Source organism: Amblyomma americanum, chromosome 3 (genome assembly GCF_052857255.1).
Source record: "Amblyomma americanum isolate KBUSLIRL-KWMA chromosome 3, ASM5285725v1, whole genome shotgun sequence".
NCBI lineage: Eukaryota > Metazoa > Arthropoda > Arachnida > Ixodida > Ixodidae > Amblyomma > Amblyomma americanum.
In genome coordinates this window covers 192,679,761-192,802,201 of record NC_135499.1, presented here as the reverse complement: position 1 = coordinate 192,802,201, position 122,441 = coordinate 192,679,761, and the positions used below count along the sequence as shown (strand labels likewise).

Sequence of the window (122,441 nt, the reverse complement as noted above, 5' to 3'; positions counted from 1 at the left end):
CTTTTCGACCAGTAAATATTATAGGGCATCTGCTCTGAACCCCATTTCCATGTTCGCGCGTGGCTAGGCTTTGGCTACACAGCGGGCTCCCTGGGGGCTTCATCTTGTCGCGTGACGTCACGCGCAGGCTTGTGCTATTCGCGTGACGCCCCTACTTTCGCCCTCTATCCCCGCGCTGGGCGCCATTCATGGCTTTGGGCTATGCGATGCTGGCATCCAGCCAGCTAGTATCCTTACCGAAGAACTCTAAATTCTGAAGTCTAAAGTCTGCGCTGTGCGGTGAGTGGACGAAGCCTTCGCAGTGGTTCTTTTACGTCGCGGAGGTAAAGTGAATGAAGAGTTTTATTTACAATGACCTGCGTACAGACAGTGAAGAAACAAGGGCGCCCTGTTGCGCTACACAGGAGCCCGAAAGGGCACCGCGGCAACTGCGGGGTCTAGCACGCAGCGATGTGGCGGGCTAGGCGAGAGCACAGAACAGCACGAAGATTCGGTTGTAGAGTTGCAGGAGTGGTGGAATAAGGAAGTGTGGTGACATTGTGTCAGAGCAACCACCGCAAACTTGACAATGGGGAGCCAACGCGTCTTCTTTTTAGGTAGCTAGCTGAGTGCGGGCATCGCATAGCCCAAAGCCTCACATAAGTGATGACGGACGCCGCTTGCTGGTGTGTCAAAACCCTGAAAGCTTATTAAGATTATTGCATGCCCGTCTTTATCAGCCTCTATCGTATTTGGGGCTTTTTTTTTTGGCTTCTACCTGCAAGTGCATCTTTGGAAGCACTTCAGGCCTATCCGTCAAGGCATTCGGTCTCCGCTTCTGAAGCACGAAGCTGGCTCATTTGATTACGAGGCGCACTCTGTCTCCCTCTTTGTACACTACTTCTTGTTGCTGGTAGGAAACCTAAACACACTGCAGAGTACTTTCCTTCAATTGAAAGTCGCCGGGGCCAACGGCGGGGGCCGTTTGTGCAATGGAGGCGTCATAACCACTCTTATTGATCGTTCAATGTATAGATGGTTGAAGCTCGTCGTAAAATTAGTCGCCAGTGACGAAGTATTGGAGGCGCATACCGTGAGTGACAAGGCAGGGAAATTTCAAGTTGCCTGCCTGCCATATCTGCGACTCGCCCTTTTAGCTGGAGGCAGAAAAACTTGCGCAGAACTTTCACGCTACGCTTCACATCACGGCTTGCACGTGGTGCAACGTGAAGTATAAGGTATGCGAACTCTGCTGAAAGAAGTTCTCGTGGGGACAGCAGCACGGGAAAGCAAGCATCATACGACGCCCTCCATGCTCCCTTCCGCCGTAAGGAAAACTGCAGGAACTGTAGGGACTTTGGGAAGGTCGCAAGTGTTTGTAGCGACGTCGATTGGTATCTATTTTGACGGCATGTCTTTGACAAACCTCCATTAGCAGAGTATTAGCTATTTCAAGTTTTCATGTTCGCTGCTGCATCGGCCCTCTGCGCTATTTTTCTTCTCAGATTAGGTTTTCCATGCGGTCGAGAGACAAGTGAAGATCTGAGTTGCTATGTTTCGTCAACGATGGCGAGTTTCCATGCCAGTTCCGGCATGTGAAACAATGTATCACCTACGTAACTTTCAGTATCCATGGCTCACGGTGCACGCTGCACCCCGGTGTTTGAAGGGTGACTGCGGCCTTCTGCGATCCGCTGTGATGTTGGTCATGGCACCGGGAGACCGTCAATTTGTTGCCAACAGGCTGCCTTGTTAGCAAGAATGCCTCACGTTTTGCTTACGCTAGCTGAGCTGCGACACGAAAACACCACACCGAAAAGTGCATATGTACATTTGTGAAGTGGTTTCCCAGAGCCGGCTGCACTGACTTTTTGCTGTACGAAAAAGCGTCACAGGGGGTGAAACTTTAGCGTGGCACATTAGCGATATACACTGAATTCTTTCTTCCTTGCCTAATATCACGGAGTATGCAAAGTATGTAAAATTTCACGTGTCGTAAACTGATTTAGTTTGCGACACATCCTTCCCGTGTTCCTTCAGACTCGTGCATTGATGTCACCGCCAGTGAGGAAGAGCAAAACTGTTGGACGTCCAGTACAGGGAAAAGGCAGACAAGGAGCTGCGGCGACTGCAACAACCGCCTTCTTGGCGCGAGAACGTTACTGTTCAGCGACATTTTCCTTCCCACTCCAATCGCGTGCGAGTTGGGAAGGAAGCGAGCCACCGGTGGAGGAGAAAAAAAAGCTTACTTAGATGAAAACTGTGTGATACGTTCACGTATGCGGAGTACTAACCTTGGGTCCACCACTTTATCTCAGGGGTTTCGGCACTAGAGGCAACGGCTTCGTCCAATGTGCCTGTTGTGCTCTTCTTCATTGTGTGTTGCTTTTTCACCGAACGGCGATTGCTATTTCCTGCCTAGAACCTCGGCTGAAAGTTGTTGTGCTATTCGCTTCAAAGCGCTTCTTGTTTCCTTTCGGCCAGTGTTGTGACTGTGACCCTATCATGAAGTAGGCCAATTCATTAGATCCTAACGCAGTGTGTCCCTTGAACTTGTCAATACCTGCAGGCCGGGCTTCGTCTGGATGGCCATTAACGACAAAGTATTGGCCAACCTCGCGCGCCTTTGTGCAACCACCATGGGGGGAGGAAAGAAAAAATGAGAGAGGACCTAACAATACCGCTCTCTGAAAAAAAAAAAAGTGGTGGAAGTCACGTGGTTCTGAAGACCATCTTGTCCAGGACCACTTAACTATGGCGTTGTAGCTGCGATACCGACTGAGGCTGAAGTTCCTCCCGTCTCGTCTTTCTTCACTCGCTTCACAAAAAGTGACGCCATGGACTGTGTTATCTTTCTTTTTTCGTCCTCCACGAATGTGAACGTGGCCGATCACCTTGGGGCCGCCAACCCGCTGGCGTCGTCAGTTGGAAGGTGACATCGCTCGATGCTGTTCGTAGCTCAAACCCCATTACGAAACAAACGAAAATTACATACGCGTTCCATAAAAAAGCAAATCGTGGTTCTAATTGAAGCTTGGTGAGCAGTCGGTGGTTGAATACTAATGGCATGTGCCTTGCCATATTGAGTCATGTTGCTTTATGTTGAATCATGCGCCTTGTGCGGTGCACCGGCTGACGATTATAGTGGCGGCAAAGACCCTCAGTAACGTGCACGTGAAGTAAATACCCCACGTTTCAATTGCTCCGCGAAGCATCAGCTCGGTATTATTTTTTTTCAATTAGCTGCTTTCAAAAGAAGCCTGGCGTCAACAGAACTAAAGGACGGCATTCAGGTCGCGGGTATTAGCGCCCCAGCACGCTTAAAACAGTGACGAGTAAAAACAAATGCTTGCACATTGACTGCTGTGTAGCGCATTGACAACCGTCTTTACGAACTTACAGATAAGTATTTAGCCGGCTAACAAGCTTAATTGAGCATCAATGAATAACTAACCGATGACGAATAACATAATATAGGTGTGATGAACCTTGAACCAAGCAGCTCAGTTAGCACCTGTAATATTGTCCTAGTCCCTTGAGCCTGCTGTTCGGATCTCAATGTGCGCTATCGTACATGTGTTCTTTATCCACTTTAGGCTCCAATCGGGAGCTCTGAAAACAACTCCTATTGCTTGACGATAGACATGGTAGGTTTCCATTTGCTCGAGCGTGTTTGTACGCTCAGACCCTTCCGCCCGAATTAGTTATAGGAATCTACGCCACAGAAGTGTTCCTCTTGACATTGACTCCGCATCATCTCCTGCTCTGTGTTCTTTTCTCCGCCCATTTTTTCCTTTGTGGAACGAATTGCTCAAGTGTCGGGAGTCATCTGTCGCGTACAGGCGGAGTGCCGTCAAGTTTGTTTTCACACATTCCAGCGTGTTCGCGTGGTGTCCGTGTTTTGCCGCCTCTGCAGTGCCGTCGTCTGCGTCTCACATCCCTGTTTCTTTGTTCCATCTTTTGCAAAGCCTTTCACGCGACAATAAACATTTGCGCATTTAAGCGATGATATGTTGTGCCTGTGTCAGTGTGTCACATGTGTGAGGGAGCCTTTGCTCTGAGCACAACCTTCGACACAAATGTTATGTACGTAAAATGAGCTCCCCTCACAAAGCGGCGGGGGCCTGGAGTTCGTGGCGATTGATGCTGAAGCTTTTCTGCAGCTTGAAAACACACGGCGGGAGAGAATACAAGAGCACAACGAATTACCGCTGTGTCTGCGTCCGCTGCGTGTTGTGAAGTCTAAGGTATTTCAAGCATCGAACGTCACACAAATGGCCTGCATCCAATCGTTATTCGTTTGAAGCTATGCATTAAGCTTCGGGACAAAACAGTAAAGTTTTTTTTTCATTTCATGCGGCTTCTTTTCATATCTACTGCTGTGCCGTCTCTAGGCCTCTCACTGAGTGGCTGTGAAGTAGCATCTTTTACAGCGTTAATGACACCCGATGTTTTTCACCAAGGACTTTATTGTTCGGGCGATAATTTTAGTGTTGAAGTAGCTCCTCTTGGAGGGAAGCAGTTGAGAGAAGGCGCAAACATGGAGTTACAAGATATGACTAACTCAGAAATGTATGGTAGCTTCCCGTTCCAATTCCTATCTTTGGTGCGTTGCTGCATTATTCCTGTTTTTTTTTTTCAGTTACTCTCTGTAAATAGTATGTGTCGCATTCGGTTGTCTCGCACAAAGGAAACAGGGCTTGAGAACCTCTGTTTATTTTAGGATAGCCTAAATATCTTAAAATGGCTGGCTGCGTGTGAGTTTGTGCGTGTTTACGTGAAAAGCGTGGAAAAAAGATACGACGCAATACAGGAGGCACCATTAGCGAAATATCGGTGTATCATGTGTTGCGTCCGTTCCTTCCCGCCTTTTCCGCTGGAGTTGGTCTCGGAAAAGCATTGTTCATAATCAATTGACGCCATCTAGCATTATTGAGCGTTTTAGAAAGAATTTGAAAATTAATTTGCCTAGAACGTAGGAAACATCCAGAAAACGTGAAAGCTTCGATAGCCATGGAGGTATTTTTTTCTTTATTGCCGGTGAACAATACATACGCAGAAATAAAAATCTCTAGCCATACTTTGGCCGAGACAATAGGTATTGAGGGCTGTTCCAGTTGGTTTGTAATGAGAACAGAAGAGAAGCATGGAGGAGCTTCTTTGTGGCCATAGCGGAAAACACACAACCCTGAAGACACTGTTAAATTAATAAAAAAATGGCTGTGGTTTAGCTCTGGTTAAACCTCGGGTGACCCGTTTCGTGGCTATATGCCAGTTATTGTAGCTCTATTTCATTAACAGTTCAGTCAGCGCGTGCCGCATGTATTTCTCCCGATAGCAAACAAATGCACTTTTGGTTGGTTTGGTATAAGGGGCTCTAACGTCTCAAAGCGACTCTAGCTATGAGGGACGCCGTAGTGAAGGGCTCCGGAAATTTCGACCACCTGCGCAGACATCGCACAGTACACGGGCGTCTAGAATTTCGCCTCCATCGAAATTCGACCGCCGCGGCCGGGATCGAACCCGCGTCTTTCGGGTCAGTAGCGGAGCGCCATAACCGCTGAGCCACCGCGGCGGCACACCACATATAGTGTTCACTTTGTTAAATCTATTATATTGCGAAAGAATTCACAGATTGGCAAAGTCTAATTTTGGCAATAACCCGGGTCAAATTTGGAGGTCGCCATCGTGTCGGGCTCGCTCAATTACGGTGGGAAATTGATTTTGGCCCAAATCGGCCAAGGTAAATTTCGGGGGTGGCCCGGGCCAAATTTGGGTGTCACCATCGTGTAGGGCATGGCCAGTTATGGTTAGACATCTGACGTTTAACTTAGGGCTCTTACTAGGCGGCTTTGCAAGGTCACATCAAGGTCAAATTTGTGCACATCCAGGAGATAAACTTTTGCATCTAGTAGAGCTATCGCTCTAAAATGCTGGACGTAATAGTTGAGCGCATACGCGGCCAGGTGAATGTGGGGCACTCTATTGCTGGACGTTGAGAACCTGTCCGAAACGTTGTGGCGAAGGTAAGCTACTCTTGCTTCCGTGTGTATGCGGTCTTGGGCAATATTATTATTTTTTCTTTTTATTTTGCCGAGACTGCTTTACGCATGTGGTCTGTGTCAGAGTATTTGAAATATTATACGCTCGTTACCAACCAGCATTTAATCACAACACGCGAGGCTAAAGACGATTCAGCCAAGTCGAAAGATAACACCGAAGATCAGTTACCGGTAAAATCACTTTTATGCTCAGCCGCCAGACTGCGACCGTATAGTTTGGACAAATGACAAAAGGGCTGCCTTCGAGCAGTAGCCCATCCAGCAGCCCCACGCCATCGTCATCCCACGGTCGCAGTGACCGTGCGACCCAAAGGCGGACAGTGTTGCGTCGCCATAAAGCGTTGCCGCGAACGTGCTATGCCGTCGCGTACACGTGTGGCGCACGTAGCGGGTGGAGCACGCGGCGCTTCATTCGGGCTCCTCGACGCCGAAGAGCTTGTGCAGCGCCACGTGTCCGAAGTCGACGACGGACACGACGCCCACGTTCCGCAGCTCGACCAGCTTGGGTTTCAGCAACCTCATCGGGTACAGCGGGTCACGGATCTTGAAGCGGATCACGTTCTGCGGGAAAAGAGCGCACTTCAGTGCTGAGGAGACTTTGTAACCTGGTGTGACTTTAGACACCGCCCCAGATAAGGAGGTCACAAGGGTAGACGGACGGACGGACGTAAGCCTCAAGGAGGCTTTGCTAAGGGTGGGAAAATCGCTACATGATCACAATCATTTTGATAGAGGGCGATATTTTTGAAAGTAGAAGGAAAGACAACCACACCGCCTGTGGGATCCGAACCCACAACCTTCGCTTGTCACCTGCGGTGTTCTGCCAACCGGCTACAGCAGCGGCTGTCTCTTCCGCTTTCAACTCCCCACACTCCTCGTTGCGCATCTACACCCATGTCCACTTGGACGAATTTACCACGTGACGCACCGACAACCGCTCCTCCACGGCCCACACTACATATACCGCACACGCTGTACTGGCAACCATTCTGACCAGTATGTTGCCCAGGTTCAGCTTGAGATTGTCGACGTACCGCGAAGGCGACGATGTCTGCCCAAGAGAAAGCGCTGTAAACCCTAGCTGCGATAAGTAGCCCGTAAAGTTCGGTGAAAGAAAGGCACAGTAACGTCTCAGTATTGGTGGACATCGCAGCAGCGCCTCGGGTTCTTTCACGTGCACTGATGACGCAATGGATACGATTGTAGCGTTAAACGTTGTCAAGTTCATTTTCCAATGGCGGCCTGTTCGGAGCCAGAGATTCTTAGCACCCTTCGCTACGCCACAGGCTGACCGCCGCCTCGGTCAGATGCTCCGCCTCCGCTGGGGGGGGACTGAGGGCCGAGGGTTAATTAGTTTGTTCATAAAAGGTATGTGGCAAGTACTACACCAGGGTGGCCAAATCCTGTTCTAGTAAGGGAGTGCGTTGCCGACTCTGGTCACTGAGATAAAGCCGCCCCAGGCCTGGTTATGCAATTCCATCGGCACGCGGATTGCAATTGCTGAACCCACCATTAAGGCAGCAATAAAGTTCCAATAAGGATGGATGTCAAGCAGAGAGACACGATCTCTCCAATACTATACACCGCCTGTTTAGAGGCGGTATTGAGTTTCCTGGATTAGGAACAGTTGGCGATAAGAGTTAATAAAAAAGTACATCAGTAATACGAGATTCGCTGATTACGTTGCCTTGCTAAGTCACTCAAGGGGCGAATTTCAATGCACGGTCAATGACAGACAGGCAAAGCAGAACAGTGGGTCTAAAATTTAATATGCAGAAAACTAAAGTAATGTTCAACATTCTCGGAAGGGAACGGCAGTTTCAGATTGGTAACAAGACGCTGGAAGTGGCAAGGGAAAACGTCTACTTGGGGCAGATAGTGCCCGCCGATCCGGACCACGAGAGTGAAATAACTAGAAAATAAGAATGGGCTGGAGCACCATTTGGCAGGTACTCTCAGATCATGAATTGCAGCTTCGCAAAACTCAAGAGAAAGTATACAATAGCTGCATCTTACCGGTACTCACCTATCGGGCAGAACGTGGAGGCTAACGAGAGGTGTTCAACTTAAACTGAAGACAACCCAGCGAGATATGAAAAGGAAAATTACAGGTGTAATGTTAAGGAACATGAAGAGGGCAGTGTGGGTCAGGGAACCAACGCGGATTAATGACATCCTAATCGAAATCAAGAGGACGAAATGAGCATGGGCAGGGCATGTAATGCGAAGGCAAGATAACCGCTAGTCATAAAGGGGACGGACTAGACTCCAGGAGACGACGAGCGTATAGCATGGAGCGGGAGAAAGTTGGATGGGCAGATGAGGTTAAGAAGTTTGCAGCGGCTGAGGACAGGGCTAATTGGAGAGATACGGGAGAAGCGTTTGTCCTGCAGTGGGTTCAGGCTGATGATGATGACGATAACGCTCAGCATACGGGTGTCTTTTGCACTTCTCTCTCGCATCAAGTTGTCAGGCAACTACAGCTCAGCCTGACGCCTCGGCAGAGTTAGCTTGGCTACTCAGCCGGAGCACCCGGGTTCGAACCCTGCCGCGGCGGCCGCGTTTCGATAAAGGCGAAACGCATTGGCGCCCGTGTGCTGTGCGATGTAAGTACACGTTGAATATCCCCAGGTGGTCGAAATTATTCCGGAGCCATCCAGTACGGCCTTCTTTCTCCTTTCCCCTCTGTCACTCCCTCCGTCCCCCTTCCCTCACGGCGCAGTTGAGTTGTCCACAGAGATCTGAGACAGTAACTGCGCCATTTCCTTTCCCCAAAAAGCAGCAAATTTCTGAACGCAGTCTCCCAGCGGCGCAGCTGGCAGACTCTAGTAGCTGGTGCCTCAGAGCGCAGGGTTAGGTGGTGGAGTGGAGTCACGAGGTAAAGCGCAGTGACCCACGGATAAACACCTGAACCACGCCATGAGCAAAATAACGAACGAGAGAGAGAAAGGTGAAAGGCGGCAGAGAGGAACCTGCACCGTGCTGCGTATTAATCTACACCACCCGGGCTTCTTTAACGTGCATTCACGTCGCACAGCAGAGGGGCTCGTTCAACTGTGCGTGGAGGAGCTGTGCAGTACCTTGTGCCGGCTGACCACCTGCGCCTCGCCCTCGAAGATTTCGTTGACTCGGTTCAGGAAGGCGGCGAGCACGGGGGGCTTCTCCTCGGAGCACATGGTCACGGTGACCACCATGCCCATGAAGAAGGTGTTGCGCAGGTCGGGCACCGAGCCCACCCACGTGCTCTCGCCGCGGCTCAGCACGAAGACGCGAGAGCACAGCGCCAGGCACTCGGGAATTCTGTGGAGGGGAGAGGCGTAGCAGGCTGGCCTTATTCCGCCGCCAAACGTCATTTTTCGGCACACTCTGGAAACTCGCCTGTACGTGCATGCAGGTAGAACCAATATGAAATGGACAATAGATTTGCACACAAAGACAAAGTTTTTTATTGCTGTACTGAAGTTGTTATTGCTGTTGCTCCCACAGAGGCGAACTATTACATAAACAAACTACGCTTCTCAGTGGTGCTTACAGGATTGCCGCTAAATAGGTGCTTATTATGTGTTCCCTCCACGGTGCGTATCTGCGCGTATCTGCAAATAATAATTTGTCACAAGGTAGGCTGTCGCAATAAAAAAAAAGTACATTCGTGTCATGCCCACTGCATTCGTTGTACACACAGCGCTCTAATGCTCTTAATCTTGTCTTTTGCTTGCGTGCTCGTGCATCTTGCCACCCTTTAAAGCTTGACGTAAAAGCAGGAAGGACAAACGACAGGGCACTGCTTCGAGTTTTAGTGCGAAGGCACTACTCCTGACGTATACCAGCCTCGAGCAAGAATCTTGTCTTGTGCTCCGAACTAACCGGAGCTTACCCGAGTAAGCTCGGCCCGAGCTTAACCGAGTAAGCTCGGGTAAGTTCGGAGGAGCGTTGCACCAGCTGTAGCCAATGGGAGGAGGGCGTCGCGCCACCTAGGTCACGTGACCTTGTATTCGCCACGATCTACGAATATTAAGTAGAGAATTACCAATTCTCCAATTTAAGAATTCATTCACAATTCTTTCATTTTTTTCAAGACGTCTTGTAAAGTCGTGACTATATATAGCTATCCCCAAACCAGGATTTCATCTTTTGCGCCCACTGGCCGTTTGATCCGCGACGCTCACAGCGTGGTGGCGAGGACGACCGCCTGGTCGTTGGCGCTGGAAAAGGCGTCCAGGGTCTGCCACATCTTGCGCGCCGAGATGGGGTCCACGCCGCTCGTCGGTTCGTCCAACAGCACCAGGCGCGGGGCACCCAGAAGCGCCATGGCCAATCCCAGTTTGCGCTGGGACGACCGGCTGCGGCCGATGGGACCAGGTCAGGCAACTTCCGTTCGCGCGCCACGTTCTTCGCGCACCCTTCCAACAGTGCCTAGCGCATTTGGGAGTTATGTGCTCGCAGAGTTGTGAAAAAAAACGTCATCGACACGCTGTCTGAAAGATGCCCGCTTAACAGCGACAGCTGTTAAAAAGCCCATTCCTTGGGTTTAGCGTCGGCGTTGTAGTATTCGGTGTAACCAGATGGTGGGAGTGTGGTTACCGTGGAAGGAGGAGGACGAGGATGTCATTGACGTCACTCAACGCTGCACTGGGATTGATGCGAACTCAGTGACGTCACGTATGGCGGCGTAGTTCCTCTCGCTCGTAACTCTTTCCACTGCTGTGGACACCTTCCGAAACACATACATAGACATCTTTAGCCGCCGCGGTGGCTCAGTGGTTATGGCGCTCGGCTGCTGACCTGAAGGACGAGGGTTCGATCCCGGCCGCGACGGTCAAATTTCGATAGAGGCGAAATTCTAGAGGCCCGTGTACTGTGCGATATCAGTGCACGTTAAAGAACCCCAGGCGGTAGAAATTTCCGGAGCCCTTCACTACGGCGTCTCTCATAGCCTGAGTCGCTTTGGGACGTTAAACCCCCACAAACCACAGACCAGACCTCATCTTTCAGAATCAGGCCTTAGTCCGAAACCTCGAACACATCTCCTGCTATTTCTCAGATCAGAAGGCTTCCGTCATGACTATCAAAGACTGGGAGAGAAGTGCCATGCACTTGAACAGCGAATGTGTCTGAAAAATATGAGTGGTCTATAACTGTACATATATACATCTCTCTCTCAAATTCTTTACTTGAATATATCACGAAATGAAAATACCTACACAGCTGTCACTATAGATCTCGCTTGCAACTAATGTCGCGGGTGCCATCACTTAGCACCCTGCATAGTTTCTATTGTAAAGCCGTCCTCAGACCTGTCCAGACCGCTCGAACTCCGTGACATCTGCGTTCTGCAGCGCGCAGAGCGACGTCTAGCGACTGCGCCTCGTTCGGGATTGTGCATCTGAGGGTCGTCTGAGCATCACACATGCGCTATCTCGAACCAGCGCTGCCGCTAGACGTCGCTCTGTGCGCTGCGGAGCGCAGACGGCACGGAGCGCTCTAGACAGGTATGTGGACGACTGTACAAGTGGCGATAAGGGTATCAAACTGACTCAGAGTTTCACCGTGCCCCTAGCTCTCAGATGCGCAGCCGCTGACGTAGCATTTTTGCTGAAGCGCGCGCCGAGACGTGTTATCTCAGCTTTGGTTCTGCTGCCTATACAGCGCCTTCACCGGCGATTGTTTGCGAACGCGGCTGCGGTCCAGCGCGGCGATAAAGATGAAGGCAGTGTAGTCAGTGTGGCGGCGCATGTTGAGATGCAGACTGTATCAAACCAGGCGTTATCCGTACGCGTCGCGCATGCAGCCAAAAGCTGGCCTTTCGAGCGCTCTAGAGAGAAGTGCTGACGGCTGTACGCGTAGCTTGATACAAGATTAACGTCAGTAAAGGTGAGAATGGAAATAGTACGTTTTGCACAGTTCAGTTCATACTGTCCTGCGCTGCACTATAGATTGACATCAACAGCGAGACGAAAGAACGATACGAACACAGAGAGCTGATAATTTATAGTTTTACCCCCCCGGAGTAGCGCAGTACTGGAGGTAACTTATGCGCATGCGCACGGAGATAGCCATCGCGTTCGGTGAACACGTCTTACTTCACTCCAAAACCGACTACATGAAGGCTCATTAAACCCCGTATGGACATGGAAGAATTGACCAAGCCACAGGATACCCGCTCGACATGCTTAGCGAGAACTGTGCAAGCGACCCAGTTTACCTGAGATTTTTTCTAGCGAAAGGCGTGAACTGTAAACTGGCTATCCCATGCCTACAGCCGAGGCGAGCCCGTACCAGTAGTGCATCGCAGGCTTGTCGGCCTCCCAATCCAGTTCGACGAGTCGGAGCAGGTGCTCCACCAGCAGGCGCACGTTTTGCGCGGGTAGCAGCCTCAGTGTGGCCAGAAGGTACAGGTGCTGCCGGGCCGTCAGCTGGGGCACGAATCCACCGTCGCTAGGCTGCGTTGGGGCAGGAATAAGTTCGCGAGCATCTGCGCGCCGAAGCACGACGCTCTGGGCACTGCCTCGGTGCACAGCTCTGCATGTACATACAGCTTCGACCGCCTGACCCGCCGCGGTGGCTCCGTGGCTTTCGGGCTATGGCTGAGCCTGAGGTCGCAGGTTCATAGGCCTGATGCTGCGGCCGCATTTTAATGGAGGCGAAACGCAAGGGCGCCTTTCTGCTGTGCGATGTCAGCTGACGTCAAAGAACACCGCGCGATCAAAATTGATTTGGAGCCCTCCACTTTTTTTCGCTCCCTCCTCCACACTTCCCGCAGAGCGCTGTTCAGGTGTGTACCAAAATTGGGATAATTATTGCTCCTTTCTTTTTCTTAATAATAATAATAATTGGTTTTGGGGGAAAGGAAATGGCGCAGTATCTGTCTCATATATCGTTGGACACCTGAACCGCGCCGTAAGGGAAGGGATAGAGGAGGAAGTGAAAGAAGAAAGGGAGAAGAGGTGCCGTAGTGGAGGGCTCCGGAATAATTTCGACCACCTGGGGATCTTTAACGTGCACTGACATCGCACAGCATACAGGCGCCTTAGCGCTTTTTCCTCCATAAAAACGCAGCCGCCGCGGTCGGTTTTTTCTGGAAAGCATTTTCTATACCCACTGGGGTCGCTCCGTCGATCACCCAGGCACGTATTAAAGAGTGCCAATTCAGCTGCCGACTATACTCGGGGGCGGAAGCGACGACGGCGAGGCTTCCACAAGCGCGGTCTTATCACGCGCTCACGAGGGAGAGAGATAGCCATTTAAGCTGGCGTCACGCGCGCGTACTTTCCCCTGCGCAGCCAACCAGAAACCAGAGGTGACAAGGCTCTCGGACTGGCGATTACTGCGCGCGCGTCACCGTCATCGGCGCGAAGAAAGGGGTTCTTTGTAACCTGGAATCCGACGAGGTTGACATATCCGGCCCTGCGGGAGCGCAGGTCCTGACCGTAGATGGTGCTGGACCCCGCCGTCGGCAGCAGCTCCCCGGAAAGCATGCGCAGCGTGGTCGACTTGCCCGAGCCGCTCTGGCCCAGCAGGCCGACGCATTCGCCCTCGCGCACGCTCAGCGACACGTCGCGCACTGCCACCAGGGGGCCGAAGCAGCGCTGCAGGCCGGCCGCCTCCAGCACCACGTTCGACGGGGGCTGCAAACGGGGCAGAGCAGCGCCAGACCGCGAAAGGTAATGAGTGCTCTTCGAAGCTTTGTTGGTGTTGCCTGGTGTTCGGCGTGATATGCTTTCAGCTCTCGTTGTCGGCGCGCCGAAAACTTTTAGTTCACCCGGGCTACGCGGTGCTACGTGCTGCGCTGGCGCCGGAGCAGCGCATCCGTCAACAACAGCGCCTTCGTGGTCCCGCAAGGGGCGCGGCTATCGCGCGACAGCGCCGCGTGAATTGCCCTCATTATGCAATGCGCGCGATCTTAGATCAAAGGTACCGTGGCGTCGTCCATCGGCATGGCTAGTAACCAGCTCCGATTTGTTGGTTTTTTTTTTCAAGCGATGTTTATTGCCTCAGGGCATAAAGGTTATGAAATGAGAAATGTTATTCTTCGACGTGGTGGTTGACGGAGGAGGTGCCGGGTGCGTCCGGCGGCGGCGAATGGCACAGTGTTCTGAGTAGCACGTGCTGGCACCATTCCCTCTTCTGCACGAGGCGAGCGCTGGTAGCCATGGATAAAAAACGGAAAACCGGGCGCTGTCGGCCAGGTATTGCACTGCCTCCGGAATCGGCCCGGGGCATATTAACACGCGCCTGGCTCGGCTTGAGCCAGTAGGCAGGCCCGTGCACATTCCTTTTCTTCTGTTCCTATCAGCAGCAGCGCTGTCACTTGTGAAAAAGAGATAGAAGTGGCCGATGATGGACGCTCTCCGAGAATTGCGTGCGGCTGTCAGTATTCAGTAAAGTACAAAGTTGGCCCAGTTGGTAACGCTCCATCTAAAAACGCCGCACAAAAGAACATGAAAAACACGGGGAGAATAGAACGGACAAGAGCGCTCGTTCTGTTCTCCCTGTTTTTTCAGTGTTTTTTGTGCGCCGTTTTTAGATGGCTGTCAGTACATCTATGAGCCGTCCTGGAATACGGCACGCCTTTCCAGCAGTGCATTAAATGCTTAGATCTACTCTCGGCGAGGAGATAGTCTGTGAATTTTTACTCTGTGGAAAGCCTAGCGAAATTAGGAGATTAAGAGATCCCGCTTCGTCGATCAACTCGGCTTCGCCCTGCCTACTGCGAGCCGTCCTTGTTAGCTTAGTTGATAAAGCTACTGCCCGGCAGACAGACAGTGGTACCGTGTTCTCGAGCGGTTTTCTCACAAAAGCTGCTTCCTTAATGGAGGACGTGGGGGAGAGGGTGGTCGCTTACCCCTCTGCTATCTTTTAACTCGAGAATGACGTAGACTAGCGATGACAGGAGATGTGTCCAGCTACAAATTCCGTCAGACAAGTCAGTTTTTGCTGCAGCAAACTTAACTGGATTGCAAAACAATCATCTCTTAAGAACAGCGCCATGGTGCTAGGACGGAGGAGGCGCACCTTTAAAATCCGGCCCTGCGTCGGCTCGCGACAAAATGCTCCCTAGAACTCAGCTACACGTTCGAAGCGCGCCATCTCTTCAGAATGCCGTCTTCTATCCCGTTATTCTAACACTTTGGTTCTACTCTCGAATGCATTTGTGTCGCACCCGAGGCGAGGAGAGCATCTGCTGGCTGGGGGCCGGAACCGGGGACAGGGTCGGCGAGCGCATGCTGCCGCCCAAGGACGCGGTGCGCCCGGCCGAGCCGGTGACGAGCGGCTGCTGCGAGCCCGAGGCCCTGGCGCCGAGTGGCGACCGCATGAGGCCGCTCGCCTCGATGGCGGCCAGCGCCTTGCTGGTGGCCGCGGTTGCCGGCCGCCAGCGCGCGTTGGTGAGCCGGTGCACCAGCGGCACCAGCACAGCGTCGCCCAGGAACGACAGCAGCAGGCACACCAGGCCACAGGCCAGCAGCAGAGTCAGGTCGTGGGCGATGCTCGCTTCGTCGGACAGCAGGTCCTCCCAGCTGGGCACCGGCTGCGGGCATGCCGCCGATCTCAACACGCGGTTCTGCGAACTGGACTGCGACTTGAACGACGAAAATAGCGCAGAATCGAGACTGTTCCTCAGACGAAGGCAGTACGCTCCTGTCTACGTCGCTTATTTGCTGTCCTCTCCAGCACTATTTTCGTCGCTCTATAGAACGCCTGATCACCTGGCCCCTCAATATTCATAATTAGGGGTTCTGAACGAGCGGCGGATAAGCAATTATGCGAATACGGGGGCCGTATATTTCAACATCTTTACCGCTTGATTTCCACATGATATACACATGGCCTCTATGATGTCATACGGCATTACTTTGGTACATTTGTACACGATGTCCATATCGCCTGCACAGACTCCGTAAGCTCCACATGGTATCCATGTCAGCCGCTCGGAAAGCATACCATTATATAAGCATATGAAACCTCCCACCAGGGCTCAATCTATCGTCTTGTTAACAGAAGTGCGAAGCCGCTTGGGAATGTTGCGACTTACACGCTTCCGCAAGCGCTACTTCACTAGCAGTCTTGAAAAGCCGATGGATCTAACCTCGACCTTTGAACCTTGACTCAGAATCCGGTGGATGAATGGATGGATGGAAAAAAACTTTATTTGCAACAAATTTAGACTGTTCTTGACCCTTACGGATCACTGGGTGCCGGGGTCGATCCTTGGTTCAGGATGCCGCACTTGACTGCTGCCATCGTGGCTCGTCACAAGGCTACGTGACCTCTCTCGACCAAAAATCGTGGCTCACTATGGCAGGTGGGACACCTGCATTTACGGACGGACGGACGACGGCTTTTCTCGACAACACCTCCAATGCTATCGCATTAATTAATTCATGGTATACGCTCGGAGGGGGCTGCCGTGTTTGCTCTTTCTGCTGTGCTTTTCTCATGGAATCCCGATAGAAGGTCCTGAATTTGATCAAGGCTATCTTATTCTCCCTTGTCTGCTAGTTTTTGCACTTCGTCATCGTCTTCTTCCAAGCTACACTTGGATAAAAATGGATCGTCCTACCTACGTGGCCATGTATGCGGTGTGTCCTTTGTAATATTGGCGAGCTTAGGTTGTTCCCCGGGTCCCACCGTTATTCAGGTGAGGTGTCGTCTGTCTGTCAACGCAACGATGCACAGAAGTGTGCGGACACGGACAAGTGAGCGTTAAATGATTCCCATGCGTGAAGAGCCCCGGAGTGCTCCTCGCGGCTCCCCCAGCGCACCGTGTCCTTGAGTCCCTCGGCCTCTGGGCAGCAGACAGCCAGCGAGGCCCTCCGCGTCGGCAGCCGCGGCACCATCTGGCGGCACAGTGCGAGCCGCTGCTCGGTGGGCATCTCGCACAGCTCGCCCAGCGCCTGCAGCCGCAACAGCCGCACTAGGCTGGCGCTCAGTGCGGCCGAAGGCACGGCGCGAGCCGCCGACGTCAGCGCTCGGCCGGTGGGAGCCGTGTCTGGACCCTCGGCGTCCCACACGAGCTCCAGCATCGTCGGAACCACGCCTGGGAGTGGCAGCAGCAGTTTTACTCGAGAGAGAGAGTTGGCAAAGGGGACGCGTCGGCCACGTAAAATGCCGCATTCGAGTGGGGTGCCTGTACTACGGCTGGAGGAAATGAAAGGCACAGAGTAGAGCGATACCAGCAGGACGGCAGGAGGATGGCGAATGCTAACCAGCTCATAGCACCTCCAGGAGGCCTTTTTTTGTGGGAGACGGATCACATTTATTTCACCACGGATTCCGCCGCTGAGTGCATTGATAGTCAGCTCGTCTGCTGTCTTCCTCACATCCTGCCCTCGTTGTGTTAGCGCTGTGCCACATGGTCCAGAAGAGAGGAGGGGACATGCATTTGTCTTAGTCTGGGTCCCGCAAGAAGACAAAGCCTTTTGTCCTAACTCTGTGTCAGCAAACTGAGGCTTCCTCCTCTGCGCTTATTCAGACTTGTCATTCGCTGTACCATCTATGCTATTTGCAGCAGCCAGCTACCATTAATTGTTTGCATATACATAGGTGTCGTTACAGCGGGCTTTTGAAATTATTCGATGTAGAACCTTCTCTTCAAGGCCGTTAAAGCTGCTTCTTTTCGGCCTGTGACAGTGGACTGTGCGGTAAAGCGGACGTTTTTCGCGCGATGGAGTGCAATTAAAAGACGATTTATTACTAAAATTAGCTAATAAACTTGCTATTCTTTTGGTATTTGGTCGCGAGTTTAAATTGCGACATTCAGCACCACCAACATTGAAGAAGAGATCAGTCTTTATAACATCGAAATCGGCACAGCGGCTCGAGGTATCGAAAATGATAAACACGCCTTTGAAAACTCGTTAGGTTGGCTTTCCCATATTCCACATTGATCAAACGGCGTTGCTCGAATTTTTAATCCATGAAATACTTGTGCAGTTCATGTGTTTCGAGAGGTAAAAGATGTTTACATTGTTGGCGTGACGACACCACGTGCAGCGTGGGCTCACTTTCGATGTTGATCGCACTCAAATTCTCAATACAATCTTTTACCTAAAACCAAGAAATATTAAGTTAGGCATTTCATTTTTTTAATTAATCGTCTTTTGATGGCACTTCATCACATAAACCGGGTGTTACAAGGAAGACGTGGGCACCAGAAAACCGGTTAATCACATTAACTGGTAAGCTGGTTAAAAACTTTCAATAATTAACTTTTTAACTATTAGAGTTAGGCGCCTAGTTGTATGTAATTAGAGATTTGTAGCCGGTCGTTATTATTAGCCATATCAGTCTTTAGAATTTCGAAAATGCGATTACCCTTGGTGCTGTGGCTCGACAAAATTTGGCTTTTTCGACTAGTTACGTGCACTGGAGTGGTTGCTTTGCCCGCATACTTTCGAAAGCGCATGCATTTTCGCCCAATGCAGCCAAGTTTTGTCGAGCCACAGCGGCGAGTGTAGTCGCGTTTTCTAAATTCCAAAAACTGATATGGCGGTTACTAACGGCTGGCTACAAATCTCTAATTACAATTAGACGCCTAACTCTATAATAAAGTTAATTATTGGAAGTCGTTAACCAGCTTACTACTTAATGATTCACCGGTTTTCTGGCGTCCGCCGACCCTGGCAATACAATGCTGCCAAAGCCCATTTTTGCCTAAAAGAACCGATTGTTGAACATTACTAAGTCTTCCTTGTAACACCTGGAACAACGTCCGCCTTGCCGTAAGTACAATCTCCCTGCACAGAACGAACCGACGTGTAGAATAATTTTAAACACCCGGTGTATGTATATACCTCACAGTCTGGCATTGCGGGCGGCCTTGGTGTCTGTGGATGTAATGAGGATGTGCATGCATTGCCTACGCATTGTTGATGAGGCGTACTCTTGTTATTCTTACGCTTCTACAAGACAGCATCATTATCGCTTCCCCTCAGGCTCTATAAAAGCGAGGCACCAACTCCGCCCTTCTTTCATGCCCGTTAGGAAAAGGCCTCGAATCCCAATCCCATCACACTGCATACCAGATTTTTATAAGTTTGCACCGACATGGGCCTATAGTAACACCTGTTTGCTTGATAAAATAACTTCGTGCAGTGGCGACATTGCTTAGCACTTCTGTCGCACCTATACTTCAACCAATTTTGCCAAACTTGCGTAGTCCCGCAAGTACTATCGGCGTCAAATGGAACGCGAGCAGCGGAAGCGCGTGGACAAAGATGTATTCCACGCCGTCTGCCTGTCGACCTCCTAGGCAGTCGCGCTCTTCCGGCTTGCGATTGTTTTGCTGCTGTTTTCATCGACAGTCGTTTTCTCGCCTTGCCCCTGGAGCGCCACATTTTTGTTGGCGGTAGGGCGATAAAGTTCTGCTCACTGCCAGAAACAAGCGATTCAGCGACGACCACGTTGGACACCGACCGCACCGCGATGGGTCCTTTTTTCACTGTTCGCGTCGCAAGCAGACGCTGATAACAGGGCAATGATAGAAACAAAATCAAAGTGCTGCATGCCAGGGAGCTGAGCGCGCTCGCTTCACCCACGTGACCTACAGCCGCCGGTGTCAGCGAAGATCGCTAGAAAGCACAAATGGGGCGCTCCAGTGGCAAAGCGAGAGAATGACCGTCGAAGAAAACAGACGCGAAACTACCGCAAACCGGATGAGCGCGTCCATCTCTGACGACGACAGGCAGACGGCGTAAGCTGGACCTTTGACCACGCGTTCCGCAGTTCACATTTCATTTGACTCCGATAGTACATATTTTTTTTTTTGTGAACTGCTTGCGGGAAGAAAAGCTGCAACTAAATTTGAATTACAGGACGCATACGGGATGACATTTTACTAGCTACGGGACACAATTTCCTAAATTCTCTCTGCTCTTAAATACTAAGCAATAGTGAAAAGGTTATGGGAGTTCTAAGAAGACCGGCTTCTTTTAACTTTATTGAAAACTCGTCTGAAAAGCAATTACTAATAATTACCACTTGTCCTATCCAAAATCGCCACTTAACTTCCCTTAAATGCGGCTATAATCGTGCGAAGATGTGCAGGCAACACGCCACCGGGCGACTTACCGAATGCGAGGCTGATGAAAATGATGGTGACTTGGCAGCCGTTGGGGAAAACCCTGCTGAGGAGGTGCGCGGCTGGAACGGCTGCCACACCGTACGCCAGAAAGAGTGCGAGTGCTGCCGCTGCGAGGAAAAGAATAAAAAAAAATGGCGAACGACCTATCGTGGGTTAGGCCAAGAGCGAATTAGCGGCACTGGCACTTCTGTTTTCACTTCGGTTTTGGTTTGAGGCTCAATTTTCGAGGTAAAGAAAGCTTCATACAACGATCGGTGAAATTCGACTTGACCTCTTCCTTAAAAGACTACAGCTACCAAGTTTTGCTTTCAGATTTTCTTCTTTAAAAGGATCCGTTATACATGGATCACCACGTGATATTCGCCTACGACCGCTAAATAATATATAATTATAATTCTTCCTGATGCTTTTTGGATTTCCGTCTCATGAAGCGACAAAGCTGTTTAAGTGCTGCAGTGAATCCCCTAAACGTCACTGCCATCGTTCGGCTGACGAAACTGAAACCGAAATGGCATATGACATAAGAAATTCAGTTATAATTTATTCAGCAGTCGTAGGGTAATACCATTCCGGTGATCCATGTATTCTAATATCTAACGCATCATCTGACAGAAGAAAACACCAAATAAAAGTAGGTGTCTATAGTCCTTCAAGAGTAGCATTTGCAAATCTAAAAAAAAATTGGAGGGGACAGTTAAGCCCTGCCTTAAGGATATGATGCGATAGCATTAATAAGTTAATGCCCATATATCTGGAATGGGTCGTTCTCAAATTCACGTTTATAGATCGATGAGAGTCTTCATGCCCCTCCTGGCGCAGTGATGCAGCGGTTAAGCGATGCGCCACATCCCTGCTATGGCAGGTGCTGCCACCGGTGAGGCTTGTAAGAGGCTTCGCGCAGAAAAATGTTTTATGTTTTCTGTGTGTTTTAGTGTTATAGTACTAAACGAAAATGAAATGAAAAGTCGAGATAAACGAAATGATGCCAGGACCGGATTTAAGGGTGACCTCCACTCCCTATCCCTCCAACAAAATATTTTTGCATACGAAAACTATGCTGAGGCTCATTATTTCTCGTCAAAAAAATTCCAAGGAGTACATAGTTCAAATTACCTCCCCCTCCCACACACACACTTTATAGTCCATAAAACCACACCTGATTGGCGCCGCACACCGGTGATCTGCGCATACTTAACTGAAAACTGAGGCTTTGAACGGAGGCTGCAAACAACCATAAGCCGAGCGTCAGATGAAATCCAAATGATTGGAGGCACCGAAGGAGGCGCAGAGTTGCTATAGTGGGACACAGCTCAGCAATGAAAGCGCAAATTGCTCCTCAAAGGAGGACCTCCAGCCAACCGCATCTAACCATTGTCACGACACCATGGTCCACCGCCTTGCACCTGCCGCGACTGCTAACATCTGCACCCTGTATTAACTGCAAGGCGCACCGCAACTGGAGTTGACTACCAAACAGCAGCACCTCAACAGACCCACGACCGTATAATTGCACTAATGAATTGGCCGACCACTCGACCGTAGCAAGCCACACGACGCACACAAGAAGAGGGCTCCCCTGTCCGCGTAGAAGTAGAGGAAGGGCGGCGCCACCGGCACGCAGAAGCCGAGCACGTGCAGGGTGGCGAAGTCCCACAGGAAGTGGCTGAGCCAGTAGTCGAGGCTCAGCAGGCCCGTCATGAGCTGCAGCAGCTGCAGGCCCGAGCGGCCCTCGGCGCTCGCCATGGCGGCGAACAGGCCGCTTGTGGGCGCCAGCACCGCGGACACGGACAACACGCACGCCACCACGGGCACGTCGTTGAAGACGCGGCCGAGGACCCGCTGCGCGCTGGGCGCCGCCTCCCACCGGGCGCCCGGCAGCGGGCCGGCCTGGGCGCGGATGCGGGCACCGCGCACCCGCGACGCGTTGGACAGCTGCGCCGCGTGCAGGGTGGTGAGCGCCGCCCCGCCGGAGGCCCACCGCTCGCCGGACCACCACAGCGTCGCCCAGTGGCCGCTGCCGCCTGCGAGCGAGTAGGTGGCTGAGTTAGCGACCGACCTACAGCGAGTGAGAGGATGCGGGTTACTTGCAAATATATCTCTTTTACACTAAGGGTAGACAGCTGGGCCAGTTGGTTTGCATTATTATGGAACATGGTACCAGCGCAAGAAACAAGGACGAAGGGAGAAGAAAGACAACACGAACACACCACCCAAATACTTCGGAAAGAAAGAAAACCTGCGAAAGTAGCAAAATATGAGAAACCTGTTGAATTAAAAAGCTATAACAAAGTATTGTCATGAAAACTCGGGGGCCTTCTTAACCACATTCTTAAAAGAACAAAATGCGTTACATTCAGGTTGCCTGCTATGGCGTCTGCAAGAGTGTCTAATGTTGAAGCGATTTTCGCGCAAAATCTCCGGTTGGAACCGGTTCCATTGCCCTTATATGGTATGCATGAGTCACCACCTTCTAGAGTGTTCCAATACCTTTCGTTGTATTATCTTATGGGATTATATAATCCATTATAGCCAACCCACTAATGCACCTTAATTCATTTTGTGGGGTGGGCCTAATTCCATAATTTTGGGGCCCTCAGATTTACAAATATGGCGGCGCCCTATCATTGTTTCATCTGTTGTCACGCGGTGTTTATGACGTCACGACCCTTTTGACCAATCGGGTAATTTCGTGAGAGTGAAGCCGGATTTTTTTTGTAAGACGACGACCTAAACGCTGTCGCATTAATAACATGCCAAATGTGTTGTGTTCAGTGGCGCGTAAGAATCTGAGGCTATCAAGCCCAAGCTTAAGGTCTAATGACAAATGAAGTTGATAAATATCCAAATTTTTAAGGGGTCCTCAGATTTTAAGCATTGGCGGTGGCCGATGACTGGCCCACTGGTGGTCATGTGGTGTTTGTGACGTCATGACCCTCTCGACCAATCAGGGAATTTCGTGACAAAGAAGCCGGAAATTTTTTTTGTGAGATGACAGTCTAAATGCTATCGTATTGTTAACTGGTGGCAAATGAAGTTAACTGTCATCGTCACCATCGACATTATTATTACTGTTAATGTTACTGAGGGGACGAATATATGTGTGCGCATATACACTTCCAGAGTTGCGCAGCTTGACCGCGTGAAAAGAGCGCACAGTCTGAAGGTGTCGCTTCGCCTTCTCAGCAACTTCCACTGCCGCATGGCACCAGAAAGTGGTCCCCGACAGTCACCCGGGCCGGCCACTCCCGCGTGGATCTCGACTCCCCAGCCGTGGCGCCGCCACTCGCGCACGTCCAGCGAGCGCAGGTAGGTCTCGGGCTCGGCGTCCAGCGGCAGCCGGTGCTCGACGCCGCTGTCCTCGAGCAGCGCGCGCAGCACGACGCCCGCAAAGCCGGGGCTGGGTCGCCAGTCGGCCACGAAGGCGGCCAGCCCGACGCCGGCGGCGTCCAGGGCCACTCGGCGACCCGAGTCGTACGCGTCCGCGGGGCCGTCCCGGTCTGCCAGCGAGGCGTGCAGCGCGTAGAAAAGCAACCCGCTGGCCAACGCGGCGCACGCCAGCGGCTGCCAGTAGGCCGCCAGCAGCGTCACCTTCTTGCTGGAGAGCGCCAACAAGCGCCGGCTCAGCGCCCACCACAACTGAGGCGCCTGGAGTCGCTCCCGGTGGCGCCGAAGGGCTGCGCACAAGCAGACTCTCCTCCTCGCAAAGACGCCAAGGCCGTGACAAATGGAGGGGCGGCTTGCTTTCTTCCTTTTCTGTGAATGACACTTGTCAGCCCCGCACGGATGTGTAGTTTACAGTATATTGGCACGAACCTGTCTCAATGAACAAACTATTCGTTGTGCTGTAATGCCAGACTTTTATAATGCATCTGCAGGTTGCTCAGTCCGCATGTCGTATATTGTCTAGTGAACTCTCTGATGTTCTCTACCCTGATCACACAAACCTATGTGTCCTGTCATCCCACGGAATACTTTCTAATCAGTAATCCTTGAGGTAAAAAATAGTTACACGGCCGATTTCTCATTGATAAATACAAATTTAAAAAAATAGAACTATGCTTTCCCAGGCTTCACTGACTGTTGGACGCACAAACGCACGCACGCACACGCATGTATTAGACCACCTCTTCACTATAAAAAACGGTCTTCGATCTTGGCTCGCTCTACGTCGACCACTAAGTCTGGGCCCATTATTTGACCCGTCTCAAGTAAACGATACACTGTCGTTACCAAGTGGCAATTTTTCTTTCTTTTTGCATTGAGTTAAGTTTGGATGGAGAAAGCATGTGTTGTAGAACCCACGCCCGTTGCAGGGCCCTTGGGTGCAGACGGACCGGTTTCTGTGAAGGACCCGAAGCCAAGGTCAACGTAGCAATATAAGAAATTGCGGGGCACTGGCGCATGTCAGGCGACGCACCTTCGGGGCTGTAGTCGTCACTCGGTATGCCCGCGTACCTCGGCTCGTGGATGCGATTCCAGATCCTGCGAAGCAGACGACGGCGCGTGCATCTTGGACCGGGGCCTTTGAACGCTATCGTTGAAAACTGTCGCTTTTTGTACTCTCATCTTTTACTCCTATCTATAGTACAACCAGAAAAAAAAATGGCGGTGGTTTAGCTCTGGTTAAACCTGGAGTGACGCAATAGCTACAGCTGGCCGAGTGGAACTTGCTCAGTTGAATTGCAATGTCAGTCCTTTCGTCGCTCCGTTTCGCTGAGCGTTCCTTCACCGTTGTTCCACTTGACACGGCGCATGCGCACAGCTGCGGCAGCTCGGTTTCGCCGGCGCGCCGCGCCGCCGGCAGAAGCAGCTGCTCCGCACCACGTGGCTGGTCAAATGACCAGCCACGTGACAAACCACGTGATCAGCCACGGCGCCGCGCCGCCGGCACGCTGAAGGCTCGAAATGCTACCTTAATGTAGCTATCGCTGCAAAACTGAGTGCAGCGTACGTGTTATGGGCTGCTTCGCTGCTGCCAAGCGGTGCTGGCGGTCACGTGTACCGGGTTATCTTTGCCGCTTTCACCGTTATCTATTTCGTTTCTTGATATTTTTCCTCGCCAACGACAAACGCCGTCAAACGCTCACTGACCCCAGATGCTTCCGCGCGCTAAACTGTACCAGCTTCTAATTTAACAGTGACATCGTTATCATCAGCCTGACTACGCCCACTGCAAGACAAAGGCCTCTCCCACATCTCTCCAATCAACCCTGTCCTTTGACAGCCGCGGACACCCCATCCCCGCAGTCTGTTACCATTAAGGACCACTGGTTATCTTGCATTCGCATTACATGCCCTGCACAAGCCCTGTTCTTCATTTTGATTAGGATGTCATTAACCTGCGTCTGTTCCCTGCCCCACTCTGTTCTCTTCCTGTCTTTTAACGTTGCACCTATCACTGTCCTTTCCATAGCTCGCTGCGTTGTCCTTGACTTAAAGTGAACCCTTTTCGTTAGCCTCCATGTTTCTGCCCCTTAGGATAGTACCGGTAAGGTACAGCTGTTACATGCTTTTATCTCAGAGATACTGGCAAACTGTCATTCATGATCTGAGTACCTGCTAAATGCGCCCCACCCCATCAATCTTATTCTTCCAGTTATTTCACTCTCATGGTCCAGATACACGGTCACTACCTGCCCTAAGTAGACATATTTCCTTACCACTTCTAGCGCCTCGCCACCAACTGTGAACTGCTGTTCCCCTGCTAGAAAATGAGCGGCGTACTATCGTCATGAAACATTGGGTGGGTTGGAACAAAGTGGGTCGGGAGCCCCTCAGGCAAATTCAAACCATGCGAGCAGTTGAATGTTCCACTGTGTTCCTATGAATCGAGCATATGGCCGACCAGCATGCGTGCTGGCATTAGCATGCTAAGCAGAGAGCCTAATTTTGTTACCTCTTTTAAAAGCCTATGATGGCATTCCCCAAGTAATGGCAAGAGCAATGCAATGCATACTGATTTTTCTCAAAGTACCGTCGTAAATTCCAGGTATGAGAAGGTTCTTGCCGTATTTATGCGAAAAGCGTTCCCTCAGAATCCTGTTGTTCCTTGCTAATCCGAAAGTTTGTAGGGCAGCCCTTAGAAATACTAATTTAGACAGTCCATAGACTGTCCGTAGACTTCTGCCTATAAAGTCTGTAGACTCTCTATAGACATACCCTAGAGCACAGTCTATAGGCAATACAAATCCTATAGGCAGTCTACAGATATTCTATAGATTCATGGCCATACACTTTTACTAGACTATTGTCTATAAACCTGTCTATAAATCTTTTTTTATAAGAGATCAACTATCCTAAGGCGTGGGAAAAGCAAACAAAACGTTGTCGAAGCGGCGCATTACAAAATGCATCAAGCAGCGTGTCCTGATCGTTCCTGTTGAAGATTTCAAGGGCCAGCCGGCATGGCGTGGCAAGGCATGGCGCGGTGGGCCAGCCGGCATGGAAAGAAAGTGCAGTCAGAAATGGCAGAGAACAGTTTGAAGCGGTAGGGCCAAGAATTCCGCTTGGAGGGGTGGGGGGGGGGGGGGGGGGGGGGGGGTGGACATCGTCAGCCTGGTAAAACCAGCCAAAAGTGTGACCGCGCGCAAGGCGGGGCCCCCATCTCCGCCGCCTACCTCATGACTCCGTCCTCGATGGTGCGGTACGGCTCGCCGACGTGCACGAGTCCCAAATCACGCTTCTCTCGGCGCAGCTGCTGGGCGAGCTCGCGCGCCCGGGCCACCGTCACGCCGGGCAAGTACAGCATGATCTCGAGCCCGATCTCGGAGAGCACCCGGTGCTCCGGCATCCACGAGGTCAGACGCGCCCGGATCACCTCGCTCGAGGCGTACAGGTGTCTGAGCAGGCACAGACGGTGGCCGAGCCCTGCGCGCGCATTTCGCGTGACTCGACGGGTGACAGTGAAAGCTGCGGAGAGTCGACCTCTGCCTGCGCGCTCATTACAACGCACTCTGAGTACCTCCAAGAAAGGACTTGCTTCCAATGTTTCGCTTCTTTCTCTCAGAGAGGAAAATATAGTTACATGGCGACCACTTGAAGAATGAGGCGACATGAACGATGGCAGTGAGACGATTTTAATGGCGGCTGGCCTAGCGCGAGCGCTCCGTCCCGCGCCATTGCCAGTTACGTCGTCTTCGTGACAATATGAATAACGATAGCGCAGTTCTCAGACCTTTTCGAATAGCTCACACCTAGACACGGCCCACTCTTTTCTCTCCAGTCAGGTTCGGCATCGTGGCCGCTTGCGCTGCGGCCTGTGGGTGCCACGCGTTGCAAGATACATAGGTGGGGACAGAGAGGCCCGCGTGGCTGGCAGATAAAGCCCCCTTGTTTCTCTCGGCGCCACGAGATGGCCCTTCATCAAGTGGCCCATTTCCGCGCCTTATGTGAAAATTTTTCACGCGGGTACTTGATGACGAAGCAGTAAGTATCGCCTGGCGTTTTCTCGCTCTTTCATTTGCTCACTCGATTGTTGGCTCGTTTGTTTGTCACTGCCCCTCGCGTGAAAACGCTTACCGCACGTGTGTGGCGGGGTTGCGCTCGACGGTGGCCAAGCGCCAAGAAAGAAGCTCCGTGCGAGGGCAACCAGTTTCTATGGCAACGAGACTGTTCTTTTATGTTTTGTTTCTGCCGGCGAAGCTTCACCACTCTTCCGACAGAAGACGCCGACATCCCAGACCCGGTTTGGTGGTTCAAGAGGTGCTTTATCTGGCCGCTGGCTTCCAGTGCGTTTCGCGTGTTGTGTCCCCGCCTGTATCTATTACATCGTGTCTCACCTAACCACGCTAGTATATCAAACTGGCGAGTGCTGTGACATGAGAGAATCATCGTCATAAAAGGTGTGGGCAGAAAAGATCACATGAATGCTTTAAATATTGTCACCGGCGAAAATACAGAGAACCAAGCTGTTCACTCGGGCGAGGTTTGCCAACACCGCCGCGCTCGTTCTGGACAAAGAAGACGTTCGGCCACGCGCTCGGGAACACAGTTCGACCTCCAGGTGGCGCCGGCAGAAAGTCAGCAGCGTGGCATTGCCCCTCCCATCTAAGAGGCATCGACTCGATGCCGCACGCGAGGGGAAGAAAAAAAAATAAGGCGAAAGGTAATGGCGGGGTTGGGTCCGGGGCTAACGGGAATAAAACGGCTTCATTCGCGCCACGTGGACGACCTCGGACGTCGGGTGTCGAGAGGACCGGACAGTTCCTTGAGGGAGCACCTCGTAGGTCACCGCGCTGAGGCGGCGTAACACCTGGTACGGACCAAAGTAACGGCGAAGAAGCTTCTCGGAGCGCCCTCGCAAACGGATTTGGCTCCACACCCAGACTTGGTCACCGGGTGTGTAAATCACCTCCCTGCGGCGGAGGTTGTAACGCTCGGCGTCGCGTTGTTGTTGGCACCGGATTCGCTGTCGAGCAACTTGGCGAGCAACTTCGGCGTCACGGACAAATTGGTCGGCATCCACGACAGAAGAGGGAGTAGGATCCGGAAGAAGCATGGCGTCCAGCATGGTCAAGGCTTCGCGACCGTGCACCAAATGGAAAGGAGTGAAGCGCGTCGTTTCGTGAAGCGCAGTGTTGTACGCGAACGTTATGTAAGGAAGTATCCGGTCCCAGTTCGCGTGGTCATCGTCGACATACATAGAAAGCATATCGGCAACTGTCTTGTTAAGCCGCTCAGTCAGTCCGTTGGTTTGCGGATGATAAGCTGTTGTCTTTCGATGACTGGTGCCACTGAGTCGAAGTACCTCGTTCGTAAGTGCCGACGTAAACGGGGTTCCCCTGTCAGTTAATACGACCGTTGGAGCTCCGTGACGAAGCACAATGTTATGAATGAAAAAACTTGCGACTTCGGCGGCGGTACCACGGGGAAGAGCCTTGGTCTCACAGTAGCGGCTGAGATAGTCAGTGGCAACAGCAATGTACCGGTTACCCATGGAAGACGCCGGAAACGGACCGAGTAAGTCCACGCCGACCTGTTGAAATGGGAGGCGCGGGGGATCGATAGGCTGCAGGAGCCCGGCTGGTTTAGTCGGTGGCGTCTTCCGGCGCTGACATTCTCGGCAGGTTCGGACGTAACGGCGGACAACCGCAGCAAGCTTGGGCCAGTAGTACTTGTTGCGTATGCGCGCCAACGTGCGGGAAAACCCGAGATGGCCCGAAGAAAGGTCGTCGTGGCACGCGCGCAGAACTTCGTCACGAAGCGCAGCTGGCACTGCAAGCAGATAGACAGTGTCCGTTGGGCCGTAGTTCTTTTTGTAGAGTACCCCATCGCGCAAGCAAAACGATGACAGTCCGCGCTTGAAGAGCCGAGGTGGAGATGGGGCGATTCCTTCAAGGTATTCTATGAGGGGCAGCAGGTCAGAATCGGCCCTTTGTTGTTGGGCAAGGGTGGACGTGGTGAGAGCACCAAGAAAAGCGGAATCGTCGTCGGACTCGTCAGTGGGGCACAGGATTGGGGCGCGGGATAGACAGTCAGCATCGCTGTGTTTCTGGCCAGACTTGTGCACGATGGTGACATCAAATTCTTGTAACCGAAGACTCCATCGAGCAAGCCGCCCCGAGGGATCCTTCAGGTTCGCCAACCAACAGAGTGAATGGTGGTCGCTCACGACCCGAAACGGGCGGCCATACAAGTACGGACGAAATTTCGTAACGGCCCACAGCACAGCTAGACATTCCTTTTTCGTTGTGGAATAATTGACTTCTGAACGGGACAAAGTGCGACTGGCGTAAGCAATCACGCGTTCTAGACCATCCTGCCGCTGAACAAGGACCGCGCCGAGGCCAACGTTACTAGCATCAGTGTGCAGTTCAGTGTCGGCCTCTTCGTCGAAGTGGCCAAGCACAGGCGTACACTGCAGACGGGACTTGAGTTCTGTGAAGGCGCTGTCCTGGTCTTGGCCCCAGATGAAGGGTTCAGAATCCTTCGTCAGGCGGGTCAAAGGCTCTGCTAGCCGGGAGAAATTGGGAACAAACCGGCGATAGTACGCGCAGAGGCCCAAGAAACGACGCAGGCTCCGTTTGTCTGTTGGCTTAGGGAAGGCAGCTACGGCGGCCGTCTTTTCGGGATCTGGACTAACACCTCGTGCGCTGACAATGTGACCAAGAAACTTCAGCTCTTGAAATGCAAAGTGACCTTTCTCTGGCTTGAGAGAGAGACCAGCGGAACGTATGGCCTCGAAAACAGCACGCAAGCGTTTCAAGTGCTCATCAAACGTGTCAGAGAAGATCACGACATCGTCAAGATATACGAGGCATGTCTGCCACTTCAGACCGGACAGCACGGTGTCCATCATTCGTTGGAACGTGGCAGGGGCCGAGCACAAGCCAAAAGTAAGTACCTTAAACTCGTATAAACCGTCAGGCGTAATAAAGGCGGTCTTCTCTCGGTCGCGTTCGTCGACCTCTATTTGCCAATACCCACTGCGGAGGTCGAGGGATGAAAAGAAGGTGGCATGGCGCAGGCGGTCTAGGTAATCATCAATGCGGGGCAGAGGGTACACATCTTTTTTCGTGACGGTATTCAGGCGCCTGTAATCGATGCAGAGCCTGAGGGTGCCATCTTTCTTCGTGACGAGAACAACAGGCGATGCCCAGGGGCTCGTGGAAGGTTGGATGACGTCGTCCTGGAGCATCTGTGTAACTTGGCGGCGGATGGCATCGCGTTCTTTGGAAGACACGCGATAAGGGCGCTGGCAAATTGGTCTTTGGTCGTCAGCAACGACAATTCGATGCTTGGTAAGCGGCGTCTGTCGGACCTTGGAAGTTTCCGCAAAACAGTCGCGGAAGGAATAGATTAGGCTTTGCACGCAGTTTTTCTGACTGGCCGAGAGGTGCGGGTTCACGTCAGTCGGAATGGCTGTAGCCGTCGCGTCGGCGAGGTCTGACGTGGTGGATAAAGAGCACTGCCTCGTACACTCTCCAAGCTCGTCAAAATAAGCGACGACTTCTGACTTCGTCAAATGTTGCGGTTCACGAGTAAAGTTCGTGACTAAGATTTCGGTACGACCATTGGCAAGGTCTACTAGGCCTCGGGCGACACAAACTTGCCGAGCGAGTAGCAGGGACATGTTCGCTTCAGCAATGCCAAGAGCGCCGGTGCTGTCAGTACACTCGACTGTGACGAACTTGCTGGCTCGCGGAGGGATTGTTATGTGGTCGTCACATATGCGCAACATTACTTTACAGGGCTCGGTGGTTGTGTTAACGGCTCGCTGGGCGGAAAAAGATACCATGAGTTCCTGAAGGTTTATGATCGCACCATACTCGTGAAGGAAATCCATGCCCAGTATGAGGTCCTTTGAACAGTCAGCTAACACGGCAAAGGAGCCGGTGAAAGTAAGACCACGGATTTGGATGCGGCAAGTGCAGACGCCGATTGGTGTCACGACATGGCCGCCGGCAGTGCGGATCACGGGTCCACACCAAGGCGTCAGAACCTTACGGGGTGTCATGGCTAGCTCCCTGCTCATCACAGAAAAATCAGCGCCGGTATCGACGAGTGCGGTCAGTTCATAACTGTCGACGGTTACTAAAATTTCAGCGGAAACTAATCGTTCGCAGCACGTCGGTGAGGTCGTCGGATCGGGTCGTTGACGCTCGGGCCGTCGCGTCCAATCGTTGGGTGGAGGCTGTTGACTTCGTGCAGCGGCGGCGGCCCTACCCCCGGAGGACGCCGTGTTCAGTTTTCCCGCCGAGGGGACGTGCCTCCGAACTGACCGGAGGTTGAGGGCCGACTGGGCGTAGCAAAGCGCCTCGGGGATGGCGATCGCGACTGTCGCCGCTGTGAGGTCGGGGGCGGCACTTGAGAGTTCAGGTACTCCTCTATGTCCCGCGGTCTTTCACCATAGCGCGGTCGAGGCGCGTCCGGTGGGAATCCTCTCAGACCCATCCGCCGGTACGGGCAATTCCGCAGAACATGGCCGGGCTCCCCGCAGTGGTAGCAGAGCGGACGATCGTTGGACGTTCGCCACACGTACGCTTTGCGGAATGGAGGACACGGGTCCTGCTGCTGCTCGATGGGACGCACGTAACGATGGGGTGGTGGTTGTTCGGCAACGGGGCGAAACGCTTGCGGCGCCGAGGCAGGTCGGCGCAGGGCATCGCTGTAGGACATTACGTGCGGCTCCGAAAGGGGTGCTGGGGGTGGCTGCACCGCTCGCCGGATTTCGTCACGGAGAACATCGCCTGTCGAAGGTACGCTTTCTGAAAATCAGCAGCGTGGCAATATACATGCAACACGATTAAAGCCTAACTTCTTAATCAAGAGTGTACTAGGTTATGGCACCTGTGCTCATCCATGAAAAAAAAAAGATCGTGGTTCAAGAGTCTCGTTTCCGCCAGAGTCCTTTGAATAAATGTTGTTAGTAGCCAAGGGGAACGATCGCTGCGTCGTCTGGGCTGGGCAGGTCTTCCATGACAACTCAATAAATGAGCATAGGTGGTGCATTCACAAAGAACAAATCGAAGAAAGCAAGGCATACGTAGCTGCCATAGCGACAGGCTAACCGAATTCCGCTTTCATGACTGCAGAGGCGACGAGGTCCGTGCGCAAAAGTGCATGCTTCTCCTTCCTTCTGTGAGAATGCTAAAGCCGATTGGTAGAGCTAAGCTTAGTGGCTTGGCGCGTTAATCAGCGTGAGCTGATTGACATTAGGGGCTGAAAGCGCGAAGGTGCGAACATCTCCGGGGGTGGGCCATTGGCCCTGCTGAAGCGAGGCGTATGTTGACTCTATTTGCCTCAGTGCCTCAGTGGAGTTTGGTTTGTCCCAGGAGGCCCCATAAACAGCAAAAAATGATGCTCGTGCTGCGAACCCGTCGTCCATCAACTCCGGCTATCTTAGACAAGTCCTACGACCGGAATTCATTAGGTTTTGATTCTATCCGCCGAAAGGAAGAGAGAAATTGGCAGATGGAAGACCACTTTATGCTTCTTTTTTCTACATGCAGGCTACATTTGCCATCTGCACTAAAATGATAGACTATAGGCATAAGAAACGTGCAGCTCACTGAGGTCTCTGCGGAGGTTGTCCACGGTGTCGTTGAGCTGGACGACACCTCGCGCCAACACCACGGCGCGGTCGGCCAGCACGTCAACTTCGGCGGACTTGTTGGATGTCATGATGATCGTCGAGGACCGACGCATTATCCACAGCAACTGCGAGCACAGTCACAGATTTGTTGCGCGTGGGGAAGATACACAATTCTAAACATACAGGGTGTCTGCAGAGCTCCGCAGAGGCCTTGCTGGCTGTCAGCTCTTGTAAGGCACGCATTTCAAAGTTCCCTCGGGAGCTTAAATTTGGCGTTGTACGGAAGAGTTCATACATGGTTCGACCAATATATGTTTTCTTAAAATCTGCCTACAGGAGTTTCAAAACTCCTCCTTTCTGTCGTAGTACCAGTAAGGGAAGTTGGCAAGGACAGCAGTCAGATGTACCAGAATAGCCTGAGAAATAGCTATCATGGAGGTGTGCATTCATGAGCGAGGTTCAGTCGCCGTAATTCGATTTGCTGACGCACAATGAACAAATCGAAGAAAGCAAGGCATACGTAGCTGTCATAGCGACAGGCTAACCGAATTCCGCTTTCATGACTGCAGAGTCGACGAGGTCCGTGCGCAAAAGTGCATGCTTCTCCTTCCTTCCGTGAGAATGCTAAAGCCAATTGGTAGAGTTAAGCTTAGCTAAGGACACTACCGCCGCCGTATTTCGGTTTGCTGACGCTGATCAGCCGGGTCCAGCTGTCGAGGTGTAAAAAAATGAACGCTCATCCCCCTTATTCCAGTCGAATAAGGGGTCACTACGCTTCAGTAAGGACCATATGACATAGATTGAATTAAAATCACGTGACCACGCAGGAAGCACTCTCCAGAGCACCCGTTCCCCTGCCCGCCTAGATAAGACTGTCATAATGCAGCAGGTAGACCCTGGAGTTTTGGTTTCAGTAGAGCGCAAACGAACTTCCATACCAGCGGAGCACGTGTGCCCAGTTCCAGGTAGGATCGAGGATACGTCAAAGATCAGCGTTACCAAAGCCAGCGGTAGGTGACGAACTGTCCACCCGACTGTTGCAAATGCCTTGCGTTCCTAGGCAGCGTCGCGGCAGCAAGGGGCTTCCGGGAGCATTTATATGAAGTCAGCAAAAATCTAACGCGACAAATGTCCACCGCATAGTTCGGGCCGTGTACACCGGCATAATTTCTTGCTCCGGTGGAGCTGTACGACTGCGCATGGTGCATTCGATCGGTCTTGCAGAAAATCATGCAACAGTGGTTGGTAGACACAGCAGTTGAAAACGAAACTGAGCCATTGCGCTCGCAGCAACCTGGTGCAATCGTAGTGCTTCCACACTCATCGCTAATGACAGCGGCAGTGTCAACGTGGCCCAGTTTGTCAACTAGAGACAACTACAGTAGCGTTAAGAACGGCGAGGCATTGTCTTCAGGTTTGCGTGGACGCGACATTCATAGCGAGAATCAGCCGACAGGCGTATATTACCTAATACACTCTTAGATAAAGAAGTGACTACGGCGCAGTACCTTCCACACGTCAGCCTGACTGATGGCGTCCATGCCTGCGGTGGGCTCGTCCAGAACCAGCACTTCGGCGGGTCGTGACAGTGCGACAGCCAGCGCCACCTTGCGTTGGACTCCAATGGCTAGCGTGCTGATGCGCGCGTCCGCGTAATCGGCCAGCCGCATGTCCTTGAGTAGGACCGCGGTGTCCACCCAGCGACGCGAGGCAGGAGTGAGGCTGGACGCGTTTAGCTGTGACGAGTTGGAGCGGGATCAGACCTCTCCCAGTTAGAGAGTACGCGCTGCCATGGGGTCTCCACTGCTCAAAAAGTGCTAATGTTAAAAGCCACAGGCTTGCTGAATACACATGGCAGATTGGACACAAACTCGAGAATTCAGTTTCTCAGTTTCTCACCGTCGTGTCCGAAAGGAAGTTACATGAGTTCAGAGGTTGAGGATTACGATACCAAGAAACAAATCGAACAACCTAGCTGATAGGTACTTAAACACTAGGCTGATCGAATTGAAAAACGGGACAGCGGTCCTTTCGAAGTCGAACCAACTGCAGGAGGTACTCTTCCTACAAAATTACGCTGCCTTTGCGAAAATGTTCTCACATCACATTCGAAAAACAGCTCGCTACGGAGCCGGAAAAACTTACCATCTGGGAGAGCTGTATGTGCTCTTTGACAGTCATGAAATCGAACAGCGTGCTGTGCTCGGCGCAGTAGCTGATCATGGAGCGCGCTTCACTCAGTGCGTATCGCACGCTCACATCGTGCACGTAGATGTTACCGTCGTCCGGTTGAATAATGCCTGCGGAAGATGCCACCTCAGCGAGAGTGCGCACATTTCTTTCTGTAAAGCGTGCTTTCTCTCAATACGACCCTTTATGCGGCAAAGCCTTCAAACTTCAAACGCTTCTTCGAAGGTACGACTGCGCGTCAAAGTCTTCGTAAAGAGGGAACTGGAACTTGCAAATCAACTGTCGCAATGTAAGCGCACAGTATACCTCCCATTACATAATCACATCAGTGATAGTGACTTTCAAATATCACGAAAATTTTTATTTGCGAGGTTCATGTGCAAAAGTGCATGCTTCTCCATGCACTTAAACTGCATGCATTTTATTATTCTTATTATTATTACGAAAATTATTACTATTCCTGAGTCACAAAAATTATGTAACCTGTTCATTTGACTTAGTAGAATCCTCCACAAAGTATTGAAACTTGAAGCAAATTTTGAAATGCTAGCCCGAGGCTGCCAGTTTTATTGTTATTCACGAATCTTACAGGCACCTCTGCCAAAGGGGCTTAACATCATCGAAAGGTAAAATGCAAGATGGCAATATTTGAACAATGTCACAATAAGTGAAGGCTACATGTGCATGCGAAAACTACAAAAGGACATCGCAACACAGGTAAGAAATAATACACAAAAATACACCAGGAGGGTAGTTTGGTGTTTGAGAAAGCCACAAAGCAAACAGCAGAACACAAAAATAACTTAATGAATTACAGCACCGAAATTCAGAAGTGAAAGTGCCCGAGGAAAGGGTTCGACCTAAATATTGAACACAACAAACATCCAAGCGTAAAAATACGATAATCGATGTAAGTGTAAGTAATGGTCGACTAATTCGAAAGTGATAACGTCGGATTAGTTAAATGAATGAAAGTGTTCTATCTCTTGATTGGTATTTTCGCTAAGAGGCGGTAGGAATTCATCCTTCCGGTGCTGTGACATGCACAGTTACTTCCACTGAAAGCAAGGGCCCGATGCACCAAGGAAGACTTATTCACCTGGTTCGGGTCACGAGCCAACAAACTTCCACATCGCTTACACGAATTAGAACCGCCGGATCGTCACTTACGGCTTCAAGGGCGAGAGCACACCGTAAACAACAATCTCTCTGGATTCATTCCAAAGCCATTTTGCGTCTCTCCCGTCTTATATACAAAGCGTGAACAAATTCAGTGCGTTTCCGAATGCGTTGACGTACCGCAAATCATTTTCACGAGCGTGCTCTTGCCAGAGCCGCTGTGTCCGAAGATGACGTTGACGCGGTTGCGTATGAGGTCGATGGACAGGTGCTCCATCTCTACGTTGCCCACACGCTTCTTGACGTCCACCAGACTGACAGCAGGCTCACCCGCGGAGCTGCAGCAGTGCATGTCGGGTGGCTGCGAGTGGCGCGTGTAATCAGTAGTTTAACAAACAGGAAACACATGGAGCTATAGACCTGTTCTGAAAAACTAGATCTATACAAGTTTTCCGATTAATCGCAACCTTATTTGGCGGTGTTGTTAAAGAGAATCCACACTCAAGTGTTCTTCTCAGTTTTCTCTCCTGGCAGCATCGCAGTCAGTCGCTGCCCCGTTTCCGACACTCCTGTCTGTTAGCTCTGCACTCTTTTGGGTAATGCACTGTTATGCTGTAGTGAAACGTTCTTGCGGGCTAGCTGGTTTATTCCAGAAAAAAATACTGCGCGAAAGGGACAGGACAGGAAAAAGAGGAACGCGCCTGTGTTGTCGTTTTGTTCCTCCTTCTCCTGTCCTGTTCCTTTCGTGCAGCCGTACCTTTTTCTGTTATGCGGTAATTTGCGTTTTCAAAAAGGGGGCTTAGCCGAGTTTGTTGGTGCATGTCGATGAAAACGACTGGACAGCTCTAACAGATAGGACGGAAGCGGAGAACACATCGCATGTCTGTGTACTTATCTTTCGTCCTATCTGTTTGCGCTGTTCAGTCGTTTCCGTCATTTGCGTTTTACTTGTGTTTTTAATTGCATCACGTAATCATGATGCCCGCTGCATCTACACAACTATTTAAAGGTGGCGCAAAGTGCACGCGAAATGAGCCCACAGCATGTGCGAAGCTAACGCGAGAGCAATCGGCTTCATATAGCAGCTGCTATGCCGAGCAAGTCACGTGACTCGCCCCTCCTCGTCCTATCGCGCGCCGCCGACCCGGGCACCAGCTGCGCCGCCGCGTCACGTGACTCACCGCCTTTGCCATCAGCGCCCGCACGCGCGCCTCTCCTCCCCGTTCCGCACCTATTGGTTATCAGGCTTCACCGCGACCCGGCCGCCATTTTCGCTAGCGACCCATTTAGTGCTATCGCACCAAAAGTGATTCGGATATGGGGAATAGTCGCGTACGATTTATATCCAGACAAGCCATGCGTTCTAGATTGCACAGTCGGCTAAAGGGACCCTGAAATTATTTCAATGGGCATATTCAATGCCAACAGATCTGTAGAGGTGGCCTTTGTGGGTATTCGAGCCTAAGTTGAAAGCTCTCTGAGGACGCCATCAGTTAGAAATAATTTCTAAAAATCGCTTCTCGCAGTAGCTCGCAACCGACTAGGGCGACACACCTCAGCGCGCAACCACTACCCGGTGACGTCAGTAGGCAGAAGAGCCAGCCTTCAAGCTCGTCCAATCTGCCCACTGACGTCATCCAGGTGGAGGACGCGCCCTCTACAGAGCTGTTGCACTAGAATATGCCCATGTAAATCATTTCAGGGTCCCTTCAAGGATCGCCCCTTGGTCACCTGGCGATTCTCGCCGGCTTCTGGCGACCCTTGCCAGAATTCGTCCTGGAGCACGAACTGGAAGTTTTTGCGGCGCATCCGGTCAGGCCAGGGCCACACGCTGTCCAGGTACCACACGAGTGGCACCAGCAACACCAGCGACAGCGGCGACGCTATCACTGCCGCTCCAGCGCCCATCGGGTCCAGTCTCGTCCACGAGAACCCCACGCCTGTACGCACGAGTCGAGCGATCACAAGTTACGCAAGGGTCGACGACCTCTGTAGTGAAGAAGAACGAGCAAAAAGCGCTGTGCGTTGGGTGAAACGGACAGAAGCGTCAAGAGGTACTGGAAATTTCAGCCCCCCTGCCAGGTGCTGAGTCTCAGAACTCGAGCAGGTCCAACAGATTTTTATATTCTGCATTTGGTGAGTTCGGCACGACATCGCCGCTTTTCACTATTGCGATAGCGTCATTACTTTCTACGGATAGGTAAATTGCTTCGGTGGAAAACGTAGACCTGAGGGCAGCACATGAGTTATGTATAGAACAGTAAACCAGTGGTCGGCTTCACCGACAGGGTGAACGCCAAGGAGGCAGCAGAGTATTCTAGGGTGACCTTGAAATGTAGGGAAGCAAGGGAGCATGAGGAAAGATGAAGCATTCAGCCTCATCAGCCTCGGCCTCACTGGCAAGGAGTAAGCGTCACGAAAGGGACATGACCAGGGTAAAATTGGAGAGTACGACGACGATGAGAGCTCCGTCTTGCACTGCTACAGAAGATGTCATTCCGCGAGAAAAGTACGCGTATCCCTTTCCGCCTTAGAAGAAATCCTTCAAGTGAGGCGAATTGTGTTGCCGGGCCACTCATCAACGCGTAAGACTAGGAAAATAAAGAAGCCCTGCGCAGCAAAAGTGACCAAAGTCATCTGGTGGTTTCGTGCCCGAATTATAACGGACGTTCAATAAGCTCCGCCTCTTTTTAATTTATTGATAAATTTAAAGATTTCGCATTTAAATGAGTGTTTTGAAATTTCTCTGCCGTGGGAGAACATCATTTTTCTGTGTAGTCTCCATTAAGTGTAGTGCATTTGCGGTAGCGGTGCACCATAACCCGAATGCCACCATAGAGGGATTAGGGCGGCTGGTATCGGCCCGCAACGACACACACGCCTTTCAGCCCGTACCTCCTCCTTCTGATATTTGGCCGTTTCCCAAGATGTATCAAGGGTGCTCGCTTCGAGACCGACGAGGTAAAGGCCAATCAACAGCCGCGCTGATTCTTCCTCAAAGATATGCGGATTCTGCACCCATAGCAGTAGTGCGCCGTCAGGGAGAGAGGGGGATGCATATCAAAAAGAAGAGACGTGCCCTCATGAAATGGAGCACTTCAGAGCTTCACTTTGAAGTAACATCTTTCGGCTCCACCACTTGATAATAAAAGTGTAGTCCGGGGAGGGAGGGGGTCAATACTTAAAGCTACTCGTAAGTACAAGCCGCAGCAGCCATGTTGGGCACGTGCACCCTACCTTTCCTCTCGGACTCCCACACCGCCCTCACGGCGAGAGTGAGGCTGAAGTTGGGCATGGCGAGACAGAGGACGAAGTTCCAGAGGTCTCCCATCTCGAGTTCCAAGCTCAGAGCGAGGACGGCGCCCAACAGCCACCAAAGCGTGAAAGCGTGGGCACAGATCCAGCCTGCACCAAGGTGCGGTCACATGCCATGTTACCGCCGAGAGAACATCATTATTGACATAGCTGCGTGTCCCCTCCTCCCAACTCACTCCTGGCTCTTACCATCCTGAGCGAAACCAGTGAAATTGTGCCATGAACCGTTGGCATAATTCTTAAGTTGGTCTCTTCAGGTCGAGGTTGTCGTAGCAATGACGTGACCGGCCATCAGTAAAACGATACGGTGTTGAGCGCGCAAACCATTGTTTCAGGATATTTTTTTTAATTCGTCCACTGTTATAAATTAAGTCGTGCTAGCTACTCGCATAGCCACAGTGTCATGACACGATATTACGTCTACAACTATGACGCAGGCACTTCGCGGTAAACACGTGTCGGAAGCAGTTTGCCCCGCATATGGGATTTTATGAAAAGGAAGACAAACAGCAACGTCGATAAGTCAACTTCCTTGGGGACCACAGCCTTCCTGCAGCCCTCCGCGCTTATCGTGCTCCCGACAAAAATTGTCTTCATAAAGTCACGACAAGCAGGTCGCCAAACGGCACAGAGTGAAACTGGGAAACGAGAGCAGGCAGATAGCGCTTCATGGCTGCAAATTTTTTTTTGCTTAGTTAAAATTTTACAGTATATACAAAAACATTACACGAAGAATAGCACCCGCCAATTCGCTAGTTTATAAACTGCTCTAATTTTGTTTGGTTACGCACGTTTATTTGAATTTCATTTAAAATACCTCTTAGCGAGAAGTACCATTTTTCCCGCTTCTTACCAGTCTTCAAAACTAATGCGACTTCTTCGGTCACCCTGAAAATTGGAGAGATCGGGTTAATTTTGAAGATTGGCACAACTCAAGAAAAGTGCAGCACTTCTCGCACAGTCGTATTTGCGATTAATGTATTTGAAATAAAAGAATGTAAACAAACAAAATTAGACCATTTGGACCGTGTTATAACGAGTTGCACCTCGTTATAACGAAGTTGAAGGGGCCCGGCGATTAATTCATTATAGCCATAGTTTCGTTATAGACCATGCTCACCGAGCTTCCAAGGGGAATCGTGATTCCTTCGTTATATTCATTATTTCGTTATAACGATGTTCGATTGTAGTAGCACTTTGCCGGATTCTGTTCTCCGTGTGGCTTTTTCGTATTCTCTCTAACACTGTAACTAAGCGCTAAGCCCCATCGAAGGAAGCAAGCGAGAACGCGTACGGCTCATGAAGAGCGTGCCGAACAGCACGCAGGAGGCTGCCAGCCTGGCGGCGTATGGCAGGAAGATGACGAAGAACAGCGCAGTCGGGGACGAGTAGGAGAGCGCGGTGAACAGGACCCGCCGGTGGGGCCACGTGACCAGCGCCATGGCGGGCAAGCAGGGCAGCGTGGCGAACACGAAGCACGCGATTCCCTTGCCCCACAGGAAGGCGCCGTTGCGGAGGCCTTGGATCAGCATCCACTCCTGCGAGGAGGTAGGGAAGGGAGAGGGGAGAGACCACATCGTAGTACCCGCCGCGTTGGTGATGCCGCTCGGCGCCGCTCGGCGCCGCTCGGCTGCTGAGACCAAGGTCACGGGATCAAATTCCGGTCAAGGTGGCTGCATTTTGATGCAGTCGAAATGCAAAAACTAAATAAATGGATAAAAAAATTGCTGCGCGATGGCGGTGCATATTAAAGAATCCCGGATGATAGAAATGACTACAGTCTCTCTCATAGTTCACATAGATCTTTGGAACATTCAAACACACCGCAGCCGAAACATGGAAGATAATGGGAAAGCTTGATAAAAAATTGCAGATGGCTATGAAAAACTAATACGCATAAGCTTGAAAGGAAGGAAGGGAGGGAGGGAGGGAGGGAGGGAGGGAGAAGGAAAGAAGGGAGGGAGGGAGGAATGGAGGGCGGGAGGAAGGAAGGGAGAGAGGGGGAGGGAGGAAGGAAGGACGGAAGGAAGGAAGGAAGGAAGGAAGGAAGGAAGGAAGGAAGGAAGGAAGGAAGGAAGGAAGGAAGGAAGGAAGGGAGGGAGGAGAGTGACGCTTCACTGTGTAGTGTGCTTTGTGAACAGCGCCTTCGATGTTGCGAATATTTAGAGGGTGGGAAAGACGTCGCTGTTCGCGCAGTAATCTTTGGAACAACACAAGAGTGGCACGACCATGATCTGAAGTCAGGTGCGGGCCAGTTGGGCGGGGAGCTTCATTATCGGAAACGCTATTTATTTTACTAGTAGTAGCTAAAAGGGGGAGGTTCCGCAATGTCACCGCTTTTTGCAGCCAGGCCCCGCCTAGGTCGATCTCTTATTCGTCGTCTGCATGGAATGACGTCATCACACAGCAAGGTCGCACGACGCACCGTCATCGTCGCCAGCGAGATGGCAGCGCAGGACCGCTCACCCTTTTGTCGTTGACCTTCTCCTCGATGAAGCGGTAGATGTAATTGAGGCACAGCGGTAGTAGGCCTACCTCGAAGAGGAGCATCGCGGCCCACGGGTACAGGGGCTGGCACGCACCCACGTCCACCTCCATCGAGGGCAGTGGGAACCGCTTCATGCGGACCTGCAGTGGTCGCCAAAGCCCCCGGTGAGCTCCTCCATCGGCTGGCCAACCAGAACAACGGTACAGGTTGAAACACGAAAGAAGTGAAGGAAGTATTGGCGCGTACATTCCTCCGTAGCAAACCGCACTTTGTCACTGGAGCACTCCGAGGAACGCCGACAAATGCTGTGGCCCATAGATGAACAAACCGGAGATGCCCTCGCCGATCGGCCACAGTCATGCATGCGTAATTGCGTGTACTGAGTCAGGAATTCGCAGCCGGATGTATCGGAAACACAGGCGTCCAGGAGAATTCCACCAAACGAAATATCCTGGGAATACCGCCTCTAAGCTTCCTGCATGCTAACAACCAGGTATCTTGGCACGTCTAAGAATATTCAATTCATTTCGAATTTTTTACAACAGTACAAAAATTCGAGGGCAAGTAACAAAAAGCTGCTGATTAGCAGCTTGACGAAGGTTGCTGCCCCTATGTGTGACAGGTTGAAGGGCGTTAACATACACCTTCTCATTGAAACAATTATAAATGTCTGGATTAAAAGCAGAGAAGATCACTTATACATATGTTGTAGACACTCTCACTGGACACAATCAAGCTTACTATTCGTAGGCGTACATTGGGACATATTACAAACAATAAGAAAACTAATAGCACTTTTGGACATACACTGGTGCATATGTTACACACTGCAATGCTACCAAAGCCATCGGCATGTCATGTTACCATAATACACATAATAAAAATGCACCATGTTCATTTTGCCTTAATCTCACAGCAGAAAAATAAACAACGTTACGTAAGACTTGATAGAACGAAATGTAAGGGAAACCATATAAAGCCACCACTAGATGGACACAAAAATTATCGATACAATCGCAACAAATTGTCATTGAGGTCCGGAAGTTGATTACATTGCTAGGCTAAGTAGCAGGTTCTGTGCTAGAAATGAGATATTTTTTGCGATATTAACGTCTTACGATATTAACGGAGACAATTACTCTTCCAAGATGCGTGCACCTGGTCGCATAACCTGCATGCAAAAATGGCTGCCGTGTGGTGCTCACCGTTTGGTTTCTATAAACTTGTGAAGTAACACGCTGTATGTGGATAGGATAGTTCTACCTTCGAGTTGCGAGGGCTGCTAACTGCTGCTAATTTCACTGTTACTAACCTTCGTAGCGTCAACTGACGGGCTAGTTGGTTTTCCATGGTTTTTTACCAGCACAAAAAGACGCGGAACTAAGAAATTAGCAGCCTACAGGATTTGACTGTTTTACAGTGAATACTACGACTGTGCTGCAGACCCAAGCAAAAATACCAAACGCACAACGACCGAAAGCGCAGATCCAATTGCCCTGTTAACTTGGGACACAATGCGAGTGAATGAAACAGATCTGATTAACATGGGAAATGTACGTGCTTTTAAATGGTTATTTTAGTCAGCAACTCAGGCTACGAGTGACACCGTTTTGGAAGTCTCCGGATAATTTCGACCACATGGGGTTGATTAACGTGTATTCAAGAGTGTCTTCTGGCGGGCTAGTTGGTGTATTTTGTTCATGTGCACTGACATCGCACAGTACGTGGGCCTCTAGCCTCCATCGAAATTCGACCACCGCGGCCGGGATCGAACCCGCGACTTCCGGTCAGCACCCGAGCACCACAACCACAGAGCCACCGCACCGGCCATATTTTAAATGGGTCATACTGCACAAACATTACAGACTTAAAAAGGAAGACGAAAAGCACGAAAAAACACACGGACGCAAAGAAAGACAAAGGACAAGCGCTATCCTTTGTCTTTCTTTGCGTCCGTGTGTTTTTTCGCGCTTTTCGTCTTACAATGCAGTACCAACTAGCCCGCACCCACACCTTACTAAACTTAAAAAATCTTCAGTCACAGCTCTTGTCAGGTGATCCCAACAATTCAGTGCTTATGGTTGTACTTATCATAGTTAATTATGAAAGATGTAACAGTCAAGACGACGGCAATTACACTCGCTACTCAGTTACAAAAATTTGACTGCCGGATTCCGCTCAGTTTGGATTGTATTTTTTTTTTTGCCTACACATTCATCTTTCGGACCACTCATGAACTTTAGATGAAGGGGGTCCAAGGGGGGGGGGGGGGGGGGGAGATGCGGCAATTCTAATTATTTTCCTTATTTATGCATGAAACGTACGAAAATGTGGCACATATATGCAACTTTTTTGAAAATATTAGAATTGAAATTTATTTTAAGGAAATTTCTATTGTTGCTTAGCAAAAGCAGAAAAAGCGTAAGCTAGTCAATAACCCTTAAATTTTATTCCCTCGCTCTCTTCGCTCATCAACTAGCTTGCTTTTGGTCAGAGAAATGTGGCATTGCGACGAGCAAAAGCTCTCATCTCTCCTCTTCACGGTGATTAATAGTGATTCGTTATCGGAAAAGGGCTCCCTAGTCTGAAATGTGGGGAACCCGCGATGCGCCGGGACCACCTGCAGATGTGCGATTCGCTCACAACTGCCGACGCCACCACTAGCTATGAAAACTTCTTTTTCTAAATTTTGACTGTATAATTCATTGCATTTTTTTGCTAGAAGACAGACGGAGAGGCGAGAATCACGAAAAAACAACTAAAAGTTGACGATTATGACGAAATTGGCCATTTCATTTGCAGATTCCCTGCTGAGAGCACGTTTGGAGCGCTCTCTTAAAACGAAATCAACAATTTTTTATTTTTTTTGTAGATAGCGCTGAAAATACCTACGCAGATGTTTGGTAAAGTTTTAGATGACGCAACGTATTTCAAGGTCAAATGTTCCGAATTCGAAAAAATTAGCTTGAATTTCTCTTCATTAATAGAAACTTATTCTGCAGGTGCGCATGCTTTCGGGATATTTTTGGCTGTAGGAGCAGGTGTATTACCAAACCTGGCTGTAGGTAGCGTTCATTGGTCTAGTTTAGCCGTCAGGGCTGTCAATAAAAAATTATGCATGCCTTGATTTCCGGAGGCCTTGGCTGAATGTTTCTCGTCTCAGCGTATAGGGCTAAGTGTGCTCGATTCAGCCGGCACTGAACGGGCCACAGTGTCCCTGCAAGAAGTTGAAGGAACATTGCACATTTTAAGAAAGATTGAGAACAACTCGGAGTTCGCGGTAAAAAGTGATTATATGGCTCTTTCCGGGTGCGTTTAGTTTGTCCGGCAACAAAAAGAGAAAATTATGGCTGAGAAAATACAGTTAAAAATTTTCCTGTTACTCGATTCAAACTCGTCACATTCACAGCTGGTTGCCGTCATTTCTTTATGTGAATGGCGGCGTATCTTGGATCCGCCAATAGATTCGCTGTCGACGCACGAATGTTTTTTTTTTTGCTCTTTTTTAGCTTATACAAGGTACATTTTCGGGTACAGTGGTCTTTTTGCTGTTTGAATGCCGTACTCTGTCAATACGGACAAAATTCAATTTGTTCTCGGCGCCCGCTTAATGAAGAAGCCTCATCTAAAAGCGGCCGGTCTCGCTGCTTTCATACCGAGTGCATTTGGATGCTATATCTGATCAGAGGTTGATTGTATTAGAGGCTGGTGGCATAAGCCTCGTCATCCGCGGTAGAGTTGGACGTCAAGAGAGGAAAGCGACACTGAAATGACGTTATTATATGTGCCATTTGAACATAGTGTGTCCCGGATGTAGACGTCAGGAGTGGACTGCGCGTAAAGGCTGTGCGGCGAAGGTTGTACTTTCTTCAGAATTAGTCTTTCTTCGCTTATTTCAGTGCGGTTTATAATAGAGAATCGAAAGTGAATGCATTATTAGCCAGACGCGATGGTTAACGACGTGTGCAGTTTTATACAGGAGAAGCTATTTAGGCACATGACAATTGAATATTGAAAAAAAGAACGGAAACGAAGAACATTTTAGTTCAAAGAAGACAACAGAGCTTTGGTGGAAGTGCACCATGAGCCATGTATCGAGACACTTGGAACAACTGAAGAAGAGGGAGACCAGGGATCCCGGACGCCATGATGTGTTAGTCCTGGGAGGAGCTGAACTCCCGGAAGGAATAGCGGCAGTCCTGAAGGAAGGCCCAAAATTCAGCGTACAAGCCAAACTCAAGCCACACGAATGGCTAGCCCTTAACCGACGACTGGCCAACAAAACAACGAAAGAAAACCAGGAAAGGTGCTTCTTGGACGGCGTTGACACCCTCACTAGGTCAGTCAGAGATCCAAACCCTCACAGCCATCGAGCTGACCCCACGGCGAAGGTCGTTTCGTTTTTTAGAGCGAATGATCTGCAGCTTGTGCAGGCTGACAGAAGGCGGTTTTGTTATAATACCGTCCGGTTTGTACAACAAAAAGGCAATAGAAGCAGTCAAGAAGAACTTCAGGTCCGTGGAAGTGAAAACGAAGCAAATGAAGAAAGGTGCAGTGTCGTTTTGTGAGGAATTGCACCTGCATAAACTAGCTAGTGCCATCAGGAAGTGTGAAAAGAACTGCCTTTCGGTCTTTTTCTCGGCGAAAACTCACAAGCCGGAAATGCCTTTCCGGACAATAGTAAGCGAAAAGAATACTTGGCAACGGCAAATCAGTCAATTTTTGCTCGAGGACCTGAAGACTCTGGAAATAGAAGACCCCTTTGGAACTAAGAACTCTGATGATGTGATAGCCTTCCTTCAGACTAATAGGAACATTAGGTCTGGTTTTTCCATTGATGTAGAAGATCTTTTCTACTCGGTTTCGCATCGACATCTCTTTTCTGCAGTGCGTGATTGCATTGATAGGAATGGAGCCACGGCTTTTCAAAACTCTTCTGGATTGAATGTGGACAACTTCATGTCATTACTTGAGTTTTATCTGAAGGCCACTTTTATTGATTTCAATGACCAAACGTATCTACAAAAAAAAAGGGCATTTGCATTGGCTCGTGTGTCGCCCCGGTAGTTTGTAATATATTTTTATCTGAAATTGACCGCTCCTTGAGTGAAGCACTTGACACGGATTGTATAGTCCACATTTTTAGATATGTAGACGATTACCTGGTCTTGTTGGCAGGTAGCGATTTTAGTTTTGACGAAGCAGTAGCTGATGTTTTAGGTACGTTTGGTCGAAACAGCATGGGCCTCACCTTCACTCACGAACTGCCTAGCAGTAATAACCAATTACAGTTTTTAGACCTCACCCTAACCTTTCACCCTTCACATGTTTGCTGGCGATACTGTCCACGCGCCAAGAAAGATTTGTTGACATTTCATTCAAACCATTCTAAGACCGTTAAGAGGGCTATCGCTTCCCAGTGCCTAGCGTCCGCACTAAAGAAGTCCTGCCACCATGCCATGCACGCCAGCTTTGCATCTCAGGTGTCCAGGTTGCAGAATGCAGGCTTCCCGGCTCCCCTGGTTCTCTCCGTGACGCAGACCTTGCTGAAAAAGCTGAAGGGCAGCAATGAAAACAACAGACCTCAAGAAAAAAGGCTGGAAAGGCCGGAAGTTGTACCTTACGTACACCACACCTCTCATAACCTCAAGAAGGTGGCCAATAAGTACGGCGTCAACGTGGTATTTTCATCGCCGCGAAAACAAGCCGGAATGTGCTCACGTATTGGGAGAAAGGAAATGCAAGAGTGCGCCATCAGACACCGAACGCCACTTATTGGCTGCAAGAAAGGAGTGGTGTACGAGTTCCCACTTACATGCGGGAAGGTGTACGTTGGACAGACCGGCCGGTGTCTTAATGAGCGCCTGCTTGAGCACAAGAATTCATTGAATAAGAAAGGAGCCCATCTTCCAGACCACTGCCAAGCATGCTCGAAAGAGAAACGTTTAGTCTGCAAGCCCCGACTGCCTGAATGCAAAGTGCTACTGAAAAGCCGTGATAAGACCGAACGTGAGCTCGTGGAAGCCTTTTATATCAAGAAACGAGGTGACAATTGCATCAGTGATACCTCGGTTATTATCCGGCACAGTGAAATGATGTTTCTTGAGGCATATCTGTGAAAGGTAGATGTTTGTCAAATTGAGATTAAGAGCATGGATAAGGTCAGAGGCTATATATACGCTCTTCCCTGAATAAACCCTGTTGAAAGTGTAGCGCTCGTCCTGTTCCCTTCCTCGTCAGTGTTGCCAGTTTGCGCTCTTATGTCTTTCACGAATATGCACCAACAAGCCCAGTTGCAAGTACTTTTTAGTATACTGAGTTGGATTTTCACTTCGCTGGCGCAATGACCGTTGCATGGAAGTGTTATTTTTTTTATTTATACGAGTTCCTGATGTCAGGGTTTACAGATGTGGTCATGTAACAATGTGAAATGCACCCAGCCTCCATTTCCTCTCGAGCATGTATTTTTTTTGTCACTTTGGGTGCGTTTCAGTTATCTTGTTCGCGTTTTATCTGACACCGAAACGAAGCAGACGTTGACGAAAACTATTGTTGATGTGAAGATAGGTCTGGAATTTCCTCTCAGAAGCATGGCGGCTGTTAACTGCTGTGGCGTAAAAAACTTCCCTTGAAAAGGCAGGGTTGTCGAACGTATTAGTCGGGCAGCCCGACAGTTTGCCATAAGCAGAATACAAGAATGTTGATGTCCGTAAGAATTACGATGTTCCCAGACCTGAGTGGTTAAGGGTCGTAAAAGGTAATAATTTCTGAAGCCGCATTACTGATTCTACGGACGCAGCTTTAACCTTCGGCACCAATGCCGTAAACTGAATACGAAGAAATGCTAATGAGTAAGTACTCCTTGAGTTGTAATTCAGTGTATGTAGCTGTTTTCTTTTTGCTCCACCATTGAACTAAAAGATCTAATTCCAAATAAGCACTGGAACTCTCTTGGACGTCCCATGGACGTCCTAAACGTCCTCAGGACGTCCAAGGGAGTTTGAGTGCCCATCGGGGAGCAAGCACCTGCAACCGCGTACTTAGAAGCATTTCCTCTTGGTCGTCGTCGATGGCTCGAGGCCCTGGGCAGCGGAAGACAAATTTCTCCGGGGGCAGCGGTTCGTCGAACAGCAGCGTGTAGTTGAGGTCGCCGGGCGCACTCGGCGACCCGCTAGCGGCCGCCTCGTCGATGCCGTCAAAGAGCACCGCCACGTCGGCGCGCAGAGCACCGGTGTCTGCCTTCTTTAAGAGCTCTGCCGCATTGGCGAAGCCCTCCAGGTCTGGCCGAGCGTGCGAGGAAGCCGAAGGCGAATATAGCGTCTGAGAAAAAGACAGCCACCACCGCGGACTGCCTATCTTCGATCGTAGTAGTTCATTCCCCGACGGATGTCCTTGCATTCCGGCTCCATACTTATTTCTCTAATTTATGGAAACTAAACATTTAGACACAATTTCCTATCTGGTTGGGTTTGATAACTTGTAATAAACTCTGTCACGTCTCCCCGGCCAAATTTTTGGTCGAAGGCAAAGTTTATTGTAAGTGCTCTAATTTCTGCTCGTATTACGACCGATGAAAACGACCGTCATTTCTTTCAGGCTTTTCGCCGTCATATTGAAGGCAACTTTTGAAGCGCGCTCGAGGCTCTTGGGGTCACAAGTGCTGACACCACGGAGAAAAAATTAATGAGGGGCGATCACTTGGATTGATGAGGAGGAAATGCGACAGCATTTTTAACCCAACAGCGTTAGGGAGCTGGGGGCGCAGAAAAGCTGGCGTCGTCGACCGTGAGCGAAAAATCCGCGAAACATCCCCAGAGAAGCAACCTAGGAGGCAGGTGGGCCACCTAGGTCACGTGACCGTGTGACGTCATCACATCCTGCCGACGGCGTTCTGAGCAAACCACCCACCGTGGCAGGTGGCAGTTAAATTAATGGCTCGTGAAGAGAGGCTGCCCGGGAAGATCAACATGTGTCGCACAAGCCCCACCGGTGGCAGCCCCTGCCATTGCAGAGCATTGGCGCGTCGCTGTACCGCTGCACCACTGCGCTAGGAGTGATCTGATGGCTCCCAGGGATCTATGAGTGCAATGTAGAGAAACAGGAATTCCGCATATATGGGCGTTAACCCATTAGCGCCATCGCGTCATACCCTTAAGGCGGAGCTCAAGTGTTCCCCTCCGATTTTTCTTCCACCCGCCATTCTATTCTAATTCTTATCTCATCCCAGTTACGAATCAATTGCATTTCATTCACTAATTTGTCGCAATTCTGATTCTATTCCATTTTTTGATTCTATTGATTCTATTCTAATTACATGTCTACTATAATAGTCGCTTTGGTTATTCATTTTTGGTGAGTCATTGTTTGTCCAGCGCCGCCCTCCGCTCCCCTGCCACGTATGGCAGGTGGAGGCGCCACACAGATGTCGACGCCGCCGTCGCGACTACGGACAGTTTTCGCCTTCATGGCCCTCCTAATCGCGTTATATATATATATATATATATATATATATATATATATATATATATATATATATATATATATATATAAAAACTCGGGAGAGGGCGTTACGTCATGCGGCCGGACTTCGCAAGCCAAGCCCTTTTGAAGCCATTCCCTTGCCTCTTTCTTTATCCGGGCACTCGACGTCACGCGATTGCTGCAACTGTACCTAACCGAGACTCGGCCCTGGCCAACCAAACCCACCGCGAGCTGTCTAATGGGGCCAGCTTTCTGCGTATCTGCTTCAATTTTTTCACACGGCACTCCGTCCGACTAACTTCCTTCATGGCCGAGCTTTGCACAGAAGTGCACGAAAGCCTCTCTTTAAACAAGCACCAGCTGCATCCAAGCAAAAGCTTTGGATGAACGAACACATCGCTCATGTTCAGTGTACGCAAGACAATATATCGGATACACGAAAAGTACGGGTGAACGGGTGTTTTAAAACACAGCTTTTTACTTGTATGAATGTGGTTTTCGCGACACACTGCTGTGCATACGTCCACCTTGCAAATCTGCGTGATTTACACCGTTTACATGCGCGCTTATATATTCCTCAGCGAAGTAAAGGCAGGCATTTGAACAGGCCAACTAGCCTTTCGTTTTTCATTCGGTTCAGAAACAGCTGGCACGCACTTCGACTTTCGGTTGTGCATGTATCATCACGATGCAAAGAGAAGGAGTTCTTTGAGTAACCCGCTCTGGGCACCCGTTGGGCCAACTGCGCAAAACACAATGGCTGTCAGATGATACAGCGAGGCCGAATCGGGAAAGATATTGTCCCGATGGGGTGAAGTCTTTAACACAGCAAACTTAAGTACATTTCAAACAAGGCGTGCAATGCGCGGGTTCGCACGATATTGCATAGCAAGCTGCCCTCACCTCTGGAAGCTGCCAGCCTTGGGAAGGCTCTGAGCAGCAGCTCCCGAGCGTAAAGGTTGGCTGCCGGCGCGAAGGCGACTCGGCGTCCCTGGTAAGGCGCGTCGCAGGGGTCTCTGCGCGCACCGGAGGCACGGGCGTCCATTTGCACGCGGCCGAGGTCCGGGTAGGCGGCCGACGAGCACCAGAACAGCGCCATCAGAAACACCGGGGCGCTCAGCTCCAGCACGCTGACGAGCAGCTTTCGGCGAACGCGATACACCACCAGGTCCTTCCAGACCACCAGGCTCACTTGGACGACCTGCGAGTTGTGGCCAGCCGCTGATCAGCGAGCAATGTCTACACTCATGGACAAACGTTCACTGCAAAGGGTTTGAATTGGGTTAGCTGGTTACCGACCTCGGGCATCTTAACTAGCTCAGAAAGGCAGGGACCAGACAGTTTGTGTCCCGTCCCTGCTCTCTTGTACCTGTCTTCATTCCCTCCTATTCACATCGCTGAGATAACCAAAAAGTGCGTGTACGAAATTATTTGGAATGAATCGAACACGTTCTCAAGTTTTCGAATAATTGCCATGAAGTTGGAATAGGGCGCGCTGTAGTTTACAGGCGCTGTTTCAGAAAACTGGAGGGTCACTTAAGCTCAGCCTATAAGGGTATGACGCGACAGTGGCTCTTCCTGCCCACGCAAACACAGACACTGATTCCTCTTTCACAATCACAACCATTATGTGCAAGACTACACGACATGTACTTTTAAAGCACCGCTTTAACCAAGCCGTACTAACGTGCCTGCGAGGCCTAGAGGTAGCCTGTCTGACTCGCAGCGCAAGGGTCAGGGCATACAGCAATGGGTCTGGTGCGTAGCAGCTTGAGAGGCGACCTGCTGCGTGTTTATATGAGGGTGAGGAGGAAGACGGAGGCCGATGGCCCGTGCGCTTGGCGCGTTGCACGCGGTTGCTCCAGTCGCTGAGGATCCGAAGCGTCGATGCAGTCTCACTAGTGATTCTACGTAGCCGGTGTAGCTGGCGACATCTATGGGAGCCTCTTGTAACAGCCTCTTTCGGCCACAACAGGAACAGCGACGACGACAAGACGCCGGCTTTTCTGCACAACGGGGCCCTTACGGCAGGGTTCAGGCACATTTAGCAAGCCCTGCCTGCATGCCCAATATCGCAGGCCATCCGTGCCTCCTTACATTGCCCTCGTCAGGACTTAAGGTGTGACATGGCTATCTTTACTGTCGTCATCGGTAACAAAAGGAAATTTTCCAACCACGGTGTTTCCAACATACTGACTTCATGTTGCGTGCACCCTGGTGGAGCTCTGTAGTGCGTCTTCCGACAGCTGCAGCTCAAATTCCACCAGTTATAGCGCTGACGCTAGCAGTTCGCAGTTTTGAACGAATATTCGTACTAATATTGCCGCACGTAGCTAGCGAATAAGCAAGCTCTTTCGATTCAGTTCTTTCACTATTCAATTCGTACTCGATTCGGGTTCAAGAAAGTACTATTCAAGCACCCGTAAAGAGAAGGCCATGCGTTCAAGTAACGTGCTGACTAAGAAGCCCTGTAAATTTCCCACCTTCATTCGCAGCGTACAGTCATTATGGGGATTGGGGTGCCAGCAGCGGCAGCCGTGGGGTGAAATGAGAGGCGGATAGAGTATTACGTACACGAGACACTTGCTCATGAACAAAACAACCTTATATCCCATTTTCCTGCTGAAGGTTACTATGGAGAGAGGATTCGCCAGAGCTCATCTCTATTAAAACCTCTCGTTAGGTTGCATGCCTTGCGAGTCGACACTTACGAACGGGTGCGGCATCCTGGACGAGTCTTGTTGTGGTTGTTGCCTCTGAAGCGATGGCACTGAAATCTTCTTTGTTCTTCTTTGTCACCGCGTGTGCACGAGAATGGAAAACCACCAGGCTGGGCGACGTCACACTCGCAAAATGTTCACAACACATAATTTCTGATTATCGACACGCCTGTCGAAATTATATGAGGGGAAGAATAGCGCCGCTTGCCAGCAAAATTTTAGAAAACGCGCAACATAGCTCAATGCAGAGAACAAAACAATTGGTATGGGTGTTCGGACACCAGGGAATAGAAGGGAACGAGGCTGCTCACACAGCCGCCGAGCGTCTCTCCCCCGGACTTCCACTGAATTCCCAGACTCTGTCGGGACTCCTGTACCGAATCCGCTGCGCTTACCATATATGCGGACACCACAACATATCTGCGCCTCAGTAGGCAAACGTTCCAAGAGCCCGCCAAGGGCCTGGATAGGACTGAGGAGCGACACCTCAGAAGGCTGCAAACGGGGTTGTTTCTAAGCCCCGCAATTCTAAAAAACAGACCAGACTTTTTCGGGGTACTGTAAGTTTTGTGAGATGTGGGCATACGCATATCATATGGTATGAGCCTGCCAGAAAAACCCAAAAATGAAGAGAGAAAATCAGCCAACCAGAGAGGTCTGGGAGGCGACCTTGTCCGACTGCTTGGAGCTGGAGTCCCAGAGGGCTCTGGTCCAAAGAGCGCGGGCAGCGGCTACCGCCAACGGTGTCCCGGAATGAGGACTACCACCCAAGCAAGGGAGCGGTGAAACCCTCCACTCTCCTCTAAAACCCGCCCCAATGCATCCAATGAAGTTTTACCACCATCACCACCAACACTGAAACGCAGTACAAAAAATGCTTCAGATATGAAGCATAACTGAAAAACTCCATACGGGCCGGCTAAGTTGTTCGGACAGATTGCAACAGCGTGAGGCCTTCGGTTTCGATTCTAGGCCGCGATGAGAAATGGCTAGAGCAGGTTCCCACGCGGAAGTTGTGGTGCGGGGTATAATAGGTGGTTGCTGGGGTGGTTTTGGGCAACAATCTTAGATCAATCTGTTTCGCAGGTACCCGTACCCACCCGCTAGCTGACGCGGCTACTGTGGATGTCGCTGGAACTAATGGCGCTGCAGTCGCACTTTTCTACATGTCCGGCGCGAGGTACCGTGTGCTTCATGCGCCTCGGGTCGCATTGAAATGTAAAGATAGACAGTTTTAGCGTAGCCGGTTAGCTATACAGCAAATACGGTGTTGCCGTTGCTGCCGATGATTGCAAGGCTTGCCTAGCCCACTTGCCGCACGGTACAACAAATGCAGTACAACAAGTGTAGTAGCAGTTACCGTAGTTACCGTGTTTACCGTACGGTGGTGCTAAAACTCGCTAATACTCAAATGAGAAAAAAAAAACATACTCCACGCGCCGCACGCTATACAAACGTTCACTTCAATAAGGCTTTCTTATTTCTTTTGTCTGTTCCTTACGCACACAGTAGCAAACCAGTATCAGGCAGAATAACACTCCAGAAATACTCATAAAACAGTCAGTTGTTTCAAGGGTACACAGAGAAACCATTCATTTGATTTCTTCTATTTTATGCAGCGCTGCTCATTTCACATCACGTTTCCCAGATATGCAAGCAGTTACTTTATTAGACTAATATTTTGGTAGGTTAAAATGCTTTCTAAAGCTAATTTTCTGCTGGTCACAGAAGTGCAGGGATGGAAAAGGCAGGGCCACACAGATAACGCGGAGGCTCCAGTTGCCGACGTGAGTAGCGCGTCAACGTTTTTAGACTAGGACAGTTTGGTGGTGAAAATATTTATGTAATCATAAGGACAGTTTCAGAACTTGCTCCGGGGATGCGGCCCCATCCTGTCGCCGCTTTAATATCTATTATTTCTATGAGATGCGAGCTCCGTCTTTAGGGTGGTGTCAGTACCGAGTAATACCCCTGTCACACTAGCAAATTTAATGTCATTCCAATCGAATGTCATTCGATGCCTCGAATGTCATTCGGTGCCTTTCGGTGCTACACGGTAAAAAATAATGTCATTCGAAAATGATGGCAGTGACGATCAGTGAAAAAAAAAAGTACAATTCAAACACATCAATGCGCATAACATATGTTACAAATTGTTGTGTAGTGTTTTAAGAGCGGGTGAGAACATTTCTGTGCAATATTATAAGGTTAAAAAATTATTTCTGGCCATTCTGCGGTACTCCAGCCATCAAAAGCCAAGCCAAGTACAAAGTCAACCACAAATCCGAAAAATGTAAACATGTAATGTAAACAGACAGACCACAAGGTAGATAAACGGGACAAAGGCGCTCCGTCCCGTTTATCTACCTTGTGGTCTGTCTGTTTTCGCGCCTGTAATCCAAAGATGTACCAACTTGCCCAGCAAGACGTTCTTTTAATGTAATGTAAATGTAATGTCGCCGCCGCGACGCCCATTGGTTGCGCTTGATGACGTGATAAGTTTACTCTGGACTACGGTGCTGCGCCGGGTGCGGCTGCTTCTAGCCGCGCGTCGCTTTTGATGTTCACTGGTTGGATTTCGTCTACATATTGCTAAGTTCGCGTGCTCTCCACGCCTGGGCCCCGAGAGGGCAGGATGCTCGGGTTTGAGCTTTTGGGTGTACAACCTTAGTCTGTAAAGTTTCGAGACGGATTTATTTTCTTCTCGAGAAATGATTCCCCAAAACAAATTTTGGTGCGTTTGTATAGCGCCATGTTTTCGGGCTAACCTAAGCTATTTATATTAATTGCTAATACAGCTGCTAAATGGCACTACATGTAGAAAAATTAGTCGTCTGCGCATTCTACTGTGAGTGAATGTTGAGAGATGGATGTATACCTCGAACAGCGTGTAAACATAAAATTCTGCGCTGCGTGAAGCTTGGCAAGACAGCCACACAAAGGTATGAGCTTCTTTGTGACGCTTACGGCAACAAGACATTATCTCGGGCGCGAGTTTTCGAACGGCACAAGAGGTTCGTTTCTGGGGGAACGGCGGTGGAAGACGACATAAGGCAGAGGCGCCCTTCAACCTCACGGAATGAAAACAACGTGGCTCGGATCAGGAAATCGTACAGTAAGACCGCACCATTACAGTCCGCATACTGTCAGATGCTCTCGACATTAGTAAGACAACATGCCACCAAATTTTGCTTGAGAACTTGAGGAAACAAAAACTGAATGCCTGACTTGTGCCGCAATCCCTCACACAGGGCTAGAAGGACACGCTGGCATCAGTGAGCGCCGATTTGCTTTCCGAGGCAGAGAAGGATGCTGCATTCGTCGACAGGATCATTGCTGAAGACGAAACATGGTTTTTCCAATACGATCCTCAAGCAAAGAGGCAGAGCGCCGAATGGCGGTCCACGAGCTTTCCCGCGTCGAGAAAGGTGCGGCGACCGAAGACCAAAACAAAGACGATGCCGATAGTTTTTTTCGATGCCAGAGGTGTCATACACCACGAGTTCGTCCAACAAGGGCAGACGGGGAATCAGGAGTTTTATATCCGCGCGCTCCAACACATGCGGTATGCACTCCGACGCCGTCGCCCTGTCTTATGGGCATCTGGACAATGGCGCCCTCTCCACGATAACACAAGGCCGCACACTGCTGTCAGCATGACAAAATATCTCGCCAAGCACAGCATTACTGTACTTCCCCAATCGCGATACTCGCCTGACCTCTCTCCGTACGATTTTTCCCTGTTTCCACGTGTGAAGTGAGCCCTAAAAGGTCACTGGATGGGGAGCGTAAAGGCCATTCAAGACGCCACGACAAAGGAGCTGACAGCCCTGCCAAAAGAAGCATTTTCCAGCAGTCTCCAAGACCTCAAGAAGCGTTGGAAGCTAAGTATAGACTGCAAGGGAGACTATTTCGAAGGGGGGCTGCACAAATGATTTCAATGTTAAACGCATCTTTTTTAATTGACTCAGTCTCGGAACTTTACGGACAAAGGTTGTAAATCTCTAACGAAAGTGAAAGCCGTTCTTTTCTTGGTTTCACCCGGTGAAATGGAAGAACACGACGTGCCTCTTGCTCCCTCGTAGTTTAGCTTGATAAAATTCTTCACGTGGGTAATATGCGGCAGTGCAAAGTAGTTTGCAGTTCAGCTTCGTACGTCATCCGTGTGCAGGCCGCATCTCTGCGCTGACCGTAAATGCATGCTTACCTTCCTTGACTTACTGGCGATGTGAAGGGCAGCAACTGTTAAACGTCGCTTAGAACACCTCTAAAATTGCGGCTCAAGTCGAAGTAACAGCACTAAATTACTCGAAGTGCGGGCTGCTTAGTTATCTCCTTGCAGCACCGACTGCAGCAGAAAAGCGTCTTTATTATGAGATTTTTCCTTGGCTTATTTTAACAGTTGTGTTAAGGAATAAAATATTGACCCACTGACATTCTCAGAAATAATTGAAACACCTACTGAATTTCGCGGCCTCGGCCTAATTGCAAACTCCCATTTACTTCGTAAAAATCACCTCCCTAAGTCGAAATCGAACATAGTCCGCCAAGGCGGCTTCTAGAAGGCGAAAGAAACTGACTTGCCCCGGCATGCATGCAGATACGGCTAAAGAAGTCCGAAAGACGAGCTTTTAAGGTTCCTTGACGGAATACAGCATTCCCTCATTGTATTGGCTCCCTGAAAGTTTGCCCAGATAGGAAGACAACGAGACGAGCACCCGTTTGCCAACGCCTCTTTAACGTGCTCCGCTAAAGTTGGTTATAAATTCTACTAAACCGTCTTGTTTAATTTATACAGAAAACTACGTTTATAGTCTTTAAATGCATTTTTGTGCGCACGTGAGTCACCGCCTGCTGGCGCTCCTCAAGCTGGGAGTAGCAGACGACGCGTCCATGTGACGCTTCCGCAGCGCCACCGCCTAGGCAGCGATCGCACTGATCAGTGGAAAATCGCGTGGGTCCGTAGTAGCGAGTTTCAATAATGCTCTTAGCAACAATGTATTTAAGATGGCGCCGTTCATGGCGAAAACGCGGAAAACATTACCGCGGCGCAACCACGGCTATAACGATGGTTTAGTTGCTGAAGATAAGATTTTTGGAGCATTAGTGAACGTGTAACGGTTATAAGTCGCATCAGCATCGTTAAAGTGCCTTGTTCGTATCGTAATGAAGCTCAAGCAGTTGAAAAGCATTCTGGATAGTGTAGACACTTTTGATACTCCGAACGTTCATTTGGAGCAGTACCCAACACCGCCAGATATTGCAGGTATGGTCACACCTGGAGTTTTGGGACATTTTCTCACTACTTATATAATGGAAGTGAAAGGAACTAGACAGTTGTCTACCATTGTGCCTAGTTTAGAAGGGGTGACAGATTTACTGACTCGTGTTGTCCCTCGTAGCTCATGTGATGCATCATGTGTTCAGCCAAGGAGAACTCGAAGGCAAGTGTGTGGCCGATCTTGGCTGTGGTGCAGGAATACTCAGCATAGGCGCTGCGATTCTAAATGCAGGGTGAGTTTTCGTTTCAAGCCTTTAGTTTCTGACGAGAATGGCCTACCGTGCCGTCATTTTGGCATGCAGTGGGTTACTTTTATCTGCTTAATTTGATCCCTGGTTCTGTGCTCAGTGTTGTGTATGTATGAGCACTCTTGACAATTTAAACGGTTGCTGTGCAGCACGCGTGCGCTGGTCTGGTTCCGAAAGATTCATGACTTCATTTTTCGCGAAATCTGCTGGAAAGCAAACAGTGAACTAGCACCGCTAAAAGATATGAAACATTGCGCCGAATTGGTATTTTGTACCGACAGCATCGCTACGCTTCAGAAGGAAAAACAATGTGCCTGCAAGATGCGCCTAAGCGTCTTTTCCGACTCGTAAAAAAAAAGTACTTAACTGTGTTTTGTTTAATCTCGTTTTAAAAGCTTCTGGAGTCACAAAACTGCTTTGAAAGATTTGAGAATACTTCTTGTGAAGTTGGAAGTGTGCGAATTATGATTTTTTTTTTCCTATACCAGCTATGTTGTGGGATTTGACATCGATGCTGCCGCTTTGCAAGTGTGTGCCCAGAACTGCTTGGAGATGGAAATAACTTCGGTGGACACAGTCCAGTGGGACCTCACGTTGGGCCCTGACACAAGATGGAAGGCTATGTTTGACACTGTAGTAATGAACCCCCCATTTGGCACAAGGACAAAAGGTGAGCGATTGGGATAGATGTGCACAAGGAAAAATTAATTTTGTGTAACAGTGTTTTTTATTTGCTGTTGAGCAAAATATCCTATTTATGTCAGAAATTTTATTAGGCATTGAGTAAAGTGACCTATTTATGTCAGAAAGTATCTGCTCTTATTGCAAAATTGATGGCATTACAACTACTAAATTTTAGCCAACTGTTTCTAAAGTAAAGTGCCGAATTTTGATCTTAAGGAATCTCATTTATGTAAACTATTTTTTATCAAAGGGCTCTGGACCACCTGCGGTTATTTAATGTACACCTACGCTACGCAGCACATGGGCATTTTTGTATTTCACCGTCACAATATGGCAAACAGTGAGTGTCGACAGCCTGTTTGTCGCAGCTCTTCCGGCATTTAAATGTACCCGTATAGGCTTGAGTTCTCATCAGTGACGAAAAGTGTACCCTGTGTGAAAGTCCTAAGCACGGCAAACATTGGTTGTCATCATGAGACCTTGTGCCTCACTGTGGAAAGCCTGTTCTACACTCGTGTATGGGCTACGTTTCCTTTTGCTGCTGCTCGAGCACTGACTGCTATGAACATGCAACAGATATGTATAGCCATCGTCAGTGTTCTTACACACACTTCAAACACTTTTCCAATTCTTGAACCAGTTATTTCTGAATGTGTTCATTTTTCTAATGTGACATGAAATGTGGCAAGAGGTTTTTGGTTGACTTATACCAGCATTCATGGCCAACCTGTCTTCGAATAAACAGTAATATTCTGGTGCACCCTATGACATGGCATGATGTGCACATTGTAAAGCTTCAACACTTCACCTGTAGTTGTGACATTCTCATTGAAATTTTGTATTCGTGGTGCTATTCTTTTAGGTCTTGACATGGTTTTCCTGAAAACAGCACTGTTTATGTCGTCAGCTTCTGTGTACAGTTTGCATAAAACTTCAACACGAGAAGTAAGTGTGTTTTCTTCATTACGTTATAGTATTTCACAGGCATAACTGTGGCTGCAGGCTCGAAATGTAAACATTGTAGCTAAGGCTTCAGATTAAAAGCATTTTTGTTATTAACTTTTACATGCGTTACTCTGCTGAAATTTGCAATTCGCCCTGCAAGCAAGCTGAACTTGCTTCAGAGGGCTGATTGCTGAACCACTTAATGTGAAAATGCTGATAAAATCAATGAAAACAAACAGCACACTGACAAGACATTCTGTTGATTTCATGGTAGTCTTCCTAATCTTTAATGTTGCGGTCATAACCTGTGGGAAGCCTGAGAACTTAGTGTTGCCATTTATTTGGCAGACTTTTTTCCACAGAAACAAGGAAGAAATTCACAGTTGGCAGTAGTTATTCAAGAAGTCTGCACTCATCAAGCAGTCAGCTGAGGTGTACGGTGGGCCCATGTATAAATATGTCTCCATGCATTCTAGTTCACTCAAAGATCGTCGAGATGACTCAAGAAGAAGCGAGAGGCGTTAAAGTTGGAATTTATCTCATATCATAAACATGGCTTAAGCAGAAAGAGGTGATAAACAACACTCCTGTGTAAAAACAGTGAAGCACATGAAGTTGATGGCAATATATACTGCACTACCTACCTGAGTAATGCCATTTTTCCAGATAAAAAAGATTGAAGAAAACAGAGGTGCCAGCATTTTGTACACAAGACTCTATCTTGCTTGTTTGTGTGCAACTCTGAAAGCAGCACTCCCAGTAATTTCTAGCCCTAGTGTTCACCACATTAAACATATCTGACAGAGGAATGAAAATGAAAGTTTTTTATAGTCTGCTTGGCATAGTACATGATCAAACGCAGATATGTCGAGGCAAGATTTTTCTATCCGTACCTTGTTATGCTGTTTCTGCTGCATCTGTGGTATTAGCGGTTTATATTTGAATGCTCAAGCAAAAGGACTCAGTAAAATATATTTACTATCACACCACCTGTGAATGGGAGCATACATCAGCGGCTCAAAAGCCGTTGAGCTTTTGGCACGTTGCAGGAACTGTGCTTGAATATGTGAACTACGTAAATAGTCTGCAGTATGACTAGAGGTTGGCGTTTTTGGTTTAAACTGAAAACTCGGTATCCTCTGTATGTAATTCATAGTTTTCTAGACATCAGTCGGTTACAATTGGTCACAAAAGAAAATTAAAGAGCAAAAGCCAGGAGCATGGTGAGACAACAGGGTGGTTGGATTGGGTAGTTCAGTTGTAATGTTTTGAGGTGTTGCTGCGCTGCTTGAGAAAACGCTGGTTGCAGACAAAGAGGCACCACCACCCATCAAGCATCATCTACTAGCATTGCATGTTCTGCTCACGGACCGTCATCTTCTTACCAAAACCATTACGCTTGATTAAGGAGTTCTTGTGCAGCATGGAGGACACTGACATCAAGCCAGTATGAACTTGAAACCATACACACATGTCATGAAAAAGTGTCAGGTTCTGGCTTCCACGTTGGTTCAGCACAGCATTTCCATCGTTGCCAACATGGTCAGCGGACCTCTGCTTCTTCTGAGATCTGCTGCCATCATTTCTTCTTCCTTTCTAATTGGTAACTTTGTTCTTGTGAAGCAGTTGCTGCTTTCACAGTTTGCTCCGTGTTTGAAGAAGGAAGCAGTGTGTTGCAAGCAGCACATACACTTACATTTATCATGAGGTAAACCTATTCTGACATGAAGGCGGATAGATGGAAGTTATGCTTGCCTACGTGCGGAGTGTGTTAGTGCCATTTCTTTTGCCTGTTTTTTTTTTGCTCTAGTCTGTTAAATTTTTTTTGCAGCCAGGTTTTTGTTAATAAATTTTTGTTTTTGTCTTATTGCCCAATGACTTAACATCCGCCCTGTTGTTTTTTTTTTTTTTTATACCTATAGTATTTCATATTCGAACTACTACTCTAAACACGACCATTTGTGCAATAATTACTTATACATAAACCGCTTTTGCTAACAAACAAGCCAAGATAATTTATACAGACCTTTGAGTATACATGGGTGCCCATATGTCACTAAAGAAACAGAAAAAATGGTGATTCTTCCACAGGAAATATCTGCCGAAAAAAAAAACGACGAAAATTGCATTCTCTAATAAACATTGAAGACAGTCCATCAAATTTTCAAGAAATAATAACTGAAAAGTCCAACCCCCTAGTCTGACTATGTGTTGGGATGAGGGAAAAAATTAATACTGAGGAGAACTAGTTGCAGGTGCTGCTGTTATAGATCCCCTATTTACATATGGATCAACAGCATCTGGTTTTTCATTTGCTAGTGCTTTGTTTCCTTTGGTTTCGTTGATAATGGTCCCTAGTATTGATGTCAATTTGGACTGTATGCTTTTTGCCTTTTTCTATTTTTAGCAACTCACAGGATGCAGCATTGTCCAAATAACCGTGTTTTGTTTGTTTGCTCTTTGTATTATTAGATTACTTTACTTAATTACGTATCTTTACCTTGCAGCACGTTGTGAAGAAGGCCGAAGAGTGGGGTGTCTACTGCAGGGTTGTGGCTGAGCTTCGCTATAACATTGATCGACTGTATACGTTTCACAAACGTGACTCAACAGATATTGCCGTTGACTTTGTGCACTTTTCACATCGTAAGTTACCTGGAAAATAATAAACTAGTCAACTTTTCACCAGCCGACATGTGGCCACCATACATCAGTACCATATCAAAACACAGATGCTGTGAAGAACAGTTTATTTGCAAAGCTTTACAAATATGAAGACATGATTCTAGATCAGATATGTACAAGTGCAAACAGTGTGTAAAGGGACTTCAGTGCGACAGTTTTGCCCATGCAGAAAAGGTCGCACTTTTCTGCATCTTACACTTGTAAAACACCCTGTTTTGTAGCACTCATGTAAAAAGGGTCTAAACCACACTGTTGCTCTTTGATATTCAAAACCGGAATAGTACAAGACACTTTTACTTGAAGTTAAAATCTAAACAACTAAAACTAACTTTTTTTTTTTTCAGTGTTTTTGTAACACCAACATTCATTCAGGAATATTCTAGCAGTTTCTGCATGGGCATTTGTCCCTTACCAGTAAAAACTGCACCGAAGCTGTTTTTGTAAGACTGGCAACATATATTAGTTAGAGAACAGAACGCTATCAATACTAAAAGAAAGCACTTATGTACAGGTCAAACATATTTTTTTTCAACCGTTTGCCATTTACTTCACAAATGAAATGTTGAGTAATATAAGCAGGAAAAAGATTCAAGTACTTTTTTATGCATGACTAATAATATTTGTACTTGGTTTTCATGACTTCATGATGTACTTTTGTGATAAACTCAGATGAAGTCCGATTGAATGACCAAGGTGTATGCAAGTGCAGGCTGTAGAATATTGTTGCAGCATTTTGATTTCACAGTGCATCCCATGAGCCTAAATCTTTAATTTATGATACCACAATTTTTAAATGGCATATCTAAATGTTTGGAAATACGCAGAAAAAATGGTATACATGCTAAACGACGCGAAATAAATTCCACCACATCATTCTCTGGTGTAGAAGATTTTAAAAGGGCAAATCCAGCATTTTTTTCTGCCTCCACAGATTTTACTGAACTTTCCGGGTACGTTCTTCCTTATTTTCTGGTCATTTTTGCAAAAATGCACAGCGGGCTGATGTCTTGTTGCAGCGCAAATGCATTTTAAAATTTTTCATTCCGTGGCAATTTGCCGTGGCTCAACCGAGGCAATTTTTATGGGCAACCTTGCACATACGTCACCGTTTGGCATGCTCGTTCATATTTCCGCTGCAACTGCTCAACAGAATTTCATGCTTGTTTTCGGTCACTTCAGACAAATAACGACCCAAGTTGTCACGGTCACCAGTTTAGCTTAACGTTTAGCACACAATAAGTTTGGGGACAGCATCCCTGACGTCGTAGTTTTCCGAAACGCATTTTCGCTTTTCAAGTTTTTGCTGTTTTAAAATACTTCTACTCTGTAGTCTGAAAAACGTTTTTGTACCAGAGAGAGGAGACGCGATGTGATTATAAACTCAGATTGATAAAAAAAACCCCGGAGTTGTCCTTAACCCGTTCCGGTCAGGTGTACTTTGGTTATATACTTGGTTATAACCACTTATTTAAAGCATTTTTTTCAGCTTCGCTAGTGCTACAGCATAACTTCCTTAGTGTGTGGTACCTCTCGCAACACTCTCCTCGGTAGATGCCAGGCTTTCTCTCGCATGTCTTGCAAAGAAATATGTCTTCCTTGTGCCGCATTTTATCATTCTGTCACTGCAGACAGCATGCAGTTCTTGTTGAAAGAGGAACATAGCTGTCTTCATCACTGAAGGCATCTTTGATCTCTACAATGTCATTAGACAACTTTCTATAACACACGCCTGCTGGAAAGGAAATCGTGCTGCAATTTTTTGGTGCCAATTCAGGCCTTCGATACCAAATGATCAAAAAATATTTTTGCATCGGTATGGTGCTGCTATCCTTAGGAGGAAAGCCAAATGGCCAATTTGCAGGCTAAAATAATTCCCATCAGAAGGCGTGCAATTTTTCCTACAGGAATAGCAGGCAAAACACTGTGTCAGGCCATGCCTGACAAATGACCAGACACGCACTTTTCCACTGTTAGGCGATGTCCGACATATGATCGGAAAGGGTTAAAATTCATATTTGCTAGCTTTGGCCCTTAAATGTTTTCCTTGTTATTCTAGCATGATGGCAAGGTTTGCATGTGTTTTCCATGTTCATGTTCTAGCATAGAAAGCCTTGTTAAGAATGCATGGAACCTCTTTTGTAAGCAGAGGGAATACTGTCAGCAGGTAAAATGCCTATACTGTGAACTATGGCAAATATTGCACCAACACGGTAGCAGTCGTTAAGCATTTTTGCTTGTTTCACACATATTGCAATGAGGCAAAAAACCCATGTTCTAAACGTATAGCACAAGATGGTGACATGTAGTTTCCCATCTACATGTTATTTTTGTTCATGAATCATTGGGAAGCATTACAAATGTAACATAGGTTGGGTAATTCAGCTCTGGCTCTCGGAACATTGACGAACCCCAAGAGATACTGATTCTACTAAAATGCTACCAAAATGCACTGCACTCTCTAATTGGAAGGCATTTCACACGGCTTTAGAGATGTAAAGGACACAGGTGGCTATTTACACAGGCTTGTGCACACTACACAACAAAACATGCAAAGCATTTAGTGCATACAATGACGATTATGGGAGAAATACAATTTCAAAAACAACATGGTGCTTGCTGGTATCCACCTTAGATAAAAAGTCATGAAATGAACTTCAAAAACATCACACCACAGAGAGAAAGAAAAATCTAAAAAGCCAGTGAGGCCTTTCTCTTGAAGCAACATAGTATTACCCGTCTCCTTGTGTTCTTTATGTTCACCATGTGAGTCGGTGGGCAGAACATAACTTGCTCATTCTACATTTCCTTGCACTGCAATTATTCAGTGCTTTCTGTACACCAGCAGTGATGTATGGGGATGGGGCATTTGGTATGCTCTTATTTTCCTGTATAGCAGCTTTCTAGATTCTCTGCTGCTGCAGTTCAAAGTCCTGTGAAAATGGTGCATTATTTCAAATGTTTCATCTTGCTTTTCTATATTATTCTTTCACACATTTTCTGATTATGCAACCATTGCATGCTGAAAAACCCAAATTTTGTGCTGTGCGAGTTTTTTGATATGATGAAAGTTGGTGGGATGGCATACAACCTCAGGTATAAGGTGGCTGAGACATTACCACGCGTGTTACACGAGTTTCCGGACAGTCTTACGTGTTGGTATGTCTAGACTAGTGACTGTTGACGTGACAACCCCTCTTGCACTGCAAAACATTTTGAAGTGCATTGTCTGCTGCTCCATTTGGCACACATTGGATGAAAATAGGTGTTGTGGAACTATGACTAAGTTTGTTCAATTGCAGGCCAATGTGAAGTGTGGCTGCCACCTTTCTGAGTTTTGGCCAACCGATTTATAAGTTTTACTCACATAGAGCCTTCTTCTCTAAAGCGTGTTGTGTCAATTTAGAAAAATTTGCACCTGAGCTTTCACAGCAGGGCCAGACGCACTTGTGCAGAGCCCTAATCAATGCTCCAGTGAAAGCAGGTCGCGTTATGGTGCCCATGGGTCGAATTCTCCAAGCAGTTCTCTCAGGAAATTGTTTCGGCGAAAAGTTGGTACATCTTTCATAAGATTTACACTGCCGTCCAAGGCACTGACCTCTTGTTAATCAGTATTGATCGCACGATGCAGGAGTGGTGACGTCGAGCGAACTGCTTGTCGGGTGGCAGCGTACCGATTTACTGCCTTCTTGTAGCGACTCGTTGGCGCTGCGCGACGACCCCATGTTTTCTTGGATCGCACTCGAAGCTTTTGTGGACGCGCCTTCGGTGCGGGCACCGCAGAACACGTTTACGTTTTCGGCCGCTCAGCAAAAGAGCATGTGACAGACCAGTGCCTTTCTGGACCAGGAAACTTTCTGCGAGTATTCGCAACATCGGATGCACTGATCTAAGCGGGGGTCACTTGAAAAGGTCCTGAGGATGCCGCATCCAGCTGGTGACTACATGGTGTCTGCACTGCCTTTACTAGGCCAGCTTACATGTTGCAGTGCACGCCATACCGGCGTGCCCAGATGCCACGAGTGTGTCTGCGGTTCTCAGGTGACCCTTTCCCAGTGACCTCAGAGTGGCCTGCTTAAGTACGTATTGAGAGAGATCAGTGGAGCCCGCCTAGATAATGCCATCCCAACGGTATTGCGCCGGGGTGCGCGCCCATCACCGGCGAGAGGAACAGCGGCATTTGCTGGCCACCAAGTTCTCGAGCGTGGTTGTCATCACGCCGTCTTCGTCCAGGTACGTCACGTTCAATGGCACGTATGTGGCCCAGTTGCAGCTGGACACCTGCGAACATAATTGCGATATTGATGCTGCAGTGGAACAGGTTGGGCAGCGCGTACTGCTGCATGGTGAGAATTCTCGGAAAAGAATGCGTTGTTTTGTGTTGGCGGCTAAAATGTTGAGTTGAGTTTTGTCCATTATTGCTAGTTGATGTGCTTGGCCAAGAAACCAGAAACTCTCTATTCGCCGTTTGGTGGTTTAGTAAAGCAAAAAAAATCCCAGCTAGCTCTAGGCATCCAGAGTATAATGAGCCTGATATAGAAATGGAAAGGAGAGCAAGATAGCATCAAGTCCTGCATGCTTTTTACGTGGTGTCAGCGTTGCATAGAATAACAATTCCGAAAGTCAAGCACGAAATGCAGAGTTGGCCGAAGGGTTTGGGTTACGTGTTTTGTATTGTATGGTGTCACAGTCTAAATAAAATCCCGGATAAACCACATTAGAACTCCATGGGACGGCAAAAGATATCTGGCTGTGTGTGTGGTTACGAAACGGTGTCTGCGCAAATTTTTAGCATACCGGATACGTATTAGTGTAGGCGTATACCTGCTTACCGGACGCCGGCTGCGCACGCGCAGTGTCCTCGCCTGGCCCCACCCATGTCACTGCGTGCGCGGGAGGCGTCCGGTACACGTCTCCACTAATAAGTCTTTGGAGTGCTAAAAACGTCTATTCGAGAGATTTAGGGTAGCGGAGGCATACCGGATTGCCAGCCGCTAACTGCTCATGCGCAGTGTTTCCACCTGCCCCGCCCTTGCGCAGGAGGCGATGGGTTGCTCATCGCACAGGCTTTACAGTGCGAAAGCATTATTCCGATGGGTAATCCCCGAGCAAGATCTTGCGATGTTTTTATGCTTGCGGTGCTTGTGCGTTTGAGCCAAATGAATAAATAAAAATAAAACAAACATTTGCGACTGGGATTCGAACCCGCGGCAGCGCGAACAGATCAGCTCCGCAGGCCACTGCGCGAGAGTACTTCGCTATCGCCGCATCTTTTAATTTTCGTGTTGCGGCAAGTACACAAACACCTAAACCATGTCAGTTGGTTTGACGTCATAATTTCAGCTTAGAAACCTATGTTGCTGAGGATGTCGCGCAGCTTACATACATTCTCAACAAATAACTACTGCACAGACGGACGGCAGGATCACAATTTCTCACTGCCGCGGCCGAACACGCCTCGTGTTAAACTGCACTCTCGCGCTATGCTTTGCACTTCGACTTCGTCAACTGATATTACTCAAACTGATTTCCGCGCTTTGAGCTATCTGGCTGTAGTGACAATGCGCGCTGCATGCGTTGGCGGGGACAGCGTTGTGGCAGAAACACGGCACTATAGCAATACGCGTTGACGCTGACAACTTTTCTGCAGAAATGTGGCATCGGACTGCAGTGTCTAGAATTATAGGCACTGTTATTGGACTATAGGCCGCCTGCGTACATTGGGTAAATTGGCACTGAAGACGAAAAAGGGAATCATTCGCGAATTCGAAATGAAATGAGCGTTAGCAAAGTTGTTTTCACCTATGCTCTTGACTGTGCTTTACATTATTATTATCGATGATTATTAATGTGCACCTTGTTATACCCGAGGCTTAAATTCCGAATTTCGCTCCCAGGTCCCAAATTCGGATATCAATTGTACATCGCGAAACGACGATTAGTTTGGTACAACCCGCATCCCTCTGCGACCACTGGCTCGCACGCCACGGCCCTCCGAAGGTCGCCCCCCCCCCCCCCCCCCATTAGTGGAGGACCAAAGGTCATCGGTACGAATTCCTCACACAACCATGACTTCAACTCGACTAACAACCTTTTGCGCCGAAGCGTGCCGATTCGTTTGCCAGCACTCCGAACCTTCTGCGCCAAACGGGTGAGCCACAATTTTGTCACCAAGTGTGGCACCAATCTCGGCACCCACTCAGACGCTTCATATATATATATATATATATAGCGGAACGCCAGCATAGGGGGTAAACTGGCCGCTGTGCCGGTCCGACGACTGCGCGCGCGTGGTCACGTGATGGGGGCCACATTTTGCACGATGCTGCACATGATGCTGCAGCAATTTGATCACATGACCGGCCGCCATCTTGAAATCTTTGACGAACAAGAAACATTCGAATGCGAGTAGTAAGAACTAACGCTCTTAAAAGTTGAAGAAGCGCATAGCTGGCTTCCTGGGTCAGCGGATGCCCCAATCGCGCTTTCAGCTACGTGGCGGTAGTGGCCACCTACAAAAACTGCTTTTGTACAATATTGCGGGCTTAGCAATGCTAAGCAGGCAGCCATTTTTTTTTTTACAGCGACGACCGTAGCTTTCTCTGGAATTTGATACCCCTGGGCTAAAATCACTTAAGCAGTACATCTTCTGTGGCCCCAAACTCTTTAAAGTCCAACCTTATCAGAAACATGCAGTCTGCAAGAGTTGGTTAACCAGAAATATCCTCAAGGTATATACTCAAGACATAGCATTTCTCTGTCAGGATGAGTCCTTTTATTATATTACCATTGCACACAAACTTCTTTTATCAAACCTGCAGCTCGTATGAAATGACAGCCGCGTGTGTGGCTGAATTTCGGTCCACCGTCACAATACTGTCCTCTATGATCGCATGTTTGTAGGATGTCGGAGGAATTTTCATCCTCGTAGCGTCCAACAACGTAAAAACTAAAGACATCCTTAAAAGGGACGTTTCACGATGAAGCATTCAAAATCAATTTGGCATAAGGAGTTTCGGATAACTTCAGGACGTCCCAGTCATTTTATAATGTATGACCTCCACAGAGATCCGAGTCGCATTGGGACTTTGAAACATCCAAGGTGGCAGCCTCAAAGTAGAAATAAGTACAACTATGAGCTTCATGGACCATAGAGAGTAAGTAATTTAACGAGAAAGGGTGTATATTGGGCGTCATGATTTTGAGGGAGACAGGTGGAGATTTGTAGTTATCAATTACGTGGCAGTGTCATCGTTCCGATAACAAGGGGAAGAGCTAGGCTTCAGTGCTGTAGGCCTTGTTGTAACATGTATGCTAGTTGGTATAATACCTCAGACATGGAAAAGTTGCGCGAAACGCTCGCGCAAAAACATAAGACAGAACACGGGACGAGCACAGTCGCAGTGCCTATCGGTGTCCCCAAGCAACTGGCAGCATTTTGAGTGCAACCATCAGGACAACTATGGAGGAAGGAAAAAAGATTCCCTTTCCTTCCTCTATGAGCTGAACTTATGTTTCCTGCGCTTTGTTCAGAGCGTGGAAAAGAAACCTAAAAATAAGTCAACCTTTGCTAAAATTATACCTTTTAGGATTCTCTTGGACGGTCTTAAACTTGCTTACACAAAAATTTTGCTGTGGCTCCAACGACTGAATTGTAAATAATCGGGAAACAAATCAGTTAAAAAATAGAACTGCCCTAGCGACCGTAAACAGTTCCATTTCACTCTCATGTCCGAAATATATACGTTTTTTTTATGTGTACAGTCATAGCTGCCAAACCAAGATGCGCAGTGCGTCCAAAGCCGAAGGAACTGTGGCAACAAAAATTACTCATCCTTTCCGAAGTGTTGAACTATTTTTGCGAACATAGAATTTGCCATAAGCGTTTAATAGATAGAGTTTGTGCTGTTTCTTGCTTTGTTCCTGTTACCTCGCTCATTCAAGTGTGATCTTGTTGCTTCCAGAATTTGCTTCTTTAAAATCTAATTTCATACTTTAATTATGAAGTACGCAGCCTTGATTTTATCCATGTCTGATCATTTTATTGATCTCCGTTACCGATGCTCATGCAGCAGACTATGAGAGAGAGCTTAGTCAAGCTGCTCAGCTTGCAAGGCCAATTTTTTTTCGCCGTTCCTAAGAACCTGGAAACAAGTATGGCATAGAGCCTCGTCACCCGCCGCGGTGGCTCAGTGGTTAGCGCGCGGCTACTGATCCGGAGTACCCGGGTTCGAACCCGACCGCGGCGGCTGCGTTTTTGTGGAGGCAAGACGCTAAGGCGCCCGTGTGCTGTGCGATGTCAGTGCACGTTAAAGATCCCCAGGTGGTCGAAATTATTCCGGAGCCCTCCGCTACGGCACCACTTCATTCCTTTCTTCTTTCACTCCCTCCTTTATCCCTTCCCTTACGGCGCGGTTCAGGTGTGCAACGACATATGAGACAGATACTGCGCCAGTTCCTTTCCCCCAAAACCAATTATTATAAAGCCTCGTCAGGGCTGTCGCTTGAACCACCTCTGCGTGAAACTCGGAGTGACTGCATGGATGAGACGCGAGGCGCGCGCTTTACGCGTTGCAGCTGCGCTGCACGTGCGCGCTGCGATCGCTTACCGCTCTGACGCAGGGGCGCCTGCTTGCCTTTCCGCGACGCCTCCGTCCGCCGCCGCCGTGACAGTGACACGCGCCGTGGCAGTAGGAGTATGTGAACCCTTCGGGGAAGAGCACGTTGTCCAGGCCCAGCTCTGCGCGGTTAGCAACGACACTGGGAGTGAGGAGGGCATACGACGATCGAAGCACTCAATTTGCAACCCCTGTCAGATACGTCTCGGATGCAAGGACCCGATTAGGTCGCTAAAGAAATGCGATGCGTATCTCATCAAAAGCACTACCCGTAGCTGGCAGCAGCAGGATGATAGGCTGCTCGAGTGCCTTCTCAGTGGTGGGTGGCTCTTGCTTCTTTATTTCTCTCTCTCCTATATCTTGTTAAAGCGCCTCTTGCGCGTTCCATGACCAGGTGCGAACGCACTGTGCATGTCCCTTCTTCTCTAACGGCGACCTTAAAGGCGTCGGGCAGCAGAAAACGATCATAGCGGCGTCCGTGGGGGCGGCTGAAGTGTATGCCCTAAGGGAAAACTATCCAACTGTTTCGTTTCTTGAACTTGCTGAGAAGAGAATCGTTTCTGGAGTAACAGGCCTGAGAAATAAGCCAACCGTACATATTTTTCTCGGTATTTTTTTAAAGAGGAGCGAGGTGTTGCCACATTTATCTAGATGGCCCCTGGCTGCTGCTTTCGTTAAGCCTCAGCTAGGAGCACTATATACACTTAAAAACGTCAACGTTGCACCGAGAGGTCCAGCGGCTCCGCCTGTTTCTGCGGACTTATGAAGGTTGGGTGCTTCAGCGTGCTCGACAGGCGTTGCTTTGAGACAGAAGGTAGCGTGTGCCTCACCTGCAAAGGTGACCTCGAACTCGCCAGGCGTGCATCCTGCGTGCTGCCCACTGTCGCCGTCAGCTGTGCCGGAGGCCTCGTCCTGGGCCTTGCGCCGGCGACGCCGGTGGGGCCTGCACGGGGACGATCGAAGGCGGTCAGCATGCAGCAGCGAATCTTTTTCCCTGAAGACGGAGGACTCCGCCCGCTCTTGTGTTGCACCATTGTGAAAACTTATAGGGTGCTGAACACCAGCGATTTGAATGCGAGCATCCATTGCAACCTGGCTGCTCGTGAAAAACGATTTAAGGTAGGAAAGTTTGAATATCGAATTTTTCGAATGTGAACCAAATACTGATATGAAGAATAAATGCCTTTGAATATGTGCTTAGTATGAAAAGAAAAAAAGATAAATAGGCAAATGCTGTTTGCCTTAACTTTTTTCTTTCAGTATAGTGTATGGTCTTTGCAGACCAAAAAAAGTGACGGTCGATTTTGCTTAGTTAGGCCAAATGCGAATTAGGTGCGCTAGCGTTGTGTAGCGATTATTTTGCGTTGTTTACGTCCACCTGCCACCTAGGTCAGATGACCTCGTGACGTTATTACACTGCTCATTACACGTGACGTCATTACACTGCTACACTCATTATGGCCACGTCATTCGTAATTAATATATACCCAAAATTGTTCTCTGCCTGATTCGATCTTTTCAGTTTCTTCGCTGTCACAATTAAAGCACTTCTAAAAACCCCTATGTCGGTAACAAACTGTTTTTTGTTCTTGTTTACTTTTGGTATTGAGGTTTATCTTTGTTTCCTTGTTTTGTCACGCATGTTTTTCAATATATTTGTCATTCGCCGACTGCCGAGTACTGCCCCACAAGCCTTTATGGCTTGGGCAGACCTGTCTTAAAGTTTGTAAACATGTTTTCTTGAAAACAAGTGTTTATTTTATTATTATTACAACCTGCCAGGTGTGTATGTATACACACACACACCTGGACAGGTTGCCTACAATCCGGTGGGCAGATGACAGTCTGGCAGAAAGCAGGCTTCAAACACACAACGGCTAAATGCGGGGAAATGGCCACTGTAAGTGCTAGCACTCTAAACAAAACTAGACTGACTCAGCACCATGCTGTAAAAACGAGGCACACACAGAAATGTATACTGCTTGAATGGACAGCATAGCAGTGTGCAAGCTGCAATGTGGTCATGCAAAAATGAGCAATAAAATAAAATCCATGAATTTACACATGATTGGCAGCTGTAAATAACATGATTGGCAGTAAAACGTCATTAATTCAAGCTTCAAGACACCAGAAGAAATGCCCACATTATCCGAAGGTCGAATTATAAAACGCCGACCCCCCCCCCCCCCCTTTCACGAAAAAAAAAAAGAAATGCCAAAAATGCGGAAATGCGGTGAAGCCTTCTCAGGAGCCTCTCGCAGAAAGGCCGTTACGAGCGTGCTGGCGTGCTCGGCGTGCTGGAAGAATGACGGAGATGTAAAAAATAAAATGACCTGAAAGCGGCCGGCGCGCAGCAGGGTTCGGACCGCTGTCAAATTCGCGGCCGACAGCCGCCGTGGGCTGGCCGTGAAGCTGAGCTGAAATTACTAGGCCACGCAATTTTTAAAGCAAGGGCTCTACTAGCCTCGTCGAGCCAATGTCATCGGTGCAGTACATTTGACCTTCAAGTGGAGGTGTGTCAGCGACGTGACGTACCACGTGACTCGCCGCCGTTGTGCCCTACCGCCGCCTCGCCAGCTGTTTCCACGTGACTAACCACGTGACTCGCCGTTCGCTTGAAAGGGAGGCGGCGCTGCTCTCGTGTGCATACACATTGCCGCCTTGCAGTTTCTCGCTACGGATGAGGCGAGTCGTTCGGGACCTGTGTACGCTGTCGGGACGGTCTCGTAGACGACGGGCTGTGTCTGATCATCCGGCTGACGTTGCCAATCCTGGTAAGTATTTAGCTAGAGGGAGGGAAGTTAAACGTGCTAAGCTAGCGGCAGAGACCGACGAAGAACGGGAGCGTCGACTGGCTCAACGGTGGTTGAAGGGTGCTGGAAGGCGGCAGCGTAGACCTTCGCAGGCAGCCGTTTCTGCTCAGGCCTCTGCCACGACTTTGGCTTCGGCGAAAGACGAAGAGGTTGAGTCTAACCTGAATTAGCAACACAGCATAGCCACGCATAACAAAGCTTTCGCTTGCATAACCGGGCTTAGCCGAGCTAAGCCGCAGCCATCTTTTTGGCCCAGAGATAAATACCCTCTCATTGTCAGAGCTGCACGGGTAACAAAGCACCGTGGAACATGGTGGATTTTTAACGCGACAGCGTTAAGGGCCCCGTGTCTCAGTGTTGGCAGTGAGCGAAAAATCCCAGAAGCATTAATAAATAAAACCGAGTAGGAAATTGGTCGAGTTGGGGAATCGAACCTCCGGAGTGCGGGACTAGCACGCTAACCACTCCGCCACGCCACTCGATGGTTTGGAATGAACAAAGGCGCACCTAGTGAATACGGTGTCGTCTTGGAAGGGTGCTTTAGAGACATTTTCTGTGGTGTATATTAGCAATTATGAGCATAGAAATTGCTGAAGTCGCAGTTAAGCGAGTAGCAAAGTACGCTTCCGCTACTTTTCCTCTTCTCTTGGCGCGCACGTAGCGCCATCAGGCGGCGCCCACTAATACCATTCCCTCCTCCTCGTCGCAATGTACGCCACTGCCCCAACAAATAGCGCGCGACGGCAGCGCCTCCGGCTCGTATCGTTCGGGCGCAGTGGGGCGCAGGAATCGCGCGGTGAGCGGCGAATAACGCAGCGCACATCTAAGGCGCGTTCACCACGAAGCTTGCGGCTTGCTGACCGTTCGTTCGGCGCGGAAGCTATGCTGGCGTTCGTGGCATCGGGTTAGTCGAGAACGATGTGCCGACGAACTACGACTGCAACTTGAGTCCCAATCGTTTCGCAAGGCGCCTGGCAGCGCTTCTACGTGGTTTGCCGCTCCGCGCGTCCGTTTCGCCGTACGCGTAGCATCGGCAGCACCAGGTTCACTCGGCGTCGAAGGCTTTGACCGTGAGCGAAAAATCCCGGAAGGATTAATAAATAAAGAGTAGCAAGTTGGTCTAGGTAGGGAATCCATAACCCATTACGCTATGGAGTCATGCCCTCAAGGCGGAGCTTGAGTGTCTCCTCCAATTTTCCACCACCGTTTGCCCCATGGGTTAATTTTGTTGTATGTGCCTTGTTTATCGTTTTAGCTACCCTGCTTAGACCTGTACAAGGTTAGCAGTATTGAATAAATAAATAAAATACAGTCGAGCCTAGTTGTTTCGAAATCTCGGATACATCGAACACTTGATTATCCCTTTGAAGATCCTGTGTAAAAGCAGGAAAGTTATCGAACTTCAGTTTCACTGGTCATTCGATGTATCGTACTGCGCTCGTGCGAGTGGCACTTGTCCAAACAGCGCTGTCGTTTTTCGCGTGCGCTGAGACGGGTCGGCTGTGCAGCCTGGGGCACCTGCGGACCGTGCGGCGCTGCAAAACCGCGTGGTGTATCTTGAAACTTGGAAAACACCCTGGCGCAAAAAATTCACGCACACAATAGATACGAGGAGACGATGCTAAACCAACTAGCCCGGCAACATGCTTTGCTGAACCGCGTGATGAGGTGAACGTGGGGTATGCTCTAGGCTAGCTCCGGTCATACTCCTTGTCCACGCGACAGCTATGTCATGCGAAAAAGCCACCCTTCAGCGCTCCTTGTCATGCGGTGAGGCCCACCTACCTAAAACCTAGCGGTGGCTTTCGTTTAGTATATTCGCTGCCGAAGGCGATGCGGAAACCAAGTGTACCTTAACTTTAATGACTGGTTATTCTATTTACATCGTACAGGTAATAGGATTAGACAGTGGCCAGTTCCAAAACGCAATCTGATACGGCTTCAGTGCGAAGCAGCTCAGGTCTAGCAACTCCTAGCGACCGGTGCGCTGCGAGCACGCCTTCGGGCGGCACGTCGCAGCAAGAATCGCGTCAGTAGCATGGACACATTGTGTTCTTGCTTCTAGGTTATAGATACGCTTATCTTTGGGCATGTGTCATGGCTGTGGACATTAGGTATGCAACATTGTGGAAGAACCAAACAAAAAAGCCACACGCTGTCACGTTATCAAATTCAAATTCAAATTTATTTGCCACCATGGTACAGATGATGGCGGGGACCCGTAGTAAAAGCTGCCGTTTGACAGCTTGACAAGGCCACGGGCCCCCACTTTGACAGCAATACAGTAAAGAAATAAAGAAAATACAATACAATACAATAAAGAAAATACAGGAAATACAGATAACAAAAAATACATATAGCAGAGCTGTTTATCCGGTTACAGTAGTCAGCATAAAATCAACAGCATTGTCCTGGCTGGAAAGAAAACTTACAATGATGGTGAAAGAAAGAAGAATTAGGTAGACAAATCACAGAAAAAAAGGTTAGGTGTAGTGTAAAAAAAAAAAAATACTCGAACAGTTTGTGGCGTGTTGTGTTTTGGAGATCAATATCGTTTTGTGCGAGTTTGTTAAGAAGTCGTGGTAGTTTATTTTATGAATGTTTAGTTATGAATGTCCAAAGTGTGTATTAGGCCATTTTGTGCCCATTACGTGTGATATGTGGGAAAGGCCACATGCGGAGTTTCGCACGAATTCCAAATCTAGCAGGGGCAGACTCTGATTGGTCCACGCGATGAACAAAGGAGACGAAAGCGAAGAGGACGCCCTTATACCCTTTTTGCTGATACTTTAAACTCCATCTTCAGATATTTTTCCCAGATGTTATGGTTCTGACACGGTCAGCTTTAGGAAAGTCTGCGAGATAATCGAACGCGGAAGAATATTCGACAATTTCCGAATATTAGGAAGTTCTCGAACATCAATTTCTGTAATCGAATATGACCCGATACAGAAACCTATTCGATCCGTATTTGAAATGTGGAATATTCGCACACCCCTAAATAAAGATGCTCGGCTTCCAGAAAGGGAAGTTGAGGGAACTATCAGCAGAGCTATAGGCTCTTTGTGGGCAGGAATTCTGACGGGCCGTTATGGCGCAGTTCAACACACGAAACCTCGTTTAGCTCCATGGAGGAAGGAAAGAAAAGAGGAGAGGCGGTTACGTGTCATTTTAAGGCGACAGCGTTAAGGGCCCCGTGTCGCAGAAAAGCCAGTGGCGTCGGCGATGTTGGCCACGAGCGAAAAATCGTCCTCCTCCTCCTCGCTCCTCCTCACAATGTACGCCACTGCCCCAACAGATAGCGCGCGACGGCAGCGCCTCCAGCTCGTCTCGTTCGGGCGCAGTGGGGCCGTGCGGGCACGCAAGAATCACGCGGTGAGCGGCGAACAACGCAGCGCACATCCAAAGCGCGTTCACCACGAAGCTTGCGGCTTGCTGCCAGTTCGTTTGGCGCGGAAGCTATGCTGGCGTTCGTGGCATCGGGTTTGTCGAGAACGTTGTGCCGACGAACTACGACTGCGACTTGAGTCCCGCCCGTTTCGGCAAGCCGCCTGGCAGCGCTTCTACGTGGTTTGCTGCTCCGCGTGTCCGTTTCACCATACGTAGCAGAGCGATTTGTCTAACGGGCAAGGCCTCGCGCCGAACGGGCGATGGCGTTCCGTGGACTCCCTAGCAGTGCTGCAACACGCTGTCGCGTTTCACTGTTAATGGCGAAGCTTAGGCGTCCTCCAATTTTTTTTTAAAGCCGACTTCCCCCTGCTGCCGAAGTCAGCGCGCTTGCGCATGCGTAGTAGACAGTGCAGTAGACGACGCCGCTGCGCACAACCAAAGACTCTCAGTAGTCCTTGCGAAAACTCATGACTTCCGGCACAGTTCTTGACGCTTATCTCGGATAGCGAGGGCCTCTCCCGAGCTACAGCTCAACCACGCTGTAGCGAGTTGAGTGCACTCGGAGCGAGCGCTCACCTGGCGGCATGCTCGGCTCCGACGAACTGCGGCGAGTCGCTGCTCGTTGCGGCGACCGCGGGGTCTCGGCGGAGCACCTCGACCACCTGCAGGTCAAGTGTCGGGTACGTCTCGTTGTCCAGCAGCGAGGACTCGTTGTCTCGCAGGCCCGGGTGCAGGCGCATAATGTTCGGGAACGGCGGCTCCTGCTGACCTGCTGGGGACGAAGGATCCGCGCGCAGTGCTGAACACGCGAAACCTTTTGTGAGAGGAGGCAGATAAGCACTCTGTGCTGAACCGTTTGTATGCTGCCATAAGTTAGCAACTCCTGCGCCCATGTCGCGCTTCCTTTTTGTCTAACGCCCATCTCCTTTATTAAGCGGAAGCTGTGTGTGTTTCCGCTCCGCAGTGAAGCGCGTAACAGGCTTCAGTGGTCTGGGCTGAGCCTGAAGCCAGCCTATAGAACTGAGGCGCAGCCTGACTGAGGCAGTCAGGCTGCGCCTCTTTGAGCCCTCCGGGCTATGCCTCACTTATAAGAAGGATGACAAAGGAAAAGCAAGAGCTTTCGCTAAATAATGTGCCAGTCGTAACTTAATTAGCCCATTCATTTCTTACTTCTGCTCTGAAGCTGCGAAGGCATTTAGGGGACCATTCGTTTGCAGTAAAGCTGCTTAGAAAAACAGCAACAAGAAAAGCTGTGCTTTTCACTAGAAATAGGAAAAGAAGCGCAAAGAACACGGACGAAAGAAATAGACAACCCGTACGCTGACTGTCGTCCGTGCTTCTTGCGCTGATTCGCCTATTTCTACTGAAACAACTAGCCCATATCTCCGCTGATCATGTTTTTCACCGATAGTTGGGCCGTGACCTTTAAATGCAGCTAACAAAGTGGCGATATTTATATTACTTCGAGCTGTATCCGGACTTGCTTGGACAGGCGCATTTAAATTTCCACCGCCAGGCAGGGAGACTGGATAACTGTGCACATCCCTAGAGAGCGAGAGGGTACTCTGCAGCTACCTCTAGGGGCTGAAGGCAGCTACATCTCTATGCCTCTAGGCAACACACAAAAAAGAAGCGAAGAACACCGATGTGATGCTCACCAAGCTGTAAGTATAGTGTTAGCGGGGACGTAAAAATAAAAGAATAGGAGAAGATAAAAATGGCGATATAAAGAGCGAGAAAGGAAATTAAACAGCGGCACACGAAAACAACCCAAACACGGTGCAACAGGCAACGTGCACAATCTGTGAGTCGGGTGGTCGGCGCCTAGGCTTTTCGCCATTGCCCGGAATGACTCGGCGCTTCTCAACATTTCGTGGATCCCCAAGTAGCGACAGAACATATTTTCTACATTGCACCATTTGGCAACACCTGCTGTCAATATGAAAGGCTTCGGAACAACGCTGAAAATATAAACTTCGATATTGAACGTTGTCTTGCCCCACACACACTTCATTTGTTTGCCTACCCCAGTGACTCAAATTGCTTCAGTTGTTCTCACTAGACGGAAAACACAGACCTTTTATACTTTTCATGCACACGTAACGCCGCCCAAATCTCACCTTAATTTCCCTATCCACTGCTCGCAACCTCGAGCGCTTGGTTACGCTCGGCGTAGCTGGATAAAGGCGACCGGCTTTCTCGAATTTTAATCGGCATGCCTCTACAATAAAGTTATTCTGACTGGCTTGCACCTAAGCTAGAAGCGTCAATTCTAATGTGTTAGAATGGTCTGTGTAAGCGAAAATGGCGATCGCCGTCTGTCAGTATATAGCACCACAGTGGGCAGCCTTGCCACCGGTACTACAAACGAAGTTACTTGCATATACCGAGCCTCGGATATAACGAACTTTCGTGTCGGGCTCGGACGTAACGAACTCGTGTTCACCTCGGATATAGCGAACTTCGGATATAACAAACAGTTGACTGATAACGTATTCAAGCGATTCACCGAGAATCGCCGGAGAGTTTTATTCCACCCTGTCGTTACGCAGCAGGACGTCGACGGGACGTGTTCCGTGCGTGTGAGGTACACCGCGGTGACACTGCGAACGGTCGCAGCTAAAGCGCGGAGCCCGGGGTTCCAGCCATCGTCCCACACTACCGGAACAAATGCGTCAAAGGAGAGCTCTCGGGCTCGAATAACGCAGCAGGCCAGCATGCGTGAATTCGCGTACCGTCGGAATCGGCGCAGCTCATGTTGCGGAAGTAGCGTCCGGGCGAAAGCTTCCTGCCCCGTGCGTCGACCACCTCGACGTCCAGACCGTAGTTCTTGTTGCGCAGCCGATGCCAGCGGCTCACGGCGGATTCCACGTTGAACTCTTCCCAGCCTCGGCGGCCCGAGGACAGCGCGCGGCTGGCGATCAGCTCCTTCTTCTCTGCACACCAGTCAGAGAAGCGATTCATTCCGTAAGCCTATCTCCGCAGGTCGCTCAAATGTGCGCCAAAACACCAGGGGACGCTGTGCGCGTATTAAGAGACGGCTCCCGTAGATCGTCGTCCGCGGCCCCGGGACAGTGGTACCTAGAGCACGTTACACAGGCGGAGCATTTGCCCACATCATCATTCTAAGGTTAACACCGCGTGCACCTTAAAGCAACCATCACCACCTCCGGCTTTGCTGTCATGTATGGTTTACAAGCAGGCGTAGCAGTCCGCAAAGGGCAGCCGTATACGAACGATACAGCATTTTCAACTTCTGTGGGTATTTCTCTAGCTATCGCACAGCTATATTTTTGTAGACTCTTACGCACGGTTTGGTGAGCTCGCAAGGTAATGTTGCGGTTTTCGATGACAATCCGGCCCTCTCCCTTTGCTGCAGATGATGAAGTGTTGTGCCGGTTTCTCAAAACAGCTGCAGCTGACCTTCGCATCGCAGCAAACGATTTGTGATTTGAATCTATGGTGTCTATTCGGAGCAAGTTTAAATTTGAGAATCTGAAATTTTCTCCAAGAATATTGAGGTGTCCGATTCGAACGTTGTGGCGATCGAGTGATCGATGCCCAAAGTTAATACTCAAAGTGGACAGTAACTTAAAAACAAATAGCAGCCTCAAATCGAGTAGGCGTGTTTTATGTTGAAAAAGGGGCAACACGTGCACTGAGCAGAAGGAGAGCGCCATGTCAACTTTCCAATTTTCTCCAAACAGCGAGTGAAGGACTGTTTGTAAGGACCGTACGCCTGTTGCTGCGTTCTTTTGTTTGCAGCTTTTTTACTTACTCCGGAAGGTAAGAGACGAAAGTGTTAACTGGGCTGTCCTGTGGTACTCTCCTTGCTCTTTCCCTTTGTCTCTTAAAAAATACGCAAGAATGACTTCCTGGTGTGAACAAATGACTTCCTGGTGTGAAAACCTAACACCAACGCTTTGTGGCAATTGGTCTACCGCAACAATCGCCGCGGGCGTATGGTCACGTGCCTGGTACTGGCCACGTGATGACACGTGAACAACCCCCTGGTACTGGCTACGTGATGACAGGTGACGGGTTGTTCACGTGTCATCACGTGGCCAGTACCAGGCACGTGACCGTACGCCCGCGGTGATCGTTGCGGTAGACCAATTGCCACAAAGAATGGGTGTTAGGTTTTATACGGCTTAGATATTAGCACAAGAACGGTAGCAACACGGCGGCAGCTTTCACCGAGTTTAGCGCGTAACGCAGCAGGGCATAAACACCTGGCAACTTCTTTTTGCTCGCTCTAGCTGCGAATGGGATGGGGCAGGGCAGCATGTCCTTGATGAAGGCCGAGCGGCAGAGGCACATTTTGTGACGAAACGCGAGGTGCTCACCGGGCCGGCCCGCCTTGAGGGGCTTGATGAAGTTGAAGACGGAGACGGTCACCGGCACCGCGGGGGCATCGAGCAGGTTGTGCGCGGCCGCCGAGCCGCTGCCGCTGCCGGCGGCTGCGCCGGTGCGGTACAGGCGGAGCTTGGCCGACACCAGCGATATCTCGGTGCCCGGAGACGAGCGCGGAAAGCTGACGTCGTAGTGGAGCCGCAGGTGGCCCGGCTTGCTCCACGCCGAGGGATCGGTCTGGTTGGGCGTGGAGCCTGCGCACGAGACGGACCGAGGTCACGCCACACCCTTCGTCGTAATGTCGGGCGGTGGAACGTTGGGCGAAAAGCTCCAGTTACGGAGGATATCCTCAAGAAATTGCAATTCGAAATTAAAATTGAATTTATTTCAATGTCTCAATTATACGTGGAAATAGAGTTAAGTGGCCTGGTGTCAGAAGATGAGGTCAGGATGTTTGGTACAAAACAGCACTCCAGACTGCTTGACCTCACCTTTACGGTTTCGCAATGTCTTTTTCCGCTTGTCAGGTGTGGCAGTACGAGTTGCTAAATTACCCTCCACTCCTTTTAGTCGTGTCTTGGCTACCTGCAACCTTAAGAAGCAACCTAAACGTTCTCCTCAAATGGATATGTTATCGTCATCATCATCCCAGCCACGTCCACTGCAGGACAAAGGTGGCCTTCATTGGCCTCCAATTCACCGTACCCTGTCCGCGCGTGTTTCCTCCGGCCATCCGACTGGACAGCAAATTCAAATAGCAAATTGAGGGGGCTCTCACAGGACGGGTAGAAGCTCTGTATCCGCTCCGAGTAGACGGTGCGCGCCGTGGTGATGTCGCTGGGCGGCGGGCTGCGCACGATCTCCTCGACCAGGCGCAGCGTGCTGTTGTTGAGCGGGGCGCCCAGCAGCGACCCGTTGGACGGCGGGTTGCGGATGCCCAGCCGGTGCAGGATCTGGGCTCGGATCAGCATCAGCTGCTGCTGCTTCTTCCTGCTTGGGGGAGGCGAACGCGCGCGCGTTATTGTCCGCAGTTCCCGGCGGGTGTCCCATCCGAGAACGATATATACTTGTCTAAGGAGCTGAACACCCATGATCGCGCGCATGACAGGTACGTTGACGCGTGCGGGGCGTGGTTTCCAACTACAGTTCGATGAGTCCCTTATATCATACATAGTGAACGCTGCTCCTTGAGGGGGTTCCTTTCGCAGTATGCACCGGCACTATTGTGCTGTTAACGAGAATGTCACATCAAGCTTCCACATTGATCACTTTGGTGCAGCGTTCCCGAAACACCTCCGATAGCATGTGATGCATGTGTTCTCTTCTGGGGGCTCATGCGACCATTACAACGGAAATGACCCCGGTGGCCTCAAACAGGCCTGCGCACAGTCGCAACAGCAATTCAACACACAGGACCAGTGCTGGCCTTTCTCGCTGGCTAAGCTGCTATGATACGACGCTCGTCGATAGCAGCATAGTCACGAGTACTACATTCCCTGAAACTGCGTGCCATTAGCGCGCAATCACATATAAAAAAAATCACATGCCAAAAAACATATCTACAACGTGCAGAAACACATGCCTGCACAGCGGGGCAAATCCGACACTAAACCACACCGCATGGGCATGCCAAGAAACCGCGGCAGCCCCGATTGAGAACACCTGCACCTGAGCAGTGGGAAGCTGCGTTGTCCAGCTCGGTGGCTGAAGATAAGGACGGCAGAGGCTACTGGGCCTCTGGACTCCACAAACAGTCACCAGAGGATGCTTCTAAATCTAGAGCTAAAAAAGTTTTCAATCAATCAATCAGTCAGTCAGTCAATTTCGCGAAGCCTAAACAGAAACAGGTGGAGGAGAGGAGAAAAACCTCATTTGCTTCTAAACTTTATATGAGGTGTTGCGGTCTTCAGCGGGTGGGTGGTCCGTCCAGGACTCCAGTTGCCGGTGCCTCCCGGCATGCCCGTTCGACGAACCGCCGCTGGCATTCCCGGGACAAGAACAAGCACACCTCACACGGACGACGCACTCCTGTGTTCAACGCCATATGTTCAACGGCCACCGCGGTGGCTCAGCGGTTATGGCGCTCGGCTGCTGGCACGAAAGGCGCAAGTTCGATCCGGGCTAGACGCACGTGTACTGTGCAATGTCAGTGCACGTTAAAGATCCCCAGGTCGTCGAGAGTTTTTGTGAGCTGTTTGACGATGAAAAAATGAACTACCAACTGGCCCAACGTTCTACTTTGCTGAAATTACTGTTTCTCTTTCGTTTGTTGGTGTTCAGATTACACATGTATGCTCTAACCACGCACATTCGCTTAGCTGACGATGTCGGGCCAGGTCGCACGAGCCACCATTGGCTTGGATGGGCCCGTCTTGCTGTCTTGATTTCTTTGGTTGTTCAGTAAAAGTATCATTTTGGTGTCATTGATTTTGTCAATTTATTTATTTTAGCAGAAATAAATGCTCTACATCCTTGCCTAGATTTGTTTAGGCTGAATGGTTTATCAGCCAACGTTTGGGTCTCGTTCTCCACGCAGAGGGGACCGTATTGATGTTATTGCCCGCGAAACCTTTGATATATTTAAAATTTATATATCATTTACACATGCAGAATGCCTAGCTTTAAACCTGGGCTCCAAGCTAACGTCACTAATGTTGCTGGAAATTTACCGGCCACCATCAGACAGCATGAGCCGTTTTCTATATTGGAATCTTAAATAATCTTACGGGCGAACAGTACAATATGTCAACTTTACGTAGCAGTTGACATGAACGTAGGTATGTCATGTGCCACAAAAACGGTTGTGGCAGATTACCTAGCTGTTCTTTCAGCTTTTGTTACAGAAAATGTTAGCGCATCGTGTTGCGAGGATGTGCTGGGTGGTAGATTAGTTGTCTCGTCTAGATCAGATATACTACGTGCTGCAAACTGCAATCCTTCCTCCGCTGTCTTTACTCAATGTATGGCCGATCATTACTTAACCGTTCGCCGTTATTTTTTGTTGTACTACTTACAAGGATCAAGTACGTGCAACTTGCGACGCCGCTCAAATAACTTGCACGTCACTATAATGATCAACCTAAATTATATAACCTAATTGATAACATTGAGTGGCCGGCGTTATGTAGGTCAAACACCCCTGAATTAGTCTACTCTTTGTTGTGTCAACAATTTAAGATGTTTGAAATAGTATCTAAGAGGCTCATTTGCAAAAAAAACTATGACGTAATGATGTCTGGCTTAATGCAGCAATTATGCATGCCATTTGGCACATGGATTGGATATGGAGGCGTTGTAAACGTTCCTCTAAAAACTTCGAACTGCGCATCGACTACATAGCCGCAAGAAATAGATTGTTTGGCCTATTCATTCCGCTAAACGGCAGTACTACCGTGAGCATTTCAAACCAGCTGCCAAAAACATTGTCAAAACCTGGTCTCTGATTAATCACATGAGAGGCGCTAAAATAAATTAGTGATCTTTGCATGAAATTGTTTCGCGTAATCCTCAGGAAAGAGCTGAATTGTTCGACAAACACTTGCCGCCCTTGCCACAAGACCGTTTTTCCTTGACACATATCTGCGTCCGTCTTTTTAACCAAACTGTCGGCAGTAGACATGTTCAGCTTCAAGCGTAACAAACCGCCTAGTCTTGATGGCATTGCAGTCTCTGCTTCAGAGAAGTCAAGGTGCTCTGAGACATATTCAAGTGTGGTAATGGAAAGAACATTGAAAATTATAGACCCATATCATGATGAAGAGGTTTGGGATTTAAGTTCGGTAAGTTTAAAGGAGCCGAATGTGTGAACTTGCAGGTAAACCACGCGAAAGATTTTTTTCGCTAGCATTTGAAATTACGACGTGATCGCCGTCTAAAACCGCGTCGTCGTTCAGGCTTTCCTGCTGTGCACAGCATCGGTCGGATGGATGGATGGATGGAAAAAACTTTATTTGCGACAAATCTAAAGTGTTCTTGACCCTTAAGGGTCACCGGGCGCCGTGGTCGATCGTCGGTCCAGGATGCCGCACTTGACAGCTGCCATCGTGGCTCGGCGTACGAGCAATCGTTGCGCTTCCTCGTCCTGGCTGGCCAGCAAGTGCTCCCACTGCGTCAAACTCGGGTGGTCTATTCGAGGCTCTAAATCTGCCTTAGGGCAGGACCATGTGACATGCTCTAGTGTAGGTTTACCCTGGCACCACGGACATTCGTCTGCATATTGTGTAGGGAAAATCTTGTGTAGTGTGTGCAGTTGCGGGTAGGTACCGGTTTGTAGTCTGCGCCAGTCTACCGCCTCCTGTTTGGATAGCCTTTTGTGTGGGGCTGGGTAGCGTTTCCGCTGACCCCTGTAATGATCGAGTATGTCTGAGTACGTGGGGATGACAAGGTCAAAAGTGCCCGTGGTGCAAAGTGGTGAGTCTGCTCGGTTGACGTACCCTCGAGCTAACTTGTCTGCTGCCACGTTGCCCCTCATACCCTGATGTCCGGGAACCCATACTATATTATGTTTAGTGTTTATGTGTCTTCCCGTCGTGCGTAGAATATGATTGGCGATACTGTCGATCCTTCCTCTTGTGTAGTTTCTGCATGCTTGTTTAGAGTCCGTCACTGTAGTGAGGTTTTGTCCTGTTGCGTTGCCGTGCGATATTGCCAGAGCAATGGCGGCCTCTTTAGCTGCCTCTATGCTTGGGTTGTTTATCGTTGCGCTGGTTATTTCTTTCCCTCCTTCGTCTGTAACAATGGCGATCGTTTTGCGTTGGTATCGGCGCTTTGCTGCGTCCGTGTACGCTGGGATTGTCGCTAAATTCCCTGCTGAGTGCTCGGACTCTGGCGTGTCTTTCATGGTGTATATTGGGGTCCATGTGTCTGAGTATGGGTCTTACCCGGATGTTGTTTCTGTCTTTATTATTCATCTGTTCCTTGTCTTTTTTTTTTGTGCCCAGGGGTAGCCATAATTTCTCCATTAGGTGTCTTCCCGTTCTGGTTTGAGTGAGTCTGTCTAGTTGCGCACTACGTTGCGCTTCTCGTAGTTCGTCGAAGGTGTTCGATACTCCCAGTGCCATTAGCTTTTCGGTTGGTGTTGACATTGCAAGTTCGAGCGCCGTTTTGTACGCTTTGCGTAGTATGGTGTCAATTTGTAGTCTCTTGCTTGTTTAGTTCGTGGTAGGGGAGACTGTACGTTACCCTGCTCGTGCCGAGACTGTCTATGCGTCTTAGGGTGTCCTGTTTTCTCATTCCCTTCTTTTTACTGCTGATTCTTAGCACGATTCTGGCGACTTGCTCTGTTGCATGCCTAAGAAAGGCAATGGTTTTGCTACATCGTCGTGTGTTTTGAAGCCACATTCCAAGCATTCTGACTTCCGTTTTCTCGGGTATTGTCTCGTTTTCGAGTTTCAGGGTGATTTCCGTGTACGTTTTTTTTTCTTACGTATTCTGATTTTCCTGCTGAGCACGATAGTCCTCTGGCCCTGGCGTATTGTTCGGTATGGTCGATCGCTCTTTGTAGCTGCTCTTCTTTTGCTGCTAGGGAGCCTGTGGTTGTCCATATTGTTATGTCATCTACATACATTGCGTAGCTGATGTTTTCTATTTCGTCGAGTACTTTCGTGAGTCCTATCATCGCTACGTTGAATAGTAGTGGCGATATTACTGAGCCTTCCTGGGTGCCCTTGTTTGGCACCGTGAAGCACTCAGATCTTATGTTTCCGATGCCTGTCGAACCCGTTCGTTCCGTCAAGAAGGCTTTGACATATCGGAAGGCTCTGTTTCCGCAGTTTATGTTATTGAGGCCTTCCATGATGGCCGTATGTCCCACGTTATCGAAGGCTCCCTTTATGTCAAGCGCTAGTACTATGTGTTCTCCACTTTTTAGTATTTCAGTGACGACTTCCTCCTTTAATTGTAGGAGTGCGTCTTGCGTGGACAGTCCCCTTCTGAAGCCAAACATGGCATCAGGGTTATATTCCTTGTCCTCCATGTAGTTTGTGATCCTTTCATTGACCACTCTCTCGTATATCTTCCCTAGGCAGGGGGTTAGGGAGATTGGTCTGAGGTTTTCGATTTGGAGTCTTTTGCCCGGCTTGGGTATCATAATTACAAAATTACCTATGCATGTTTCCATTCCGCCGGCACGATTCTTTTTCCCCAGATTTTGTTTAGGTACTTGGTAAGTTCGGCGATGGCCGTGTCTCCCATGTTTCTAATGGTAGCGTTATTTATTCTGTCCTTTTCGGCTTCCCCTATGGCTGCCCTTACTTCCTCCTCGGTGATTGGCGTATCCATCTGGGGTTTGTCTTCTGTGTATTCTTACTCTTGCTTTGGGTGCGTGGTTGTGCCGTAGCATTTCTCCCTCAGTGCCTGTGTTAGTTGGTCTTCCGTTCAGGGGAAGGTGTGGATTAGTCGTTTCATGGACCTGCCGCTTTCCATTTTGGTTTTTGTTCGGTCTACCAAGGCTCTTAGTATATTCCAAGTTCGGGTCATGCCTAGTCTTCCTCGAAGTGTTTGCGTAAACTGTTGCCAGTTTTTCGTGACGATGTTGTCTGCGTGCTCTGATGCCTTCGTGGTTAGTTCGGCGATCGTCAGTTTGAGTTTCCTGTTGTATTTTTGCTGCCTCCATCTCCTGACAAGGCTTCTTCGTGCTTCCCATAGGTGAAGGATGTGGCTGTCTACGTTTGGGTTTTGTTCCGTGCAAGCGATTATCTTCGTGAATTTTTGTGTGGCCTTCGTAAGCTCCGTGCACCACTCTTCTATGTTGGTTATCGGTTTTGTGGTTTCGTCACTGTGGTTTCTGAAGGCTTCCCAGTCTGTGATTTTGGCAGTCCCTAGGCATCTCTTCATTCCTCCTGCGGCTATTTTCTAAGCTAAGGATGAAATGGATGAAATGGGTGGTATTTTCCTATTGGATGTTTTCGTTGTTGTTGTTTTTTTCTTAGAAGGCTAGGTTAGGCGTGGTGTCTTTGCAGACGGTGTTTGCTATCCTCGTCGTAGTTATGGGGTCGTTAGCTAGCTTCATGAAGTATTTCTATGCGCTTTCTGCTATGCTATTACTTTTGGCGTCGAGTTTTTGGTACTCCCAACTGGGGTTTGCCGCATTAAAGTCTCCTAGGATCAACAGTGCGTTCTGCCCTGCCATATCGCTGGCTTTTTTGAACAGCTCGTTTATTCTTGAGTTCTTTTGTTGTTGTTTTGTTTTCTTTAGGGGGGGGGGGGGGGGGGCTGTACACGTTTATGATGAAATCGCTGTCATCCGCTGGTTTTTCGGGTACAATTTCTAGAACCGTGTGGGGTACGTCCGTATCCGTTTTGTTGGTTTTGTAGATTACCGTAATTGATTTATGTACTAAGGTGACGGCCTTGCCGGTACCGTCTCCGTTATACATTCGTATCCTGGTAGGCTTGTTTTAGCTCTGGCCCGTATTCTTGGATGACAATGATGTCCGGCGTTTTTTTTTTTTTGTTCTTTATGAGCTGTATTAACTGAGTTTGTTTTCCCTTTATTCCTCTACAGTTCCATTGCCAATTTTCAAGCTTGCTTTCTTGTTTAGCCTTGTGTGTTTGCCGTTAGACATTTTGTGTTGCGGGCAGAGGCCGCAATGATGACGTCACGTACGGCGGCGCTAAGTTTCGAGCGAAGAAACGGTTGTTTCAAGGAAGAAAACGGATGCCGTCGAAGATGAAGCTGACGAAGCATTGGTTGGCGGCATCGGTTGACGCCAGCAGCATGTAGGCGAAGGCAGCGGTCGTCTGAAATTTCGGCAACAGTGACGTCACCACGAGTTTCCCCGCACTGCTAAAACGCATTGAGGAGAAACCCGAACATCGTCGCGGTTTTAATCGGTGATTACGTCACCGTTTTATGTGCTAGCTCAAAACTACTTTGCATGCTTTACATAGAAGCGTCATAGATACAAATTCTTGAAATCTCGAATTCTCAAAAAACCATTTCACCTTCTCTTTAAAAATGGCGGTAATCGGCCAACCTGTGCATCTGCATAGATAGGGCATACACAGATAGGACACACACACACAGCGGTAACTTCCAACAATGGTTTGCCCATTGTCGAAATCTTGCCCGCAACTCATGTATGAGAGTTTTCACATCGGTGCAAACGTTTGTAAGACGCTGAGTACCCTCTCTATGTTCTTATGTCTGTCGCGGAAGGTGTTTTGAAGAAGTTGTGTCTGCGGCAAACAGCTGTCAATCAAGAGGCGCAGCTTAAGAGAGAAAAAGTAGTCGTCATTGCTCACTTTCATAGGCTTTCGCATAACCTGAGAAAAATTGCGCATTCAGCAGGGGTTAGAGTGATCTTTTCGGCACCGACCAAACTGAGTGTCTTGTGCACTAAAATGGCGAGGAAAGTTGAAAAGAAGGCTAGTTGTGCAAAGAAACATGGCTCAAAATTTGTTGACTTTATCGAAAGTGTGGCATACCAGATACCTTTTTCATGTGGTTCGCAGCACGTGGGACAGACAGGCAAATGTCTCAATGATAGCCTTGGAGAACATGGTTGTGGCGTGAAGAATATGTGCGGTAAAGGCTTGTTGGCCCACTATCGCGAGTGTCACTGTATTCCGCTGCTAGAAAAATTTGTTGTTTTAAAGATACACAAACACTAGTTGCCACGTGAAATCACTAAGACCAAGCGGATCGCAATATTGGGAAAAGAATGCGGCACTGTTATCGAAGGAACTTGCGTATCTGAGTAATATGTCTTACTAGTTTTTCTTGTTCTGCGATGATTGTCAGACAGTGGTTGTTTGTCACCACCTTTCCTTTGCGCAGTAAACCATTGTTGGAAGTTAGCGCTGTGTGCGTTCGTCCTATCTGACCGTGTCTTGGTCGCGCTACTTATTTCTTCTAATGATGCACCAAGAAGCCCAAGTGATTATGTTGATTCAATCAAGTATCTCCGCATAATCTGATTGAGACTTGTCATGGACCTTCCATATGTCGCACATATGCAGCAGACTGCGGAGAGCAGCTGTGGTTTTATATAAATTAAGAGGTCTGGCTCCATCACTAGTGAAGAAGAAATGGTGATGCATGGACAACTTATACACCGTGACTTGCCCGCAGTGTTCTGAGATATGGAATCACAGTATTCGGCTTTTGTTGTGACTACCGTCCTTCGCGGTAGCCATAATGTGACAATTTTTGTGACCCTATATATACATAGCCTCGCGTCACTTGCATGAAACGAAGGAACCTATTTAACCAAGCAACTGCCCTAAGCGGGTGGTGACAGCGAATAAACAGAGTTACTTAGCAGACGGCGGGGAGATGGAGCCTTGCTATCTGCACTGGCCTGTAAAGCAGCAGAGGAATGCCTCAAAAACGCAAAACCGCGTGATTTAATCCAACGGTGCCGTCGTCTCACCGCGCCGTTAGCTGTGTTAATTCCCTCCCTTGACTGAGTGTACCTGCTACTCAGTCGCTTAATAGCTGTGCCGCGCATGTCTAGGATACTGATGTTTTTTCGGGTAATAAAGCCGAGTTTCGGGAATTGAATTCAGCGTACTCCTGTCGCTGTTTTATCGGACAGGCTCAACCCCTGATTATAATTAATCGACGGCACCCGTTGAGAGTAGCTACACATCTGACTTTTTCCTTTTTCTGAAATTAAACAAAAGGAAGGAATTTTTAGAAAGTCTCGTGAAGTGGGTGCGTGTATGTTCAAAATCTGCTCTCTCAGAGCCTTGCGAATTTAGGCGCGGCAGAGAGCTTCTGCTGCCTGCACTCGATGTTTTTCTTGACAGTGCTTGTGCACGGGTGGCGGACTCACAGCCATGGAATGTAAACGCCTGAATAGATAAATAAACAAAAGATACCGTTCGTTCCAAGATTGCGGCGGTCCGCAGTAAAGATCTCCGGGTGGTCTCATATCAATTAATCGCGGAGCCACCCGCACCGCGCCGTCGTCCTCAACACAGAGAAAGCGCGCCGATTCACGCCCGAGCGGAAACCGAAGTGCCGAAAGAAACCCTCGCGCCGTATCCAGTTTCCCGGCGGGAAGGCGACGGCGAGGCATGCGAGCCACACGCGCGCTCTTGTGTTCTTTGTCGCCGGCAGTCCGACTGATGACGTCAGTACGACGTCGCCAGACCACAGGAAAAAGAAGACGCGCCGACGTCCTGACGCACCACCCGACACTTTCTTTTCGTATTTTTTTGTCGGCACGACACCGTCGCCTTCGTCATCGCAACGCCTTTGACACAGGATCCGCGCCATTCTGCTTGTCGGGCGGATTAATGGTTCTGTCCCAAGTCGGTCCAGCAGCCGCCGTCGGCGACTTGGCCATTTCCAGCCTGGCAGACATGAACGGGCCGGGAGCCTTTGGCGAGGTCGCCACTCTGAAAGTGTTCGCCGGGATTTCTTCATCGTCGCCGCCTCAAGGCAGAGACCACACGGGTCCGTGAGCGGCGCGAGGACTACGTGGTCTCGGGCACGACCCGTTGTGAGAACTGTGGATGTCGTTCCGTGCTGCGATATTCCATTGCTGCGACAATTGAGAGTTTCGTGCTCTGTTTTGTTCTTGATGATAGCGGTGTCCGCAGCAAAAATGAAACGTGTAGATCCAGCATCGAAGTGGCGAAAAAATATATATATTGGAGAGACAACTGGGAATAAGCTCCTCGTCCCGCGTTTAACAGCCTTCAGGTAAAAGAGTTCCGAGGCACGCCCTTACAAAGATTTCTTCAGACAGGCTATAGACTGCCCATGGACTTCTGTCTATAAAGTCTATAGACTGTCTATGGACAAATGCTAGAGAATAGTCTATAGGCAGTACAAATCCTATGACAGTCGATGCGATCTATGAATGTATGGCCATAGGACAAAGGCGGCTAGCGGCCTTTAAAGCCTCATGTCTTCTCCCGCAACAGGAGGAGGTCAGGTCGTTCAGAAGGCGACCCCCAGGGCCGCTTCCTCGACTCTTGCACCAAGAAGTCGTCTGCTCGGCGCTCGCTTGTCCGCCTGGTCGGAAGCCGCAGGCAGACGTTTCTCAAGGGGAACTCGGCGCAGTACGCACTTGGCCCTGGCTCCTCTTGTACTGCTGTATAGGTGAGGGGACAAATATAGACCCCGGTCAGGCGTGGCGCCGTATACGTGTCTCGAAGACTTGGCAGCACCGCGCGCCCCAGGAGGGGGTGACGGTGGAGGGGCAAAACTTCCGTCTCATTTTGCAAGCGCTACCGCGCGTGCCCGTGTGCTTTCCAGTGTGTGTTTGTGTGTGTGCGTGCGTTCCGCGCGTCTGGAGTAAGACTTCTCTGGGAAAAGCCCATTTTAGCGACATGTCCTCGGTGACAACTGCGGCACGGACACGCGACAGCCAAGAGCCCGATCCAGCAGCTCAAGGGGGGCCACAGTGGGGGCGGCCGGTTTGCCGGGGCACATGCGACGAGGCGGCAGCGGCGTGCGAAGGTCGAGCAGTTGTAGCCGCGCCGATTCTCGGGGAAGCCGAAGTTTTCCGGGAGGGCCTTGCTTTCCTCTCGCCCAGAGATGGAACGGCGACCTTTGCGGCAGGGACAGTAGTGGGATGAAACCTGATCCAGCCGCCCTTTCTTCACGTGCATACTGCCTTTTTCTGTTCTCTTTTCTTGAAGCAGTAGCTGTGTTAGGAACTTTCTTCGGGGCACACAACGTCCCTGTCGGTGTTGTTAGGTCTTAACAAGAAACTAGGAGAAGGTTGTTCTGTGGAGTTGCCACCCTTAAGAACGCTCGCTGTGAGGTTATGGGATCCATGAATGGGCGTGGCTTGTGAGGGCCTTTGGGGTGGACACTGTTATGTAGCGAGGTGAAAGGGGGAGAGGATGCGGCTATTGCAGCCATGTCTCCGCTCCGGAGGAGGTCGAAAACTTCTGGGCATCCTCGACATTCCTCAAATCAACATGGCATTTCTGGTCACAGTTCCCCTGATTTTTGGTCCTTTTTTTTCTGAAGCTTTAAAGCAATGGGAGCGTAGTCAGTGCAACACTAACGATTCTTCCCCACCACTACTGCCGGGAGGAGGAGGGGGGCAATGTTTGCATGCAAATAATGATATTCTGGAGTGTGGAACATTCCATTTCCTCCTTGAGCTTGATCGTATATCCTTCTTCAAAACAAGTCCCTTTTACACATTCCCAGGAAAGAAACTTTGGAGTGAGAGAAAGCTCAATTTGCAATTGTAGCTGTGCCTGACCTTTTGCAAATGTGACTTAACACGAATTCATGTTTATGGTGGCACGCGCATAACCGAAAAGCTCACGGACCGTGGCTTTGTGGTTGGGCTTGAGACTTTTGTCGGCAGCATTGCTGAGGAAGGGTTGTCGCAATACATGGCGGGCGAGACTACGACGTCCGTCTACGGTAGACATGCGGAGCAGGGCTGCCCAGTCCATCTCGCGCATAACTCTCCTCCACCCCTGAAAACTGCAGTGGGCGCCACAAAGAGGGCGCCTTTTGAAATGGGCTTTTATTCCTGCTCTCCCGACCCACTGCAACGGGAGCCAGTGTGGAAATCGCGCGCGGGGTCGTAAACAGTAAACAGGTCTGCGGGACAGGTCCAGCCCCGCGCCGGCCAGAAGCGTCGCACGGAGCAGGGCTCGCAGCAGCGGCAGCAGGTACGGCGCCCTTCCAGCGCTTGGCCACGAGCCAGTCGGGGACGGTCGCGTTGTAACGGAGCCGGCCTCTCGCCTCCAGTCGCCGTCTAGACAGCGCGACGCCCCCCTTCCCCCCCCCCCCCCCCCCCTTCGCGCCTGTAGCTGCGCCTTTTATTTTCAGAGCTGTCACGTTCGTCCGCGGAAGTTTTCGCAGCTCTTCATTGGCCCGACGCGTGACGTAACGCGCGGCCGTGACGTGTCTTGTGCTCCTCGACGCGCGCGAGCACCCCCCCGCGTCTCCGTTACTCAACGCCTCGTTAGTGGGCGGTGTGTCTTGCGGCCCTTTGTGGCGGGCGCTCCTCTAACGGGGCGGCGAGTCGCGTCGCTAGACCAGGGAGCGCGCCTGTTAGCAAGCACTGCAGACGCCCAGGGAGCAGCGCTCGCCACGCCTTCGGGCGCCCCGCCACTGCCCGCGACGCCAAGTTGCTAAGCGGGGGTAGGGCGAGTTGCGTGCAGGATTAGAACAAGGCCGCGATCAGCGGGCGCTGTGCGGTACAGCCATTACTGTGCTGCTTCGTTTCCAGCCGAGTCGCTAAGCACGGCACTATTATCTCAATGCTGTCGACATTCTAGCGACTGGCCAATGGATCTTTTTGGGTTTACCACGTTGCCCTAATAATAACGTCGCTAGCTACCTGTAAAATGAGGGTAGCGCACCAAACTTGAATTGTTATGCTTTAATGGTGCACGTAATGCTGTCACGAGAACCACGTGAACAAATTTAGCTCATAGAACACACGACCAATGGCTACAATACTCCGTTTCAAGCATTTACCGTTCCGCAATTAGTATGGCGTGCGGTACTGATGTGAAGCCGACTTTACATTTTGTTGAAGGGACCCACTGCTGGCCAGAAGTTATTTCACCATTCACAAAAGAACGTGGAAACTACATGTCCACTTCACTGCACCCGTGAATGTCACCCGCCAGTTCGCGCTCCCTCGCATGGTCCGCTGTGTGACGCACGATACGCTGAGCAACTGGATTTCCGGCCCCTGAACGGATTCCTCATCGTCTGCTGACACACCACGCCAATCGGGAGAAGCCAACTTTCGGGGTCGCTGCCAAGCTACGTGATGGCATCGCCGTCTCACGACGGGGCTTCAGCTTGAAGTCCAATCTGAGAGGAAGATAATTTAACCACTGTGATTAAATTATTCGCAAGATGGAAGATGAAAGACTGCTCAACAAATGCCAGCACAAAAGACGGGACGAGCGCTTCCGTGCAGTACTCCCCGCATCAGGTGGTGGCTTTAGCACTCCCGTCTTTTATGGGCGTGCGTCAACTATTCCATACATTCGCGGTTCTTCAGAATCGTTTCCGTGAACTTATTCCCCTAACAAAGTGCACAAATATCCTTCAAAATCGATATGTTTTATCTTTTTTTAGGTTTGGGGGTGGGGGATGTCTTTCTTTTAGAAGCCTGTCAGGTACATTCTTCTGTGATACTTGGGTCTTGAAACAAAAAGAAACAGCGATCAGCACAGTCCAAGGGTATACCAATGCACCTCTGAGCTGAATGAACGTGGAAGAGACAAGCAGGTAAAAAAAATCTATCTATCTATTGGAGATAAGCGAACATATTATAGCACTTTCCGCTCCAGAGTTCAAGCACTGAAGCCGAAAGACGTTTACCGATTAAATAAAAAGCTCCGTGCACCCGTCATGGGTTGGCTGTTGTGATTTTGTGCAGCCGTCCTTCAATCGCGTGCGGCTTGGCAACGTCATAGGTCCGCTACGAGGTTTGCATCTGACTGTCAGCGAACACCCTGACGTACTGTAAGCACACACAAAGTGGCACACTTTAGTAAAGCTCGCCTTCAGAACGACTACGCTCGTGTGGTTCGACATAAATCAACGACAGTATCTCTGCTTGCGACCGCGCGGTGCTAGACCTTATTCGCTGACGGAAGGCGACAACATTAAGTCTGGTTTGAAGCATCGTTATTTTTGCCGCAGTCGGACTGACAGCGGAAGGGGGCGTTCGACGGTGGCGCAGACCACGTCGGCGCGCCAGCCGCAGCAGCAGCAGCAGCAAGCTGACGCAAGCTCGTGCAGCACCAGGCTCAGAGCCACTCGGCGCGCCGCCGTCTGATGAGGCGTCGCCTTTCGACCCCCCCAACCGTTCGTTCGTCTTCGGCGAGCCGCCGCTGCAGCAGCAGCAGGCGTCGGCGTCTGGGTCTCCCGGTGCAACCGCCACAGGCGACGGCGAAAAACGATCTAGCCGTCCCCCTCTCTTCTTCCTTTCCCCCTCTCTCTTTCGGTTTCGCGCCTCCGTCTGGTTACGTCACGTCTCGTCGCCGTCTACGCGCTTCCATACTCACACCTGTCTGCCCCTCTCCCCCCTCCGCCGGCGGCCGAAACGCGAGCCGCTAGCAGCGACCGTCGTCGCCCTTGGCATCGGCGCCGCAGACGGTCTCGCTCTCCCACCTCGCGCTGTTTGTTTCTCTTTCAGGAGAAAAACAGCCGTCGCTCTTGCTCCACTTCGGATCCCTGCGGCGCGCCCTTGGCTGTCCCGCGCTTGATCAACAACAACGCCGCCGTCTGTGGCAGCAGGGCCCCGCTGCCCCCACCTGTCGCGTGCACAGTGCGCGTGTCGACAGGGGCAACTTTGCGCCCAAGGGCTGCGACGCTCGCGGCTGTACGATTTGCACTGCTGTCGTAACGTACGGACGATTCACACTCATTCTTGGGAGCGCCCGAACCGCGCTTAGCTGCCACGCTGGGAGACGCCTTGTGTAGCAAGCGCACGTGAACGCAGTCTCCGGCCGACTCGAACCAAGGCACGCCACTCGAGATCACCCACTCCGTGTTTATATTGTGTCTGGCGATAGAAGCCGAGACGCCCGCTTTTTGCGCGTCTGTTGCTTTTGTAAGAACACATTTTTTAGCCAAAAAAAAATAAGCAGTGTTTGTTTTCGTAGTAGGTGTGGCAGTAGGTGACCGAGGTTCCGGGCTGTTTGCAGCGGTTGCTGAAAGCGCGTTTTGTTTATTTAGCCCTTGTAGGAAACGAATGTAAAAAAGAATCCCAGGAAGGCTAAATAGTTGAATATGGCATTTTGAAATACTCTGCATCAGCATGATGAAAAAAGCAGACAGGAGAGGCAAAGAAAATAATCAGGCGTGCGTTCGGCTCACTTCTTTGCACGCAAGAGAAGTATGCGGGGAGCGAAAGATCGGGCACGGTTTTGCGAATACGCGCTCACAAGAAAGAACAAAAAAGATACACTACCTGCATATTGAACCACTAACTCAAGCTTGCCACTTGCACTTTCCTCTTGTTTATTTATTTATTTTTTAGAGATCAGAAGTGTTTCCCGCAAGCGTCCTGCCAGTGGCAAAATGTTCGCTTTCATTTGGTTTGCTGTCACGCTCGTCTTGCAGGTTTTGACGTTAAATCTAGCTAGCGACACAGAGATTCATCGCCTACCGACAGCTTGCCGTGAGTATTGTTGCTCGCGGTGCAATGAAGTGATGAGCTGCCATACCTGAAAGGCGCTCCTACAGACTTTGTGTCGCTTTCTCTGTGAAGCAATTGTGTGGGCGGGAAAGCTGACTCACAGCAGATGTTCGTGAAATTTGCGGAGCGAAAATTTGGGCTCGCAGTGGAGCATCCCAACCTGTGTTCTATCACTTTGTACGCATGTAAATGATTAACCTTCCGTTTCCAAGAACTTTCTTGGTCGTTATGAAGTCGCATAGGTTCCACCTCCTGTGATACCTAACAATCAATTCAAATAATTTGTTTCATCATATATATTGTTTGCAACTCTTGGGCAAAAGGCTGCTCGAGGCAGCTTTATGAGACCCACGAGACCATACCAAGGTACAGCAGTGCGAATGTGTTAATTGAAGACAATGTGAGAAAAATAAAACAGCTATCCTAACACATTCGAACACTAGGGTGGTGATGATGATGACGATGATGATGTGCAATACAAAACATGTGGCTCTTTACGGAAGTAATACTGGGACAATGTTATCGGCAAGATGTTCAGTATGCAGTATTAGTAGATGCGTGTAAACACTATTAGAAGTTTCAGCAGCAAGTTGTACACGTTAGCGAATAGTACGTACATGAAAACACTTCACATGTGTAGCATAGAAAGAAAAACTGAACCACCTTACCTAAGAAAATCACACCATAAAGCTAAATTATTACACCCAACTGGTGTTGATTTTTTCTTTTTGCTTTGCCCCTTTTCATAGGCTAATTTTTGCCTCGTGTTAAGAAAGTATTGACTCAAACGGTTCCATGCGGGCTTGAAATTAAATTTATACTTGTCTGGAATTGAAGGAAGCTTATGTTTCAATGATTTGTGCATGTAATTAGTTCGAGAACTCTTCCCTGTCCTGCTCTCTTCAGCGTCGGCGTTGGTCGCGGCTGCACGCATAAATTTGCGAAGTGGTCTGGAGGGGAAGAATTTCTCATTACATCGACATTTTGTTCTTTTCCGACCGCGAACTGTTCTCATACTGTACCGCAGCTAGGGTTGGTCATGAATAGGACAAATTGCCGGGCTAGTTGGTAATGATCCATTCTTGGTAATGATCCATTCTTGCTGTCAACAAGAATAGGGTTGGTCAGGGTTACTTTTGGACAGCGTCCTCACTGATCAGACGATAGCGTGACGAGGCTGTTACCTTCGTGCTGAAGCAGGAGTGAGGTCAGCAACGGCTATAACTTCCCGGCTTCAGCAGCCTGGCTGCCTGCAGTGAGCTGCACTTCGCAGGCATGGATGGATGGAAGGTAGGAGCGTCCCCTTTGAAACGGGGAGACGGCAGTTGCCGCCACGCTCACTAAGGAAGCAGTCATGCTCGCAGCGCCGTGCAGCGACTAATAACTGTCCAGGTACGAAACGCGCACGCTGGATCGGATGCAGTGATGGATGGCGGCGTCGCGATCGCCAATTTGTGAACACCAGTCGGAGCTTCTTTTGTTGACGAGCCTAGCTTTCTTCCTCTTTGTGGGTATACTCGACTGCCGCGGCGTTCACATTCAATGTTCTTTCGTTTTTTGACGTCTAGGTTGCCAACGTCTGCAAGTCGAACAGAGCACCGGAGGAACAGGCGATCTTCCGATCTTCCCCGAATACGCGCAGCGCCGACTAACGAATCTTCACACAGTATGCGATGCATCAACCCGCCCAGTGGCACGTTTTGGTCTCTGTTGTTAAACTGACAGCAATGGAGCGTGCAGCGCTTCAGCTTCCGCGTAGAACTCTGCTCGAAGCTGTAGACAGCAGCAAATACTTTGCGATAATCTGATAGCAGCGGAAAGGTACAATAATTCATTAGTGTCCAATCTGCTGCTCATGAGTACAGAAGGACGTGTCGAGGCCCAGAATCCAGCGGTGGCCTCTTATTTTGAGCATATGCTTCGTAATCGAGTAGTGAGGCTTTTCGTGCTCCGGTGCCGCCGGGTACGTGCACCCAGTTTTCCGACGTTTAAGTTCTCCATTGGCTTTCTCTAGTATGCACGAAGCAGTTTTAAACGAATCACCAACTCTTCGAAGCAGCGGTTTGACCGACTCTCCCACGCATTACACCGTAGAGAATGCCGAGCATCATGTTGCGGCAAATCCCATTACAAAACCGCCGGTACCCGCCGCACGAGGGATCGAGCCCTGCGTATCCCGTGTACCAGGCGGATGCGGTGGGCACTAGGAGAACAGTGCGAATTCCGCGGTGTGGATCATCTCGCTCCGTTCCCTTCCGGAGCGCAAAGCCGGCACCGGCGCAACCGCGAGAAGCGGAAGTGAGAGCGCGATGGAGAAGAGGCCGCCGCTCTTTTCCGGAGGCCGAGCATCGCGCCTCCACTCACTCTCCGGCGGCAGCGCACCTTTCTCCTCGTGTTTTCCCACGCACGGCCACAGCGCGAAGGAATGCGCCGTTTCGCGCGCTTCCGCCGCGATCGATGGCGTGTGTAGTGAGCAGACCACGTGTTTTCTTTGCGCAGCGCTCGCGGAAACGCGCCAGCATCGACGGCACTCGTCTCGTCCACTTCTCCTGTTTCGCCCGCGTATTTTGGCGCGCTAAGAAAGAACCGACAGCCGAGGAGTGGACGCAGCCTGAACGCAGCTGGACGCAGCTGGACGTGCAAAGTTTAGGGGTCCGCTCATTCGCGCGAAGCCTGTGTGCCACGTTTTATAAGCGTTGACCAGCTGCGTACGTTCGTGTGCTGTTTTGCTTTATTTTTTTTATACCACTAATTCGTGATTATTTATTATTATTTTGTGGACGCCGACCTGCTCCAGAAAGGAGGAGAAAGAGAGAAATAAGACGCTACGCGATGACACTCACTTCAAGGTAAAACGCAGAAAAAGGAAGCCTCCCTTTAATTCTGAACGATGGCTCAGGTCTCCAGTTTAAGGCGCGTTCACTTGTGTGTCACGCAGTGAAAGCTGCCACGGGAGGTGTTTTAAAAAAGGAGTAATTACTCATTAGCACCCACCCAAGCGCAGCCACGCGGTCGCAAAGCAAAGCTAAGCAGCTGAAGAAAAATTCGAAAAATTCGGATGGATGCTTTATTCGAAATCCACTAAGCCTTGGGGGACTCCCCTGAGCACTGAACGTACGCGAGGTCTGCTTTCTGTTACTCCAAAGTTGAAAGGAAAGGGATGAAAGGTATTCGATCCAAATACCTGGTCGATTACCCCGTCATATAGGGAGCGGGACAAATGGTGAAACGAGATTTGCTGAACCATAACTCACAGCGTTTCTTTAAGTTGTCACACGACCATGTCTTCATGTAATGAAGACCTCCAGAGGCTTTGTGGGCCGCTAAGAGTTGAGGCTTTGGTATGGATGGTATATGGGGTCTAACTTTCCAAAGCGACATGGGCTATGAGTGCAGAGCTCCGGATGAATTTCGACCACCTGAGGTTCATTAACATCGAAACGCGGCCGGTATCGAACCCTCGACCTCGGGCTCTGCAGCCGAGCGCCACGGAGGGGCCACTTGAGGAATGTTTACAAACAATGTTTAAGAGTTACAGAATCGATGAGTTAAAATGGTGCGACCACTCCTTACGGTCAAAACGGGCCATTTTGTACAGCGGGCGCGAAGAGAACGCGGGCGCAAGAAGCGCTGTGGCGCGATGTCTGCACGCATTCGGAAATCGGAAAATGCGCCTAGCAGTGCTGCCGCACTAAAAAGACGATTGTTGGCGAGTTTTCAATGCATATCGACGCAGAACACAAGGCAGTCTTCGCTTGCAATATCGTGCAGCACGAGCCAATACACGCAGCGCCATTAAAGCTCCTCTGCGGTCGAGTTGCAGCGACCACTCTCGGCGACCGACGAAGTGAGCCTATACACAGCCGCCTTACGTCTGCCTATACAGAACAGGCTGATCAGCTATCCCGAATGCGCGTCGGAAACTAGCAACGGGTCGATACACCCGGCCGATCGACGTGCGGTGACTTGGCGAGGGGCAGAAGCCCGGTGGCCGCGTGCGGTTGTAGGCGCCTCTCTAGCCGTCGAGGAACTGCTGTGCAGATATTTTGGGCCGCGAGGTTCTTCGGCGGCTCAGTGAACTTCACTATGGAAGCTTCCCCGATGAAGCGGCAAAATCCCAGAATCAACGCGCATGCACTGAGAGTGGCGCATTTTGTGCGTCTATAAAACCTTACTGGTCCGCGAAACGACGCTAACGTATGTTTTCCTTCTTTGCCTACTTTAATTTTTTTCTGATCCGTTCTACACAACGGACTGTTGTTTCCCTTGAGAGGAGGTAATTCCGAGGGATTTGTTACGTTTACTTTTAAATTTAGCGCTTTGTGTACTGCCACTGGCACGCAGCTTTATTTTTTCTCCTCCATTCTTCTATATATGGTCTCTCGTGCGACCGATTGTTCGTCTTTAGTTAATCGTGTTTTGTAGCTTCTCATTTCCCTCGTTTACCCCTTCTTATCGCTGGAAACTGCCACCTGTGATTTCAGGGCCGATACCAGCAAGCAACGCCCTTCGTCGGCTCTGCTATCAAAGGCGGCTATCACCAAAGAAGGAGAGGAAAATAAGCAAAAAAAAAAAGAAAGATTGGCAATATAATTGCGCATGCGACTCCAGGAGTGCTCCTATATACCAAGTTCTGTGTCATCTTGAAATACATTGTGGTCGGGTACCGAAGCCTTCTCGATAACGATGAGTGCCGTGCGCGTTTTACAGTTCCTCCGCCTGTCGACCTCTGCTTCTTTCGTGGGAAAGGATTCGCCTGATAAACAGTGAGTTTTCAGTTCTGCCCCCGCCTTTCTGTATTCTTGCCTGCTTCCTTGCATGTCATCCCAGCCACGAGATAATATCCAATCGTATGCTCGTAACCAGATTCCACGAAACAGGAGAGATTTGGCGATTGGAAAACAAGTCTCAGAGCCTGACAGCAGTTCGCAATGCTTTGAATGCAACTCCTCAATCCCTCAGCGTACTCCAGGTACTTTCACGAAAACGCTTAGGTTCCGATAGAACTTGCCTTTTGCATATTTATCGCTCTCTAGTGCCCTCCTGTTTAGATTATGGATCCGTAGTCTGTGGTTCAGCCAAGCAGTCATATTTGAAACGACTGGACCCAGTTCACAGCTTAGGTCTTCGTCTTTCAACCAATGCATACAAAACAACTCTCTTAAACAGCCTTTATGTATAAACAAATGAACCATCCCTAGCAGACAGAAAAACAATGCTCACAAGCGCATACGTACTGAAAATAAGTTCTCTACCGAAACATACTTGTTACCCGATTGCTACCAAGTGCACCTTCAGAACACTATTCAACAATAAACCCCAGTCGATCAGACCTCTGCTTCTCCGCTTCGAGGGTATAGTTGCTAAATCTAGGAAATACTGGACGGCCTTCTTGATGTCGCTTCAAGTCAAGACCCACTGCCCCAATGGTACAGCCATCCCACTGTATGTGACTTCACATTAACACACTTTAGACACAAAAAAAACACCACACGAACACATATTAAAGGAATACCTGGCACTACAAGAGAAATATGTAAACTGCACAGAATTTTACACTGACGGCTCAAAAACAGCAAACTACGTCGGAAGCGCGGTAGTACAAGGAAACTGGCAAAAAATAATAAAGCTGTCAAACTGTGCATCCATTTTAGCTGCCGAATGTTATGCAGTTTGTGTAGCTGTAGGAAGAATAATAAATAACAGTATTTAAAACAGCGTAATCCACATAGATTCACTTAGCCTGCTCACGGCATTGCATTCCTGAAATGCAGTCGAACCTTTAATAGGAAGCATAATGCACAACATAGAAAAAGTCACAACACAGAGACATAATTTAAAATTCTGCTGGTTCCCGAGCCATGTTGAAATAGATGGTAATGTAATAAGGGAGTAATTACTCATTGGCATCCGCCCAAACGCAGCCATACGGCTACAAGGGAAAGGTATACAGTTTTCTCAGAAACTTCGTAGTTAAAGAAAAGTTTGTCCTGGTCCGGGGTTCGAACCTGGGACCACCGCTACACCGGAGCAGTCGCTCTACCAACTGACCTAAGCGGGACGGCAAGCTTATGGTAGGGCGATAGCGATTTGATCAATAACTCGAAGTGGGAACAGTGTTGGTCAAATGTTTCACGGGAATCTCCAAGGTGGAGTAGATTTGTAATAAGGGGGTTCCCCTGGAACATTTGAACAACACTGTTCCCACTTGTTGAGTTATTGATCAATTCGTTCTGGCCCTACCATAAGCTTGCCGTCCCGGTTAGGTCAGTTGGTAGAGCGACTGCTCCGGTGTAGCGGTGGTCCCGGGTTCCGACTCCGGACCAGGACGAATTTGTCTTTAACTACGAAGTTTCTGAGAAAGCTGTATAGCTTTCTTTTGTAGCCGTATGGCTGCGATTGGGTGGATGCCAATGAGTAATTACTCCCTTATTACAAATGTACTCCGCCTTGGGGGATTCCCATAAAACATTTGATCAATAGATGGTAATGAAAGAGCCGACTTATGTGCTGCACAAGCTCGCATTCGTGAAATCAAGAAAGTGAACATGCCCCATAGAGACCACATGAAATTAGTACACAATAATCTGAAGGCTAAATGGCAGAAAACTTCGCATAAGGAAATAAACAACCAGCTACATTTAGTAAAGCCTGTCTTGGGAGAATGGGAGACCTGCACACAGCAGAAACGTTTTATAAAAGTAATTTTATGTCGTCTCCGCATAGGACAGACGCACCCACCTTGCACGTAACTTTCTACTCACAAAACAAGAGAAACAACTTTGCAAAAAATGTGGAGATAAACTTACAATAAATCACGTTTTATTCTCAAGCTCACAACTTGAAGAACTAAGAAAAAAGTTCTTCGCTCCGTTTTATAATGAATACATTACTTTTCACCCAGGAATGCTATTAGGTTATGATGTAACTGTTGACATGTCTTGTGTTTTTAGCTTTTTAAGAGAAGCAGGTTTTCTCGAGAAATTAAAATTTTGCCCACTGCTTCATTCATTCTTTTATATACCTCAGTCACTTTCTCATTCCTGAGAAGAAAGCTGCGGTCTTTATTTGATTGGTTGGGAGCCTCGAGATCCTTTCCCAGCCAAGGATGGCTGCTGAGGTCACCCGACCTTCTTTTCCAGCTTTTACTATTAAGCATTTCTAAAATTCCTTTCTTATGTCATAACTCAGTAGTACGAACTAACTTTTTAGGCCCTCTACACCACCATTGTATTTTTCACATTTTTAAGAATTCTGCAGGAAAAAATTTTTCTCCATACCCTGAGCTTGGCGCATGATGGCCTTACTTGCCTATGTGTAATAAAACACAACACAACACACCTTCTTTAACTGTTGACCCCATCGGACGTTTCGAATGCACATGCTTGCAGATTTAGGCTCGTATGCGTAGAATAGTTTCCATCTCACCATGAGCAGCTAACTTAAATTCAACGAGTAGTTCCGTATCTGTGCTATCATCTGAGGAAAGCAGCTCAGATGCTTTATTCGCACTCAACTATGCTTTGCTTTCGCGGTCATCAAGCCTTCGTCCTGACAGCGACTGCTCCCTGCCAGCAACAGCCACGGGCAAGGGTATTGAGTAGTTTTCTTTTTTCTTTAATGAAGTAGAATTCACTTGGGCCGGTTGAACGTGGGGGACATGTCAAAGGCGCTTGCATTCACTGGACGTGCAGCATTCTATAGATGAATGAATAGTTCATGCAGATATTCGCGTTCCCATTTCGGGAAGGATGTGCTTGCTAGGTGGAGCTTACTCACGGAGTCGGGGGAGGACGGCGGCTGAGGCGACTCACCTGTGGCGGATCTCGTAGACGGTCACGTTGTTCCTGGACTCGGCGAAGCTGGTGTTGGACACGTTGTTGGACAGCTCGTCCGCTCTGCGCTGCAGCATCTGTGCCGCCGATGCGTTGGGCCGCAGCAGAGGAGTGGGCGAGAGCAGCTGGAGCGTGGGGGCCGACGTCGACTCGTTGCCGCAGCCCGTGGTGCCGGCGTCTGCGGTGGCCGAGCCCAGCAGAGTCAAGGCGACCAGGAGCAGCGAGCAGGCCAGCGCGGCCAGGGGACCGCCGCCTCGCAACCTCTGGACCGACCACATCTTCTCTCAAGACTCCGGCTGGCCTCGCAAGCCTCTGGAATAGCGCAGGCTGTTCGGCCCTTTGGAAGACACGCTTCCGGTAAGACGTCTACCGGCTGTCCTCCGCTCGATCAGCTGGGTAGCGTCGGCCTGCTGAAGCAACGACTCGGGCGTGAGCTCCTACCGTTCACCTGTGACGGGGGATAACCTGCAAAGCGCCTAGAAAACGGCAGGCTGCCAACACCCTTCTGGCACTGGGGTACTCTGACAGGTAGAGAGCATGCCACGATCGAGCTCTGCAAAGATCGGCGCCGCTACTTATAGGGGAGCGGGTTTCCCCTCGCCCCGTCGCCCTCTCCGCCCGGCAGTGCGCCCTCTCCCGTGGCGCAGAGCGGGCCAACTAACAGCGGCAGAGAGGCGGCGGCGAGGAGGTGCGGGTATGTTTGTGTACGCGACGCTGGCGCAGCTCACTTTTCGGACAGAGCGCTCGCCCCCACCAGTGGGAGGCGTTTGCGCTTGAGGACGTCTCCCGCCCCTAGCCGGGCGATTTGCCGCGCAAGTGGCGACAATGTCTCGCTCGAAGAGTCGCGGCTGGCCAACAATGTAGACGCTAAGAAGACAAATGCGGATAGCCTAGCCACATCAGTGAATGCGTCATTCGGTTCGACAATGCCGGAAGAGCGCTGCCCGTAACAAATCTCGGATGAGGAAGAGACAGTTTGCTGCTGGCGAAGTTGCCAAGTAAACGGACCGCTCAAGTATCGCTCGTAAACCGATTCGCGCTGTTGAAAACCCCTCCTCTGCAAAGAAAACAGACCTCATTTGCTCTTGTATTTCGGCCGGGCTGCCTTCCCCCCATCTGTCTGCTCTCTGCCTCTCCCAACCTGAACCGTTATCTCGCGTCTGCCGGCCCGTCTCGACGTCCAAATTTCTCACGGCCTCTTCCTTTTCCCGCTTTCGCACTTGGGCGCGCGGACGTCCGAGAGCGTTTGGCGTGGCCGCCCCAGACGAACCGCCAGGAGCAGCAAGATGAAGCCCGGTGTCGGGTCACTGCTGCTCATCTCAGGGGCCGTGTCTGGGTCGCGGGTCTGCTTCGATCGGCGGCCGCCCCACATAGCCCTCACCGGCTGGACACGAACGGCCCATCCGAGCCGGGAGGGGAAAGGGAAAGGGCCGCGTGCTCCAACTTCGGAACGAATGCGTTGCGCGCGCTTATGCTTCCGGAGTATTAGAGAGAAATGCGCAGGCCAGAGTGCTTCCGAGGCTTCTTTCTCTTTAACACTCGGACGTGTTCTTGTCAGGATCGAGGAGTTTAGGGTTTAATGGTTCCGGGTTGAAATTGGGGACAAACTTCGATTACTGACAATTCTGGTGGAGCAGCGAGGGGGTACGCGTGAAGGCAGTAATTTGAGGTTTCAGGACACCAGCACCACTGGAGGTTGTTTTCATAACTGTTCGCGTAGTTTACACGTTCGCGTAGTTTACATGCAAAAAAGAAATTGAAGGAAAAATATAAAATGGGGGCGAGTTCGGAGAATAAGCGAAAGGAAGGGGGAAGGGAATGTGGAAGCCAATTGTCCCTGAGAATTGATAGCAGGAGGTGCAAGGCACAAGGTAAAAGTAGAACCATTAATTAAACAAAGAGAAAAAAGGAAATAATGGGGAAAGGGAATTGGGGAGGAAAAGGACGGGTCGCGGCAGAGGGGTATGGTGTAAAAAACGATAAAGCGGCGCTATGAAGTTCTGGCAAATGCTTTTATCACTTGCAACACCTTTTTAAAGAATACGCCAGTGCCGAACTACGCCAGTTTCCTCTGGATATTTCGATCCCTGCTGATTGTAAGGTTTTAAATTTATGTTTAAGGGATGTCTCCCTGTATTTTCTATCCCTTGCACATTTGAAGCCTGAGTGAAGAATGAACAGTTTAAGTTCATCGAAGTTGTGACCACTTTGACTAAAATGTTCCGACACTGCCTTCTGTGCGTCCTCTGCACTTTTCTGTTTGCGTTCTTTGCACACTTTTTGAGTGTCAAGAGACCATCTGCCTGCCCTGTCTCTACCATGAACTCACAGACAGACAAAGACAGGACGGGTGCAGGAACAGCGCCCGTCTCGTTTTTTGTCTGTCTGTGCTGTCATCCCCCTTTATCGCCGTAGAGCATTACATTTATCAAGAAGGAACCAACTAGCATAGCAACTAGCCCAGTATAAACAGTGGCACCACCGCTCGCCACTGAATCATTCAATGAATAATTAATTAATTATTTTAATTAATTAATTAATTAATTGCACTTTTTATCCAATGCGTTCCATCTCCAGGGTTTTTCATCCGTGGTCCTTGGAGCTTATTTTTCATATCACGCTGCGTTGCTCGTCGCATGTTTATATAGAAAAGATACAAATAAATAAAAACAAACGGGCTGTTGCAACTGGTCTACACTGAAACTATTTTTCGATTTCTGGCTGCAATTCACCGGCGCCGCTTGCATTCATTGGACGTATACCCACGACGCTATTTTTTTTTCTAATGAACGGACATCACAGATGTATTTAGAGGGGGGGGGGGGGGGGGACTGGCCGTCTTCTCAGAGCGAGAACTTTTAAGTCGAAAAGCCGTTTGGGCTCTCGTTTTTTTTTTTTTTTCTAGGATGCAGAGAGTTCTATGCACGAAGGCATTCTGCAAACACCCCTCCCCGCCAAAATGCCTCGTGGAAGAGTTGCCAATAAATCCGGCCTGGGGAACACTCCACTCGAGTTCCTCAGCCCAACATTCCATTAATGACATGACGAAAGTTTCTGTTTGCTGTTTGCACTGAGAGAACAACATGTACTACTGCTTGCTTCTTCAGTACCAAAAGTTTCAGTCGTGTGAGAGAGCAGTTGCCGGTGATCTCTGTTGTCGTCGGACTTGTTTTTACATTCTTGCCGATCTGAGCCGTAAAGTAACGGCACCTTAACGACTCACCCAACTGTCCCCTGTGCTCGTCACCGTGGGGAAGAGCGTCAGCCGAGACGGCAGCTGTCTATGAGCGCCGCCCCGTCGTGAAGAAGCGGCCGATGATCGATCGATCGCCCAATGTCGCCCACACACTGTGACTCTCGGACGCGGAGATTGCGCGGCGCTCTCTTGTTTTGCTTGTCGGTCGCGGTGTCGGTTAACCCAGAGACCCGCGTCCCGCCGCCGGCCGTTCAACTCGTCCTGCACCAGCTATATGCCGCAGCTGTCTCAGCGCGCGCGACGGCCCATCAGGCGCTCGCGACGCCGCCACTGGAGGAGAAAGTTTTTTCGCACAGCACAGGGCGTACGTGGTAGACAAACAGTCAACCATAGGGAGCTAGGCCAGGGGCTTGGGAAGCCCTGCAGGCACATTCCGACCCTCCTTCGATTCCTGACCAGTGGGTGATTCTGCTGCTCGCGGCAGTGATCCGGCGCATCGGTGGTGTGTTCGTACAATTCTCACCTCCGGTTTATTCGAACTGATGCTTAAGTCCTGTTAATACCGGACGCACGATCGGGCGCCCCTTAATTAGAACTCCGGATAACTCGGATTTTTGCAAGCACCGTGTCTTAAATTAGTCGCCCAGACGACGAAAGACACCTTGAACAGGAATCAAGGCTCTCTTCATCATATCTACGCACAAAGATTAGGAACAATCTTGAAGACTATATAATTCCGCCTTCTTCCTTGACAGCCGTATTGTGAACAAGGGTCCCGTACGGGACCCGAGTCGTCATTTTCGTTTGTGTGTGACTATGGTCAGTGACCCAAACTTCACCTTGTTATTAAATTAAGAGGTACAACTTCATATACATCCGCACCTCTCTTCTGTCCACGCTGTCGTCAATCGTGACGTCGTTTCTACACCTTTTCTGCTTTTCTGCCTCGGTGTGCTGATAAACATCCCTCTCTCTCTCGACCGTTCTACCAGGCCATTGCACGCATATTGCGCAGCGTTTTGAGTGTCGAAGTGGTTTTTAGTGCGCTAGCGCTTATAGTGGCCGTTCTCCGCATTTCGCCGTTGTGTATTTGTCTGTTTGTCAAGCCAAGGAACAGGACGACATGATGCCAGGTGAAATATCGATTGGGACGGTCGCTCGGTGGCCCGGGTGATGTTACGAAGACGACGACGAAGAGGCGGGCTGTGGCGCGGGACAGAGCGGTCGCGCTTGGCCCGCAGCCATTAAATTCATATTTCATCTGTCATATATATATATATATATATATATATATATATATATATATATATATATATATATATATATATATATATATATATATATATATATATATATATATATATATATATATATATATATATATATATATTAAGGAAGCCAACAGTCACCGAAAACAATTTAATTTCTAATGCCAATCAATTGGTTTAAAGAAAATTACTTATGTACCAGCAGAAAAAACAACCATGCCGCCGGTGGGATCCGACTGTTGGCTTTCTTAATATGTTTGTCAAAACGAGCCCCTCATTTCATCTGCCTTGCTTGCTAATATATATATATATATATATATATATATATATATATATATATATATATATATATATATATATATATATATATATATATATATATATATATATATATATATATATATATATATATATACCTGCCCACCATGCCAGGTGGCAGTTAAATTAATCGCGAGAGGCTGCTCGTGAAGAAAGCAACCTGGTTCGCAACCACTCCAAGCAAGCCAAGTCCCACCGATAGCAGCACCTGCCATGGAAGGGCAAGTGGTGGCGAACTCTATTTCGCCCCAAAACAGGGGACCAGTCCAAGGAGCGGCTGCGCTCGCACAGAGGAGGTCGCCGGGGGTCCGTTGGGATGTAGCGGCCTCCACCGCGCGCTGGACAAGCCGGCGTTGGTCTGCTGGCTCGGGAGTACGCAGGAGGGACGACTCGGGAGTGTTGCTTGGGTTGTAGTGGGTGCAAGTCTAGGCCGTGTGTATGAGAGTGGCCGGCGGGCGCGTCGCTTGACCCCTGCACCAGTGCACCAGCTAGGAGTTGCATCAGGACTCCCAGGTATCTATGAATGGAAAGGAGAGAATGACCAATATGGACATTAACTTTACTATCGCTATCGGAACAAGTGACATCCGTGAACATTGGATCTGAACACCGGAACCGAAGTGAAAGCCCAATTGCGAGCGCATCTAATTCGCACCTGATTAGCACACCTATAATATATACATGGGCAGGTGAGCAGCCTGCCACAAAACCGGCTTCATGTAAACGGACAGAACAGCTAAGTGCTAAACAACGGCTGAATGCGGGGAATGGCCACCTAGCGCACTAAAAAAAGTCGGCAGAGACACTTATTACGTGTGAGAGTGCTTACGTGTGAGAAGGCGCAATCCCGCCCGCTCACTTTGTGAACGCAGTCGCCGCGCTCTTCTGCGCGATGTAGCCCGATGCCACGCAGCTGGCAGTTCTACCTCTGCATGGCTCCGCGTAGCTATCGCACCACTTCTGATCTGTGCGCTAATTTTATGAAGGCAGTCGCCGCCGGTCGTACCTTGGCCCGCACTCCGCCTTAAGGGTATGACGCGATGGCTAATGGCTTAATGCCCGTATATGCAGAACTGGTCTTTCTTTACTTAACATTCATAGGTCCCTGGAAGTCATCATGCCACTCTTAGCGCAGTGGTACATGCAGCAGTTAAACGGTTGCGCCACTGCCCTGCGATGGCAGGTGCTGCCACCGGTGGAATTCTAGGTTGCTCTTTCCAGCAACCTCGAGCGAGCAATCATTAATTTAACCGCCTCCTGCCAGGTTGCATGAGGCCGCCATCTTTTACGGGTACCATCGAGTGCGCGCACGCACGCGCACTGAAGAGTTTTCGCTGAATGGGCAAGTAAGGCTTACGCCGTAATAATGTAAATCGGCTATGCATACGCTAGAACCCATCTGATGAAGGACATAAGATGAAAAGCTGTCGGATTTTGCACCTGCAAAGCCTTCTCCCACGCAACCAGTCTCAAGTGCCTCCTCTGCCGACTTTTTTTTCTTTCTCGTAAGCATCTCTATAGCTGGCACGTGCCCGCCTCTCCTTGCTTATCTCAACGCACACGCCAACAAGAAAGCACACACTCAACAAGCATACAACATTACAGAATAAAGGGAAAGAGTTCACCAGGTGCTGAGTGCCCCAGGTGAAGCGGGGATGCCTTGCAGACAGGGCGAACGCGGGTCGATGTAGTGCGACGCGTCGCTGGCGATGCGTCGAAGAAAGCGGCGGAAGGGAGCCAGATGGTGGTAGGAGTGGCGAGGAACACAGGCAGACGCCGGTGGTCTCCCGTCAAGGGCCCGAAGAACTTGGCAGCAGCAGGAAAAATGTAGCCAGGTCCCGTCGACGGTGTCACGAAACGCCAGAGGCTCAAAGCAGGCTATCCAAGGGTGCCTTTAGGCAGCACGAACCTTCAGTCCATCGGCTGCCGCATCCACGCTTGCAAGGAACGCAGGAGGCTTGCGTCGGTGATCCAAGGGAGGTCCGCGGCAGCACGGACCCAACTTCCGACGGCTGCCACCTCCACGCTTGAATGACCCGAGCTCCGCTGCGCTGTCTCCCTCCACACCTCGGTTTTCTGACACGTCAGCTCTCCGCTCCTCGTGCTCGGCACGCTCTCTGTCGCCGCTGCCTCGCACACACCCTTCGCACGCGCACACGCGCAAAGCTGGGCTGGCACGTGCAGAGCTCCGCTGTCCGACGCACCACTGTCGACGCACCGCGTTCACAAATCCTCCGGGGATCTTTTGTGCACCTCACACACGTACACATGGCTCGTACAGCGGGCTTATTTTGAACGGTGACACGTCAAACTTACGGCTTTGTAGCACGGACCGTCCAGGCACCCGAAGTTAGAGCAATGCTAACAATTCGATTGCTACTATCTGTAACCATGTGAAAGGAGGTGACTATAATAAACGCAACATTTCACATCAGTCTAGCGTACAATGCTTTAGAATGCCGAAAGCATATTACAGAAGCGCCAATTAGGTATATGTCCTAGAGTCGGTGCCATTTTCGCACTGCCTATAGCTTTCAGTGGTTAAATCTATACGCGGCAGCACATCTCATTTTATCCTGAAAAAAATAAAAGTATGCCGTGTCTTGAGAGCTGAACCGAGACTCGTACCGGCTCGATCGGAACGGTTCCTTTCAGTCGTTCCGGTTCGGGTTCACTTCCAAGTTGGCGGAAAAGGTATGAGTTCGGTTCAGGTTCGACAAATTGATTATACATTGAGCCACGAGCTGGAGACCAACTCCGTGGAGAAAAACGGGAATGCTGGCGCTCGCAGGCGCCGCCTTCCCTCTCCTTTTAATGCCGACACCTTGGTAAACAAAGTCATTAACAGCTGTTCTAAAAAATGATAGCGATGTTAGGCGATTCACAGGTCTATCTGCATCGCATGATAACGTTTGCCGACCCACGTCCTCTTGTCTCATCGCTGAAGCTAACCTGGATTTACTATTCTGGGGTAAACGGCGTCCGTTCCCGCAGATGTCGGCCAAAAAGTTCCACCTTTGCCTTCAGAACGTTGTCTACCTGCGCCGGGAGTATACAGCTACAGTCACAACGCACCACCTGTGACCGCAAAGACGTTACGAGGCTGTTCTTTAATTTATGTCGTCTCTATTTATGTGGGTGTGAGAGTTGTCACCGTCCAGGCTGGTACAAGGTGTTTTGAAAATGTATTGGGCAATGTTGAGAATGGGCGTCTCTTCCCATACGGATCTAGACTAAGGCGCTTTTGATGTTCCGTCTTTGATCAAGTGTCTGGGACATTCCGCTGTTTAAAGTATGTCATTTGTAGTCGTGTAACTAAACTCTGTAGAAAAAGTGTGTGCTTGAAAATGCGCAACCCGTGGTCATCTGGCCCATGTAGTCTATGTGGGCGCTCTGAGAATGCGCATCTGTGGCCGTATGGATCTAACTTCAGGACGCTCTTGGTGTTCCGGCTTTGGTCATACGGGTCTGGGAGCACGCATTCCCCTGCTTACATGGGCCGCATGGCCACGAACTGTGTATGGGGGGAGGTAAAGCGGGCTAGCACTTGAAAAAAAAAAAGAAAATTGTTGATCTGTAAGAAGAGGCGCAGTAACCATCACACTATTGGTGGACGCCTCACCCAACGTTACCAAGGGTTTCGAGACAGTGGTCAAGTTCACTTATTTTGCTAGGACGTGGAGCATGACAAGGAAATAACGGGTGTATTAAAAACATATTTATGGCGGTAGCAAAAGTTTCATCTCAGAACCCCATTATCAAGGCGATCTAGTCCACCTGAGCTGACAGGTCGAAAAAGATAATCACGTCACATGGGCTAGAAAGAACCCCCGCACAAGAGTTGCAAATACTGTCTGAAATCGGCGAATATAAAGCCTTGCGCACTGAATAATGGACAAAACACATAACAAAATTTTGTTGCTAGAAACATGTTACAGGCGCTACCCTTGCGCGTGCGTACAGGCCATAGCACGAATCTCTGAGCATAGCACTGGACTGTCGGTATGCGACCTTTTCCGAATAGTTTTCACTGTGCCCACATGTACGCATTTAATGGGACGCCAAGGTTCTTGGGCGGCACGCATGCCCATGTTACACCGGAACCTTCAGCTGATGCAGACCTTCCAAAATCCAACCTACAGACCTGCAACTCGAAGCGGTTCATCTGGAACTGAGCCAAACTTCGCAAACAAGCAGACAACTTCATCCACGCTGGGCTTGCCAGGCACTGAAAAACGCTAGAGCGTCTGCATAAGCTAGTACTTTGAATCCATTATCTAGAGTACAGAAACCTCGAATGACCCTACTCTTCAGACTGCTCAAACATAGCGGTTCTAAGAAAAAGTACAAACATAAGTGGCGATAACGGACGCCCCTACTTGACAGAGGAAAATATGGACATAGGATGTGTAAGACAACCATTAAAAATCAAGCGGATCGAGCAGTTATTGAAGCAAAGACGCATTCCTTTGTAGACAACTGAGCCAACATTGACGAACATTAACGTATTCTAAAGGTGAAAAGAGAGAATAGGGGCGAACATAGTTAAAGGACTTCGCAAAGTCAATTTGAAGCACTGGCTGCTATTCCAGAAAGTTACTGCAAAACTGTAAAACTGTTCAGGAAATACGCAGGTTAGTTTCAAATGGAGCGTGCCCACAAGCCACATGTCTGGAGAGGTCCCATGGCAGCCAACATTGCGAACTGTAGCTGATTCGCCAAGATAGCAAAAACGTTACAGTCTACCTTAGGTAGCGTAATGGGCCTACAGCGCTTTACACGCTGACGCTTATCTTTATGTGGGTTTTTGGTATCAGTACAATGGGACTTTTTGTGGACGACTACGACAGAACCCCGATATTCTTACTGCCTGAAAATCTGCAATATAACGGGTATCAAGAGGGGCTAAAAGATATTGTAAAATTCTCCAGAAGGGATGTTGGGCTCAGGCGTATTTGAAGGTAGGAACTGATCAATGACATCCTCTAATTCTGCTTAAGGTAAAGGGTCACTTATGGCCAAGAACTCAGCCTCACAAAGGGGCTTACTTCACAAGAAAGACAAAGTGCGCCACACCCTCAGCATCAGTGAAATGGGAGGTGGCGGCAAACAGAGACGCGTATTTCTCGAATCCCGACATAATGAAATTCGTGTTTTTCAGCAAGACGCCACCACGGTAATGTGCTCATATTCTCTTGGCGACCGCATATGACGGCGCTCTCTAAAATAGGCCTGACGAGTCGGTTGCTCAGAGTGGAAGGCGTGAGATTGAATACGGGCAGCCCTGTAGCGTTAATTCCTCGTGAAGCTGTTGAAGCCGGTACCTCACATGCGCGATTTCTTTTGAGCACGAGTGATTAGCCTCACATTCAAGATCATGAAGCTTATAGAGAATTATGAAGTGGACAGCACAATCTGAGACACACACAGGAAAATGAAAATTGTTCAATAATTTACCCCGCAAAAACATGTGCACGACATGTGCAACACGAAACGTTAATTGCGCTTAACGGTTCGTGCTGTCATCCTTAACTCTTTGTCAATCTAAGCGGTGCACATCTTGCATATGATGATATTCCAACTAGCCCAGTCTCTAGCCCATCTAAACCCCACAGGAGGGCCCGGTGAACAAGAAATTATTTACGTTTTGGAATGCTTGTTGGTCATAAAGCATCTTGATGAAAACAGCGCAATCTGAGACACACACACACACACAGTGTCTCGGACATACTGTGTGTATTTCAGGTTGCGCTATTAGCTTCATGATGCTTCATAACCAACTGGCCCACCAAAACGTCTCAACGCTTATAAACAACTATAAGTTGCTGGTTCTCTCCTGAATTTTTAAAAAAGGACCTTATTGAACCGATTTGAGTGGCTATGCTTCGGGCATCCTGCTTAAACATCTCTCAAGTTGCATGTAAACGCATGATTCCGGAGAAACAAGATTGGAAAGTTAAATTTACGCGTGCTATAAAATACCCACCGCCAATCAACGCAGCATTGAGCTTCCGAAGAGCCCATCGAGTTGGAATTTAGGACGGGTGCATTCACCAGTAGACGCAGTAAGCATGCCGTGATCTGAAAATAACACTGGCTTTACGCTACACGAGATGCGCCGGGTAATGCGGAGAGCCGAAGAGATGTAAATCCGGTTCAGACGGGTAGGCGAATTTCTTCTGATACGCGTGTAGGATCACGGTGTCGGCCCAGATAGCCCCGTGTCTGGTGGGCTTGCGCTTTCAGTGACGCAAGGCAGCACTGTGCCATGTCTATTGCTATTTTTTCTCGGTACAGAACGATCATTGCTATTACTCGCGCAGTTGAAGGCCTACATCAACATAAACGTCGATCAACTGCCACAACTCGCCACGCATCTGAAAATCGCAACATATGAACAGCCCCTCTGTGTCTACTTGGTACACAAGGTCACAATAGAAGATGCTTAGCAAATTATCAAAGCGGGGCTTGTTGGTTCACAGCTGTTAGCAGAATCTTTGCAGCGCCAAAGGACGACACAGAGAGAGGGTGCACAGGACAGCGCCACCAGGAATACGAACATCGTCTAGGACTCGCAGTTGTCCTGCGTTTGCTGCTTGTTGCTCCTTTTCTTTCTGCAACTGTAGTCGTGTAAAGCGCCACAAACATTCAGTCGCTTGTGCTGCTAATCTTTCTAAAGATTCGGAAGAGGTATACTGCTGTCCTGTGCATCCTCTCTCTGTGTCGTCCTGTTGCGCTGCAAAGATCCCGCTAGAAGATGCTCTTTTTCAGGAATAGGACACAGCCTGCCGAAATATCTGCCGAGTATTACAGGCAGACAGTTGATAGGAAAGGTCGGAGGGCTCTTTCTGTCGCGTCATCACTCCTTGTCTTAGCGATGTGTACGTGCTCGCAGACGCATTGGCTTGGAGCCCTGCAGCTTGAGATGAGGTAACATCTAAATGTCAGTTGTGCACAATTTCTCTCTTTGTTTCCACAAAAGCCGCGTTGAAAGAAATCAATTCGAACTTTAGATTCTTCATAAATTATGATTTTGTCACACAAAAGGCCTCTTCGAATAAATGCTAGGCGAAACGTCAATACACCGCCTTTGACATGTGCAGGTCACCTACAAAGTAAATAGCGTCTATCGCACTTTCTATGCATCAAATACAAGCACTGTTGGTTGAATTTGATGATGCAGAAAAAGTTAACTTGATTTCGGCGACGATACCAAGCGCAGCGACGCCATTGCCTCATTAGGTAATGCAAGAAAGCCAACTCATCAAGCTTTCATATGCGTACTTTTGACGTTTCGATATTTCGAACAGTACTGCCGATTAAATAGTCTAAAAACAGGGCTTCGATGTTGACGGCCATCAATTTCGCAACATAACTTTGCCCCCTAAAATGAAAATAGAAATGTTTATTAGTTAATATAAGCTAATCGTTTATTAATTTATTAGTTAATATAACTAATCGTCCAATTATCGATTCATATGAGGTAGATAACAATCGGGTTCAGACTGCACCGACGTATCTCTGGCAGTTTATAAAATAAAAACATCCAAAGGTTAAAAAAATCACCCTGTGTAATACGGCAACACAAAAAGGTTGCATTTTCAACACGTAATTGAATTTATTGTCCCCCATTTTTTTTATATAGAGAGAGAGCTGCATTTCACTAGTGGCACAGCGAATTTCTCATGTCATTTTTATACCTTTTGTTTATGGCTTGATAATACACTATTGACTTCGTGCAGTGGAAACCACTTGATTTTATAACTGAATATCTTGCGCAAAAACCACATTTTCCAAGTCATTTGCCACTCATGTCGACGGAAATATGAACTAATAGTTTGAGCATAATGGCTGCAGTTGATTACACGCAAGTCATCGCTCGCAGTTACTGTAGGACCAAATATATCCTAGTGGTGACGTACTTTCTGTACATACCGTTTCTCATTATTTTAATCTTTTCTCATCCTGCGTGGTTTCTTTAGTTTCAAGATAGCTTTTGTTGCGTCACTTAAAATAAGCTACTACTGCTTGTATATCCTGCGTGCGAAATGTGCGGAGAGGGCACGTTCACGAACCTGCCTTTAAAAAAAGGATTAAAAAAAGAGAGAAAACCTGTACATCGACGAACCTCCGTGGCCGCTGATTGGATGCGTCGTCCGTGGGGCGCCGCGCCTCACTCTGTAGTTTACAGCAGACCAGCGGGCGATTAAAAATCCTCCACTCCGTCGTCGAGTGCTGTTATACTGCTCGTCAAAAACATGAACAATAGGTTTCGATGGAATTTTGTGGGCAACACGCACTGAACCACCGTTATAGCCAGGCAACAAACTTTGATGTGACCGAGGTTCGCGATTAATAAACCAGTATTTACGATATCGAAGACTCGATGAGGACTGCTTAATGCGAGCTTTAAGCTAACCAAGCCCCCTTTCTCCGGCTGCGGAAGGCAAATAAATGTGTTTTTGCAAGTATTTGAACACGGAAAAAGTGAGCAGTAAGTTTACCTCCACGGATTTTATCGTTGTACGGCCACGAGGTGATGAATTATCGCAAGGGCAGAGTTAGAATCGTGCTTCGCTCTGCGTTCAGCTGGCCGGGAAGACGAGCTCCCGTGTCAGCTACACGCAGCGTTACGCGTACGCGACACGTTTCCCCAACCCGTGGCGCAGCCACGGCAAGTTTAGCCGAATAGGCAGCGACAGAACACGCTAGGAAATAGGTAAAGCACACTGCGGGGAGAATGTTCTGTCAGATAAGATAGAGGTTCGGTAGGCTCACCAAGTCGTCGCGGTCGACCAGCGTCGGCACCGTGGTTCGGTGGGCAGGAATCGGTCCGGGCAGGTTGGCAAGAGGCAAGAGGAGTTTCCCGCCGCGGTCTCCTGGCTTAACCCCTCGGGCATCGCCCAACTCGAAGCAATCGGTTACTCACGAGCATAGGAATGTACCCTTCCTTAAGTGGACAGCGAGCTTTCGTGACGTCACGTCACTGTTGGGAGCGGGGCGAGCATAGCAGAAGTGCATTCTCTCCCAACTCCCCGTGGCGAGCGCGCGCGTGGACTCGTGACTTCGGTGCGCTCGCCGCTGGCGCGGGGAAGGGGGAGGTAGGGGGGGGGGGGGGGGGGGGGGGGGGCAGTGCGAGGTACCTTTGTATCCCGCAGAATAAAAGTGCTAAGCGCAGACGGACCTTGTGCATGCCTTGTTAGCCAAGGTAGTTTACGACCGTTTTCAGCCTCATTGTTACGACACCGAATGTTTTTTTTTCTTTTAATCTTCCGTGTTGTACTCGTAAAAAAAAGATGTGCAGGTTACGGTCATAAAAGGGTAAGAGCCCTCTTCACGCAGACTGGGGTGTGCGCCGAGTTCCAGGACGATATTCGTGCCCACTGCAGCTTTTTAACGAGCTCACCGCGGTGGCTTGTACATTCAGTTAACGAGCGAGCTTGTTCAGTGTGAGATAGTCCGTTCCTAAATTCTAGAACCGGTCGACAACTGGAGACTAGGTAGGAGCAAGAGATCTGGACGGCCATCAGAACTGTACACATTGCGCACTTCAACAGTTCTGGCTCCTCTCGCCAGGCCATGACTGCTGCTGGCAACTCGTGATCCTTGTACGAGCAACTTACAGACTGCGCGCCTGAAACGCTCTGCAACATCCATGATGGCCACCTATGCTGCTGCGGAAGGTTTAGATTAAGAGGCATTTTGCTCCATACGATGCCAGGCGAGGTTTCCGCTCATCTCTAGTGGGCACAGTTAATCGGGAACGTTAGTCTGTGGATCTATCGAAGCGCAAAACACCTTCGAGGCAAGGGTCTTCTTAAAAAAGCCGGAAGTGGTCTGCGGCAACCTGTGAACAATTGATAAGCGAAGCTTAACAAATGAAAAAAAAACTGCTATCGAACCGGGACAAAAGAAAGGTGTTCTCAATTAACACAGTACAGCCGCTGTTCGCCAGCTGTGCACTGTTTTGCCTTAACAGAATAGGCCAAAACAATCAAACATGTTCTCAGCCATCAGGCCGATTGATAAAGCATAAAAAGAGAGCAAAAAAAGAACCACCAAGTCGTCGCAGACCACCAAGAAATGGCACAGTCAGTTGCTCACAGAGAGGAGAAATCACAATAGTCATAACCTAGAAGCGCGTGCTGAGTACGCCAATTAAGAAAAAAAATTCTCAATTCTTTTTTTTTTTTCAAAAAAGGAACTCTTGCCTGAGAATATGTCATCTGTGGTCCCGTGACGTTTGGAGGTGTGGGATTGAATGCATTTGAGATCGCGCCACCTTAAGTGGTGCGATCCACAGCTCTCTCGCTGACTGTTTCTTCTCTTCTCGAGCTGTCTCTTTGCGAAGAAGTAGATTGAAAAGGGCCAGAAATGTGAAGAGGCGGGAAAGAAAGTGCGCCTAATTGAATAAAATGAGTTCGTTATTGAGCCGCCTGAGTGAACGGGAGAAACTAACCAGGGCCACTCGCCAAAACAGGGGGGAAATTCCAAACCAGGACAGCCACCAACGACGACTTCGTGCTTTTTCGGAGAGTAAGAACATGTCACGTGTCCATCGCGCGTGGCTGCTCGTTGATTTGTGGCGCGTCAGTGCGTGTATTTTCGCTGCGTACAGCCTCATGAATTGACAGCCTCATGAATAGGGAATACAGCATCATGTGGGCGCTGCACCGCCGCCCCTGTTTGCTTGCTCGGAGAGGAAGACAGGTTGCAGGGTTTAAATAAAAAATTGCTGACAGACGCGAAACGTTACGCGCAGCTGCGGCAGAAACGAGCTCCACCGAGAAGACAGCCTCGACGGAACACAAGGATTGCCTTCTTCCAAGCTCACCTCGTGTGACACCGATAACCTACGTGGCCGTGCATACAGGATGTGCGCTATCAGAGTCGTACCTATTGTACCCAGCTGAGCGTGGACCTGGGCTGGTACCCAAAGGAGTCCTTCTGTGCAGACGAATAAGTGCTGCCGCCAAGTGCGGAGTCCACAGTAAATCTCGTGTGCAAGCGCTGAAGGGCATTGGTGCAATAACACTTCCTGTCGTTCTTCCGCGGGACGAAGCAATGGCAGCGATCGTGACATATATACTAAAGCCCACCACTATAGGCGCACTTGTCCAAAAGGGCAGCCGGACCCCACAGCATCGCAGGCGTGCCTATAATTGTTCAGGCCGACCTGGACAGCACCGTTTTTTGGCAGCAGGTGTACACTGAACTCTTTCAACATCTTTAGCAGACCAGTGAAG

General features: G+C 49.4%; 3 protein-coding genes across 6 annotated transcripts; 1 reads left to right on the top strand and 2 right to left on the bottom strand.

Moving 5' to 3' along the window:
* Positions 1-6,105: 6,105 nt before the first annotated feature.
* LOC144124323 (phospholipid-transporting ATPase ABCA3-like) lies at positions 6,106-53,539 on the bottom strand. The gene is made up of 24 exons (XM_077656958.1): positions 53,459-53,539; positions 51,651-51,948; positions 49,307-49,546; positions 45,389-45,483; positions 42,245-42,406; positions 41,073-41,316; positions 39,701-39,868; positions 38,195-38,403; positions 36,644-36,824; positions 35,300-35,454; positions 34,663-34,890; positions 33,132-33,279; positions 26,739-26,988; positions 24,517-24,603; positions 23,276-23,716; positions 21,681-22,177; positions 20,109-20,228; positions 16,802-17,076; positions 15,202-15,567; positions 13,415-13,714; positions 12,318-12,481; positions 10,208-10,381; positions 9,122-9,341; positions 6,106-6,602 (listed from the first exon to the last, which is right to left on the bottom strand). Exons 1-24 carry the CDS (start codon positions 53,471-53,473, stop codon positions 6,450-6,452), a joined length of 5,190 nt encoding a protein of 1,729 aa, XP_077513084.1. The 5' UTR covers positions 53,474-53,539; the 3' UTR covers positions 6,106-6,449.
* A 4,869-nt stretch (positions 53,540-58,408) lies between these two features.
* Positions 58,409-63,318, top strand: Mettl5 (Methyltransferase like 5). 2 transcript variants are annotated; one of them, XR_013313413.1, is made up of 5 exons: positions 58,409-58,733; positions 58,870-58,981; positions 59,485-59,666; positions 60,543-60,922; positions 60,974-63,318. XR_013313413.1 is itself a non-coding variant. In XM_077659393.1 (5 exons), exons 1-5 carry the CDS (start codon positions 58,634-58,636, stop codon positions 63,289-63,291), a joined length of 636 nt encoding a protein of 211 aa, XP_077515519.1. In that variant the 5' UTR covers positions 58,409-58,633; the 3' UTR covers positions 63,292-63,318. The 2 variants fall into 2 exon arrangements, 1 of the variants encoding a protein (XP_077515519.1); XM_077659393.1 differs by having other exon boundaries at positions 60,543-60,625; positions 63,133-63,318.
* Positions 63,319-63,361: 43 nt separating this feature from the next.
* On the bottom strand, positions 63,362-106,962 carry LOC144125734 (uncharacterized). 3 transcript variants are annotated; one of them, XM_077659390.1, is made up of 8 exons: positions 106,393-106,962; positions 83,260-83,474; positions 82,475-82,735; positions 80,864-81,064; positions 78,705-78,900; positions 72,756-72,868; positions 71,917-72,047; positions 63,362-67,588 (listed from the first exon to the last, which is right to left on the bottom strand). In XM_077659390.1, the coding sequence occupies exons 1-8, from the start codon at positions 106,689-106,691 to the stop codon at positions 67,463-67,465; spliced, it is 1,542 nt and encodes a 513-aa protein (XP_077515516.1). In that variant the 5' UTR covers positions 106,692-106,962; the 3' UTR covers positions 63,362-67,462. The 3 variants fall into 3 exon arrangements, with proteins under 3 accessions (XP_077515516.1, XP_077515517.1, XP_077515518.1); XM_077659391.1 differs by having other exon boundaries at positions 78,705-78,897; positions 106,393-106,961; XM_077659392.1 differs by having other exon boundaries at positions 83,260-83,471; positions 106,393-106,961.
* Between the last annotated feature and the right edge of the window lie 15,479 nt (positions 106,963-122,441).

Bases quoted from the DNA above. Each gene is read 5' to 3' on its own strand.
- LOC144125734 (XM_077659390.1), bottom strand. From the start codon at position 106,691: ATGTGGTCGGTCCAGAGGTTGCGAGGCGGCGGTCCCCTGGCCGCGCTG. The intron at 81,065-82,474 runs GTGAGCACCTCG...ACTGGTGTGCAG, and splicing joins CCTCAAGGCGGGCCGGCCCG to AGAAGAAGGAGCTGATCGCC. The intron at 78,901-80,863 runs GTACGCGAATTC...CTTCGTCCCCAG, and splicing joins GAGCTGCGCCGATTCCGACG to CAGGTCAGCAGGAGCCGCCG.
- Mettl5 (XM_077659393.1), top strand. From the start codon at position 58,634: ATGAAGCTCAAGCAGTTGAAAAGCATTCTGGATAGTGTAGACACTTTT. The intron at 58,982-59,484 runs GTGAGTTTTCGT...TTCCTATACCAG, and splicing joins GCTGCGATTCTAAATGCAGG to CTATGTTGTGGGATTTGACA. The intron at 59,667-60,542 runs GTGAGCGATTGG...CTATTCTTTTAG, and splicing joins ATTTGGCACAAGGACAAAAG to GTCTTGACATGGTTTTCCTG.
- LOC144124323 (XM_077656958.1), bottom strand. The intron at 24,604-26,738 runs GTAGGCGGCGGA...TCTGCTTCGCAG, and splicing joins ATCGAGGACGGAGTCATGAG to GATCTGGAATCGCATCCACG. The intron at 6,603-9,121 runs GTACTGCACAGC...CTTTTCCCGCAG, and splicing joins AGGTGGTCAGCCGGCACAAG to AACGTGATCCGCTTCAAGAT.